The following is a 117,876-nucleotide window of genomic DNA, read 5'->3' on the forward strand; positions in this document are numbered from 1 at the left end:
GCAAGAGTTTATTTCCACCACAGCCTTCAGCAGTAATGCATCACCACAGCTAGTCACTGTATTTACAGCCCGGTCAGCTAGCACTGATATTAAAATGGATTATTCTGTAAAACTGGTCTTTGTATTTTATTGTGGTTTATGGTTAGATTAATTGTTATGTTGACCTATGTTATGTTAATTGTTGACCTTTTTGAGAATCTCTGTGTCTGCGTAGAGCAAATGTCACAAAACGAAAAAAAAACGAGTATATTTAACAATTTGTGGCATTTCTTCAAATCTCCTTAACAAATGGAAAAAAGCAGCAATGATCACCATCAGACAAGTGATCACCTGATCACCTGATCACACACCGACCCATCTACCGGCTACACAGCCTTCCAGGAGAATCAATTAGCCACAATAGATGCAACTTCACCTTTTGATGTACAAAACATCATCTCCTCCCCATTCTATTCCTCTAAATTGGCTTGAATGATTCAAGCTTCCCTCCACTTCTCCACCCCCTCTTGCTATAATTATCTGAGATGCATTAGTTCTCCCCTTTAAAATTAGCAATGTTTTATGGTAATTAACTTTGAGAGAAAAAACCCTGTTGCTGAGGGAGATAATTATGATTATTCAGGATCTCCAAAAGATGCATAGGGCACAGCCTCCAGTTAGCTTCAGGACAATCTCAACCACAAGTGGAAATAATTGAAATGTTGCAGTGCGGTGTTTAATTATTGCCATTTTAAACACAGCAGTGGGGTGTATTGTTCAAACATTTCCAAGTATGCTATACCTACATTTCACTCAGTCTGAAAGTAATTGCCATTTTAGTAAATTAAATGTAGAACCAGTGAAATCTTTATCAAGATCATGATTCATCACTAACGTAACACCTAAATTAATTCCAGTTTGCAGCACCAAATCCATTCACCCTTTTATGAAGATTAATCCAAGAGTGAGAAGCAAACATGAAGTAGTGTGAAAAAACAGCCACAATATTGCAGGATATAAGAAACAGGAAACATAATGCAATGCATGATGATGTATGATATGTGCAATACCAGATTTTAAAACAGACTTTCCAGTTGGACACCAGAGGAAATCGGTCTGATATGATCTGGTATTCTCTCAATAACAAGTGTAGGCACAAGGGCACTGGTCTCAAAGGAGATAATCTATAATTCATCTGAAGATTTCATGAATTAACAATGAGATAATAGAACCATATATATATTACATCAAAAACAGGAAACACACAATTAGTGCTACAGTCGTCTTATTTCTTTGCAATTAGAGATCTAAATCAGAAAATATATTCTGCGCAACAGCAGAATTAAATTTAGTTTGCATGTGAGGAATTCAGCAAAATCTGCCATGATTAGATTCAGTTTGTACAAAACGACTGTGACTGAACGCAGTAAACTTTCAATTATCTCATGAGATGCAACCATCCTAAATTTCACTCGGAATGTCACACGAGCACAACACAGCTCCAATCCTCAGAGGTAAATAAGTCACAATAATGAGTACATTTAAAGTTATAACAGATCAGATTCCATTTTCTTATCACCGCCCTGTTCTTATTGTTTCATGCAGACTAAACATTGGCTCAAAGAATATGACATCAATACTAAAGTTGGTTATTAGAAAAGAGAAAAAAAAGATTTACAGGAAATAAAAAGCCACAAAAAAAAGCTTAATTCATATGATTGCATGGAAATAATCTCTTTGAGTTTCTACTTTCCTTTCATTAATCATCCAGGACACTCGGAAAAGAGATTTTCAATCTCAATGAGGCTTTTCATGGTTGAATAAAGGTTGAATAAAATTAATCAAAATCAAAGATGGTCCAGTGTATCATAGGCTAGTAATAAATACTAAGGCAGTGAAAAACCTTTTTACCTGCATTTAAAGAAATCAATTATGGCACCAACTTAAGATTCTCTCAGGTAATTTAGCTAATTAAGGGAAAAAAAGTTCAAAACCACAGTCCATGTTTGCAGATGGCAGGACTTAAAAGAATCTTCCGTGAGGGAGAAGTGTTGAAACTGTCCATTTAAAAGGAAACTCGAACAATTGTTTTTTTTTAAGCTTAAACCTTAGCATATAGTTTGGATTCCTAAGCTTCACCAAAATGTGAGCTAAAGAAAAAGTAAAGAGTGAAAACAAAGCAAATCTGAGATGTGAAACCAAAGTTTAGTCAGATGTGAAACAAATGCAGGTCTCTTGAATGACACCGTCATGTCTCCATTTTCTGTCTGGGAAGATGTTGTGGGGGGGGGGGGGGGGGGGGGGGGGGGGGGGGGGGTTGACTTTCTCACTTGTTAAAACTGGCAAACACACATTTGATAGTTTCATTGAAATGTTGAGATAAATAAATAAATCCAAACAGCCATTCTGCTGCTGTACGTGACTTTCTCCTAAACTAAACCATTGCTGGGTTTTATGATGGATTACGTCCAGCTTTATCATATTCAGATTAATTCATTCAGTGATTATTATTAATCAGTTATTCATTTATTATTAAAAATCAGATATGAACTGGCCTTCATACATTTTGATACTTCAGGTTGTTAATAAAATAATCCCATCTTCATATTCATTAGAATAAAAAAGCGACCCCACGAAGGTGTCCATCTGTCTTTGTGCTTGTGAGGGCAGATGTCTCTCACCCTATGGTCCACCTCTCACCCTCTGAGTGTCCCTCCTCTTAATAAGGTCTTTTAATTAAAACATTGCACGATTCTTTACCATGCGAGTGCCACCTCTCCGCCCATTTAAGAAGCAGGTTGAGCCCAGCATCAAGCTGAAGGGGATGCACGGGGCCTGCCGGGACTGAGATGTGATAAGAGTGGACACGATACAAGCACTTCACAGCAGGATGGAGTGAGGGCTTAGAGATAAAGCTATAGTCCAGCTGGCCCTCCCTTAATGCCCAAGAAAACAACTCAGTACGGGCAAACAAACAGGAAATATGTCATAATGCATTACTGAGGAGAAACCAAATGACCTGGGAAAGATCCAGAAATTTAGACAAAAAGAAAAAACAATTAACTCGTATCATCTGAGCACAGATCTGGTTAGTCCTGTTGGCTTGTCAAAACATGAAGAAGGAGAAGAAATGCACATGCATCATGTATAAAGTACATTCCACAGAGAGTGACAGTCACATGAGGAGCCTCACTAGTGTCCCGTGGCTCTCTGCTCTCTTTGTAAACAACCAGAATCCCACAAACAGCTTAATGTAATGTAATGTATGTTGGGCGATGTGAAAGTGTTCACAAATCAGCAACAATATTAAAACCACTGGCAGATGACATGAATAACATTGAATATCTTGTTTCAAACCAATGCTCTGCAGGAAAAACCTTGGCTCCGGGATAGTACTTTTCCTCTCCTGGATGTTACTTTGACATGTCCCACGCACATAAACATTGTTCCAGTCCAGGTACACACCCATCATGGAAGCAACACTTACCAATGCCAGCAGCCTCCCAGGCAAGTCAGCGAGCTCTGATATACTGCAAGAACTGCATGCGTGTCATATATGGTGACTTTTAGCTTCTTCTCTACTGCTCTTGTTGACATGTCTAATAAATGTGATGCAAACAGTGTTTTCATATGCAAATGATTGTCAACACCCATTCATGGCTTAAGATGGTTTATTAAATCAGGCTCGTGTACATGCATTGAAATTCATGATGATTGATATTTATTAAAGGGGACCATGCATATGCATGGCTATATAAATCCGACAGAAACTATGTGTATGCACATGTAACCCAGTCTCATAAGAAAACATGTAGGATGTTTGTCAACATGACAACAAAACGTATCAGTGCCACAATTCAGGGATAAAATTGTGACATGACAACGTATGTTGTTTTGAGCCAGGGAGCATCCGTATAACAATACCATAATGACAATTCATGAACCCTATATATATATATATATATATATATATATATATATATATTAATCATGCGTTTTTAAAACTTAATCTGAAATTTGTATACTCTACAGACATCTACATTGAGATCTCAGGTGAGGGATGTCAACATGTAGCAATATGTGACAGTTGAATGTCATCATGTTGCATAAACGGATGGATTTTGTATCTATATGTAATAACATAGGATACATCTCTGCATAGACTATAGAAAATTATGCTGTGTAGTAGTCACGGTTACATTTTCTGGCCTTTTTTGTGAAACTGCAATATTTTGACTAACAGATATTATTGAGTTGAACGATGCATTAATAATTTATCCATAAGATTTTATGTAAAAAACAAAAATGAGCTGGTATATACTATATCATATAAACATACTTTACCTTAAAGACAAACATGTTATTATATTTTACATTCTGGCATGTGGTCAGGTTTGTTCACGTCTACCTTTGTGCACACAATTCTGCATCAACAGAGTTTTTTTCATCCGTCCCCTGATCAAATTAATCGGAATTACTAAGAAAACAGATGTGAAGACGAAGACAAAACAGTTTTCATAAGGCCTAATTCTAATCTTACCACCCAAAGAATTAAGAACAAATACTGTAATTTTTTTATTTTAAAAACGTGCCATTTTAGCTCCAGTTAAAACACCAAATGAATGAGCAGGCTTTCATCACTCTGCCATTGCTGTGGCTGATGGGGCTGAAGTCTGTTACCGGCAGGCACAAGCATTTGCTACCTATATCCATAATCCACTTTAAGCGAGCCATATTCAGACAAGATTTCATTTTATTCCACAAAATTAAACCAAATTTAATAGGTGGGAAACATTAACAGATATTTGTATGAATTAGGCAGATAGGTGTTACACTGCAAATGCATATGGGACGAGATTTGCATACAGGTTTTTCTCTGGCAAACGCAATTATGTACCAATTTACACCCCCTCACGGTTCTGTGCTGCATTTATCTTTAGTAAAGTGCACTTGGGTTGAAATGAGGCACGGTGATGGTGCCCGTTTATGAACACTATCAAAACACAACTGAATTGTCTGCCATATGCTCCACCATGCTCAGGTTTCCCATCAAAATGGCTTCAAATTGGAGACAATTCATCCCTTGTGTTCCTATTTGATTTGGGCTTTCACTCCAAGTACACTTAGTCTCAGCATATGACTGCTAATTAGTGTTTTTCTCTTGCCGGGGCAGTTGGCATATACTCTTGCTTTAGCATCTCTCATGTCTTGGTGCTTTAATGTATTTGAGATGAGCTTCTGTTCAGCTGTTAACTGTTTAACTCTGCGGCCCATGGAGTTGTTTTCCATTAAAGCTTGTTTAGGTGAGTGACTGAAGAGGAAGGGTAAATCACCTGAAGTGGTAATACGTCTACAAACACCATTTAACAATGTCTGATGAATATTCAGTGTTCTCCTACCCAGGCAGGAAATCCCTATAAGCCATTTTACAAAGTATTGCACATAATTATGCCACCTCTAAAATGAAGATCCAACACCCAGTCCTGTCTGATGCCCCCCAGCTTTTAATTAACAAAATTACTGCATACTTCGCCCTCCATTGATTACTGCTGCGGGGATTGATTATTTCTACAGACACACACACACACGCACACACACACAAAGAGTTGCTGTGAGTGCGAAAACTGCAGTTCTTTAAACATTGTTCTCCTCTGGTGCTGTATGTAATAATGAAACTTTAAACAAAGCCTTTTACTCATGACATAATTAAACTGCAGTCAGTCACGACATTGTGTCGTGAGTTTGAGTTCCGCTCCACTGCTTGACCTCATTTATGAAAAATAAATAAATGAAAAATTGCCAGTTGAGGTCAAAATATCTTCAGAGCAGAGGCAAATGTTGGGTTACAAAAGAAGAAATGGAGCCGGTGTCGCAGAATCAGCTGAGTGACAGCACTGCTGGTTAGAGCAGAGTATTTCACGATGCTGGCTTGTTCCTACGAACACAGATCGTTTCCCCTCCATTACTCTTCTTGCTGGTTCAGAGAAGTATCGGCAGCAGATCAACTTTGACCCTCCCAATGCCGCCTCTGTACTTTCACACTTGACACCAATGCTCAAAGAAGGTGCATCAGTCCTGGCTTAAAAGTCATATGAGAAAAGGCTTGGTCTGTAATCACTGTCGGTGACACCGAAGCACAACATACCCACAGCTACAGATTATAGTTTATGACTGCAGTGAGAGTGGTGAAAATTACATTTACTGAGTCTGAGGAGGACACAACTAGGGGCTGGCCAAGAAGCTACCACAGCAGGCTATAATAAAAAAAAGAAGACATTTTGAACCTCAGTGAAATTGTAAAGTTAAATTGACTAAGATGTGGCGAAGAGTCCTGTGACTGTTTTGCCTCTCTCTGCAGAGGTAGCATCTTAGGTGATGTTTGATGTGAGCAGCATCTCCTGAATGAGGAGATACTGGAGATTCTGGTTGAGTAAGTAAGTATTTACTTACATTTACTGAATGGTTTTATGAAACCTCACATCATCATACAATGAATGTGCCAGAGGCACCCTTTGAGCGAGCTTCAGGGCTTGTGCTCTCTGAATTACTGGAACCTCATAACCACACGAAGCCTGAGTTAAGGACGAGCCAAGTTAACATTCTAAAAATGTTTTAAACACCTACTGGTATGCAGGTGCATACCAAGTTTTTAACCAACAACAAAACTCCCATGGACTGAACTTTTGACTTTATTTTCCTCTGGCGTCAACACACACATCAGCTGGTCACACATCTGTCCAGAACCCTGCTGGTCATTATTTTCATCAGAGTGAGCAAATGTTGCAGCTGTTTACATAAGGCAACTTTTGTGCCATTCAGAAGAAAAGGGTCTTTGCAGTCTACGTGCCACATTGACATTCAACAACACTGGTTCCATGTTGTGATAGGACCCCACCCCCCTCGCCGCCACTCTTTTTCTTCCTCTCCTGGGCTCTCAGAGATGGTACAGGCTGCAGCTGCCACAGCCCTGCTGTCAGACTGCCACAACAGCATCTTTCTCTCTGTCTCTCAGCCCATGGGGTACAGCTGACAACGCACGATCCTCAGAGCCAGACAGTCAGTTTGAGCACAGCATGAGAGCCTTCAGCTAGTGGTGACATATTCCAGGGCCTATTTCAACAGATGGAGTTTTTACAGGTACCGTTTGGGGTAAAATACCTTGCTTGAGGGTACACCATCTGGTCCATCACAAATTGGATGGTGTACCCTGCCTTCCCTTCTCTGCCTTACATCTGCAAGCCCTATCACCTCACCTTTTTTTCTCCTCCATTATGTGGTACACAAGTACTGCCCCTTTAGAACACACACACAAAACACAAAGCCCTGAGGTGGACAATATACAGTGCTCGATTAATTTCAGATAAAGTTTCAGTCCATTCCAACCATTAGAATGCACTAAATCTCTGGATCATTGTACTAATAAACACAATTCAGCACCACTCAGAATTTGCTTCTGCCTCTCTGCTCAATGAAGGTATATGAGATGACACAGTATTAAATCTCATTTGTGCAGCAACTTGAGCCTTGTAGACCCCTCCATGCCTCCATCACTCACACAGCACTCAATAACCTTGGACTCATATTTCTCTGGCAGTGATTTAACGACTTGCAAAATTACACCGCAGTTGGATGAGCCAGTTTCGATGTTGATATCTTTACTCTTTACTGTCCGATGTCCTGTCAGCGCCCTCAAGTTATTTATCATGACTTGCGCCATGACACATGAGCAACGCCCAATCGGCCATTCATCTCCCTGTTAAATAATACGTGCCAGGCTGGGTACAGATCAGACGAGCAAGGTGAGCTATGAGGTTTTGAGAACTGCAGAGGGTGAATTACAGCCGTCGAGGAGTTCCTCTGAAGTTGTGCAGCTGTGCATCTTTCTGAGGCTCGACAGGCTGTAAAAAGAAATTTACACATGCGCGGCATTTCTCTGATTAGATGAGAGTGTGGCCTCATCCTGTTAGGTGCAATTTAAGTGTTTCTGTATTACAGAAAGCCACAAATTTACCTTTGAGTCATGAGGGAACTGAATATAAAAAAGAAACTTGAAAACTAGAGCGTGAACAAGCTTTCTATATCGAAACCAAACTACGTTTTTTTCCACACTCCTTGCAGGAAGGCGAAATCAGAGGTTTTCTGCATAAAAAAACATTATTGAGAAAAGGAGAAAATCAATATTTGAAGAGTATCAGTCTGTGCATCTTAAGTAGTCTATGAGAGGGAAGGCATGCATATTCCACTATATCTGAATTATTAACCATTCATATTTTGTCTCACCATTAGGAATAATGTTAGGAGGACAAAGGCAACATATGCTGTCGGCAATTCTCTGTGTTCAAAATTTTAGTAGTAACACTGTATATTGTATTTATTATGAAAATGTAAATCAATTTCATAACAACTAGGGGCTGTGAGTTTATAAGATTAGTTGAGGTTCAGTGCAAGCTTACCTGCAGAAATACACATTCACAAATATTTCAATACTCATGTGTATCTCAGGCAACACCTCAGATTAACGTAAATATCAGCTATTCCAGGAGCATTCCTTCCAGCTGACGTCCCCAGTGACTATTTATTCACATACACTAATCATGATTCAGTGCACGCCACTCCTTCACGCCAATTGCTACACACTGCACATTGCTGGCAATTCTTCGCTGAAAACATGGTGCAGCAGCTAGAGTACATGTACATGTACATGTACATAACATAAATACTTAATAAATGCAATGATACACATTTGTACTGCAGTAAGCCCTCCTTGCTGCAAAGCTGGAAAAAAAACTCCTGTCAGAATTGTTCTCTAGAGCAGTGCGGCAGGTGTGGAAAATAGCACATTTGCTTTCTGTTATGATGATTGCGTCTCCAGGACTTAAACCTCACGCGGCATCTTTTTCACAAAAGTCAAAGTTCACAAACAATTTCACTAAATTTGGCAAAATATACTAATATAAGACTGAGATCACACTGCCGTGAAAAGACTGGCGTCTTTTTGAACGTATATTTTGCAGAAGCAGAGTAATTCAGATTTCTTATTAGAAGATAAGTAATTAAGTTACGAAGGACTGAAAATCTGAACAAACCACGTAAATTCCAACATACTCCTTTACCCCTTTGTCTCATCCTATGAAGATATGTTGGACGGCACCCGCAACAAGATTAATACTGATATGACAGCAAGACAATCATGGTAGACAAATGGTCAGTAATTCAATCACTGGCGAAGGATATGCCATGTCAGTCTGTCTATTGACTCTGACAGGCTGTACGAGGTGCTGGCAGGCTTCTATTGACCCGGGGCACACAAAGTGCTGATGCATCATGTGTAAATTAGGACGAGCCTGGTCACCTTCACCTTTGACCAGCAGCTTAGGAGAGACTGACCTGAAATAAAATAAAAAGGGAAGTGCAGCTAAGTACACTCAGTAAGACTGTAATTTTCTAATTAATGGAGCTAAATTCACCACAATCTGAAATTTTCACTGAGAAGAGGCCTTCTTACAAATACAGAGAATACAGAAGGAAAAAAAAGTTTCCATGGCAACCATTGTTTATCCAAAACAGTTACAAATAAAATGAAAGATATTGGTACAAATCAGTAAATAAGAAAAAAAATATCAGAGAGATTGAGGCATTGATCCAAGAAAACATTGTACATCCCTTCAGCTCGAATGCATACACAGCCACACCAGGTCCAGATGCCATTCATTAAATAATTAACGTCTAGCTGAGATGAACTTTGATTTAATTGATCTGGGCAGGCCTGGTGGGGAACAAATTGATGGGCCATCATGTTTGGATTTGCTTCAAAACTGTGAGAGAATCGCTGTGTCTTCAGAATTTATTGAGCAAATTACAACAGGAAGCAGAAACAATGGTCTCTCACTCGCATGACTAACAGCACCACAAAAGTAAAGCTGCAGTTTGTGTTTGGGTAATGACTGTTCCCGATGACGGACAGTTTATTAGCCCCTGAGCTCATCCACCATGATGTGGATGTGACACATAGCCCCACTGATGCTAGTTATTTTTCTAAATAAGCCTTGCTGATAGATAAACAAGCCTTGCCAAATTTTCGCTTTTTTTCTGGGCACTGAAATGCAAAGGTACCAAAAAGATGGGTTGGTCTGACATCAGTTTGCGGGTATTGAAAGGCATTTTGAGGGGTGGGCTCAGTCATGGAGAAAAATTTTCTCTCTTTCGTTCAAAGGCACATAAAAATTAAAAAAAAAAAACTTTATTACATTAATTACAATGAAAACAAAAAGGAAACTAAAGTAGGAACGTCCTAGTAGCAGACTGCTCTATAAGCCGGTGCACATGGTGGTAGTTGAAGGTAAGTGGTGATACCTTGGCTGCACAGCTTGCAGGAGGCAGGTGTTGCCAGCCTCAGGGGTTGGACTCTTCCACCTTTTTGTACATGATATTATTCCACCACCCAATGCATGCAGAATAACACAGGCACAGTACACACAAACATAGGCAAACAAGTGTATACACAAAGAACATAGAGGTGCATGGGGGTGGATATGTAGGCAAGACTAGTGAAATAAGGCACAGACACAAGAAAAGCTGCTGCTGCTTGTATAAATTGGCTGATGCTGCCTCCTCTTTGCCAGATTAACTCCACAGGGCAAGGAAGAGAAGAAGGGAGAGAAGGAGCGTGAGTGGGGGGCTGGGTTCTGTCCTTTCATCAAACAGCCTTTCTTGTTATCCTTTCTTTCTGTGAGGAAGTGCCAGCTCAAGAGTGGCCATCTATTCTGTGATTGCATGTCAAGAAGTATGCTACATAGACTCAAACAGAAACAACACCTGACAGAAATGATATACATTGACTAAAGTCTTGGAAAACACAGCCCAGGACACATGTTACAGTTCTGGTTAGCGTTTCTGAATTTGTGTGGAGGTCAGTTCGCTGGATGTGTTTAAAGTAACTGCAGAGCATTGGAATACCAATTAATTATATGCATCATCCTCATGTCCCATTATTCAAATGTCAGCTTCCTCTCCTGTTTGGGTGTGCTGTTTCCAGGCCCTTAGGCCAGGGTATTTTAATCTCTTGCATGTGGCTTGAGGCCATGAGGGCGACCCTCACCCTGAGAGACAGGTCTGCTGACAGTCCTCTGCAAGCTATTGTGAGGCTGTCACATCCCTCTCTCCAATCCCTAGCCCACTTTTGTCTTCCTCTCTCCCCTGAGTGGGTGTAATTACATTAAGGAGTCAATCCATGCCCAACCTTTCTTTACCCACATCTCCATCCCATTGCATATCTTGTTAGCTTTTCCATAATCCTGACCTAAGGCCATAATAATGACCTGTGTCCAAGGGGCTTTTGCCTCCGAAACATTAATCTGTTCACCTCTTCTAGAGGAAATGTCCTGCTTGGGAAAGATACGACATACTTATCTAAAAATGTTAAGAATGTCCTCAGCTTGCCCCTAAAGAAGACTCTTCTAAGATTTAGCCAAATAGACATTTGAACTTTGCAGATGTTGTGCAAAAATGGATAAACATGCAGCAAATTAAGGTAGGAGAAATAAATGTATTGAATCAAATGTGAGAACAAAAGGCAGCTCCACAAAAGGTAGATTCTGTGAAACATGATTAAATATAGGTCTGCAAGAGACATGTCAAAGGCAAATCAAGGTGTAGCCGTGCTCTCTATAGATAAATGTCATCATAGACAATGTAGGAAGGGCTGAGGTTCACCATCCTAATTTGATCTGGGAGTATTCACCCAGCTTGATAATTGCTTTAGCAGTCAACCTGTAGTTGTAATTACATCATCGGGTTAATATCAGAACTCAGCTTCTGTTAATCTAATTTGGTGTGAAGTGGGAGAGGATTGCTCTAAAGTTATCTTAATTGAGTTACATGGTATCATTTTCAGCAAATTTGTTGGGATTTCCATCACTCCAAAAGAATGATTTGCTGGTGTGCAATGTCCCTGAGGAGATCTCAGCCTGATCAAACAAGAAACTCGAGAGACAGAAGCATTACATCAAAACAGAAAACAAACTGGGGTTATACAGCTGCTTTGCGGTTAAATACACGGCATAAATAATGATCCATTCGTGCTTACTTTAGGTCCAGAAACTTCAGAATAAAAACTATTTTCCATGTGTTACAACACGACTCCATTTCTAAAAGATATAGGAGGGTGATACACATGAATTAAGGCAGAATGCAATAATCAGCAAATAATTTATACCCTAGTAAATGTGTATACTGTGTGCTGGTATTATGTCAGCATGGTAGTCCAATTGCTGGACTGGTCTCTTTCCGGTTCAAAGGTTTTAGCATTCATTTTATTTTCACCGTGTTGCTTTAGCTTTTAAAAATAAAGCAAAATATTTGACATTGCCATAGCACCAAAAAAAACAAAAAAAACATCTAATGTTGAAAATTCTGCAACTAAAAGAGCTTATTTTGAAAAAAGACAAAATATTGTAATTGCCGCCATAACATCCTGTTTTGATATCAGGTTATTTCAGATCAAACTGTTGCAGCAGCATAATCAATCATTGAGGAGGGATCAGTGCAGTGTGTTTCAGTCATCGATGGCACCTTGTCTTCCTGTTGAAAGGTTAAAAAGAAAAGCAGAAATCTCATGCACAATTCCTCCTTTCACCATGTGCTTCAAAGAAAAATCGTAGCCATCTCTTCGCAGGGTGAAAACAATAAATTTTGCATGGCCTCTCTCCAAAGACAAAAGTGCACAGTTTCTGAGGAGAGCCGGGAGAGCAGAGAGTGAGGAGAGCACTGTGGCGCCCCCCAGAATCCACAACAGGCCCCCTGCAAGGAACTTCATCTGAAGTTACTGGGAAGAAGGAAGATGCTTGCCTCCCTGTCTGCTTGAAGCAATGCTACTTCATATTCGTGTCAGGGTTTGATGGGGGAGGGTTCACTCATCAAACACAGCAAAAAGTCACACACAAAGCATCTCACTTTATGGGGCCTTGATGTTTGCAGGAGTGGGGAAGAAAAAGCACACCATTGTTCTCGTTTGTGGTGCAAAGAATTAGTCAAGACAACAAGTGGACGAACAATAGCTTTGCTCAGAGCCTTTCAGCCTTAAATTACCGAAAAACATAGCATACAGTGGTGCATACTGTATATATGGCACAGTTTTAGAACAGCAAAGCCAAACAGGACAAGCCCGTCTATTTAATTCTGAGCTGCGAAATGCAGAAAACCAGAAAAAAGATGGTCTTACATTATGGAGTAGCAAAAGTTTAGCCAGCAGAAATCTCTGAAGCTGCCCTCATTGCTCTTGTTGTCCAACAACAAAAATGGACCATTCCAGCTCTTAAGAATTATGGCAACAGTCTGAGAGTGCTGCTGAGGAGTAGTAATGTATAAAATAAATGCTTCCTGTAAGCTGTGTGTTTTATGAGCCCTCAGATGCTGAATCCTGAACAAAGACCAGGGAACAAAATACAACAACGGAACACACAAAACAAACTCAATTACACATAAGGTGGCACAGCCCTGTTTTAACCACCAGATCAAATGGATTCATAAGATTATTAAGAGATAACTGAGATTAGATTGGAAACACAGCCATTATCTAAATTCAAGGTAAATGTGCATGATGAGCCGAAACTTCGTAAATTGTTCAATGATTAAGCATAACGACTGCTTTTAAAAGTGAGCTTTAAAGCGTGTTCAAGTGAACCCAGCGACCCAGCAATTGGAATAAGAGCAGCTGACACAACGGCCCACTACTCTTTCGGTTGTTCAGAGCCAGGTTCTAATGGGAAAGCATTCAGGTAGCGTCTGATACAAAATCCCACAGCATGCAGATCTTGTCAAACTGTTGATTACACATCCTAACCCATTTTTAGAAATTGGTCTTCGACATATTTTCAAATAGAAGTTTTAGCGAATCCCTACTGAGATACTGACTGTAATTTTACAGAGAGCCCATGAATCACGGAGCTGAAAACATTTCACCGTCTTTATAGCAACTGATAGGATAAAAAAATGGCTTCTTTCAATTAATTTGTCATATTTCAGCACAAACTGAATGGACGGATTCGAGGGGTTTATTTCTTCAGAAATATTTGGTTTAGTCAAAATGAGTAATTTACATAATATTGTTACAGTTTGGGACATCAAAAGGGCCCAAGGCACTCACAGTTCCCCCTAGCAAAAACTAATTGGGCAAACCTTTTTTTTTTTAAATATTATTTCTTTTTTCTTTATTACAGTATTACATTAACTTTTCTGGAATCCATCATGGATCTCTGCTTTGTTGGTGTAGGTTACAAGGCCATAGTCTTACTTAAACAGAATAAACATGTGCTTTTTTATGCACAGAATGAGATTTTTTCCAAAATAAAAAATAAAGCCATAATTGTTTGTATTCAAGAACAATACAAATGATCAGGAGTTTTTTTTTTTTTTTTTAAAGGCAACCATATGCACCAAGCACTTGTGTGTTTTTTTTATGGCAGTGCATGGCTTTCTCTGAAAGAGAGATTCCACTGCCAGATTGTCAAAATGCCCTCAGTGAAGAGTTGAAGAGCACAGCTGCTGAATATGCGGTTTCCAATGTTTTTTTCCCCCATTTACCCCATCCAAATACAGTTTGTGAAACATTACAAAGATAAAATTAAAAAAATTAAAAAACACTGCACACAGTCATATCGCCATTCAAATGCATACTTTAGAAATTCCATTCCAGGAAAAATGACCCAAATCTTTTCAATTATTTCACATCTAACATTTGATTAATTTGTAGAATCAGATCATTGTATGACATTTCTTTTCAGGAAACTTTACAAAATTATATAGTCCGTCACTTTAACATAAGTGGATAAATAGGGTTTAGCACGTACGCTCCTTTTTCAAAGTGCAAAGAAGTCAGCTTTTCCCCCCCATGCTGAGAATGGAGTCTGTTGCAGCTGTGCACGAGTGCTTTTCATCATCTCAGCCAAGATAAACTGCGTGTGACTACATTGTAACATGAGATATCTGAAGCTTTTAACACTACTACTAAACTGCAAAGTAATTTGGGAACTAATCAAAGTGTAGCACAAAACCTAAACCAAGAATCTAAAGGGCTTTTCTCTTCGGGAATTATTTGTCTTCTTGACTTCAGCTGGTTGTTACCTTCTCTATCAGAGCATTTGGAGGTTTTATGGTGATGTGATTTATATGGGCTTGTGGCACATTAATGATGCCAGGGAGCCTTGCTTGTCATCCATATTCATGAACAACTGTGTTTGGGGAGCTATGGAGATGAAGGGAAGAGGAGGAGGGACTGCTACACATCCGCCAAGTCTCCCGAGTACAAGGTCTGGATGATAGAGCTGCTGGGGCCACGACTATACATGCCTGTAGCCTGGACCCAACTGTCCACCCAGACATGTCAGATTCCCAGAGAGAAGATCACTGTTTACAAATGCACAAAGAAACTACACGTCGCAAACTGGAAACTTAAGGTCCAAGTGCCAAACTCTAGTTTTTCATTGCGGCTGGCTTGCACAGGCACTTATATTTGACGTGTTGAATGTGTTGAATAGTTAGACATGGTTGGAAAACACTATATGCAACATTCTTAGCCTCCATTGGTGACTATTTAGAAGAGCTCCGGCAAATAGGTCAATCTACATATTCACCCACACATAGGGCCAGTTTATACTTGCATGGAAATATCAGTCTGCATCGTTCTCAACCCCCGCAGAGTGGGATTTGGGGTATTTTTTCAACACAGATAGTCAGACATGCAAACAACTTAACAATGCAGCTCGATTACTGGTTGGCTTAAAGTTAGCTTCAGCCAGGAGGAGCCAATAGCAGCAGTTTTTATAACAATAAATAAATGTCAAAATGATAAACAGTAAAAAGGCACAGATGAAAAGCAAGCAACAATTGTACAGAACAATTTTCATTATTTGAACACCTTTTCACTCAATGACAAAGTAGATCTTTGTCCACTTTGATCTCAAGTGCCTTGAATCGAGGCAAAACTAAAGGACCAACAACAGCACCAACACAAGCAAGAGCAGCCAACACTTCATATTGTTCCACATATTTCTTAGACATGTGTTTGTGAAGCCCCCTTGCAGAGCTTGCAGAAGTACGTCCATTGAGTAACAGGTTATTTTAAGAGTAAGATGGAAAGGTCTTCTGCAAGTGAATAAATAAACGTTTATAAATATAAATATGCAGTCTGTGGGAATGGAACAAGAACATGTTACCAGAAGCCTGCCATTTTCAGTAGCGCATGTAGGATTCAGCAACCTTGTTTGAACAGACTTTGTTATAGATCACCACTCACTTCTTTTGCCAAAATACAATCTTAAATAAACAAGCTATCGTCTGCTGATCGGTTAGCTTTTTCTTTCTCCCCTTCTTTTTTTTTCTTCCCATTAATCTATATGTGTATTCAGTTTTATGCCACATATTCACATCCAGACAGCCTTAAGCTACAATAACAGGCTTTTGCCATTTCCCATATTGCACATCTCAGTTTTTACCTTCACTATTGAGTGCTGAAATGCATTCACACAAGTACGGCTACATAAAGTGCACTACAAGTACTAAACTGGTGTACTCTTGATACTCAAAAAATCAAGTGTGAAACTTTGTGCACTTGAATGGTTGCAATCTTAACTTCTAAGTAGAAGAAGTGAGCACCAACCAATATTCATAATAGGAGGATATGTTGCGGAGCAAACTCGATACCAATGCTCACTAACCAGCTGGTCGACCAAGATTGAAAGACTCATTAGCAATTGTGGTTACTTGCAAAATTAAAAGTTTAGTTGTAGGCTCAACAAGTTGGAAATGTGTACATAATACTGCAGCTAATGGAACAGCAGTAAAATGTTGCTATTAGCATTTCCAATAAGAGCACGACTTGCTGTGCTCGATTTCAACCCCATCAGAAGTACACCCTCGGCAAATAAGTAAGCCACATAGTGTCAGTCCCCAAAATGCAATTGGACAGCATATCATTTCACATTTCTCCAGAAACTGATTCAAGAACCAAACTGTTCAAATCTGGAATCTTGTGACGATATAAAACCTCCATTCATAGTAGCCTACATCACACAAGCCAGCAGGATTTCACCTCCTGTCAGCAATCATGACCTAATCAATAAGCTGTGCCTTTAAACAGCTGACTGCTAAATATGGGGGCAGCTCGCTGTGTGCTGTGCCACTCAGGTAACCAGTGGTAATTTAAGAAAGGGAAAAAATATGTGTTGATGGTTGCTCATGGCATAACAGAAGCAGGACTAAACTGCATGTCTTCTCCCGGGTGAGGCCTAATTTGCTTCCAAGAAAATCAATAAAACCTATTCATCTTGGTTGCTATGGAAGAACATATACTAAAAACACAATGAACATTACCTTGGGGAAATTGGCACCAAAAATAATCTCCCAGCTGCCACTTTTTGAACGATGTCTTGTTCTTCTTTTAGAAAAAGGACTGATTACTGTCTGGGACATAATGTTTTGCTCTCTTCTCAGCAGGGTTTCATCCAGTTTAATTTCTTTTAGAAAACAAAACTACTTTTGTTTCGTAGTACCAAATATGTTAACGAATAAAGCATTTTGTCATAAAAACAGTTCTTGCTATGACAAATGACCAAGCAGAATTACAATATATTCTATGATACCGATCATAAAACCAGTCATAAAAGTGCCTGCTACCCTAACCCTAATAGATCTGGGAATCTGCATGGCTGTTACTACCTTCTATATGGGGTTCCACAGAGAAAAGTAAACATAAAATAATGTAATAGCAGGGTCCTCCTGTAGACTAAATGTCATCCACAGAGCCATTGATATATATAAATTCTAAGTTGTCGCTTCGGAACGATATCGGCTATAAAGTTTTCTGGAAAGAAACACTACAATTTAACATATTTCCACAGTTATGTCATGATCATCTTATCAAAGTCTACTGTGTTTAAGCATCACTGCCCATTACAGCAATGAGAGGTCTTACACTCAGGGTCTGAGAGTGTGTATGGTATCTTTGATAGGGCAAAGAGATCATGCTCTAAAGTAAAGTAGATGAAAGCAGTATAGATGCAAGTTCAAATGGCAGAGCGATTATGCTGCTGACATGTTACAACTGGTGGCAAGCATTCTTTTCAAGCTGTAGATGAGAGATGGGGGCTTCTGTGGTAAAACGTCAGCACACAAGCGTGAATGGGAAAGAATATAATTACAACCTGGCTCATGAGCTGCAACACAAATTGGATACCAGAATCTATAAACACGAGGGTTTATTTCAGTGACAAAAAGTTTTCAGTTCAAATCAAAGGGATTAGGCAGCCATGATAGTGTGATGAGCTATGGCAGGAAGTGACCAAATGTAGACATCCAGAGGCATACCTGTAATACCAGCCTAGTCAGCAGAATATAATGGGGGCATTTCACTTTACAGATACATATAATCGGAACAATTTCAAGCAAAAAGAGTCCCGTGTTAGTTCCAACGTTTTAGATGCTGACATTTTGACACAAGTAGTTGAGAAAAGCTGAGATCTAATCCAAAAATATTTTAACCTTTAACCTTTGTTGCATAATAAAGCTGAGTAAATGGGAACCAAAATTTCCTAAACTGAAAGAAGAAAAACACACGCACAAAAACCAGTCTAACAGAAGACTGTGTCCAAGTAGAAACCAAATAAATATAAACAATGTTTTTTTACTCAATTGCAGATGAGCCTCAATTTATACCTTATACTTATGCCTTTTTCTCTGCTAATTGTTGGGATAAAATTAGTCTACTTCTGCTCTTGTGTTTAAACAGTAGACAAATGGTTTCTATTTTTACAACAGCATGCTTTAATGAAGCACAGACACATGCAAGAATGATCGAGTCTGTCAGTAATTCAGAGAACACTTTCCTCTAGCTATGAATGAACAGCAGTGAAAGAGAAAGGGGATTGTACCAGCCTGCCAAAGAACTCAAATAGGCAAACAGCAGGACATGTGCACTCCGCCAGACAAGCCGCCATCACAGCAACTGTTGCCACGGCACAGAGCTGCCAGCCTGTGTTTGATTCATATGTGTGTTCTGGACGTGAGTGGCTGCAGCATGAATTCAGGCAAGGAAGGGTCTTCATTTTTGTGTAATTAACCCCTTCACATGCACATATTCCACTTCAGACATTTCAACTACTGACAGCCCCCTGTCAGCAACCTGCACCAATCACACTCTAATGTGGGAGGCAGCGTAGGAATACAAAGACAGTGTTTGGGCTGTCATCGCTGTGGTGCCTCTGAAACTGTCTGATGAGACAATGCACTGTATCTCAGCGGAGACAATGGAGGGACCTTGAAATGGCTGAAGAAAAAAAACAGCCTTGCAACTATAATTATCATTATATACACATGTTTAAATGAGAAAAATGTGCACATAAACCAAAAGTATGAGTGACGGACAGGTAAAAACAAGGCTTAGTGTCAAACCTGGGCTTGAAAGAGGACTCAGATGCAGATAAACCAATTAAGGCAGAGTTTATTAGATAATTCCAACAACCAATACGATCTAATGAAAATAATCAGCTATGAAAATGTACTTCTATATATTATATAAAACGTAATAAATAAAAGAGGACAAAACAACCTAAACTCACTCTGCTATGAGGAGGGCAATTAACTGAGAACTATAAACCCAAAATCACTCCCTAAGGAGGAAAAACAACTTCGTACTTGAAACAACAAAAAAAAAAACTAAATGCACTCCTACAAAACCGGAGGCTCTACAAAATCTTGAAACCTTATCTATAACAAAAAATCACTCCTAAAGGAGGCTATCAAAAATGGCTGTGAAAACTAGACTAGATTACAAAATTTACAAACAAAAAAATCACTCGCAAGGAGGCAAGGAATTGTGTCTTTGGAAACGAACGAGCAAGGCAAGGTTTTCTGTGACTGTGGCAGGCTTGGGTGATGGACAAAACGAAACACTCAGGCACAAGACAAAGGGAGACGCAGACTATAAGACCACATGAGGGTGATGGGAAACAGGTGGACACAATCAGGAATCAGGGAAGACACTCCAACAGGTGACACATGAGGAAGGGCAAGTGACCTGAAACAAGAGGAGAGTTACTCTTCAAAATAAAACAGGAAATGACAAAACATGGAGACAAGACAAAAACCCAACTTGACCTCACCATGTGACACTAACTGGTGGATATAACACTAACGGCTTGAGTTATAGTTTTCAAGTCATAGTGAACAGGCAAGCTGTGAATGTAATTCAAAAGGTACCGCAGTGAGATAAACCCCAGTAAATTCCAAATACGAAAAGGAGTTTGCATATCATAATTCAAATATTACTGCTAAAAAGGTCATGAGCGTCACAAAAGTCTTATTCTCCAATCTTAATTACAGTTTTAAGTGTAGAAGTGACTTTACAGCACATTCTGCGTAATTTTAAGTGTATAGATGCTGGATTTGTCCTCAAAGCTGTAATTTTACACGTCATACAGACATGATGCCTATTTGGATATCATAATTTCTTTCTCACATCTAAAGTACTTCTCGTTTTTTAGGTCAGGTCAACACTAAAGCAAAGTGGAGAAAAAAATGTAATCGAAGGGATAAAACAATGGTAAAAATGCAAATCACTTGAAGGTTGTCAGTGTGCATAAAGCCAGTCTTCATGGGCAGACAGCTTGATTCAGTGCATTAGTGTTCCTTAGAAAGAAATCAAAGTGGAATGAGGGGATATACACGTCCTTAAAATAATTTTCTTTGGTAGAATATGAAAGAAGCTCTGCTATTCATCAAGGGGTTGAAAATCCATTTAATCTTATCAGCAGCAAAACAGACACCTGAAACTGCATTAACCCTTGCATTTTATGAGTGGCAGTTCATCCAGAACAAGCTTGGGAGTGCAGTACTCTTCAGTTTTACCATGTGCTGACCAAAAAGCAGCAGGATTTAAGGTACATGGCTCACCAATCATATCAAACGGAATGGGAAATCACCCTTGTTGAAGGAGGATACTTTATTATCACCTTGTAAAATGTGTCCTGCAATCTGCCTATGCAAGTATCTCATACCCCCTTTCAAAATACATTCACAGGTGGTATGCTCTGTAAGCCATCACATTAAGTAAATGGTTTTACTAATAAAGTGTCACCGGAAGGTTTCAGATGACAACCCATCTATGCATTTCATGTCAATATCCTATATGTGAGAAGCAATTTACATATGTTAATAGCTTTTTTAAATGGCCAATATGTGAACAGACTATAATGCAACTTAAATGAGACCAAGTGACTTTCTTAGCTGTCTATAACAGTGTGTAGGGACGTGACATTGACAGTATGATTACTTTGACCTTAATGCCTCTTTACTGATTCCTTGTTTCCCACAAGAACTTCGCAACAATAGATAACGATAGCTTAAACATGGAGGTTAACATAAGAAAATAACCAAATCCAAGACAAACTAAGCACAAAATCATTTCTCTGGTGAAGCCCAACTGGCCAAACAGAAAGCTTCATGCTGAAGGATACACAAGTTCAACATGAGTCTGGCATTTAATTCATGGAGGAACATAATTCTTTCTCATTCCAAGGACACCACTGAGTTCTGTGTTTTCTGTTTTCTCTCATTTGTAGTCGATTCCAATGTATGGGTTGTTTTGGTTTAAGCATCCCCTTTACTTGGTTAGGTTTAAGCAACTGAAATTTCTTGGACAGCTTGAGGCAGAAAAACTACCTGATCTGAGTAGTGGGGATGCAGATATACATTTCTGAAGGTTTCAAATAACCTTTAACAATAGAGGTTAAAAAGTAAGTTGAAGTTGAACTACTCAATGTGTAGTTCATTTGACGCTTGATCCTTACACAGAGCAGAGGTACCAGATAGGACAGAGTAAAAACCTTTCAGTATTATCTTTTGCTTGTGTCCTTGGGCTTTGTGATGGCTCAGTGGAGTGGGGAGCCACCTTATAACCCAGGTTCTGCTGTTCACCAGATGGTTGCTGCTGCTGGGAGCCAGATAGGAGTCCGCCTGGTGGCCACTCAAACTTAAGCGCAGAGGGGGCTGTCGGTTATGAAGAAATGTCGTCAGACAAACTAATTAAAGAAGGTCCTTTTCATCATGCCTGCCCATCTGTCAAGAGAGCACAACCTGATGAAGCGGCCAGCTATTCATTTTCACTGTTCAATTAACAGCAATATCTCACAGCAGTTTTTCTGCTATCAAATTATTTTACTTCTTCTTTGGGAACAATGAAAAATTTAATGGCCAGCCATCTCATGGGTGCAATTTGCAGATCTTTAAAGGAGCTGAAACCATCACAAAAAAAGGCTGTCGATGGAACATCAAGTCATTAACCTGACTGTAATGTACTGCAACCTATCCAACAACAGGTAATCAAGGACTTTGCACTGTTTATTTTTTCTGCTCAGTTGTGTAGAACCTATTCTATAATGAATATTCATTGCACATTAACTCCAACATCAGTATTCTGAAAGCATTTTAGAGCAGTGTTTCAAAACAAAGCCTTTATGTAAATCTGCGGTTATCTACAAGCAATCTGGACCAAGGAACCACAGAACACATAAAAACAAGGTTAACTCATGAGAGGGAGGAATTTCTCAGTCTCTGACAAGGTCGGTGGATCATGTATTGACCAATAAATAATGAGGATTGCAAATTACTTACAGTAAATTCAGTTTCATCCCTGCACACACAAACATATAAACCTGCGTGCATAAACATAAATCCACTCACTCTCCTGTAACTTATTCCTCTAGTGTTTCTAGACTGCATTACAAAGAGGGCAACACTGCCAGCTCACCGTCAGACAGCATCAGAATAAGACTATGGGTCTGACTACATGTGCATCTTCATCGCCTAATTACTCATTAACTTGGCAGCTCACAGGCTGTTTGAACTCATGACCCACCCCGTGCTCTTCATTACCCTACAAACCTGATAGGCTGGATGTCGACTCGGAGAGTTCCGTAACAGTGAAACAATGGAGGTGATTCCCATTATAATTTCTTCTAGTATGTTAAATAATTAGCTGTATCTTATTTGCATAGTTAAAACTTCAAATGGCAATGTTGCTTGGTTCCCTCGCCTCTCTTCCAACTGATCCTCAGCTAAACTAAAAAAGGAAAACAAGTTTAAAATAGTCTCTAAATAACAAAGCTGATTAATTTTCCCTTAATGGATTGTTTTGATTTACTGCCCATGATGTTATCTCAGCTCAGTGGCACGCTGTTGGATTCGTATGACCACCCATCCGGAGAGAATTTACAGTACATATGGGAAAAAGCCTTTAGGAATGAACTTCCTCAAGGTTTCTGCAAATCTCCCTACATATGCAATCTGTTTTGAGGATGGAAATGTCAATAGTTACGACCCCCCCGAAGCTAAACCAGAGACTGTGTGAGGCTCACATTTTGCCTAGCCTCTGATAATTTAAAAGGACTTTCCTCTACACCAGCTTGTTGCAATTACAGTGAATAAGTGGCAGCATGTGGTCAGGTTTATGGGTCGTCTTCAAAGAGCAGGCTTGGTTTAGACAGACCAATCTGTGCGACTGCAGAACAGTAAATCCAAAACCGAGCAACGACTACCACTAACAGGGAGTGGAGTGGATTGAGGGTTCAAAAAGGCCGCTTTCCTCATAAAACACATCTGAAGACGTGATTGGAATTTGTCTGCAAACTTGAGATAATTTAATGATGAATGACAAAATGAAAACTTTATATGAAGTAACAATTGTAAGATTTAAACTTTCAAATGAAAGTGTCAAACTGGCTAAAAGAACTCAGTGGTCACAGTGGTTACAAGATCCCAGTTACTCAGTTTGACAGGAGAAACTGCTCTGAGTAGCACAGATGCAGGAATGTAATGAGGTGATAATGGAAACAAAGACATAAGGCAGAAAAAGGATAGAGTTTGAGTGAAATTGGATTGTGTCTGGACGAAGAGACACAAGAGAAGTCGGAAGTATTCCAACACAGGGTCACTGCTGGGTTGATGTGAAGGTGAATGAGGGTGGGGGTGACTCTTGACTTCTCATTGAACTCATTTTTATTCTCACACAACACGTTGCTCCCTGCTAATGATGAGAGCCCTGAGGCAAGTGAGCTGGGATATATACGGGGGGCTGGCTGTGCTCAGACAGCAGCCAGACGTCTGCAGCACCCTTGGCCAAATGTTTCCAATCAGACGCAGACTTCCAAAGAGCGGTGAGGTACGGAGCTGACAGATTCTTGAGTGATTTGTCAAAAGGCTTATACTGTCTGCCAAAAATGACTTGCATAAGAGTAACTTAATACTGCCTTTAAAAAGGAAAATGCTAAGAAAGAAATTTTCTACACTTGTCAGAATTGTGTGTATTGTGGCACAGAATTTGATAAGGCCCATCTGTACCAAACGCCAATCTTCATAATGACTGAAAAAGTGCCAAGACCCAGTATGCCAGAAAGCGAACGTTACCCATAGAATCTGATTTAAAATACAGTGTCCAGCTGGTCTTGCCAGTCAACCAAATTAACCTTTCAAGCTTTTGATCAAAACAGAATTAACAAGGAGGAGGCAAGATGTTATTTGCACAGCGGGTTTCAGCTTCAAGCTGAACACATCCACACAGTTACAGTGTTTTAATCAACAGGACTTCGTGTGTCATACCGAGCAGCAGGACGTTCTGATACAGGGGGTAATTAATCTCTCCAGACCTGTACCTTGTCTTTTTTAATCTAATTTCCTATACGTCAGTTTAAACCTTTTCACAATTTCGGCAATTTGCCTCCAAAGATTCAAGTTAACAGGAAATAAAAACACACCTTCAATTATTTGAGCACGCCGCTGATTTAATCATCAGTCAACATACTGAAGCATAGAGGCAAGTAAGTGGCAAAGGTGGTGGTGACAGCTGGTTCAACACAATTAATCAAGAAAACTTGTTTAGAAATTGAACTTGTATGTGTATATTTAGTCATCTATTTACTGCCTTGGACCTTAAAATTGCGGCTTTCGTGTAATCAAGCATTTTAGGCACATGAAGGCTGCATGTTTACATTCATGCAGTTTGGTCCAGAGCTTTTTGGACAGTGACCCAATTTTCAGAGTTTTGTCTCTAAACGCCAAAGTAAAAAGTCTGAAGTGAATCAGTCGAAATACAGTCATTGTTGGCTCTTCAAGCTTTACTTCAAGGGGTTGAACAAAAACACTGGAATTTTGGGGAAATGCATCCTTTTTTGTTCAGGGCCTCCTGCCTTTAGGAATTCAATTGGAATTGGAAAAAGTTAACACAGCAATGAGTACAAATTTTACTTTGAATACTTTGTAGATGGTGACTGCCTGAAGTCTATAAAATCACCAGATTCAGGTAGCACCGACCACGATTTCAGCATAGTTATGGTGGGAGTTTGTTTTTTTTTGTCTTCACCTGTTTTCACCTTGTTTTTAACCAGCAAAAACTACATCACAGTCTCACAAAATGCGTAATTGTAATTTTGATAACATGCTTTGTTTGCTCCAAATGTAAAATGCCTGCTTCGCTTTATCAACATCAGCGGCTGTAGTGCCTGACCATAATAACCCATACAGGACAGCAAAGAAATTAGCAATAAAATATGGATCTTGCCACTTTATTTTCAAGCCCAGCTATTACCCATATTACCCTCACAGTTATTGTCTTCTGCCACAGATTAAAAAATGCAGACTAAAACACAGTATCAAAGTCCTTCCCCCAGAAAAGAATTAATCACCCAGATAATAATGAACTCATTCACCAAGAACAATCTTGGTTAATCATAATAACGAATGCTTCATATAACGCATTATTTGGTTTAAATCATAACTGCATTATAACATACAGAAAGCAACAGACCTAGATTGGTGGTATTGGACAGTCTTTTGTCCGCTGTAAAATAACACAAAACGTCCCACCAAGAGCCACAATAATCATAAATGGGTCTCTAGACTGGAGATCCAGGATGCCTGCTCTCTTCTCTGTCCTTTTTCTGTTTGAAGTAAAACGAAGACAGGGAAAAAAAATAAAATATTGAAGAAAAAAAACTGTAGATAAAGGAATTCAAGCAAAGTGGTCACAACCTACAATTGGTCTTTATGAAGATGATTTATTATTCCATAAACTGGGCCGATAACTGCTGGAAACCTTAGACGTGATTATTAAACTCTCCAATATCTCAAATGAGATGGTAAACTGGAACTAATCAACCCCACACATCACTCTGTGTGGATGCCTGGGGTTCTGCAGCTCAAATTCTGTCTTCCACACCGCATAGGGAATATTAAATACGCAGTTATCAATATTTCCCTCTGGCTGTCAGAGCATCTTAACCTCAGCTTTACCCCCCTGTTGAAAAAGATTGAACATGATTTCAAATGTTTTAAGGTGAATGAAAACTCTACCACAAATCAACTATCTTTTTCCAGTGTTTTCCACGATACCCACAGACAAAATGATTTAAACATTTCAATTCCTCATGTTTCAACGGGAAAAATTAACCTGTGACACCTCAACCGCACAAACGGCAAACACCACAAAATGGCACCCAACGGCCATACTTCCTAACAAACTCTCTGGAATATTTAGTCAGCTTGAGTTATACCATCCTAACAACACACAGATGGCTCAAGAGTAAAATCATCACATGAACAACTGCAGACCCAACCTCAACATTTCGATCATCATAAAACCATAAAACCATTAAAATACCTCAGTCTGACACAATCTCAATTTCCAGCTGCACAACACTTATGCGCGTTCTGTTGTGGCCGAATCATTAGTATCATCTGTATCAAAATAACCTTTTTGTATTATTTAATGCATCGGTTCTGGCATTCAAAGTCAGGGGAGAACAGTTCCTGTACCTTCCTCCAGCACTGACTTTTAAAATCTGTTAAAAAGGAAAAAAAAAAGATAGCATTGGCACAGATGTAGACTGCCTGCTGTGTATTTCATCTAGGTTGACACTCTTTTGATTAAACCTTGAAGTCCTTTATTTTCTATCACTAAGAAAACAGTCCGAAGCAAAAAATGGCTTTTCATTGATGTCACATTTTAGAGCAAGCTGCACTATCCATATAAATTGAATGAACAGAGCATATCCCAATGTTCTTCAGCACTAAATTCAGCTGATTGCGTCATTGCTGACACAAAGAGCAGTGACCCAGCACCACTGGAAGCAGTGCATGTCCATGTGTTTTACAGCTGAAGTTGTTGGCTTCAGTACCACTTCAAGCCTTCTTGATTGATTTTAGTTTAATCTGTTTAATGATTGCTGTTCCAGAATTAGTCTCCGTTTCTACCTTTTTATAATCTGGCTTTTATATTCCTAAAATTTACTGTAGATAGTTTGCACTTTGTTGTGAACTCATTATTTCCACTGGTGAAGTCATCTCCCTCTGGTAGACTTGGATAATGGCAAGTCTACGTCATGGAGAGTGTTCTTCACAAGGTTGGATGTTGTGATGTGATATTTAACACAGACTCATTTGTAAGAAGAAACATTTTATTCACATGTACTGTAAAAGAGAACACAAGCTGCCATATTGTACATTTATACACAAGGTTTTAAATCCTATACAAAAACAAATGTATTAGAAAATATGGGTTTTGATATGAAATATGACCTTACATATAATCATTTCTTGGAAAAAGGTCTCGGTTTGGTAATAATCATCTAATTAATGAGCCTAACCCCACATTAGTGAAAACTGAACTTGGTGTAAAAAATTAGAATGGTAAAAATGGAGTAGAAATCATCGGTAAAAATGATTAAAAAATCTCATGCAGCATCTTCAGAGAGGGCCTGAGAGTACATTTTTGTAAAAGAAACAAAACAAAGTCATATTTGTCATAGATATAGAAACCGAACACAACAAGACACATCATAGCCCGTCTACTTTTAGGAACAATCATTTTCACCGATCATCTTTGTTTTCTCGGTGTCAGCCGTTTGATTCATAAGCACATTCTGGCAGCTTCCAAGAGCTGATAACATGATTGATTCTGCTGAACAATACCACAGTCATCTGTTCCGACTCACTGCATGCTTTCATGGGAAACTAACAATTCAGAGGTCTTTTTTTTAAACACTAAATTAATGTGGGTGTTTTTGTTCATTTAAAAAACAAAAAAAACAAAACAGTCGAGTTGTGGACAAAAGTGGCCAGACTCAGTTTTGACCTTAGGCCTTTATTGAGCTTTTATTAAGTAGTTACAGTAAAAAATGTACTGGAATGCATAGAGCAGAGGCTTGGGGGGGGGGAGGCTGGCAGACTTGTGCTGTCTCATCTGTGCCTCTTTGTCTTACAGTCCAGAGAAAGCCCCCTGTCCAAGCCCATTTGAAGAGAAACCGGGCTAACTGATGAGCACTGCTATCAGTGTCACCATTCATTATACCATCGTCACATGTGAGAGAAGGGCAGTCTCCCAGGGTTGCATGACCACTTTTTGAGGCACCAGAGAGAATGGCTGAATCAAGAATAATCACTCACTGTCCATCACAGTGCCCCTCTGATTGATATGTTTTGGCTTATTCTCTCATTCTCAGTTAGACAAACATAGGCAAGCACAGCTTTACCATCATCACTGCTGCTCTGCCATAGTGCATCCACTGAGACCCATTCTGATCAAGGCAACTGTAGGGAAAAGCATTCACTGCAAGCTTTCACAATCCAGCTGGCAGGAGAGGAGTGACAACAGTAAATGCAGTCCTTGATGAAATAACAAAGTCCAGTTTGAAAATTTAGAAAACTATATAACCAGAGTTAACATAAGGCGCAAGAGGCTGAATGAACATGGATAAAATGCCGACTGAGGTTTGAAACGAGAGAAAAGGCAAAGTCTGGGAGCGCAATAACATTAGCTTATTGCTTCTTCTTTTTTTCTTTATTTTTCCCCCTTGAAAAGATAATTGTACACACCACATTTATTTAAATACACTATACAATGCAATATAAAATATTTTTTTCTTAAAAGCAATATGTTCAGGGTTTGCTTAGGTATGCTGAAGATACCTGCACCATATGAAAAATTATGAGTAAAAAAAAAAAAACAATAATAAAAAGGCACTTCCAGGTGTTGTTCGTTGACTTTTGAATAAGTGACGGCCACTGCCTTGCCATATAGGCAACATCATTTGTGCTCACACTTTGTTTCTCTGCCATGTCCTAGACAACGAGGCACTGTAGCTCGGTGGTCAAGATTTAAACTGTTTTAATGTAAAGCTCCGCTCTCCTCTCCTCTGTCTCTTGTTCTTTATTCCAGTGCTATCTATACACTGACTGCTACATTTCTTCTTCCTCTGTCTTCTCACTTCCTCTTCCTTTTCCACCTCTACTTTCTTTTGTCCTCAGACTTCGACTTCACGCAGTCCCTCCTGAGTGCCCGCTGTTGACGGCATGCTGATGTCGAAGCACGTCACCATCATGACACGTGACTTGCAAAGGTTGACACAGAACTCCAGCTCCTCTGTAGCCTGTGCCAAGGCTTCCAGGTACTCTGGAGACTCTTTCTCCAAATTCTGGTCCACCTCAACTAATGAAACAAAACAAGGAAATGTTGTCATGTGGTTCAAAGTTGAATTGTAAAATGACAATTTTTTAAAATAAAAGTAACATTTACTTACACTCTCCTACCCACTTGCTGGGATCCATCATTAGTCGGGCCTTGGTGTCCTCCAGCTCCTCTAACAACACTTGATGCTTTGCCCTCAGTTCTCTCACTTGCTGTTGCCTTCTCTCCAGCATCTTTAGCTTACTGTTGAAATACAGCAAGCCCTGAGAGAAAAAGGATGCATTGTTAATTACAGTTACCGTGTTAATCTTGCTTGAGTCGCTCAGTCTGCTGTAGTAGCTTAAAGCGAACAGTCAGAGGCAGAGCACAAAATGCCAAAACTACTGGTGAGAGTCTTTGATTAAAGGTGAAATGAAGGCAGACATATGTCGACTCAGACCACAGAAAAGTATTCTGAGAAATAGCATTTTAAGTAATCATGCACAATCAATAAAAGTTCATCAAATCTGCATTTCAACATTCACCCTCTGTGCCAATGTAATTAAATGTCAGTCACTGTGAAAAATATGCTCACCTTGTCGACATCTTGGAATGGTTGCTGAAAAAAAAGAAAAAAAAGAAAACAAGTTGGCATGTTGAACAAGACACTATTGCATGAATAGCAGAAAAGTAGTAAACTGTCTGTAATTCCGGTCAAGAGAAGCATAAAAGATTATATTTCCTTTATGAACGTGAATCAAATGACAAGCTACAGCTGATTTAATGTCCCTATCTGGAAGTGCTGAACTTGTTGGAGCAGTTAATGATCCACAGAAGAGGAGCCAACTATAAAAAGCCAACAGGCAGCCAGTGATGAGTGCAAGTGGTGAGCTGATTTGGAGTTGTGTTTGGCAACCTTGCATTTATCACACATTCCCTGACCAATCTTTTCATCACCATCTTTTTTTCATTCAGTTTTACACGCTTCCACATCACCACCATCAAGAGCAAGCTGAGTCCTCTTTCATATCCAAAACAATTAGCCCCCCAAAGTAATTGGCTTTTGAACTCTTGACATTCCTGAGGAATGCTGCCAAAATACCAAGCTCTGGGAGTCTGGGCACAAGGCGTTTTAACTCCAGGATTTGCTGCTGAGCTGACTGAAGGTCAGGCGTCTGGGACATATTATTCCTGTCCTGCTCTTTAAAAATAAACTGGGAAGAATGGATCTAAGAAATTCCCACAATGTACTGTAAGTCCATATGGCGCATCTTGAGCATGTATGGCATTAACATTGCACTTGCAAAATATTGCTAAGGCTTAGCAAGTGAGTCACAAGACTTTGACCCAGACGAGACATTATAGAAAACAAGTTGAGCAAGATGAGCAACCACGTAGAGCAAATCTGGATTGACCCTCTACTCACCTCTGCGGTTTCCTCCTGACGTCGTCTTTGGAGCCGTTCCACATCGTCAATCTCATACACTTTGATCTCAAAGGGCTCCTTAAGCGGTCCAGACATAGGAGGCAAGTCCACCCACTGGCCTGTTGTGCCCGCCTTCTTCCCCAGGGTTGAGGTGTCTGGTAAGGGTGCTGGGATCAGCCGCCGTCTCTGGAAGCCTACAAACCACGCATGTAATATTGTTAGACATCCACAAGTTAAGTTGCTGACATAGTGTGGTGGTATTTTTATGCTAAGATATAAAGATATGCAAGGCTTTACACAGGATGGCCAAGATGTGGTTATTGCATATTTATAAAGGTCTCTGTAATTTCACAGCTCGAATAAATTCAAAAGATTGTTTTAATGCACATTATTCCAAATGGTTTGCTTCAAGATAGAAAACCAGGTCACCATATTTAACTCATCTAATGCAACTCATCTCCAGATCAAAGTCATCTTAATTAAATCATTCACCATCTTTTTCAAATACTGTATGAATAATGTATGTTGCTGATTCAGTAGAAGAGAAAATCCAATGAAATACCAACTCATGACTTTAATAATTCAATTTCATTTGCAAGAGCACTCACTGTTGGTGTGTAGTTTCTGCAGAAATATGTCCTTTTATAGATGCCAAATACACTTGTATTACTTGTATATGGGTGCATATACTAGTATATGATATTTGTACATATTGCAAATGGGTGCCCTGCTATTTGAAAAAAAACACTAAATTTGCTTCTCACCATTAGCTCGCTTCTTGGGATACTTGGAGCTCTTTGCTCTGCCTGAAGACGACATGCCACTTTCGCTCATGGAGTCGTGGGCAGAGGAAGCGCTGCCAGTGGCTTCACTGTCTCTGATCATGCTTTCATATCCGCTGCTGCCTCCACTGTGGTAGAACAGAGCTGTGCGGCCCATAGCTGGAGGCAGCTCCCCACTCAACACACTGCTGTTATCGCTGCCATGGCCACTGCTGTAGCGTTGAGGCCGCCTGGGTGCGGTGATTTTACTGTATGGAGAGGGCAGTATGGCTGTGGGCGATTTGTCATCACTCACATTCACCCCACTGTCATTCCCACTGTCTGAATCTCCTGAACCTCTCCCATGTTTGCCTATGTTGCCTGTTGCCAATTCACTCACACGACTATTTGCAGCCCTGATAGCCTGCTTTGTGCCCATGATGGTCCCTCTTCCAGGTTTACTAGTAACTGAAGCAGTAGTCCGAGGGGCTGATGTTCGTCCTGATGGAGGGAGGTTGGCATTAGTGTTTTTAGCAACAGTAGACGCCAGAGATTTTGTGGAGGAGCTAAGGCCTTTAGAGCTGTTGGCTGACAATGAGCGTGCCTTACTACCATTCACTGCTCCTAATGCTCTGGAATTTACAGAAGCTTTTACCTGACCAAGTTTATTAATATTTCCTCCACTTGGAGTAGATGGACAGGTAGCTATAGGAGAACTAGATGAATTAGGAATACCGAATCTTGGAATAGACTTGCTGGACTTGCTTCCCAGACTTGCCCCACTGTTTTCCCTACTAAGTGCAGCTCTAGAACCTGATAAAAACAGGCTTTCGCACCTTTCCAGGGACATCTGACTGCCATAATGCAGCCCAGCCTCTCCTCTAGGCCCTTTAGCCTTCAGGCTTGAGGTAACTTTGGCAGTGTTGAGGCTGGAAGTTTTAAAACTGGTGGAGTCTACTCTTTGTCGTACCTCAAGCTCATCCTCTGATACAGCTGTCCTTGCCCCATAAGTCCTCCCTGCCTCCCCATATGCTGACTTTAAGGCACTTTGGGGCAGCAGGATCTTAGTCTTGTGTTCAAGACTGGACTTTCTCACTGGAGGAGGAGGAGGCGAGGTGTAACCCGGTTTAGGGAGGTTACTCGCTTTCTGTGAGCTAGCCTTGTTGTTTTTCCCCAGAGAAGAGAATTTAAGGCTTGTGGTAGATGCAACGATATCTTGGATTCCCTTGAAGTCTGTAGATGAATGGATGACGGGCACTGTTCCCAGGGTGGTGGCACCTCGTCTCAGCTGAGGCATTTTGCTGGGTGGATTCTTAATGGCTGATTTTTCACAGCCATCAACCACCCTCTGGGATGAGGTAGGCCCCTGCACCTTGGGTGGGCGAGGTACACTGTTGCTGTTGTTTGATGGTTTGCTGGAGGGAATACCACTGGGGGGATTTCTGATAAATTTGCTGGTGCTGCTTGAGTCAGAAAACTGAGGTTCTGGGTGGTTGTCAGCACGCTGCCAGGGATCCTCCTGCTTAACCTCTTGCCTTGATGGATCTCTACTGCTGCTGCTGCTACTGCTACTACTATGAGAAATGGATGAGGTAGGCTTAATCTTCCTGGGAAGACTGGACTGGACTATAGATTGGCCCTGCGGAAATGGGGAGGAGCTAAGTGAGTGAGCTTTAGTTAATTTAGATGTGAATCTGAGAGAGCCTTTTGTGGATTCTGGTGATGGGGGACACTTTGTCAATGATAGTTTGCTTGAGGCAGCACTGTCACTGTCTTGTTCTGAAAAACTAAACCCACTGTCGTTCAAGGAGTTCTTGGCATCTCTAGGAGATGATGCACAATGAAACATCTCAAGGGAATCAAAGTAAAAGGTGGCCTCCGGTGCCATATGTTTGGCCTGTGGAAGGAAAACGTCTGTAGAATGAGCTCCTTCACTTTCCAAGGTGCAGACGCTAACCTCACTCAGCCAAGAGCTGATGGATGAACCCCTACTGTCTATACACTCTGTTGGTCCTTCCTTAAGGGGTGTGACCACTGCAGTGTTCCCCTCTGATCCTCCCACAGCTGATGTATAGGCGTCAAATTCATCATTGATACTGCTGATGATGCTGACAGGTCGGGAGCCTGAAGCCAGGGCCTGAAGTGAGCAGTCGCTATTAAAGCTAATAATGCTTGATGGCCGACCCTTTTCCACAATACTGCCAATAGACAGCTCTTCCACTACAGTGAACACCAGCTCATCCTCTCCATTCAGCTCCACAGGCTGCTGCAAGGTGACGGTAGCTCGAAGGATGTCCCGATCCATACACCTTTCCCTCAAGGTTGAGCGCACCTGGCACACCTCCAAAGGAGCCCTAAGAAATGGGGAAGTGCAGGGATCCCTTCTTTTCACAGCTTGATGGCTCATTCCCACAGGTGGCATTCTGGTGCTGGATCTTTCCTCATTGGCTGAATTTTCTTTCTGCTGTGAGGGAGGTGAGGCCGGCTTTGGCAAAACTTTCTTGTTGAAGTAGACCTTCTCCCTCACCACAGGCTCTGAGTTTGGCACTGCAACAGTTGCCACTTTGTTTGTACTAACCAAGCTTTCAGAAGCCAAGGCCTTTTCACCATCAGCACTTGTTCTGCATGTATTTTGAACACTGTCTGATGGAAACCTTTCTGAAAGTATGCATTGCCTCTTGGCATTGTCTGCTTTAGATTTATCATTGGGACTGCAGGGTGGTTGTGTGAGAACCGGGTTCGGAGATTGTTTGGTTGAGTTGCCCTCTTGGTTGTTAGAAATATTTGCAACAGTCTTTGGTGAATTGGATTTGTCAGTCTTGGGGCTTGCCTGGCTTCGCTTGCCTTCTCCAACAAAGGCAGTGGGTTCCTCACTACCATCTATACACTCCAGCCTCTCCTGCAGCTCAGCAAATGTGTTGCATTTAAAGAACTGGTCTCTGTCCAGAGGGCCCTCTTTTGTAGATTTCTTCTTGTTCAGGGAGGGAATGATTGGAACAAATGCAGGTGGTCCTTCATTGTCACTAAGTTCCCTATCCGAGATCGCAGTTCCCCCAGGGCCCACGTAAATAACAGTATCACAAGACTGTTCACTACTAGAGGAGTACTCTGGGTCACTGAGCAGGGAGGGTAGGTCTGGGTCCAGGGCTACTGTACGAGGGTGGAAGGGCCTTAGGTGGGGTGGCCGGCGAATCCTCCCTTCCTCACAGGAACTTTCCCCTCCTGATGAACTGGATGCATACTTCAAAGAAGAATTTAAAAAAAAAATAATTTCTCATTAAAACAGTTTTTTACCTGAAAATCACAGTTTGAAAATAATTTCAATAATACACTGACTAGGATCAGGTTTGGCCTATCCAAGCTTTTTCTGTCTATGTATCTTAGGTCAGTGGGTACAATCTTCCAGGGAAGACGTTATTGCACAACCTGCTGCAGCTGGAAACCGGCAGAACAAGCCTTGGCTGCATTAATTCACGAGCTACCTACAGGGCTGCTTACTTAGCAAATCTAATGCTACCAGGTTAACTGATTCCTTTTCCTGTTTTGTGTTGTTATACATTGTACATGTGCTTTGATGTAATACATCATCCAACTCTGGCTTTTACTATATAATGTAAACTGTCAGCCATGTCCTAAAGTTAGGAGGGCGTATGTACAAAGTAAACTCAAAATGTTTATTTCCTTTAAGCAAATGTAAAACTAAGTTGCCAGATGCTATGGGGTGTCAGATTTTTGGTTTGTTTGTACATTTGATAGGTTCTGATCAAGCACCCTTTGCCCTCAAAGTAGCATTGGAGTCTTGTAATTACCACTTGTCGCAACAGAGGTGGCCTCTTCTCAGTAAATAGGTCATTCTTTGCAATTACAGCAGTGAGGTTTTAACTTTTTAGAATATTCTTGTACTCATCCTTTGATTTAAAAAAAATAAAAAAGTACACCTCAGTAGTCACACATTGTCGCATGTGAACTACATTATAATCCTCACAGAGACCAGTACCAAATAAATACATGCTGCCATTCTGTCTAATTATCTGGAGCACATATTTCCCTAATCCAAGGCACTGCATTACACATTTCCTTGGGCAGTGGTATTGATTACATTATTATATGTTGAGGAGCTGAGAAAAATTAGCTCTCAGCTACAGTACACAAAAAATAAATTAAATAATTAATTTAGCTGCATTCATTTGCTTAACAACTCCAAAATCACAAGGGGGAGTAAAATATAAAGTACTTAAATTGGGGCTTGAGTAATGATAAATATAATGAAAGTTGCACATTATTTCTAGAATAATAGTTTACATTCAATACACACTGAAATATTTTTTTTTTAAATTTTTAACAATAAATTGAGTATTCTAATAAGTTTTAAAATGTCTGTAACTGGAATTGCATACAAGACTGATACAAGAAGTATTGATCGCTGCATTTTTTATTCATGATATTGCAGTTTATCAGTGTACCTTAGATTTCTTCTTCCTCATGCGGTGGATGCGGGATGCCAGCTGGATAGTGGTGAGTGAGTCAGCATAGTTGGCCGGACAATCTGAGATGTGGGCAATCATGGTGGTTCTGCAGTTGATGTTGCCGAGGGACTCCCTCAACAACATCGTCAGTTTGCTGTCCCTACAGTGTGCATAAACATTGTTATTAGCAAACAGCACAGTCATATTTCAAAATGATGACAAAGGTAGCTGACATGACTCCAGGGGGAACCGCTTTTAACACTGAGATGAAAAAAACTACCAAATGACAGGTCGTTAATCTTTTCATTACTGAGAAACTATATGATCTTGTGCAACACCAGTGAAAGCGGTTATCTGAGGCTAACTAAACAGACTAAATAAATAGTCACACAGCAAACCTGCAAAGCTAAAGATGCATGCGGTGACTTGTTTCAAACAATTGACCTATAGATGCAAATTCTCAGAAGCAACAGCACATTTACGGAGACAGTAAAACTAGTATATTTTTTACCTGTATGGTATGTGTTTTGCTCCATTTGCAAGAGCCATTATGACGTTTCCCAGTGCGTTCAAGGAAAGACACAAGCCTCCCCCTCCGTCTCTGCTTTTACTCAGGAGCTTTTCACAGCTCCCCAAGTCGATAAGGTGCAGCCTGCTCCGTCCACCAGACACTGTGCCAACAGCAAGAGAAGAACCAGGTGAGCACAGCACAGACACTCCCTCTTTGAAGCTAGCTCCTCACACACAATGCCACGATCAGTGTGTCACAGCTCTGTTTGAGCTGTCTGGTTTATTTATGAGTAAGATTCTCACACTGAGGTGATTCAAATTGCAGCCAGACTTCCACCCAATGTATAACTCATGGATTCAAGGAGTCTCCTTTGTCAACATGTGTAAAAAGAAAAGAATCCATCTGGATTCGGTAATATAGGCCTTTTACAATGATTCAAAGTAAGGCTTCAAACCTTTTGTGAACAAGCAGGGGTGATTCCTTTTTTCATTTTGCTTAAATTTACAGATATTACAGTTTGTATAGTACTTTTTAAACACAATATAAATGATCCAGTCACACTGATACACTTCACTCTATCAGGTTTACGACCAATGTTGGTTAGCCACAGTTCCCTGCCACAGAATTAAAGTAATGCAGTATTACTAACTTCCGCCTTTGCCGCTCTTTTCCATGCGGTACTGGTAAATGTGCAGCGTAAACAGCATATGGGAGTTGCGTCGTTCATCCTCATCGGCATCTGGCCGGCTGGTGCTGCGTGCCGCGATGGCTGCATCAAGGAAGAAGGCGGCTTTCTCAGCAGTCGGGGCACGAAGCTCACTCTGATTCTGGAGCTACGGGGTGAAAAGAGAAAACGGAGAACGGGGTTAGGGTGAGCAGAAGAGACCACATAGGGCTTGGGAAAGAGGATAGATGTGAAACGAGAGACACAAGAAAGAGAGGGGAGCTGGCTAATTGGACCCCAGCATACATTTCTTACCCATTAGAATGGGTCTCTGGGGCAATTAAAACAGCAGATATGCACGCGGAGGGAGGAGGATTAAGAGAGGTAATGGTGTAGCAGGAAGCAGGGGTACGTCCATGATGTGATGAGGGAAGTGGTGGGATACAGAAAGAAAGTAGGGGGATGGAAGAGAGGGAAGGCAGGAGGCAGCATGAAGGAGCACACGCGTTGTTGCCGAAAGGAAGAGGAGCATCACACAACTGCACAGCCTTTGAAGTCAGAGTCCACAGTTATGCCCAAAAAACAACATCTGTCAGCAACACCTGTCAGTGCCTTCTAACCTACAGTCCTCAACCATCCCCCAATAATATTTCTATTGTGCTATAAAGGGCTAACTGTAAGTCATAGGTAATAGGTGTTGACAGGAGTGGCAATACAAAAAAAGAAGAAGAAAACTATCAATAACACAGAAATGTTTGGTTGAAGTATAAAACAAAGATTTTAGGAGCAGATCGGATAGAGCAAACTGGACTGGGAAGTCCTGGTAGAACAGATCTCACACACATGCACTCGCAAGAAACCTAAAGCATCTTTGAAAGAAGAAGAAGAGGTAGATCATAGACAGAAAAAGATCAATACTCAGACAGACTAATACTTAAACCCACAGAGAGAATGAAAGGATCAGTGAGTAAAGAGAAAGTGGAGACATGGAGAGCTTCTCACCTGAGTGCCACAGATGGGATCCTCTCTCAGATGGATTCCTGGGGACTGGCCTTCCTGCAGGCTGCCTGTTGACACTTCAGACAGCAGGTCCTTCAGCTCTTCATCTTTTCCAAAGATTTCCACAGCAGACACACGGACTGAGAAGCGCGTGCCAGTCTTCTCCTTGCGTTCGTTGATGAGCTTGAAGAGCCAGGATATGGCACAGGGCACAATGCCTAGGCTCTGAGTGGAGCTGTCTTTGCCAATCATGGTGTATGTCTTGCCTGGGGAAGTGTGGTAGGGAGAGGGGGATGAAAATGGAAATATAACCTTGTCTGGAAGCCAGCTATGCGCACTCTATTTTCAGGGTGAAATTACTTATTCTGCCAAATGGTCTCTGAGTTTCTCAAAGAAATTGACATGAATCGGATGTTTTCTAAGGGTTATTGTGTTAAAGGAAAGAAAAAGGCAGATGTAGCGATCTGAGGTAATATTCACCACAAATGAAAATGAAATGCTTGTCCAAGGACCTATTCCAGAGGCAGCAATTCTGTTGAGAATTATCTAACAGCAGCAAGAGGAAAGCGAGCTCTTCAGCCTAAGAGCATTGGCCAGAACAATTACTTGGATTTTAATTACAGACTGAGCCTGGATGCAGCACTTTAGCCCTCTCACCCCCACCTCAGACTCACTACTCATTCTTTTTCCTCCAATCTCCCATTCCTTGACTCACCCCAGTGCACCGCTAAGCCAATTGTGGACATGAAGTGTAGCTAACAAAGAGCAATGATAGTTTTTCTTCTGCTAACAAAGGCACTTGTCTAATCTGTTGCCAGTGGAGGAGCTTACCGAGCTTGACTTGACCAAAGCAGAAGATGCAGCCATCTGCACCATTCACCACAGACTGGATGACCTCAGCTACTGTCCCTGAGCACACCTCAGCCTGTGAGAAATACAAAGAGACAACCCGTTCACTGTTGTTTTATGGTTCAGCCACATCTGAGAAAAACTGTAAGGCAAGCATACTGCAAACAATTTATCCAAAATGATACCCTACAAACAAAATGGTTTTATGGTTTTGGCTCCACCAATTCACATCAGTGGATACGTTTTTTCATCACTCAGGTGTTTGTCTAAAGTGTAAATGTTTGGCTTGTTTTTACAAACAGTTTTTAACATGGGTCCTCTGGGGCAAGGCTTCTGCAGCAGAGGCCCCTTCCCATACATCAAACAGCAAACAAGAGCTCTAACAGCAGAACGGCTTGCTGTAACTTAGCCACCAGCAGCGTTGTCCCAGCGGCACAATTTAGCAGCTTGTCCTCAGCCCTGCAGCAGAAACATTTAGGCTTCAGCTATCAGGGAAATAAGTAAGCTGCTGAGGTAGGTGGTATGATAGAAGATCTGCGCTTTCTTACAAATCTGTGAAGGAAACAAAACTGCTCTGCCCCTAAGTCACAATAAAGTAGGCAAAGTTGACCACTGCCTTTGATCTCAGTGGGTGTTGTGTAGTTAGATATAGCTGTTCTATGAAATGAGAGGTTAGATATATGTGGAGTGGATTCAGATCATTCCTCAGATGGCTTAAAAGCCCCAGCTGTTAGGCTCACACTGGTAAGACAGCCCCCCTGACCCAAGACAGGCATTCTTCCACTAAGCCCCTGGTCACACCCTGCAAGCATAAAGATGTCCCTTCGCCCTTGAGTCGATGAATTTCCAACTAACACCTTAAAAACCCCTACACACACAAACACACATACTGGCCCTTACTTGTGAGGCATCCTGTGTAAAAACAGCATCAAAAGCAAATATCTTTGGGACAGCCACAGTGGCGGATCTCCTGTGCCCTGAGCTGGAGTGTGGGCTGGATGCTGGGTCGTAGAGGGTCAGCTGCTTCTTCCTGCTGTCAACTTTCAAGAAGGATTGTGACTCTGAGGAGTCTGCAACCTCCAGAGAAGGGCAGATTCGCATCATGACTTTCACCTAGTAAGATAAGCAAAAAGAGGAAAAAGAGTGGATTAGAAGGTGCGACAGCACAAAACATGAGAAATGGGCCGACGGACTCAGCAGAGATTTTTCTCTGATTCAGCCTTTACTTACAATGCACAAATGGCAGAGAGAGGAGACATTTATAGCAGGCTTTCTGAGTACAAGTTGCACACAGAGTCCTTCAGCATTACGCATTAACATCACATCCACTGTTTTAGAGCGGATGTACATCCAACGTTACCATGGAAACTCTCAGCCTCACAATGACTGGCAAACTCAATGGGTCAACATGTTGCTTAATGGTGTTGGTAAAAGGCAGCAAGGTGAGGATTGAAAGTCATAGCTGAAAATGGTGGAAATTGATGTGTCTGAAGCGCCCTGCTGGGGGATTATCCCACTCGTGGTTGTTTTTCTGGACTGGGAGCAGCTCACCAGCATGGGAGAGCAGGAGCATATGGCCCCCCCTTTTCCCACCTACTCACTCTCCTCCTTCTCTTCTCCTTCCCCTCGACTGAATGGAAAATGCCGGCTCTACATTAAGAGTCTGAAAACCCACCCCGATGCTTTCTGGGGCTTCATATTCATGAAGTGAACACACACAATCTTAACACATTCCTCAAGCTAAAGTACAGTTCATCATCCCAGTGTGTTACACTAAAAAGAATGATAGCTTTTAGGTAAAGGTGTTGAATCCACTCTGCTCTGACAAGACCATTCATGTCTGATGTTATAGCTCTGGTTAAGAGAGCAGAGTCAGTCTGCCAGTTGTGTACAATTGCACCAAATCCAACAATTTCCTGCCATTACCCTGCAGCACAGAAGCAATGTGTGCGGTTTATGTGGGTGTGTTAATGCTTGTCAGGGTATACGACACCTCTCTTTACAAATCACCTTCTTTTAAAATTTTGATTGCTTTGCCATCTGATGGTCAGATATGTGCCACTTGTATTCCTCTGAAGGCACAGTGTAAATATACATGTGACTGACAGGGGACCAAAACAGCTCTTGGGATATGTTTAGCAGTCTTTTGAGTTCCTGTCATCTCCTAGAGTGTTAACTGTTACGTCTAGCATTACATCAATGAACAGTTTCTATATGCTTAAGTATATGTGTAGGAAACTCAATCCTGAGCCATTTTAAAGTTTCCTGAAAAGGTGCCTGTGCTGGCTCTTAGGTACTGAAACAAAACCCTTAAAATACAGTCAACTCTCCTCTGTTTCTAACAGAAAATGGTTTTGTTCAGCCTGGGGACTCTCCAACAACCCTCACGCCTACACAAAAGGTCTATTCTTCCCCTGGCGTGTGTATAAATATTGCTACAGATCTAGGCTACAGCACTGTGAGGCAATGTGACTGGAAATCCCTTTCTTTCTTTGAGTGAATTTATCTTGAATCCCACAGGCCAAGTGCAAACTCTCTTTGTACTCCATAGGGGACTCTTACTGTGACTGACATGTGCATATGTTGAGTAAATTACATCTGCTATGACATTTAAACTGAGCTTCCACATATGACTGCTAAGTGTCTGTCTAGCAGACAGAGGCTACCAGAGGAGCTAATGTCTCGACTTATTTATGTTGGCAGAGATCAGATATTGGAGGCCCGAGAGTCTTCACACGTTGGACTATGTGCTAATGGTCTCTGTTTCCATGTCCCTTGATCCCTCTGAAAATCCATTAGTGTGGCTTGGCATTATTCCATCCACTCAACTGTCCATACCTGAAAGAAATGTCTCCGGGTCAAAAGTGGAGAGGTGGAAGTGACCTACATATGCCTGATGGAAACAAGATACTCACTCAAGTCTTAAGTCGTATTGATATGAAACAGATGCAGGCAAAAGACAAAACCAAGGCAAGATAAAAAGTTATTTTGACTGTGTTTGTGTTCCTTTGAAGACACGGACAAAGGAACACGAGCACCTCAGTGAAGTTTGCTTAACAATTACAGAAAAAAACCTGTAAAGGTAAACCTGATAGGCTTAGAATAAGTTCATAAAGTACGCAAGTTTTTATGGACTCAGTATGTCAATGGGAGATTTACAATTTGTAACAAAATTTCAACTTTCTGGATACCTGGCAACAGAAGCGAGCATTTCCTATCCAGGTGGGGTCTAATCTTGTTCAGGGACTTCTTCTGCTTTATAAATACAGGACGCCAGCCCAGACAAACAATACCCAATAAACCACAAAGGAAGAGCGACGTGTTTGTACAGCTTTGTTTAATGACCGTCCAATAGCTGCCAGCAAGACTTTCATCACTGCACCCAGAATGGGTTACAAATCCTGCTGTTAACGTGGCCAAAGATTTGTGAATTACAGCTTTTACTGTCTTTCAGTGTTCAGAGAGAGGAATGCTGCTCTCACTAACTGAGTGAATTCATGACATTCCAGCAGGCTTATCTGACTGCATCTGCATGGACTGGGCCAGACGACATGCTGCCTGTGGACCACTCTGTCGCCACTCTGCATTTAACCCTTTCAAACAAGGGTCTGTGAGTTTCTGTGCATGTGGGTGCGTGAGGTTAATGGAGGCAGGGAATTACTAATTATATGAGGAGACTTTGTATGAGTGGTATGCAGCATCTGTACATTTATGTGTTTTGTTCCTACTGTGATTTGCGTGTGCTCTCACCTTTCCTATCCCTGGGTTCTCTTTCACTTTGGACACAGCTCGGAGTAGGCATGGTGGGGTTGGGGGCGGCGAGACCTGTAGGATGCCACTAAAGTTGGTCGGGTAGATGGAGGGCTCCTGCGGATGGAGTGGCGAGGGCTGGTGTTTCTTCCGCTTGGAGGAGAGGTTCAGCTTCTGTGCTGCCCTAGAAAAGTAAAAGCCACCATACATGAAATTTCATACGTAGGGGAATTGTTATTTTACTGAGGAACCCCACTGAGAGCTTACACTACACACTTTATAAGATATAGGTGGTCAGTTTCTTTTCATCTTGCTAAAGTAAACAAAGTCAGTGGGAGAGTCACACTATGGCACCAGTCCCATTCATTCTCCACTCTGAAAATACTTGTATACAAAATACATTATCAATTTCAAACTTGTAACAAGAAGAATCATGCTTCAGACACCTTCTTTAACAAAGAATAGTGGTTAAAACTACAACACCATGAGAAAAAAATTAACAATCAAGGCTATTTATCTGTCAATAGTCAAATGCAGGTTATCACAGCAAGAAGACACAGTAAATATATCTACTTATCCTGACCAAACATAAAAAAAAAACGAACACGACAGGTGAGGACTGTACAATACCATCTGGGATACATATGTCGTCTCTGTGACAGAGCATGTTTACTTATCATTTAAGCAAAAGCAAGGAGCATCTACATTGGGAAGTTTAATCATGGTATAAAAGCTGGCCAGCTCTGTTAGATAAAAGGTAAACAGTTTTAATGGTACCAACACATGGCAGTTCACCTAACAGAGGCCCCTTCTGTAAGTGAATCCAGCTTTTTGGCAGTCCCCTAATTAAAATATACTATCATTCTGGCCTCTTCTCTCTTAGCGTTGGAGTGTAGAGTCATAGCAGAGCCACCTGAGCAAGTTACACGCACTCCTTTCTGTCCTTCAACTCAAAGGACAGCACCAATATCTTTACTGGGCCTGTAGGGATAACACTTTGAGTGGTTCCAGGTATGGCATTGCCCTGGATCAGCTAACACACCTCAGCCAGCAATTCAAGGTCAGTGAGGAATGTAATTCCCCAAGGAAATTCAAAAGCACTCAAATGGTTTTCACTTAGGCAGTCAGATTTCAGAGAAATACATGGAAGACAAAGATGTGGTTGTTAACATGGAGAAATGAGTGGCTTAGGGAATTAAAGGAGACTGCATAAAAAAAAGAGAAATTTGCAGAGCAAGGGATTTTAGAGAGGGTAAAAGAGACAGAGGATGTGAAAAAGAGAAATAGGGGGAGCAAAACCGGACAAAACGTGTCTCTGGGTGAGCAGCAATTTCCTCAGAAGTCAGCCTCAGCTCATTAGTCCTTCTCTGGGCTCCTCTGGACAGGACTGGGTGGGCTGTTGCCAAAAACACAACCCCATTCCCTTTCCCCTCTCCCTGGAGTGACAACCTAACCCCTGTCTCAACTACTCCCCTACACTCCACTGTACACCCCCTGCAGCGACAGCCCAAGAGCACAATCATGGAACACACTGCTTGCTGATGGAATAATTATTGCATCCAAAAAGGCTACAGGAGAAGGCTCTCCCCAGGGAGCTGCCTATGTGTGATAGCATGCGAGACGGATCGTGTGACTGGAAAGAATTAAATGGAATAGATGGATGTGAGACAGAGAGGAGGAAAGGAGAACGTGGAGTCCACGTGGTTGTGTGCGGGTACGTGCAAAGCTTGTGAAATCTGTATGCACATTTTTAAGAGGCATCAGCAGCATATGCGTTCAAGACAAATCTACCCTGTGTCGCTGTATCTGTCTCTCACTCCCTCTGTCTCGCCTCATTCTGTCTTTTCTCTCCCAGCAAAGACATAAATCAACTGTCACGAGTCAATCTGACACCACACAGGAAAAAAGACACTAAACTGATTTGTAACTGTCTTGACCAGCGAGAAGTGTCCACACCGCAAAGCTGAGCTTGTAACCTTGACGGTAAATTTGTGCTGCAAATGCACATGCGTTTTTGAAAGGAAGGGGAGAATTAAACAGGATATTTAATTGCTTGTCCCTTTTCCCTCCCTCCCTTCTTCTGTCTTCCCCTCTCTCTGCCTCACCCAACTAAATATCAGTCGTTCGTTGGAAAAAGGCAGTGAAAAAAGGATTTTTTTTTCTCTCAACAGCTTGTTCACCTGTTCACTCTCGATCTCCACGCATATGACACTGTTTCCCACACAACTAGCTTTAATTGCTCAAAGTTGAATCTGCACGTCTAGCAAAGCAAAGTCTAATATCACTAAAGTTTTACACACCATATGTGCTTTGTGAAGATCAGTTTTTTTTTCAACATGCACCGGTAAAAAGATGCTCCTGTTATGTACTTACAGCTCTTTCCAATCCATTATCTAGTTTTTGCTCATAGTCAGAAAACAGGCAACTGATAGAGTTCAACTTTGCTGTCCATGTCTGTGTTGTCAATGTTCTCCATTATTTGCACATCTGAAATGCAGTCGCTGAGAACAGAGCGAGGAGAGGGTTGTTCACTATTCGCGGCACAGGGGTCCTTTTTGCTCTGATCGCAATCATGGAGGTTCCACTTGATTTCACAGAGGTTTGGAAGAAGCTGGTGGGGCAGAGGGAGGACAAGGAGGAGGAGGCGTAGGCATCATAGTAACTGGAACGAGCACCAGGTGGGGCAGGGAGGAGGTGGGCAGACAGGTTGAGTGTCCTGCTGAAAAAGCAGGATTCAGTGGTAGCACAGCAAGGGGGTGAAGGTAATCCAAATAGTTTCTTAAGAGGAAGCAATGAGGAGGAGGTCATGTAGAACTCCTTCCATGTCTCTTCACCAGCAAAAGTTCAGTTCACAAGCATAAAAACAGCATGCTCTCCAATTCAGTTTTCCACTTCCCTTGCATCCAATTTATGTTCATACCACATACTGCATGGTTTTTTGTCATGCAGTTAATCCACTGTGCAGAGTCTGTTACGAGGGGCTGTAGTTCCTGACGGTCTTTCCCGGAGTCTCTGCTGCTTACAGGCAGAAGGAATGAGAGGGATTCTGTACTCCTGGATGGGCTGGAAAATTTTCTCGGGTGGCTGAGAAGGAGGAGAATTCCTACTCCCGTTCCACCTCTTGGTCCTTCTCCTGCTATCGGAGAATTTCTGGCAGCTGTCCTGCCGAGTCTCTCTTTCCCTCCCTCTCTCTCTCTCTCTCTCCCTCACACACACACATGCAGACAGACACACACTCACACAATCCCTCCTCCCTCCACTGCCTGTCCTTTTTCTTCCCTCAGCCCAGCCCCTTTTCCCTCCGACTGCCAGACGAGGTGTCAGCGCTCGATTGTTGGCTGCTTGCGGCGCAATTTGCCAAAACTCTTTTTCTCTCTCAACCCACATGCGTGCGCGCATGCACACACACACACGTACAGGCTCATAGAACCCCCTGCACAAACGTGCACACATGTACGCACCCCACAACACGTCACATGAATACTTAATGCATACAGGAGCCCTCTCTTCTTTTAGGGTCCCACACTTCAAACAGATTTGGTTAGTATGCCTACAGTGCATGCATGCATGAGCCCGAGTGTGCATGTGTGCTTCTGTATTTGAGTGCACACTTCGACACATTTGTATTTTTGTCATTGTTGAAGGATGCAATTAGCCAAAAGAATTTGAGTGTTATTAATCAAAAGTAGAGACACAGAGATAAGGGAGGATCTACTTAGGTGCAGAAAGACAGATTGCTTGAATGAGTGATGTTTAGACTGATTTGGGAAGCAGAGAGGGATTGAAAAAAGAGTGAGAGGTAGGGAAAAGGGAGGGAGAGGACAGACAATGAACAGATGAAATCTTTGAAAGGCAGATTTATGCTGGCCAGTGAGAGGGAGTGCAGTCAGTCAATGGTCAAGGGTAAAAAGGGGAATGAAAGCATGCGAGTGGGTGAGCGCTGGGGTGAGAGTACCCTGTATTCCCTGGGCTTCCAATTTACCAGTAAGCCCTCTCTGCCCCCGACCAGTCAGTCTTGTTTGAAAGGCTGCCATGTTGGCTGCAGAGTGGCTACTACAACACATCTGCAAACAGAGCGGGTCTAAGACTAGCCAGATGAAAGTACATTCAGCACAAAGCTTTCTCTGGCTCTCCTTCTGACACAGTGCCCCTTATATGAACTCTGCTGCATCAAATATGTACGCACAAAAAAAACAAACAGAAATATAAAAGCAGAACTGCCTACACATTTGAAGAGCACTGTTTAGTAATGAAGGAGTTTGATATATCACATAACCTTTACCATCTCCCTTGCCACAGCAAGCTTACATCTGCTTTTCTGCTGCTTGTCCAAATTAATTTGCCCGAGGTCCTTATTTTAAAGTGCAAGGTTTGCTACATGCTTCTCCACCATCGAGTCCCCTTGATTGGCAGTAGAAGACAATACTAATGTCGACATTGGTCACTCTGACAGTGCAACTAGTAATTAGTTACATCCCCACTGCTGATACCCTCAGTGTGCTTTCACGTGTTATATATCAAAATGACATAAAAAGAGGGAAAAGTCACAGTTGGAGCTGTCCTGATAGCCATTCAGCTCCATCACTGTCTCCTTATGAACAGACCTCGGGGACAGATAATGATTACAATATATATAAATGGGCCAAAGCAAGACAGATGTAAAATCAAGCACCTTTTTAAAAAGAAAATGTCTCCTGGTGCCTTTGTTCGAGAAAGGACACCTAGATTTTGTCCTCACCTATAAAGGGAGTAACACAGAAGGAGGAGGAGAGGAGGTCAATGACTGCAGAACAGACAGAGTGGAGGGGCTGCGTTTGCCTGCTGCTTTCAAAGCTTCATGTTGGCCTGCTGTCAATAATCACTCCAGCCTTTTTATTCAAGCTTTGTCAAATTGGCTAGAGAAATTCCTCAGCCCCAGGAATCATTAGCTGGCACACCCATGAGCTTGTTTGCGCAAATTTGTCTCTGTTCGCACGGCCAGCTGTACAGATCTGTAGGTCAGCCCTCACTGTGGCTAATTACCATCTTGCCTGCATTTACTATTCTTGACATTTCCTTTTGTGACTCTCCCCTTTTTTCTCTCTCCGCAGACAAGATAAGGCTGCTCTGACCATTCATGCAAGGATCAGATCACTGCTTCTGATATCACAATGCCTCCACCCACACACGACCAGTGAGTCTGCTCACATTGCTCCTGATTAGCAGCCCAGCGTAGCTCTTCATGAATGGAGATACACCAGTGATAATGACAAAAGCAAAGCAAGCCTGGCTCACTTGCTCTTGGAGACACTGACAATTTATCCTGAACATGGTGGTAAAGGCATTTGTGAGGTTTCTTTTGTTTGGATGCATGAAGGCGTGCGTAGTGTGACAAACCCAAAACACCATATCAGCATCTGGTTAAGATTGACTGTGCTGGATGTGTGTTGGCCTATCAGGTGAGGTACTATGATTTTGAGTGGAAAGATAATCATTAGGAAACCTCCCCAAAGCTAAAATCAGTGCACACTGTCTTATTGATGGGCTGCCCTTGACACAATCAAACAGCTCTTTACCCCAGAGGTGTGGGGAGGCAACATAAATCTACCAGCTATAGGAGAAACACAGACTTCAGTCAAAGCAAGTGTGCCAGACTAATGTTTACACTCTACAGTGCAGACAGACATCGCTGCATGGTTTACGCTTTACCTGATTTGGGTGGGATTAAAACCAATCTGCATCTCGGCTCTGCCCTCATTATCCATGGTATCTGATCTGCCCCAGCCTGACCCAGTCATAACTAAGCTTTAGTGGTGATTAAGGTGAACATGACATCAGCCGGTAAACACACACCAATTCATATGGGTGCCCAGACTAAAGGAGATGATGTCATTCTCTACCAGCTAGCCCTGGCAGCATGTCCATCCGGACGAGATTTACTTGCAAGGTCAGGATGCTGATTAATGCATTATTAAATATGAAACAAATTCTTCCAATCCATGAATGGTCTCTCACCTATTGAAGCTATTTGCTGTGGGTGTCAGCACTCCAAAATGTATGGCCATTCATTTATAAATATATTTATCAACCTAACACTAAAAGTTCTGGGGTTACGTAAATAGCTGCCTACATGTAAAGAGGACACCTTGGGTTTTCATTAGTTAAAATAACCAAAGAATTATGCTGATTTCAGTGACATATATGGGGACAGTAACAGAGGGACATGCAGTTGAAAGAATGATGTAACTGATCTTATCATCCTGTGTGGCTCAGAATTTTAGTCTGGTAATGAGTCTGTCTCCTTTCTAAAGTCTCCCTGAAATCAAAGGACCCCTGGTATAAACATTAATTTAGTTTTTCTCTTCCTCTCCCTTATCCTAGAACACCCAAAACAACTGCCCGTTGCTACAGCGCCAGAACACTGAGATTTATCTTGGAATGTGGCTCAAAAAAAGCTAATTGAATAAAAAAATTTGGAATATTTCTTCAAAGAAGCTGCCAAAAAGCTCCCACCTGGAGATACAGCAACAGACGTTTCCCTCTGTTCACTACGGTTATCTTGTGGTTCAGATACAGATTAGCATCAACCAAAACCAAGATCTTTCCAGTCGTTTTGAAGAATGCGTTTCCTCTCTCTTTTTGCGGGCCAAGAAGCATTAAATTGGAAAAGAGAACTAACGGGCTTATCTGGCTGTCAGTTGAGTCTTATCAATCCCAAGCTCTGAAGCTTTCAACTGACTGTGAGCCCGCCTCCTCCTGCATGGCTGTTTTAATAGTAGTTTGAAGGCTGCTCTCTTGTGTCAGTTTACACAGCAGCTGTTTGCAGGAAGTGGCCAAACAACCCCAGGCTAGGATTTATAGACTTTCTATAAATCCTCAGAAATAGATAAATGAATCCCAGCAAAACTAGGCAGCAATGAATGTGATGTCTAGTTAGCTGAGCAATATCCTGCCAGGCACGTTCATAGCACATTGGACCAAGCCCTTCTAAAAAAGCTCTTTGTTCCTACAAGGTGTTCTACACGCTTTTTGTTCCTGCACACTGACTGACCTTGGACACAGAGAATCAAATGGTGCATTATTTGTCTGCTGACTGCTGACAGCCCAAGGCTGCACACACATCTTCACTGCACCAGTCTCCAGCCAATTAGGTAAGGCCAAATGCTTTCATGTAACATCTGTGAATACAATAGGTTGTCACATATGAAAAGATTCCCTCCACAGACTTACGTTGCCTTATGCAACTGACTTGTCATATCTGAATTATTATGCAAATTCAAAGAACTTTGGTGTCAGAGAAAGACAAAAAAAGCAGCTTTCTGTTAATAAAATCCAAAATTCAACTCGCAGGTTGTAAACCTGTTTTGTCACGGTATCCTCAGAACTCTTTTCAAATGGTTTGTGGACTGAGGTGGAAAACAAGGGATTAGAGCATCCTCTGGAGAATAGCTTGAATAACAAGGGGTTGTTTGAAACGTGGGGAGAGAAAGGGATTGTGAGTGGTAAATGGGGAAGAAAGCACTGCAGAGGTAAGGGTGGTGTTAAGACATAAATTGGTGGGGAATAAACATTAGGAGAAAAATACAAAGGAAACAGACAGAAAGAGACAGTGTTAGAGATGCAGGGTGTGCAGCCAAGTCCTCTCTTCGATCAGTGGGCCTGGCTCCGTGCCAGTGAAGCGCTGTCCATGAGGAGGTAAATCATTTTCTGCCTCAGAAAGAAACAGGAAAAAAATGATTGCTGGGGCTATGCCACAGCCAGCTTGGAATTGCTTTATTCCCAAAGATGGGAATCCCCAGTTGGCCGAGAATAAATGTAACAGTTGGCGACAAAAAGTAAAAAAAAACTCATCAATATTCACGAAAGTCTGGTGCAACAGTAGATCAGAATAAAAGATATGTAAGCATTTTGCTTTTAAGTTTAATGTATAACAGGAAAGCAATGTTCAACAGGTCTATCGTTTTGGACATCAGATCAGACCCTCACTTCTAAAGATGGATGTGTGTGAGGCAGTAAGTTCTGCTCCTTTACAACAGATGAGTAATTAATTATGGCATATAAACACACATAAGAAGCCTTTTTTTTTTCAAATTTCTTGCCCACAAAGCACTGAATCACCCCACATCCTGCACCCATCATCCCAGTCACATACCCACTTATTCGCCACTTTCCCACACTGAAAGACCATAAAACTCTCTTGCCAAGTTGGGGGCTTTCAGAAGGCTTAAGACAAGAACAGGAAGGAAATTTGTGGGTATAATTCTATTTGCAGCTCAGTTTATTGTTCCTTACAGCATTTGGGATCACATCTTGCTAATGTGGCCTTAACTAACATGAACATTAGGCCATGAGGAGGTGAACAAAGCATTGGGATTTAGCTCTGAGGGTCTATTTGTCAGTCAATGAGATAAGCTGGCCAATTTAGGGCCCCTAGAGGAAAGAACTGAAGATACCTGCAACAAGAGTCAAAAGGTCATTGAGGGAAAATCTCTTGCAGTTGACTAACTTGCTCAAGAAAGTCTTCCAGAAAACTGCAACGCTGGGAAAATGCTCATCTGTTATGTCAAAATTGGTTCAGGAAGCAAAAGTAAATGTCTTTGTAATAAATTTAGTTTTCAGCTGATGTGTGACAGATGATAATGAAGACGTGTTTTTTTTCCCCACCTCCACATACTGCAGTCTCCCCACCTCTGGCTCTGCTTACAAAGATTAACAGCTGCTTTCATCTCTTACGGTGCATTTTCACTCCGCAGACACTGCTCCAGGTATTCTGCTGTACACTCCTCTCCAAGGTTGCAGAGAAGATGGAATAACTTCACATCCTCGCTATACATGTTGAACTCCCATTCACCCAACATCCCACCCACGTCTTCTCTCTCCGAAACCTCAGGCTGCTCTGCTCAGGGCATGCAAGGAAATCTTGGCAAGCAAGTCATCACAAACTGAGCGACATTTCCTGTCTCGGTTCAGCACACAGTTGGGGAAGGATGTTTCATACTCAAAAGACAAACGAGCACTACTATTACCACGAGACGATTCCTCAATCAAATATGTGATTCTTAACTTAATGCATAACACAACTTAAGACCATGATGAGTGTTGGAAAGACAGGGGTTAAAGTCAGCATACTTCTGCTCCACTTCTCTGCTTCATTAATCATTTGCTGCCAGGGTAAAACACCTAGCGATTATTTATTTGCACTTCTTCACACAGAGGCTATCACAACAAACAGGCCTGCAGGCTGCTAAGAACATTTGGGGGTGATTAATCAGTGTGCTGTCGGTAGAGGAAGAACTCAGGGGGAGGGGATTTCTAACATGTGTTTCTTAATCTTTCATCTATATTCTAGTCAACAGGCAACCCAATAAAAACTAAAGGGGGTCCAAGTCAGGTGAAACGAGCTGTACTGTCAGGAGGATGGCTGTGATATCGAATGGGAGAGTAGTTGATGAAGCAATATGGGTTTAGAAAAAAGACAGGAGTACTTATTTCGGTCAGATGGATCAATAAACATATCATGACCTTCTGAATTTGGAGCCTGGGAAATGCGTTTGGCTCTTTATTCAAATTAAGCCGTTTACCCTGTATCATACACTCATAAAGTCGGGCACAGAAACGCACACGCTAAACTTACAAGGGTTACATTGAGCGTATGCGGATAAAGGGATTTTGTAAAGATGCCGCAGCTGGCTCTCATGCACTGGATCGTGAACCGATTACAGACAGTAATCCTCTTGGTTCAAGGCGGCGTGCGTAGAGAAAGCAGCGACAGAAACAGAGGAGACAAATCCTCACTCCAGCTTTTAATTTGATGTGGAAGTTTTGAACCTGTCCAAACATAACTGGACATGAAGAGGTGGGCCACAATATCTCGCAGAGTTACTCTTAATCTTTAGAACTCTCCACGAAGATGTAAATGATGATGCAAATATGTAATATGCAGTAGAAGCACTAGATTTCCCATTTGTCTGTAGCTCATTATGTAAGGCCAAAGGTTAATTTTGTACATTTGCAGATAAGATCTCTCAACAGTAATTTTCTTGGCCTCATCTGCGTAATAATTCCTTGTTCCCTACAACTGTCTATCCGAACCATTTCAACCTCTCAGCCAAGCTACCATAAGATGGAGATTAAAATAAAAAGTGTGATCACAATAAAACGGTTCAGCTTTTTAGCTAAAGCCACTTGTACTAATAGTCACGAAACCTCAGTGGAAATCTAAGTTTCCATTTATTGAAGGCTGAGCCCAAACAATTCACATACAGGAGGATGAGGGGTTGCACTTATGTGTTTCTCAAAAAATAAAGCACTTGTGTTTGGGGAAATCAACTTGCTACTGGCGATTAGCCAGCTATTAGTTATTCATGCTGAATGGGAGGCCATAGCAGGGCTGAGCATTGAGGAGCGGTGATGCCTGAGAAGCCCCACTAGGAGCTATCTTTGTTTCTTCAAATTGTAACACATAAAGGCAGCTCATGGGAGCTTATGAGGCCCTTTTCTACAACTACACACACGCAGGTCATAAAACTTCCTGCCAACAGCTACTGCTATTCACTTTCTTATTCCACTATGTCTCACGCACACAATGTGGAAGTGACTGTGGTTCTAATGACACAGATTATAGACTCCATTTGCATGACACCTTTCACTGAGGTTTTCACTAAAGAGATTTAGATGGCATCCCTAAGCCCCCACAGACATGATACATAATATCCATTCAACAAATTTCATACTCTAGCTCGATAACTGAACACTAATGTACTGTTCACGGAGCCCAGTTGGCAGCTATCAGAGCCGTTATCCATTTAATGGTGAATGCTTGACATGTTCTGGAAAGAGATTGATACCGAGGGCAAGACCTCTCCTGCCCACGTGCAAATAATCGCTCACAATTTAACCTTTTTTCATTGTTACTACCATGGTCCTGGGTGACAAAAGCAGCCCTGTGTTAATAGACAAGCCTACAGGACAGAGACCTGCTCTACATTTATTCATTTCTTTGTATGTGAAGGAAATCTGTCCAGAGTGGACGGCAGTGCTCTCCCCGCTCCCCACTGGGCTTACCACACGTGGACCTGGGGTGAGTGCACAGGCTTGAGTCAGCACTTCAGTTCTTTGTTTGTCACCACCCCCTCTCCTCTACCCCCTGCAGGCTTTGTGAGTGGGCCAGACAGACTTCCTGACTCAGAGATTTATTTTGGAAGAGCAGGGGAAAAGGTATCAGCTTATTCTCTCTGAGGTTGCAGCAAACCCTCTGTTTTTCTTTCCTTTATATCTTGGGAGCTGTTTACCATTCACAATGACGGACACAAGTGATTCTGAGCACACTGTCATAATAGAGCTCATCATCCTGGCGATACAGGGGGCATAACATCACAGCACCGTGTTATCATATCAGAAAAGACACAGGGCCCCACAATGTAGTGCTGCTGACTGATTTGTTTTACTTTAATTCTGTGGAAAGCTCTTTGTGTTGCACTTGTGTTATATGCAGTAAATAAAACAGAGTTAAGGTGAGTTAAGTTAATTAAAGGAAAAAAATGTGTTAACTTTCTCATATATTATTTTACTGAAGAAAAACATTTCTAATGCTTATATGTTGTGGAAATTCAAATTATTATTAAAGAAAAACTCTCTTAAAACTCTTTTACTCTTGACAAAACAACTGTACCCTGAACATATTAGTTTTAAAATGATTTGACCAATCATTTTCATAACTCATTTTCATTTTAAACTTTTCTAATTACTTCTGTTTTCACTGTGTTTGGTTAGGCTTTAACATGAAAAACTGGGCTGTGAGTTTGGCATCTGAACTTGGTGAGGGTTAAGTAAACACCGTGGTGTGCCTTAAAATGGACCATCTCACAATATCTACTGCATGTTAGAAATCTCTTTTTATCTAGCCAGGTGATGATTTCCGCCCCATCTCCAAAAAGACATAAACATGGCGCAGGCACAAAAGAAGCCTCCAATTGAAATACATTAGTTTAAAAATCATGCAGGGCTTCAGTAAAAAAAAATCCCCCACTGCTGTCTATCACCTCAAATACAATGATTTTCATTTTGTACCGATTTCCATTAAACCTTGTAGGTATTTCAGCTGCAATTCTGGTCCTGTCTTCACATAATGTGAACACAGAATCTAAATCAGAATTTCTCATGAAATATTCAGCACACATTTCTCTGCAGCATACAATATATACGGGTCCCTCAGGCTGAGCACAGTCCTCTCAGTGCCAGTGTTCAATACTGTAAAGACTGAATGTGTATCTTTATATCTAAAAACAATATCGTCTTCAACATGATGTAGGATTATGAGTCAGAATGAAACATCCTTTCGTTGTTTGCGGGTGGATGAGAAGGTGCATGAGGGTAGAGGGATGTATCTTCATGGTGTAGATCCCTGAGGCTGCAAGGCCAAGCTGAACCTCCATCAACACCTCAGGGTTGACGGTGTCTGACAAGCCTTGGATGGAGTCACACCTGGGTTTATCTACAGGCTCCAGCCTTTTCATGGCTCAGCTGTTGCAGCCACATCAGCCTCTACAACGAGGCTGCCATTAGTCCCATCAGCGTGATTATGGCAGGGAAATACCAGCTGGTGTTTTATCCACCAGCAAACAAAGACAAATATCACAGAGCAGCTCAACCACCCTGGCTACCACCCACTCAATACTTCTGATGAGCCATTCGCTGCCCTGGGCATTTGTTGCTCAGATTCAACAGATTGATGTGAATCAATTCTCATTTGTCAGTCTCTGGAGGTAGAGGTAGTATTAACATTTCAACTCCACTGTGGCCGTTTCCTCAAAATGGAGCCCAGATTTCTGCAGTATGTTATACATTCTATACAGTCTGCTCACACTCTTGCTTGGTGGAGGAATCCATCTCGCTGTAGCTTGACAACAAAACCATTAGCCTCTCACCTCGAGGGAGTCGACAGTCCAAGTCTGACTACACAAAACTGCACATTCCACAGAGCGGAAAAGAGAGAGTGCCACACAAAGAAAGATAAATCGGGAGAGAGAGGAAAAAGAGAAAACCAGCCCACAGCAGAATCAAACACACATAGGAGGAGTATCACACATTTATGTAAGCTCAGTGTTGACTTTGTACAACATAACTTACTTGACTCCCATGGTAGTGAATCCAATATTCTTCTCCACAGGCACAGACCTCCCGCTCCTGATGCTCTCAGTGAGAAGCATCAGTCCAAGCTCAGCTTCTGAATGGTATTTATAAGCACATTCATCCCAGGCAGCTACTGCCCTGCTCTGTGTCTTCATCCCCCTGCTATGTGGGCCACATCAGCTGGGCTCAGCAGACCCTTCTGCCCCCCGTACTCTATCCTGCCTGTTTGTCACTGACTGAGATCCCTGCTGTCAATCACAGCACAGCCAACCAAACGCAGCGCTGTCCTGCTTTCCCTGCTTTCCCTGCTTTGAGCCTCTGTATGGATCACCTCTACTGTTAGTGGATAGAATAACTGAATAACTTCCTCAGGCTACACGTGCTTAAATCACAACCTCCTTCACAAACAAACAGGATGAACTCAGTGACCTTCATTAACAATCACACAATACAGACGACTGAACAATAGACTTCAGCAAGTTATCCAACATGTGTTATTGAAGCACTTGTGATCCTGCAGTGCTTCCACTTTTCAACACATAGGACTCATTACTGAGGACATGCTTGTCCCTTCCCCTAACTAAATTATAATCCAGTGGAGGTGAGAGGACTATTCCAACTTCCTGATTTTCAACCTACACTTTTGAAAGAAAAATAGTCACATTTTACTCCCACAACCTAATGACTTGTTTCTATGGTTACTCAGAGGAGCCTGGGGGATGAAGGGCAGAGTGAGTGTTGCTGACACAAAGGCAGGGTCTTGTGTGCACAGGAGAACCAAGGCTGAACGGTCCTTCTGCCACAATTACAGGAGGATTCCTGCACAATCACAGTCATTACTGAGCAAACACTCACCTGGGCAGCAGCTGCAAGGCAGCAGTGGGTGACCATAAAACTACTTCCTTCTGACACTCCTCCAGGGGTTGCATTCCAGCATACAGCTGTCCACCCTGCCTCTGGAACAGCCCACCCGCCTATGTGTACCACCTTTGTATCCACGGGGGTCTATACTCTTCAATTCATCACTTCTCTGCATCTTCACAGTGAGTAAATCATTTATCTCCAGGGTATGATCAATGTGAGGAAGCAAACTGACAAATGGACTGCCCTCCTCCAAACAAATATGAACAAGGGACCAATAATATACCATGAAAACTGTCTCATGCTGCCGTGCAGAACTGAGCCCACTGATCCCAGTACGCTGCAAGTAGATTCCTCTCAGCAGTGTGCACAAAGAAATCCCAAGAGCCCGGTGCTGAACAAACACCCCGTCACAATCAGCAGGTGTTAATGGAACAGAAAGATGGGTAGAAGGATCTACGAGGTGGCAGTTAGCCACACCGCCTCGCCCCTGCTGTGAGCTCCGCCTGCTCTCATTACACAACTCTGAGTCAATACACTAATCATATGCTCTGTCACAGGGCAATCAGTGCTTAACGTGCAAGTCAGCTGAACACATGGCTCTAAATTCATTCCCCCCACTCCCAACAACACACTGACGTAGCCCTGCTCACATAATGACATGCAGACACACACTCCATCCAGTCAAAGCTTGACCTCTGACTTGTCCCATCTTCCTCCAACTGTATAGTCAGTCTAATGGCCAACTGGTCCTCTCTGACCCTGAGGTGATGTTGGTTTCAGGCTATATTTCCTACAACTACCAGAAACAGCAAGTTGGATAAAAGAGCAATCTGAGGGCGAGAATTTGACAAATGGCTAAAATGATTAATCCATTGTATGATCAAAGACATTTTATAATTTCAGCAAGCAGAGGCATCACAAGATATCACATTACTTGGGAAATTCTCCCATACAAAAATACACTTATGAGAAGCACTTTAAGTTGAAATTTTTACAGCCTGCGATATTTCTATTTAAAAATTAAATAAATAAAAATATGTCAGCTAATGATCTCCTAAATTTAATCTCTTGAATTAATGACCAGTTCATTCCAGCTAATAATGGATCAGCATAAAATACATAAAAAAATGTTATCCAGTATATATCTTTATAGAGAACTGGCATTAATGTATTATAGTGTTAATATTCAGATGGAAATATTCCAGTCAATTGTTGCGCTTAGAAAAAAAAACTACAAACATTTCTAAGTTTTGTTTTTTTGACATTTAAAATAATCAAGTAATTTGTGTCTGTGTTAAGGAGATGTAATACTACTTCATTCACATTTGGTGTAAAAAATGGGACCTTGACTTGCTGGGATCCATTGTTATCAAGCTGATATTTCTAAAACAATTATTTTTCAACTCAGTGGACATCTTGAATTCAAAAAATTAAATGCTTTTTAAACAAGTTCCATGGATGACTTATTTTTCAAATGAAAACTTAAATGTCAGATGCCTTTTGTTCATGAACACTCAGCGGTGGACCTGCTAAAGCAGCTAAACTCTAACTAATTGCTTTCTAATCAAAATTACATTTCTGAGTAGAACAGTGTTAGTGAATGTCAGACAAGTTAAAAAAAAACAAAAAACTGCTGTTTGGTTATTCTGCTCCTACATCCTGGGCTGTAAGGATTTACACATGAATCCCACTTATTGAATCTTTGGAGAACAAAAAAAAAAAAAAAAAGGAAGAATACTAATCAGTTATGAATTTTCAACCAGGTCTAAAATATGACTGATGTTAATCTAATTCAATTCTCATTTTCCAAATGAAGCACAACAGAGCAAAAAGAAAATACTGTTGATTGATTCATCTCTTTTTGGCTTTTTGGAGCATTATATTTCAATCAGAAATGGCATACAAGAAAAGCATAATGATGATGAATATCTCTGATGCTCCACCACCCGATTCTGTATCTGCAGATTGGGAATCTGTTTAAGGCTGACCCATTATCATTGTATTTCTGTCAGCCAAGCCAAACACAACTTTCCTTGGCAACAAATTATCTTTGGGACAAAATGAAAGGTGGAACCCTCTCTACGCCGCCTCTGATCCACCAGAAGCAGCTACAGGGGAAAAAACAAACCCACCTTCCTTTTTGTCTTTCCTGTGCTTGGCCCACACTGAAAGGCTACCTCTTCAGACCTCTCTTTTTGAGCTCTTTTAAGCTCAGACCCAAAGAAAACATTAAAACTAATAAATCAATGTCAGAAATTAACCCTGCCAAGAGAGAGGTTCACCTAGCTGCTCTCTAGGCCTATTGCACTTGTGACAGAAGGCGAGAAGGAAGTTGCATGTTTACCGGAGGATCTGGATTATCCCCTTAGTCAAAGGAAAGGCCTCATGGTCCCACTGATAGACTCTGACCCTGTGAAAACTGACAAGACAAACTCCGCTTGGGCTCCTTGAAGAAAAGCTTAGCTTCACACTCATCCCCACTGGCTTCCTGTCACACTCCACAAGTCCCCGCACTGCTTTCCTCCGCCTCCCGCAGTGCAGGGCTTCAATAGTCCAATGTATCATTCCTTGCCAGCTCGACTTTCACCAGCATTCATTACAGCATAGCACTCTTTGGAGAGAAGAGATGGGGAATGTATGCACTGACCAGCCTGCCAGGGAATCTATCAATGACAGTACAGCACATTTCAGCTGCCTGGCGTGGGTGAAGTATTCTCCAGGGCAACAACAACACCAGAACCAAGCACGGCTAAAAAAGCCTCCCTGAGCCCTAGATACACAAATGGTTTAACCGAATTACAAAATAAAACCCCTCTTGCTGCAGCTGCAGGAGCATTCCACGTGTAGTCAGCTGAGGCCTCTAAAGGTTTTTTTAGGTTGAAGAGGCAAACCAAAAGGAAAATAACTAAACAAGAAATACTTCAGGACAATGCTCAGCTTTAACCTAAGCCCCTTTCGTGAGACACTCTCCCTTCATATCAAATTATGTGATTCTATTATCCATTCAAGGGCACTGGTGCCTGTAACTAGAGGTTCACTTAGTTCCATGATGTGTATCCCAGGGCATGCTGCAATTCAAGCATAGCCAGAACAACAGCTCCTCTCAATAGGTGCCCACATGGAGGTTAACGCCATAAACCATAACCTTCAGTAGGCATTTGAAGACGAGTCTGTGCAAATCTCCTCATCTCTCTGCATGCACACAGACGCAAACTGAAGCCTGAATGCTTGTGTGCAGGTGTGTACGCAAACACATTTCGCACCACAACAGCTCAATCTAATCTCTCCACATTTTGACAGACTCAGCCATCCAGTGATTTTAAAATACAGGGGAAGTGCTTACCTAATGAAGAAGGAGGCTGCTGCAGATGAGGAAGGTGAGGGGGAGGTGGATGCACTGGTCCCTGCTGCCGAGAGTCCCGCTTGGCTGGAGCCCCTCAGTCGGCAGGGCATCAGGCTGCTGCTGCTACTGCTGCTGGTGTGGGTCATGGTGGTGGCAGGGGCCTCCAAGGCTGTGACATCCCTGCCTGCTTCCCCCATCAAAGTATGGGCCTGTTGACACACGGATACAGAGATAAGAACACAACTATAGTTTTTACTGCTCCTGTCCACCTTTCTTCTACTTCATGTGCCCCCCCCCCCCCCGCGCGCTCTGCACACTCCTTCGCCACAGATGGACGGGCAGCTGCTGCAGCCAGTAGCGGTTAGTGGCAGTCAGCAGTATCCACAGCAGAAAGCTCCCCACAGAACAGCAAGGATGCTGCACCATTCATTGATTCTGGCAACACTCACGAGGTTGCTCTGGATGTAGCATACTGTAATTAAGTAATAACCCACATTTAATTAGGAATTTAATCACAAGTGATTTACCTCACTCTGCATCCCATTATATCTATACCTCCATGGCTAATTTGGCTCTCATGCAGGTTGAATAAGAGTATCTGAGAATGAGTTTCAAAGGGAGAATCAACTTGTGAGCTGTGAGATGAGTGATTTATTGCATAGCTTAAATGTTTAGGAGGCATATGAATTGTGCTTACTGTACATGGGCACACCCTGTTCTGGAAGCTTGGCAACTGAACAAAGTAAACTAAGGTGAACTGCATCTGTTTCAGCATTTGGGCTCTGCTAACTCATGGCAAATATATCATTTACTCACTTGGCAAAGAACACATATATCAACATATTTGTTAGATTGCTTATACACATTGCAGCAAAATGTCTCAAATATACACCAGACACAGTAAGTTTAGAGCAGCCAAACAGGTTTTAAATTTTTTTAAAGGCTTTTGTTTATCGTAATTGTTCATTCTTGAGCGGACTTCAACCATCGTCATTATAGTTGACGCCCAAGGAGTATTCATACTTTCTTTTTATGCTTCTTGAGCACACATGCATTAATTCGCTCCCTATGAGTCAGCTTGAATAATCATTCCTTATTCTCAGGAAGGGTATTTAATCATTGTGCACCCAAACTCTTATCTAACAACACTGACACCGTGACAACTGTGAAGGCAAGATGTTGAAAAAAATCAAGTGTCTGGATACAATTTTGGTTTGGAATTACTTTGAAATTTGAAGATAATACCCAAAAAGTCTGGCATATCATAAATCTGCGGTCAGTTTAGCCAAAAACCTGATATCTATAAGTCAGAGCTAAATCATTTTACACCTGTAGCCTGGATGCTAACAAGTAACCTAGGCAGCAAAGCAACTCAACAGCATAACAGAAACTTCACAATGTTTTGTTGTAGGCTGGGTATTTTTTTCACATTTCAATGTCTATAAATAAACTGATGCATTCCAGTAGAGCTTTACTTTGGTTTCAAATGTCCATTCAACATTATACCAGAAAGACGGCTGTTTATTTTATAAAGATTTTGCAACTATTAGATTTTTGTGCTTCTCTGCACCCGCTCAGAGTGCAGAGCATGATACAAGCTGAAGCACCTCTTCAGTGTAACTGGGATCTGTTGCATGGTGTTTTACCCACAATACACAGCAACCTTCACATCTTTTTAAGTGTCACATGTTGAAAACATCTTAACAGCTTTATGCCTACATGTTGAAAATTGGATTTCAAAATTGCTGACAAATGGCACATCGTGTTTAGAATGGTATTTTCTGATACTGTAATGACATTTTTGGGGCATCTGGTAATTTGATCACTTATCAAATACTAAGTTGTTAAAGAATTCTAAAACTCAGTCTTGCTTTGGTTTCTATTTTTGACTAAGAAGCTTATTTAAATTTGCCAAACAAGTGCCAAGAATTTTATCGAACTATTTTCAAATATATCTATTTTTTGACCATATGAAATCTTTATACTGTTGTTAAAAAGGCCTTTCCATTGTTTTATCAAAATATTCAGGTGGTCCAGAATGGATTAATTTTCATTTTTCACTTATGAAGTCATCAAACATTTTTTATTTACAATACAGGGGAGACAAGAATTCAAAACTCCTCTATAAACACAGAGAAAAACAGCTTAAGTATAGACGCCTGTGGTGGTCGACTGGTTGCACCCACAGCAGTACAAGAGGTTGAGAGAGCTAATTATACAAGTCGAAAGCTAGTTCTGGGGCTTCATCTCAGCTGGATTCACCACACACACAAAAGGTTAATCCCCTGTTGGAACCCCTAGCTTATCCTGCAGGACAATGATCAATCGCAGCTGACAAGAACCAGTTGTGTAGGTTTTCAACATCAGAAATGAAATAAATAATGGGAAAAGTTTTCCTAAAAACATTTATAACACCCACACATGAACATTGTGTAATCAGTAACGAACTAGAATTGAACAACACAAAGCTGCAGCTTCAGTGCCATTTGACAGGACATGTATTATAAACATAGCTCAGACCCTCTGCATATTTACCACCTCGGCGTTTGCCCTAGATTTGTGTTTGGCTACCAAAATAACATCCTATACTATCTTTTTATTAAGAGTGTGGCCTTCCACTACCTGCCATTTGTCAGCACAGACTGACAGCTGCACTATTTATGTACCAAGCCTGACAAGTGAATACTCTACATCAGATTGTGAGGATATACTTACATTCTAACATTCACACGAGAGGCTCAGCTCTTGCTCTGTGGAGTGTGGCAACTGTTAGCTTTACAATGCAGTACAATGTGTTGCTATATTAAAGCATGACTGCAATATCTTTTCCCACAAGAGCTTCACTGAGCAGTTGTCAAACAGTGGCCTGGTGGTGCAAAGTCTTCATGGATTCCCACCTTCCCATTTCCTCTTGTTGAGCTTGTTAGAGTTAGGAATTCCAGCCTCCTTCAAAATGTCTGGTTTTACTCTCTTGAGACGTAATCATGGAGGCTAAGACAGATATAAACCTGTGGTGTGTGAAGTTGTGACTCGAGAAGCGCACAATGGGAAAACTGGCTGCAAACTGAAATGAACCAAATCCAGATCCTCACGCAGCCGCCAGAGCAGAACGCCTCACACCATGCTGGTGTCGGTGACAGGTTAGGAACTCAGCGCATACCAGAGAAGTAGGCCCATTACACGTTGGCACGAAAGACTAGAGCACTTCACACACAGCCGTACAGGAAGCCGGTGTGTAGCTCATCACATCTGCTGCTGATTGATTCGGTGGAGTGCCTGTTTTAAAATCAAATGGCAGCGAATTTAAGGAGCACGCACAGGCAGCAGGGCACAGGTGGGGCTGGGGTGCAGGCTCCAAATGGATTAAGTACAGACTCAACACAATCATGAAGGTGTACACACACATTTGAGCCCATCACAGTGCCTATCAAAGAGTATTCCCTTTGCTATAAAAGCTGGAGACTTAAGCTCCCCACCCAAGCTGCTCTCTGTAGCCTTGGACCTACGCTGGCCCTGAATCTGGCTGAAAAGTACAATCTATCCCCTGGTCAGGTAATTAGGCTGTGTCAGTGGAGCCATGTGTGCTCGGCCATTTGCAGCAAAAGTCAGTAATGAGCTGGCCTTCCGTCATCTAACCCCTCGCTCTCACTGATCTCTGAGCTTTTTATTTCAACTGGAAAGAAAAGGAAGAGGACAAGAGAAAAAGTAAGAAAGATTTGAACATAATAGAAAAAGTGAAGAACTAAAAGAGTGAAAAGAGTTGGGCGAGTGCTTCCTCTAATGTCTGAGGTGAGCAGGACAGGCCAGCATTCTATCAGCAGACCATCTTCCCTCCAAACTACCATCACTCCCCTGTGACCTTTGATCCCAGCAGTCAACAGATGATTACTGCAGAGGTGAAATAGGCCTTGTGTTAATCTGGCTGTCGTGCTTGGCTGGCCTTGGTAACCAACAAAAACCAGCTGAAGTAAGAAATGACTGCTAAAAATACTGGGCTACTTCTATGCGAAAAAAAATAGCACAAAACTTCTTAATCTTTAGCTGTATCCAGTCCAGCATCTTCAAGTAAATACCAATAAATATTCAACTAATTCCTAATTTGGTCAAAGTGGGCATTTCCCTTCCCTTTCCTTCCTGTATCACTTTCTACTCTTGTCATCATCATTGTTTGTGGCACCTTGCCATGGAAGCCCAGCTGCACCAAGGCAGCAGTGGCCAAGATCATCTACTGAGCTGCAAATTGGTGGCAGTGGAGCAAGCCATGCAAGCAGGCAACCAGCGGGCCAATAACGGAAACCCTCATAAGTCAAGTACACTTAGTATTCGGAGATTAGTTTGCATGTGGTTGTGGATTTAATGGAGCAAAGGCAGAATTGCAGATTCGCTTCAATCATTTTCTTGTTTATAATAGTGGTATTGCATTGCTTGTAATGTGGTTTCCTAAATTACTTGATTAAAACAGCCAGGAATTACTTCAGTATTTGTGAAGTTGGAGCAGGACAGCTTTGGCTTTTAACCTGCAACAACTGCTCAGACCTGGCACAAACATGTGTCCAGGGTAATCAGAGCACAAGCAGACAGCTCTGAGTATATCAGTTAACATCTGGCATTACAATGTGCCTTTATTTCTTCCATTAACAAAGAGTAAATGCAAGGGTCCTACACAGTCATAAAATCTTGAGCTGATGATTAACCAAACCTGCAATTATGCTAAATAAATGGCTGACAATAGCTGCAAGTACCAAAACTGATACATGACGACCATATGTTGGAAGTTTTTCACACTGCTAAAGAATGGGGCCACATGTGGCCAAGACCATATCTGTAAGGGCTCTGAACAGTTACATCATCATGTACAGAGTGCAGTAACGTCATTCCTTTAGAATATCAACTTGTGCTTGCATCACCCATGTCACGTGTTAATGCCATGTTTGTGCACAATCTGGACAGGTAGCCAGCACATCATAGGGCTGATACAAAGAGACGTATACAACCAAGTTTACTCACACCTATGAACAATTTGGAATGTGGGAGTAACCCGGAACACACTGGTAAAACTCTCGCAGGCACAGAGAACATGCAAAGTCTACAAAGAAAGACCCCAGCTCAGACTCAAAACAGGAACCTTTTTGCTTTGAGGCAACAGTTTAAACTACCAAACCGCTGTACTGAATGAACTAGTTTCAACCATTTTTTTAAAGACGTATCAAGATCATTTCAAATGAACACAACAAACATTGACGCATCCACATTCCAGATGTTAGGCATAGCTTTAAGATGTAGAGTCAAAGAGCTCTTTAATGGGCAGCTTGTAGGAGCACCCCAGGTCTCCTAGTTGACACTCTGCAGAATTTCTGTGTAACACACACAGTCCATTTTTGCTTCTTAGTTTGAACCACACTGCACACTCCCAACAAAGAATCCAATAGGGAATCACGAATTAAAGCCTGTGCCTTTCAGCACTGTGTAGCTTCCACTCCTCAAAAGCGTGTGTGGATATTTGTCACTCCGAAGGGTGGTTCTGGCTTAAATGAAAGCAACTGTCTTGAGCAAATAACCCAATTTCTGCACTGTCTGCAACTTTATGTCCTGAAGGGACATCTCTCTCTGTCCAAGGAAAGCCCCCACCTCAGCTACAGGCTTTGAACAACTGATCCCAGCTCCAAGAGCCACTAATTGCTTTTAGACACATAGATGGAGAACACAAGTCAGCCTCTCCCGTCTGTGCAAAACATTTGATTTGAACAAGATTGCGTACACGCAGTTAAAAGCTTTTGATGGCCCCCCATAAACCATCTCTACAGGCATTTGTTGATGTTATGGAAGGAGTGAAAATCTTTTTTTTTTTCAATTTTTCAAGCAAAAAGAGGGAATAACTTAGCAAAAACTAGAAACAAACAGCACTTAGCAAAACACCAAAAACAGAATTGGCTAAATTACCAGACATCTAATTAGCATTAGATGTTGTCAGCACATGTTGTTTGGTCTGTACGCAGTCTGGCAGCTGCAGAATGTCTCAGCAGTTTGTCACTCTGATCTGAAACCAGATGTCCCCAACGTTGCAGGAAGAGACACATAAGTTAAGCCAGACACCCTCATATCAGTAGCCATAAGTAGGTTATGAGACACTAGTTATCACTGTCAAAATACACTTCTTCAACTGTAAAACTGTCAAACATGCAGATTAATCATTTAAAGGTGCAGCAGCTCCCACGACACCAAGGACAAAACCTTTCCACGTCTCTCTGACATTAAACAAAGCACAGACTAATGCCTGAGCCATGAGAGAAGAGTTGCGGTGGGGCAATGGGGTGGTCATCTAAAATGCCCTTGAGGAGGAGGTCATCAGATTAGTGTTGAGATGACCTCAGATCAGTCAGGCATCTTGACTTCTGGGGAATGAGAAGGCAGCACTCCTGCAGAGCTCTGACTCATGAATTCTCTCCAGGGCTTTATCTTCTTTAAAGGAAATTGAATATTTACATTGGCCTTACATGATGAGTGCTGCCACATGGTGTTGATAAAAAGAAGAAGGAAAGAAAACATTTCACTATCAATTTTTCATGATTTAGGTTGACTATTTAGAATATGGATTATTCGTCTCTCCTTTCTGATTGATTTTCCAATAAACGCCTTCATCTCTTTCATATTTCTTATCTGCATATGATGATCTTTCAAAAGGTTTATCTGAGTAGTCAGACCTTTACATTACCAGATATTGTTTCCAACCTTCTCACTGGGAATATAAAGTAATCTTAACTTGTGGTCTGTGCGTGCAGCATTCTTTGTGAGCAGTTGCTCACAGTGTAAAATAAAAACAAATGTTAGCTTGAGCACTGGAAAAAATGCCCCTCCAAAAATAATAAAAAAAAACAACAAATACAAGACGTTTTTGCTTGAAATAAGCAAAAAAATCTGCCAATGGAACAAGTGAAAATCGGCTTGTCAAGATTTCTTGAAATAAGATGTGATATTTAGGACTTTTGAGATAAAAGTGATCTTGAAATTAGCTTGAAAACCTCTTCAAATGTCAAAAAAAGCTTGTTTCATATGTAATGAGATATTTTGACTAGAAATGAGTCAAATATACTTGGTAAGACTTTGATTTTTTTCCAGTGAGGGGTGTGCAAATGTATGGTTGACAGCAAATTCTTCAAAATAAAATGCTGCCATAACATTGTTTACACTTTGTCAGTCTAAAGCACAAAAGGTGCCTTGACTACTTACACTATTCATTTGATATTTTTGCATGAAATAAAGGTAAAATAAGACACGTACAGGCTTAGGCTGAGGGAGAAAGTTGTTGACTCTGGAGATGCTCCACATGCCCTCGAGGTACTGCTGTGTCTGGATGGTGACGGTGCCGAGAGATCCCGTGAGCTGCCCTCCTGCCACTGTAACCTGGACACTGGTCTTTGGCCCCGAAGAGGCAGCGGGGCTCTGGGACCAGCCTGGTACCCTGTGCCGCTCCCCTAGGGATAGAGCAGAGCGGGTAGCGGTCTGGCTTTTTGATAACTGCTTGCCGTGGACGCTGGAGGGCAACACAGGGAGTCTGGAAGGCTGTGGTAAAAAAGATGTAGTGGGCAAGGCTGCCATGTCTGAGCTGATAGTGAGGACAGGAGCACAGAGCGTCTGCAAGGCCTCCTGCCTCAGCTGGTGCAGAGGTGTGAAGCACACCTGGCAACAGCCAGGTTCATAAGTTCCAGATGTTTGAAGCTGTTCGAACAGGAAGGTTGCATACCCAGGGTCCTGCAAGAAAAGAAAGAAGAAGATGATTTGAGTCAGCAAACATGAAGGCTATGCATGAAACATGTTGATCTGAGGCATATCTCCAATCTGCTATTGTGTGAGGATTTCCTGGATGTCAGTGGTCTGCGAGCAGTGTGGTCCTTGACTGCCCTCGGGGACCATCATTCTCTGCTTTAACCACTTCCTCTTTTTTGTTTGTTTGGACTGAGATGCTTTGCTTGCATGCAACTTAAGACTGTTAATAAATTTCGTAAGGCATGTGCTCATTTCACTGATCTCCTGGGGATCTGAGACCAAACAGGGAAAAACATGATTGAAATAAGGCTCAGAGGGATTAGTAGAAGATCCTGGCATTTATCACAAAAAGTTAAATGTTGTTTTAATTTATTCTGAGAAGTTTTAGAAAGAAGAGCGTCAAAAAGACTACATCCCATCACTGCTTTTAGAAATGGTGTCCAGTGGAGTTTTGTCCTTTCATTACATCTCTTGGAAGGCTCCCTAGGGTGTCCTTCTCTGCTTGGAAGGAGTGACAAAGGAAAATGACAGCTGAGGGGACTCCAGTGCCGAAAGCTATATAATTTGCATATGATAAGTGTCCCAGTGTGAAAGCATATGATATGCCACCAAATGTGAAAATAACAAACTCTTCCAGGAAGCTGGAGACATACAGAGCTGTCATTGAAATATTCAAATCATAATTGAAGGAGGAACATAACTTTCTGCCTGTTTTAGAGAAAACAAACACACACACACACACACACACATACACACACAAAGACAAGATGGTCTCTTAAGAGGCATAAAGGGGCACTACCGGCTTCTGCCCAGTGGAGTCGTGGCCTAAGACAGGAGCTCACAGGCCACACATAAATGTTTATGAGACCTTTGCTTCGTAGAACCTCTGAGGTGATCAGGAGGAGTGAAGTAGCAGGAAACACAACAATCCACTGCTCTAATGCAATCCCACTTAATACAGCTAACCTGACAGGCGCTGAGACCAAAGAGAGAGGCCGACAGACCCTAATTCAACTCCCCATGAGAGAAGCTCAATACACAGACTTTTAGATTACCTTTCTCTGCAAACACCCACAGCACTAACAGTATGATGACTTGACTTTACTGCAGCCTTACAAGAAAAAATTGACATTTATCAGCCTTGCATTTCTCTTACTCTTAAACTCCCACTCAATTGTGCTCAGTGTGCCCCAATGGATAAGCACAATCTACACATCATCGCTTTACTTAAAGGACAATCATGCGTGGGGTTGTGACCGGTCCAGCCTAATGTTAACTGAGCTGTTCTGGTTAATGATTTACTTTATTGGCTACTATACACTTGGAAACTATAATCGGTTGACAACTATCTAATGAGGGATTGAGTACAGCATGACATCAGGAGTGGAAGTTAATGCTAGTGCCGTATGTCTAAAAGAGGTATTTAAATGTAAGAAACATAAACTATAAACATCATACAGTATAATCAGAACAGAGCTTTACAAAATGATCCCGCATCTGTGAACAATCTCAAGTGTTACGCTCACGCAGGACGTGCGCACAATGCAGGACATTCCCACAGAAAGATGAAACAGTCTGTGACAAATCGTAGTGAAATGTGAGACCGTGCTGGAGAAAACACTGCTGGCTGCTGTTTTCACAGTCTGGCCTCACCTCATGTACACGCTTCCTATGCAGGAAATTGAAGAAAAGTCATAACCAGTCAACTCCACCCCTTCACCCTTTACCTTACGACCACTCTTTACCCACTCGGGGCGCTGGTAGACGGAGGAAATCAATGCCCCTCTCCCTCTTCATGCATTGTTAGGCATTGATTTAGGGGAGCTAATAAAATGACACACAAAGCTGAGTCCATCTGCTATTCAGTTTGGCTTCTGGAGGTTAGAGAGTAGGCTTCTCCTGTAAAGCTGTCTGTAAGCTTTATGCCCTGTGGAGTGAATAAAGGGTCAGGGCCACGAGGCATATGAAGATGATGGCGCTGATGGCAAGGATGATGATGTCGAGGCAAATGATGTGATCAAATTGAAGGCCACAAAAGAGGAGAGATGGAGAAGAGCGGAAAGGACATCAAGAGTGCTACATATTTCAGACAACAGTAAGCGAATGCAGGTTGTAAAAATATCCCCAGCAGCACTAGAGTCATCATGCAGTTAAAGGTTTGAACATTTTACCCACACGTTTATGCTATCGCATTTTGTGCTAACTACTTGAGAGCTTATGCATAAGTATAAAGTAGAAAACATGAAACATATGATGCATGAGTGCATCCAGCCCTGAAGCTATATTGTTTCTTTTATTATCCATTTGATCTATTACTGACAGGTGCAAGTGGGTGTGAAGAGTAGCACCGCTCCAGAGCCAAAGTATGTAATGTACGCCATCAACAAAATCCAAATGTTCAAAGCATTCCCACAGAGAGGCGAGAAGCTACTGCAGGGCTTCTCAGCCATTGTTCGAGAGGAGGCCAGGTTTAGTTTTCAACCTGATGTCTATCCATGAAGAGTGTTTAACTGCGGGATAAGAGGACAGAAAGAAGTGGGAGGCGGTAGGCTGGGGTTGTGGCCCTTGCCTGGAGGCTTGTGGGTGGCTGTGTTGGTTTACTGCCTGTCAGTGCGGATTTTTATTAAACTCTGGGGACAAATGTAGTCAGATGCTGTGGCCTTATTATGGAAAGGAGGTGTGCTGAACATACTGGAGGGAATGCCCCGCCTGTGGAATGAACCCTTCACAGCCCTTAGAGACCGAAGTTTGTCTTTGTCCCTCACACAAACTGTGATGAAAACCAGGGCAGTGCGAGCTGTAGAGATGAGCCACCAAGCCGACTGTCTTTCTAGGTTGATGGAGAGTGTCATCACAGACAGCCCATGCCCACAGGCTGATGGAAACAAGCTCAGCCGTAACCACTTACGGATGGGGGGACAGGGAGAAAGATGTGCATGATTTCCCTCCTGTCCCTCCTTAGTGTGCAAACCGAGCTGGGAGAAGTCACACAGGTTTTTTTCCTCCAATCACACCTCATTTACCTTGTCTCGTCCACTCCCCTTCTCTCTAACCAGGCAAAGCAAACCGCCATCGAACAGCTTCCACATTCAGTCTTTTATATACCTCTGATATGGAACGCCGGGCCAGATGTAGCAAGCCGGCTTAAATCAAGGGAAGGTCACAGCGATTTGAAATGCATGAGGCCCTTTGCTGGCCAAATCACTTTTAGGCACACTCCATTGAAAGTAAAACACTCTGGGAAAATGTGTTTTCTCTTCCAGTTGAGTTAAACCCATACTTGGATACTTCCCAAGAACGGGAGCTACCCATGACCCTCTGCAGCGGTGATAGAAAGAGAAATGAGGTGAATCAGTGTGCTTCCATAATGAGGAAAAAAATAAAATCTCTGATATACTGTACAGTTTGTGAGCTCATATATGAGCTGTGGCATCCGGTGTGTCTGTTTTTCTAACATCAGTCATAGTCCATTTATACAAAGTCAGTTCTGAACTAAATTCCAGTTCTGAACGCAGTCAAGTGTTTGTTTATTGCAAGCATTCAATAGACTGACAGTTAACTCAGATTAACTCCTTTAAGATTGAATTGTTTAGTCACTATTCACTTCCTTCCTTCCCCTTTCAGGATTGTATTTTATTGTTCAAGTGGTATGAAAACATTCCTCAAAATGAGTCAATACAACACCACGCTGCTTTATATCTCTCCACTCACCAGCACCAGTCCTGTTTACACATCACAATTCTTAAGTACTTCCCACTGACTGCATTTCTTGTAAAATAAAGATCACACAGCAGCTGCCAAATCTAATGCCCTTTCAACTCTTAACTTTCCCTTCCTCTGCTAAATTTGACAGAGCTGTATCTGTTTACTTGGCCTGAGACAGTGTTGACCCAAACTGCACAACGCCTCCATAAGTCTCAAAGAGATTGGCCCCCAATAAACTGCAGGAGCCCAGTAGAGGTCCCGGGGTGAGGACGAGAGCTTCCAGCAGGCCTGTTTTCTCACAGGTAGCCTGGCTCGCTCTGACAGCCAAGTCAGAAAAAAACGAGCACAGCTGCTGGCCTTGCCCTGGGTGAGCACAGGGCATTAAGGCAGATTACATTCCCAGGATAAAAGCAACACATCCAGAGGTGTAATCCCTCTCAGCCCCCTGCTCCTTCTCAACTCTACCACTGCCACTTCTCCGACCCACTCCCAAAACCAGCCGACTCTCCATTTCCCTGAGTTAGCCGAGAGCAAGAAGGCCTGTGGCGCTGATTACATATCAGGTAGAGCTTTTAGTGCCGCAACAGATCTGGGATACAGACCATTAAATTTAACCACTGCCTGCTCAGAGGCAGAGAAGACAATGACTCAGGATGTCACACTAGCATGCTATTTAACTGTGGGAACGCCTTTGGTTGAACACAAAATGGGATGGTTCAACAAATCACATCAAACAGATGTTTGCCCTGTCTGCTGACTTGACAAGATTAAACAAACCTGTAATAAGACTTTCTCCAAACAAGGCAATGGTATCTCCGGAAACACAACACTGCCATTACCCACCTGATTATGCTACCTCAGACAAGAACACACACACACATCCCTGCAGTTATGAATTAATTCATTCGCTTTGGAAAGTGTATGAAAGTGGGCTGAATCATCTTTGGGGATTTTATTGGAGCACAATAGGATTCTATCAAATAATGATACAATATCTCTGCTGCATCTGCAGTATCTCTAATGTGAATTTTTGGCTTTTGTCTCAGTGAAGCTACATTTAGACTTTTATCCCATTATTTGAGATTAAGCTTTTGTGAAGGACGCAGCTGCAAAATTGATTCTGTTCTTGTCTTTCAGAAGATGTGCTCCTCTTTGTCACAAAAAGCATGTTCCTGAGAAATTATTGTGATTTTTGTCAAAATGTTTCGTGAATTTTTTCATCTGATTTGGCAAAAAGGATGTGTGAGATTACATTCTTGTGAGAAAGATAATTTTTTCAAGTATCGTTCAAGACAAATTGTTGGCATACAATGTAAACAGCACATTACAATAAGCAAACTTCCCCTTATTTAGATCAAACCGATTATCTTGTTTGGAGAAGCGCAGTGGATTTTTCCATCAGTCCTCTCTTAAATGAACATCCAAATCACCCCACATCAAGCATCTGTTCAAGAAGAGCTTTTGCACTGATGTCAGTCAGTCTGCTCTGTGTGATTTAGTCATTTTCTCCCTTTTAACTGTCAGGGATCTGCTGACAGAAAATGCAAATAGGCTGTACCCTGTGTGACTCTTTAAACACATGACAGCACCACCTGTCCACAACATCACCTTGTCACAGAGTAGAGGGAATCCGCCACAATATATTCAACAAAATACAGTTGTGACCTTTTTCTGAATATCTACATAAGATCTGGGGTGACATATGATTTTGTTTAATTTTCACTTGTGCCATGATGCAGCTCAATGTAACATACACTGCAGCCTACAGCTTCCCCTGACATCCATTTACACAGATGTCAGTGTCATCAAAAACTAAGAGGCCATGCTTCTTGTTGACCCGTACGTTAAACATAGATACAGTCAGATGTAATCACGCCTGAGTATTTGCCAAACCACCCTGTGACAATTAATGACCTCACATAAAGATGTGTCACTGCTCCATATGGTCGGCCCATTTTTCAGTAAGTGCTTGTAGCTCACAAACTCATAAAGGTGTTTCCATAAAAATATAATTACATAAAAGGCTCACAAAACTGGTGTTTACATAGATGGATAAAAAATGTGTGTGTGTGTTTGTTACTCTTGTGTGGTTTGTCTCTTCACACCACACCCATCCATCACTTGAGCCTTTCGCCACTTGGCCAGTTAATTACCTTTTCCTGTTCACTCGCACATAAAGAAAACAAGTGCCTTTCAGACTGTTTGGACAGACCTCATTCTTTCTCTCCCCCCTTTTTCAACATCTTTCTCCCTCTCTGTGGACGCAAGGCAGCCTCCACTGTCCCAGCCCAAGATCCGTCAAGCTTTAGTCAGCTTTAGCCGAGGTCAGTAACCTGGAAGGCTCACTATTAGTGGACACTTTAACACTATGCCAAAAAGATGTCTTCATTAGACATGTTGTGGTGAAGGACCATTACTTCAACTCAACACAAAGTTAATTTGAGATATAAAACAATGTTTTTCAAAGAGAAACTAGCCAAAGTTGTGTAATTCGTGAAAAACCGATGCTCATACTTAAAAGATAAACCAGATGGATGACATATTTTCCACTTCTCTGCCTGTTGTAGCAGCAAAATGAGTCTGGCAGCAGCAGGGCTGCTCGCCATGCTGTCCTCACTGGAGACACAGTGAATTGTGTTTATGCATACCTGGAAAAACAATCACGGATTTCTAATTAAAACGGCTAGCTTTTGGCTCGCAGACGCTCTCAAGGTACTTCAGTTTTTTTTGCCCCGATCAGGTTTGACTGTGGAAGCAAACCAAAATGAGTATCTAATGAAAAATTCATGGAGCCAGGTGTTGCAATAAACTGCGGGTGAAGGCAAGGACAGAGGGGAGGACGAAAAGGGTTAAAAATCATGTGGCGCACACACATGGCACTGGGCTCTAAACTTTTTTTAAACAGACTCACATCTAAAAAATAGAACAACTTAGATTTAAAAGCTTTAAGTAAATATTTAAGGTCTGAACTAATATTTATTTCACTATTTTGAAACTGTACTGGAACAGTATTCCCAACTATCCAATGGAACTTGTTGAAAGATTTATTTTTGTCCAAGTGCCCACTCTAAAACACTCACCACAGAGCACATGATCCCAAATACAATAGTTCCACACCACTACTTCACTTGTATGTCAAAGCTCTTTTCAGTCTATAAGCAGTGATGACAGCCACCTGCTTTTCCTCTGAGCTGCAGCCACTGCAGTTTGCTCTGCAGGAGAACATTTTGCCTGGGAATCGTGGCGGTCCCAATTCCCCGCAGTTTATTTTGAGAAAAAAACAAACTTCTGCCAAAAGCGTATGGTGCCTAATCTCCATCGGTGGGTAAAATGTGACAGCAGTGAACAGCCTGAGACACGGACTGAGCAGTTAATTATCAAAGAAATGTGCTAAGGGAGTTATTCATGCTCAAACAGAAGCTTATACATACAGTGCTTCATCAACAACCTCTAGATCTCATACAAGCATAGAAATGATCACATTTAGATCAACATTTGACTAGTTTTTTCTCTTTTTTATGCACGGCAAGGACATTTACAGAACACCTGGATGTGCTTGGTCTATATGCACCTCGTTTTACGTCCTCATTTCTATAACTCAACCTTCACTGATGATAAAATGCAAATATGAATCAAGACGTGAAAGTAGAGTGGTATGGAAGTGATGACAAGGTGTTTTATTGAGTATCCTACAACAATTAGTCTGCCCACTCCTCCCTGCAATGAACAGAACAGTAATTATGCTGGCATGCTGCCACTGTATGGAAAAATATTCCATTTTCTGTTGCTGAGTGTCTCTGATTTTCAGTTTCCCTCCCACTCTATCTCCCTGCTTGAAGTAAGACTGCCTATATAGATTCAGTGTGCGGTGAAAAGCAGATAATGAGACAGTAAGTGGTTATTGTTCAGCGTTAACTTTTTTATTCCGCAGATGTCTCAATTTTCACGTATCGGCCCCTGTGGCGGAAAAAATATATGAGCGACAGGCTAACCGGTTAACATCACAAAGGAGTGAGGACTGTGGAACCAGCTAAAGGTTAGAAGGTGTTCATATGCTAAATTCTGAGCAGAGGTGATTACCCCTATCCAATCCACTGTCAGTATGCAGAGCAATATCACACATGCTGCGTGTCTGCAGAACAATGGAGCAGCAGAGTTGCGAGAGGCGGAATCGGTCTGGTGCAACATCCTGGTGTAGGTACAGCAGAGAGGGGGAACACTAATTTATCATGAAAGATGTCATTACCATGCCAATGACTTCTCAGGGAGCACAATCATCACTAATAATAGAAATAGAAAACATCAGCTCAGGGCTTTCAGTCAGGAAGGGTTGTATTAATGGAAAACTGTCATCTGTTTATGAGAACTCGACACTGACGGCTGGTGGGAGGACTGATAGAAAAACACAGCGAGATAAGCACTAACCAGTATCTGTTTTCTTCCTGCTAATTGAGATGTCTAGACACATTCAGATGAATCTCAGTGAGATAAGGAAGTAGGCTGAACTATCTCAGTAGAGAATAGCGCGCACTAATCCACTTTCTGAGTCTGCAGGATTTTCATTCACTTTCCTTGAAAATGCTTAGCTTATCAAAATTTCTCCGCTTGCACATTTTGCCACTTTGTCTTTTGGGAACAATGGAATCCTGCAAATAGCCTTGTGGCATACAACACAAAGCTACTCCAACAATTTTACTTTATTTTCTACTGAGCTGTTGAGGAGAAGGTAGTTTTCTATAAATGTACATAAATTTTCACTTTCATGGTGTGAAAAACAATGTTTAACATTACATTTAGCTGCACTTTGTCCAATTTCTAGCCGCAATACAGATAAATTAAATGTAATTTTGTTATAGTACCTGGCACACCTTGATGATGAAATGAGAAATACACAGATAAGAAATACTGATCAAACACACCCCAGCACATACGGGAGGAAGGAAACCCGTTTGTAAGTAATCTACCTGTTTGAATGAGTGTGAATGAGTAAAATCATGGACAAATCACCATCTTAGGAGATGTAGTTTATTTGGAGGAGACTGTCAATCCAGTGTATTCTCCACAAAAGCAAATCACAAAACAAGAAACCAGATACAAAACAGTTTTCATTCACATGTCAGGGATGCCAACATGGACACGTCCGGGCACTGTCCATCTTCATTTGGATGGATAACCTTTGAGTCTCTGGCAGCGCAGCTGAATGCTGGGTTCTTGTTATGAATTGTGCTCTTCACATTCTTGAGAAGCTTTCTGCCTGCTTACATAAAAAGTCATAACAATCTCAGAAAAAAAATGATGGAGACAAGCAATCCGGAAGAAACTGCGGGCGCACAGCTGCACTGCATGTTCAAAAGCAGCACGAGAACGGGAGACGTCAAACAAAGTGAAAAAGAGGACAACTTGGGTCGGCAATGAGAACTATACCTTTCGCTCAAGGATACAGTGGCATTCATGTGAGTTAGTCTGCCTCCACGAGCCCTGAGTGATGCACTTTAACTACATTTAAAAGCATGAGAAACGCACAGCTGAGAGCAGTGACTCATGGAGGGAACAGCTGAAGGTCTGTAGCAAAAAGATACAGACTAATGGGTCTTCTCTGCATTCACTAAAGGAGGAAAATGGAGACGAGCCAGAAGCATCACTAAGTTCTGGGTGCATAGTTTTGTTGATTTAATGAAATAGAGTGATTAAGTCTGAATCATGCGTTACATCAGGGCCTTTTTTGAGACGCACACATTCATATGTAAAGTGGATCAGGGGATGCAGAAGCATGCCCAGACCACGCTTGGGGTTTGATTCTAGGACTGAGAGGTCAAAGGGTAACTAATTGTGCGATTCATGGAGGTCAAAATTGGTGTCGCCTTCTGCCAAAGAACTGGAACACCACCTGAAGCTCTGTCAAGAAAGACAAATGAACTCCGACCTCTGCGCTGATGGCGTCGACCTCAGTCAGCGAGCACACGCCACATCTTAATCAGGGTCACGGAAAAAAGAGCAGGCAACTGCTGCCAATCCAGAAGCTACGTGCTCATGGAGCTACTGCTGATGTTTACATGTAAGGTCTCATGTTCAGTTTCTCATAAAATCATGCTAAATAAATAAAAAAACAACATCTGAGTCACAGTAAGATCACACTTGGCTGTTTCCTCCTGTCCAAAGAAAAGTTGTCGTCACTCGGGGCCTTGAAGTGCACACAAAGTGCTGGAGAAACAAAAAAAAGACAGAAAAGCCTGCTTTGTGCCTCTGGTTAGTGTAACAATAGCATTCTTTTAGGAGAAGCTCTTTCGTTTTTAGAGACCTCATAAAGCGCTAAACTCAGCTCTGCCTTCAAACTCTTGGAATTCCTCACAAGCGATTCTCAGTTTTAAGAAGTGACTCACCGAGCGAAGCGGAGCAAGAGTTAATCATCATGTTTCAACAGTCAATAATGAGCTGAGATGTTTTACGCCGCACGCCTCTCCGTGCCTTCTCGTTTTACCCAGATGCGGGAAATTTTACCTGCCATGCCACCGATACTAATTTACGTCTGAGCCATTGTGATAGTGAACTTGGCTGCCTGGAATGTCCTCACAGTTACAGCCCATATGTGTGAAGGATGGATAAAATCCCTTTACAACTTCTGCCTGACGGAAAAGGTATTGTGATTGAGGTCCAGGGATCATGCAAAGAAAAGGAGTGTCTCGCTTTCATGATTAACGAAATGTCAAAAAGGATTTCCCTTCCTAAACAGAGACCACAGTCATGTGAGGCTGCGAGCCAAAGAGACATAGCCAGATGGGATGTCTCCCAGATCTGTTTTGGAGACAAAAATGATCCAGACCATGGTCAACAGCTGGGAAAAGCATCCCTTGCTGTGCTTTATAAAAGTGATAAAAATAACACCATGCAGTATTCCACTGTGGGTTACGCCCAGGACGGGTCTGTTTTTCCCGGCTGGGAGGGGTCACTGTCAGACAGAGCTGGACCTCTAGCCAACACACATCAAGGCAGCACTTTCCTATGCCTCCATTTTCGCCCCTGTCTTTTCCTGTTTTGACAGGAAACAGGAGATGATAACATAGTCGCACAAACAAGCAGAGATTGCCTCCGAACTGCTGCCGTGCTTTACTTACGTGGCAGTGAATGTCTGTTTTCTTTAAAGGGCCTTGTGTCCAAAAATACAAAAAAATAACATGCTGGCTGTGCAGTGAAAACACAGACACCGAGCCAGAGTGACGCAATGTGGTGCACACAAACACACCTCACAGCCACGGCATATGCACACCTGTCCTCCCAAAAAACTTCAACAACCTTTCCAAAGCCTGGCACAGTCTTCCGTGCGCTTCCTCGCAGGCTCCCAGCAGCGTGCCAGCGCAGCGCCACACAAAGGAACGCAATAAAACAGACCACCAAAGTCACGGACGCAGGACCGAAAAAGGAAAGATGAAAGCTGCGATGGTCGCCACAGGGAACCAAACATACACTGAGGTGAGCAGAGGAGTAACGTCAGTCTCTGGCAGGGAGATGAAGGCGGAGGCTGGGAGTAGCAGCAGCATCAGGAGGCTTTGAAAACAGGGATGTGTGGATGGCTAGTGTCTCTTGTCCAAGGCACTTTTTGGAATGTGTGCCTTTTATGTTGCCAGGAAGCACACCGCAGTGAGACACAACAAGTGGAGTGACGGGGCCATTAGAGAAGTCTTTGTTGATGGTGAGAGAAGCTCAAAGGAACGGGACACTTTGATTGCCTTTTCTGATCCCCCACTAGCCTTTGTTTATGGGCTAATTAAGCATTGTTCTGCTGCTGCAGGGGCCTTGAGCCCCCTATCTCCACAGCACCACGATTACTTTCAATGGCTACTGTAGGGCTTTTACAGCACCCTCAATAACTTAACAGCTCAACCAGGAATCACTTTCTGCACTGCAATCTAGTGTGGGAACTGACTTCTGCCAAAAAGGTGCATTATGTCTGAGTTGTTAGTGTATTGAAGAGACAGAGAAAATTCATAAGGGAGATGGAGACACAAACAAACACATCAGGTATTTCAGGTCAAATTCAGTTCAGATGTGGTCTTTAGTGGCCACTTCTGTGGGAGTTCAAGTGTGCCCTGCTTTCACCCCTCCATTGGACGCTGCAGCCAAAACAGCTCCTCGCTCACAAAGAGATGAAGACATAAACGCTCAGCATGGGACGAGGGCAGGCCGAGGGGTCAGTGGACGGACAGAAAGGGGAGGAGGGGGCAACGTCTTGCTACATGGATGTGGTAATGACCGTGTGATGGTGGTGAACAGAAGGGCAGAAATGCATTTACCTGTTTGTGGACAGGAGCAGAGAGGTCAGAAGAACATGAAAAGAATCAAGTTTGGTGCCAAAAAACACTTTCAAATGAATTTTGCAAGCCAAGAGAAATATATGACAAGAGAATCGTTTAAGATGTTGATTACCGTAAATTCCGGACTATAAGCCGCTACTTTTTTCCCAGGCTTTGAGCACCGCGGCTTATAATACGGTGAGGCTAATATATGTTTTTTTGTTTTTTTTGTTTTTTTTTTCATGCCAACAAAAACATTTTGCCCCATAACATTAGACCAATAAAATTAACGAATAGTTCACAGTGGTCCAATGAAATTGTGCGATAAATCAAACACACTTACACTTCGAAATTATTGTAAATCGGTCATTTGTACTCACCCTCAACATGGAAAACAAACGAAGAAATGCATATAATGCAAGAAGGCGATCAATGACTTTTCCTGGTAGTTTTTTACCAGCCGTGTTACAGACACTGTTCAGAAAAAAAGCATTTGCAGGACGTATTTGTTTATGTTACCATACGCATTTAATTAAAAGTTTAAAAATCTTCACATGGAACATCTTTCTGTGTAAATGTCTCATATCACAATGTGGACACCCACGCCTTATAATCCGCTGCGGCCTATACAAGTACAAAATGGATTTTCTTTTTAAAATTAGAGGGTGCGGTTTATATTCAGGTGCGCTCTATTGTCCGGAATTTACGGTAGATGGATTATTTCTCATAATCTCAAATGAAAGTTCCCCATTGTTTTGGCCTCCTCTAGACACCAGATCATCGCTTAAATGTCAAACTAAAGATAAACCAGCCAATAAAACAGTGTATATAAATAATATATACAAAGGATGCCTCTCCAACTGTTCGGGCACAGGGATGGATTGATCATGCTTTGGGCCTGTGTAGCATTCAGTGCTGCAGTTCCTTTCATTCCAAGAAAAATTAATCATGGGCAAAACTAAATACTAGCAAATTCTGTAAGCGAGCGTCACTTTGTCTTGAAAATAAAATAGCAGAGGATGAACGGAGAATGTCTCCTACAGTGTGATAATAGTCCTAAACACCTCAAAGTTCACTGCCCCAAGAGGTGCAAGAAAGTTTTGCTCCTCACAGTCCTTCAACCATAACCTGATCAAAAATCTGATGATAGGCCTTAAAAGATCACTGTGTAATAAAAGACCTCAGGGCATTCATAAGACTCAAGAATCTCAGAGAACTAGAGACTTTTGAAGGAAGAATGGGCCAAAATCCACCAAAACAAGAACTGAAAGACTCTTGGCTAATACAAAAATTGTTAAAAGATCTGAGATACTAGTCAAAAGTAGTCTAACTACTGACCATGCAAAGTCTAAACTTTTGTGGACATGAGCTGGACAATGGAAATAGATCTGAGGATCTAACACAGCATCCAGGCCCGGTATGAACATTTAGCAGGAATTCACCAAGGCCACAAGCACAGGTGTGCTCCCCGAGAGCTTCCCTCCTTTTCAACGGGTATCTGAGGAGGGACAGCATTTCCGTGTTGCACAGACATGTTCAAAGGCATTCCAGCAATGTTTTGGTTTCATGCATAAATTTAGAGCAGTAAACAACAGCTACGATCTGTCGCGTTGATTTAAGTGCATCTGAGAGAAACACGCCAAAAAGCCCGTGGCAAATACAAGATGAGTCTCAAAAACACGCCACATTAATAATGACAATGTCAGACAAATAATTCAACATGTAGGAGTAAAACACTTATTGAAGGCAACTCCAAACTAAAGTCTAATTTGAGGGGAGGGGGCAGCAATCCAACTATGCTAAATTAGGACACAAAGCAGGAATCGGAGGGACTGGATTTTGTCAGAAACTGATGCAACAAGAAAAATTTATGGCTAAAGTTGCATACATACACGCACACATTTCTCAAACCTTGTTTTGCAGACTTTTTCTCACACTTAGCATGGGATATGTGCACTTAGTTGGGGGTTTGCACTGGCAGGATGGCTCATCTTTTACAGGCAATGCTGAACTGAGCAACAAACGCAGAGGATGAAGAGGCAGTTTGGGACTCGTAAACAGAGAGGTTTAAGTTTAAGTGCCCGACACACACGAAGGAGATAAACCAGCCCAGAGCTCTTCAGCAAAGAGAGTGACATCATAAAATAGAGCGGCAGTAACAAGAGGGGAAGCATAAAGGACAGATCTATTAATGGGAGTCCGTCCATCAGAGGGAAGCAGGGGAAGGTTTACTCCAGTAGCATCAGCTTTTTCAAGGCAGTTATGTTTTGTTACCTGAATAAAAATCTGATTGTCTGAATTTGGCTTTTTGGTAAGTTTGGCTTTGGTGTTTTCCTTCTATGTGAGGCAAATTCCAAAGCCACGCTCATTTGCTGCTTTTGATGAAATTTCAAACATTTGTAGAACTGTTTTGTTCCCTATCTGGAAACATGATGGGGAAACACACTGAAATAGTAAAGTAGAAGGGAACTCTGGGAGTTGGTATTGGCTTTATCAAACACTTTAATGGGTTCCTCCTGTACCAATCCTTAACCTTTCCAACAGGTTTTATGAAATTTGGCTTGGTAATTTTTGTATGATCTTACTGAAAAACACACAAACCTAAGCAACGCAGAAAGATATTTGAAGATATCAGGGTTTCAGAGTCTGTTGAGCAGTGTTTTTAAAGGCTCTTATAAACCAAACTGACATCAAGAACGAGAACCGACAAAAGCCCCCGCAGCTTCCCAAGAGTCAGCGAGGATGCATTATAAATGTTTATGCAAGACTACAGGTAGTCTATGAATGTTATCTAATAAAGTAAACTGGCAGACCAAGTAGATACAAACAAATGTAATAAAGTTGGATTTGAACTAATTCTCACCAGTCACTCGCTCGCCACTTAAGTTTGCGTAAAGTTCAAAGTTTCATTCAATTCATTTAAAATCAGTTTTATCTATATAGCGCCAAATCACAACAAATGTCATCTCAAGGCACTTCGAAGACACAGTCCATTTCAAGCCAATTAGAATCCAATTTATTGTCGTCCAATCATAATCCAATCAAATCAATTAATTTCAAAATTAGTCCAATTCATACAGAGCTAGCTAAGGAAACCAACAGATTACACCAAAGCTTCTCTTAGGTTCAATCTCTCATTCTGAGCGTGCAGGAGGCGACGGTGGAAAGAAAAAAAAACTCCCTTTTAAGAGGAAGAAACCTCTGGCAGAGACAGATTTAGGAGGGGCAGCCATCTGCCTCGTCCGGTTACGGCTCAAAACCAAACAAAATGGTTGAAATTTTGAAACCAAGTTGACCTCACTTCTCATAGACTGATTTGCTAGACTGAACAGCCAATCAGAGTTTAACTCACCGGCAGGCCCACCACTCCCAACAGTCCTGACAGTGGGAACAACACCAAGCAAACAAGAACCAAAGACAATCATCAATGCTGCAAAACTTCCTGACAGCCTCTGGTCAGCTCGGCGTACAAGAGCCTTTACACGCTAAAAAATTAATAAATCAGTTGACTCTGACACTGACGAATCAAACAGCAGCCAAGAAATGAACAACACGTTTTGTTTCACCCTTCACTGCTTTTGAAAAAATACTCAAGTGTACAAAAAATGTGTCAGACTACCTAAAAAGACCTCACACAAAAATAACACACCTACTGCATCTTTATTGACATTTTCTGGTGAAAATCCATTATGAAAATCCATACAGCTGCAGTTGACCTTTTCAGTGTTCTGCCTGTTGAGAAATTCAGTGCCACCGTTTTTTTTTACAATAGAAAATAAAAAGCAACTTTGCTGCCATTTTGAAGAATGCAAGGCTATGCCATTTCCTTTAAAATGTCAGCAGACAAATTGTTTGGTCCAGTCATTTAATAAAGAAAGAAAAAGGCTCAATGAAACACACTTTTCACCCTTCCACAGAAGAAACAAACGCTTCGGTGGAAATCTGAAAATGTGAACATTCATTTAATGGCATGAAGACAGATGTTTAATGATGTGATTAATGGCCTAATGTAAGCACCAAACTGGAAGCAAAAAAAACAACAGTGCACAGAAAGCACAGACCCTGATTATATTCACCTTGAAGCTAAGCGCAGCAAAGAATTAAGGTAGTAGCCAGTCACCTTCTACATCACCTTCTCCATTAACCATCTCACCACCAGACCTGAGTGCTGCGATGAGGATAAAATCCTGACTGTAATAATGCAATCATAAATTGATAGCAGTTAAGATCAGAAAGATAGATGACTTCTACAGAAAAGTGGAAAGGATGGAAGGACTCGGAATGTGCTTCATCTTTCTTTTCTCTCTGGTACTTACACGCACATTCGCACATCATCAATACACACACTCATCCCCGCTCACGGAGCCGGACGCTCAAGCATGAAATGAACATGAGCGGCGTGAACTTTGACTGGCATTTTCACACTGCGCCAGGATTTATGGAGCACTATATACGTATCTGAATGAGCCCCTGACAATAAAGAATAGCCCAAAGCTCAACTGGGAAGTCCAGTGAGATGAGTTAACACAACCTGTTTACCATTCACAACACAATCCATCTACTATTACACAAACACAGGTAGAATCACAGGGATGCATGCGTACTGTCACTCAGGCTCAAACAGAGAAATGTGACATGAAAGCACAACGGTGCACTTACAGCAGCTGCAAACTACAAGCTCGGTTTAGAGCTGTTGGTCACAAAAAGCCTCCTCTGAGAAGAAAAAAGAAATTTTAAACTGCTTCCCATTATCTCCAATAAAAACACAACTGTTGGGATTTTTCAAGGGACTGCAGACGCGTAGGTGAAAAAATAATAGCTTAATTATTTTTGTTTGAAGAGATATCCATGACCGATCTAAATGTACAATCGCCACTCTAATCAAAAGTAATTAACAGTGGATCACATGTGTGCTACCAGGTAACACGAAAGGTGCCGGCTGCTGTTTAGCTTACAGAGAATACACAGTTTCGCTCACATAATTCTCTGTTGTGTTGTATGGTAAATATTGCCAAAAAGGCCAAACACTGGAAACTTTTTTGAGCTGGCAGGTGAGAAATAAATACTCTAATAGCATCTGCAAAAGGGGTAAAACAAACAAGCCAAAGTCAAGTCCAACTAAGGCACCACACTTAACTGATCCACTGTTTGCCTTGAAGAAGGGAGCCACGCCCGAACAGCCTGGAGTTTGCTGTCTGCATATCCATCTTGGCAAGGATACACAGCGCTGGCATTCCCTTTCAGCACATTGCTATAAGCCAGGCGATTTGTCTGCTACCACAAGGCCTGCTGTCAATTGAGCGCATTTTATGGAGCCAGCAGGAGATTACCTCCAACTCAGGGCTCCTCAGTGTCTGTGTGCCGTGTTTAGAATTTATCTCAACAACTTTGTCCCTCCGATACTCTGAATCAGACTCAATAATTGACTGCAGTCTGCCAGGATCGCACACGTCTCACTTCAACATGACATATGGTGCAGAGCGCTAAAAGATCCAAGAGTGCATGAAACAAACACACATGTACTTATAAGCAATGGCATTCATGCACACATGCGACTCACCCTGAAGTAACAAGTCGAACTGATAAATTCTCAGTGGTCACATTTCTTGTTGTATTTGTGTTCTTTGTTCACTGACATTTCTGCCTTTGTTGCTCGGTTCTCATGCTCTGCGGACCTGTGCTGTGCTGTAACACATCGCCCTGTCAGCCTACAATGCAGATCCATTGTTTCATTTCAGTCTGGCTCTTTGTAACACATGATCCTTCGCCAAACAGCAGCAAACCCATTCAGACAGGTATTATTATGTGTGGTAATCATTTTTCAAACATACTATGAACAGATAGTGGAAGAGCATAGGTGTTGTAAGAATCTCAGCATTACAAGGAGCTTTCATTTAAAGGCTTATGTAAGAGTGATCGTTAGTAACCAAAAAAAAACAGATGCAGGCTGAGTCACGTCTGAGTAACGTCAAAATAAACCTACATTCGTTAACAGACCATTTAAATAGTGTCGTTTTTATAAGGAAAGTAAAAAAAATCTGATCACTTAATCATTTAAAACAGATTTCAAGTAAAAACAGTTCAAAAGAAAATAATTCTTCTAATTTCAGCCTCTTAAATTTGGGATTTTTCAGCTTTTTTCCAAGGAATTCTATGTGCTTGAAAACATAGAAAATATGTAAATTTGCTACCAGTCTCTGTTGATGAGAAGATTATTACCCTTCTTATTTAATGACGGCTTACCATTAAACAAGAGGTCATGTCACAACTATTTCTTGTTAGCTTTCATCTCGCTATTTCTATAACAGGTTACTCCATACCAACATTTATCTACAGTCTTCCATTAATGAAGGTTATAGCTTCTGATAACTTGTTGCTTTCCTAGTGGTTCTTTATAAGTCAACCATGCAGCTGGCCCAAGCCACACAATTTGCTTCACAACTGAACTTTGTCGGATGCTAGGCTACAAGTTGGTGAGGATTGGCTGACTGTCGATTTCTGACTTCCCTTAATGAGGAAGACTCTACAAAGCTTTACAAAAACTGAAAAGAGCAGATAAATTCTAAGGTGTAAGCTGCTCTAAATAGCTTCGCTCACCCTGACAGGTGACTGTGGGAACATCTGGGCCACTTTCTGTGCAAATTATAGCAGCATGCAGTTGCAGCTGAAAAGGGCCAGATGGCCAAAAGAGGACACATTCTGGTAAATCTGTGCATGTGCCTCTGAGTGTGTGTGTATGTGTGTTAGTGGGCATCTGCTGAAGAGCCCCTGTCAGCTCTTGTTTCATCTTGTCCGCGGTGGATCTTCTCCTCAGAGCCGCCTGGAGTGCGGTGCAAGCACATAGAACGGCAGTTTTTCCAGGTGGAGAATTCCTCTACCTCCTCCAACAAATTCCTGCTCTGTCTTCTTGATGAAAGGTGATGAGCACCAGCCCTCCTGCAGCTCTCTTTCCATCCGAACCCATCAGCCCTTGAATCTGCGCAGCATGAACCCATTACCTCCCCTGACTTGGCAATTTACCCTTGCAATTGCGATAAGTAGTGGACCGACTGGCAACAATTGGCGTTGATTCACTTTTCAGCTCACCAAATTAAAGATGTAAAATGAAACTACAGCAGGCAGAGGGGAAGATTTGACCTTCATTCCAGAGTAGCCCGGAGGTCAGAAAATGAAGTCTGTGGCCAGAGAAAGTGCTATGAGTGCAGGACCACTGTAAAAATCCGAAAGAAGGAAACAAATAAGGAACTCTTTGCACTGACACCTGACAAGGTTTAACAGGTGTGTCCGAATCTAAAGGGCTCTGGTGCCACTGGGCAGCTCAAAAATGAAAGAAGAAGCAGCAAGTACAGGCTCAAGATTAAGGTAAATAAAGATTTGTTTATATACACTCTCTACAACACTTGAGAAAAACTAATATTTTTTGAGATCTATACCAAAAAAATAGGTGGCTCCCACAATACTACTCCACATCCTTTTCCTAAAAAGGGAATGAATGAATCTCTGGGGGACTAGGGTACAATGGCAGTGAACAACTGCACGCCACTGAGGTTCACAATATGGTACCGCACAGTAGCACCATGACGGATGTCTAGGGTTTCTGCACCACTTGACACCAGCTTATTGCTCCACAGTTTAATACAGCCACATGCCATAAAACAGAAGTCATACTGCATACAGGGATGAGGCGGTAGCAAGGCTCAACCTAGAGTCTCCTCTCTTTTCCATTCTCGTTTCTCATCTCCTCCCAGGCTCTCTGCAGTGAAACGCACTGTTGAGCACACAGGCACACACACACACACACACAAAGGACAGCCTCAGGGGCTCAGGTGCTTAGAGGTGAACAGAATAATATGGTCATGCTCTGTTTTAACTCTGCATCAGCTCAAGTTTCACAACTGGAGGGGTTTTTTCACAGTTCCTTTTGCTATGCATCTGCCAGTCACTCCCTCCTGTCTCTTGCCGTCCTACAGCAAACCTGGCAGCATACACCTGTTCCAGCTCAGATCGCCCCCCTGAATCGCCCCCCTGAAACTAAGATAGGCTGACAGGTCTGTCAGGAAGGTCAGAGGTGAGCAAGCAAAAAAGAAATAACACTCCCTAAACTTGCGTGAGAAACATTAGGGAGGTACGAAGAACTGACTTGCCCCATGTATCTTACACTTACTTGTAAACGCACTCATCTACGTGCATTACTAATATCAACAAAGCAATATTCCTGGCAAAGAGACACAGAGTGCAGTTGAAAGCAGACTAAAAGCTTACAGTTAATTCATGAGAATCATGTACATTCTCACTCATGTAGAAATAAAGGATTATTTCACCTAGTCCAAACACAGTAAACTCCGGTCAATTAATCTACTTTTCCCCCCAAGGGCTATGAGGAACAAAACATGAGTTAAAAACCTTACACTGACACACCAACAAGTCTGCGCTTTGAGTGGACCGAGGGTCAAAGGAGGAACAAAGCAGAAACAAATCCAACATGAATCCTAATGAGTCATTTGTGAGAATTACTGTTCTCATAATTTATGAATTTCAACATGACAAAACCGGCAAAGGCCCTCATGGTATAAATTAATTTGTGCAGCCACATTCGGAGTCACACTCATGCACACCATCCATAATAGGCTTGGACACTTTGTGCATATATCAGCAGTGACTGCATGGTAGTCCTGATTAGCTGGCGGTTGGCTCATTGTCTTTGAACTAGATTACAGTTGATTCATTGCTCATTATACCTCGATGTCTGCAGTGCTTAGCGGGCAGCGTCTCTGTTTTCCGCAGTTCAAAGGTCAGAGGAAAGGTGAGATCAGGCCGCAGCTGACCTTGACCTCCAACAGCTCAACTTAATCCAAATCTTCAACCCCTCACTGGCCTGCGGGACATTCTCTGTTAATCATTCAGGGCGCTAATAGAGCTCACAAGGTCCAGTACGGATTTTATGTTCACAGGCCTCGGTATTTATGGGAGAGTTTGAGCTGCTGACTCCATCACTGATCTGCAGTGTACCAAAGCTCAATGCATTAGCAGCTCGGAAAATCAAAAGAATTTAAACACCTCCGCACTCCAAAGATTAATTGTATTAGCGCAAACACACACATTATGGACCTCAACAGTGCAAAGTATTCTCAGATGCACTCTTAAACTAAGTGTTTTCTAAATGAACTTACTCACTTTCCTCCCAGAAGATTGGGGATTGATACCACTTTCATGTGTGTATTGGAAATACATAAAACAGCTGCCAGTGCAAAAGTGACTACATGTGGCCAAGACCGGCATCCTCCGTAACACAGGGGCATCTCATTTCTCTACTTAAGTATTGTACAGATTTTCCAGAAAATGGTCCAAAATGCTAATTTAAGACCTTCAGTCATGTTCTAGCAACATAATCCTGCCTTTTTTGGCTTCTATTCTCTCTCACTGTCCTTTCTCTCACAGCTCAGAGTATTCAATTAAGGTCAAACAGAATGGACACTCGTTTTTTTCTGCTCTCTGTTACCAATGAGCTTGATCTATTTCACCTTTGCACACGACAAACATCACAGTCCTTACAGACACTGTGTGATTTATTATTCTTTAACAGGGTGGTGACAAAATGCCAGTGTCACCCTGCTCCTACACCACCAACCAACACACTAATACACACACACAGGGTTGGCAGGTTAACAAGGGGGATGCATTTTGATGATTTTTATAACAAGGGAGATGCCCCCCTCCCCTCGCCCTCTTAAATTACCTACAGCTCACAGGTTGCAACAGCTCTCCACCAGTGGCTCTTTTAAGGCCTAATCTCCTCCTTCCATCACTGTCTCTCTTAACTTAATATTAAAAATCCTTTCATGTCAGCTACTTTCACAAAACAGTTAATATTTATGGGCTGAGGGATCAGTTTGCAGTGATTGTTGACAGACCCTCTGATTACAATAAGAAGCTAACTGGTTTCTTTGAAGTGGAGATTTGAGCAATAGCCTTTCTTGCAACCATGCCTCATTTAGCTGCTGTGTCCAGCCACAATAAGCGCACTCTACAATTATTGAATCCAGACTGTCTACCCTTTACTGCTGAAGCCACTCATTATTGCAGGTTTGCAGGTTTAAATTATGCAAATTAAGTAGGTGAATTCCCTTGATTAAATCAAGTCTGGAGGCTGTCTTTCTTGTTTCTACCTGTCGTTTCACTGTTTTATTTAATCAGATGCCGTCTGAACAACAGAAAATTTAGGGGAAGTAGCTGAAGGACATAATTACGGCAAAGTTACATTTGGAATATGATGTAATCTATCATGTAGAATTAAGAAAAAACATTACAAGTGTAGGATGTGCAGTTTAATAGCTTTAAAAAGTTACACCACTCCTGTTACTCAAAGGCCAGTGGATCCACAAAGAAAAATTGCTCACTTAAAATTGTTTTTTTTAACACTGATCCTGTGACTTGTGTGCAAATATTGCCCTGCATTACTGCTATTGTCCACTTCCACCCCTGGACTCCTTACCACAGAGCTGCACTGTGCCACAGACAGAAGGGGAGAGGCCTTTACTTCCCCAATTTTCTTGTGGGACTCACTGCAAGCACGTTCCTTTAGACCCAAACAGGAAAATACAAAAGCTGTCTGGTAGGCTTCAGTGTGTGTGTGAAACGTTCTTTTTTTTTTCTTCTAGTAGGCTTCGTGCTTGAAAGCACATTCCCCCTACCCAAACACTTTTCCTTGAATTTACATCTACTTGCTACTACTACTGTATTCAAACAATAAGTCTACATGCAGGGTGAGGGGGGAGAGGGATGTCTGGGGACTAAGCTGACTTCCTCTTTACAAAAAGGCGACTTTAGGCGGATGGGGAGGGAGGGGAAGTGTGACCTCGGGTGAAAAGTCTCTGCTCTCGATTTTTCCCATGACAACTGCAGACTCAACACTGGCCAAACCATAGCAGGTAGCAGAATCCCTCACACCCTAGCGGGCTACCTGAATAACCCTGCTGACCTTACTCCTTCCATGGAGGAAGTAATTTGGAAGCAATCATCCACAACCACATCCATCCCATGAGGCCCAACAGGTGAGCAGCTCAGCCTCAAAAAGACAATGGGTTTATTATCCTTCACCTGGAGAAACCCATACCATAACCCTGGTACAATAACAGTACCTTGCCATCACTGTTTTCCACCCCAGAATTAAGACCCAATTTAGCCATCAACAAGTCCAAAGTAGGGGAAGAGGGGGAGGTCTTCATTTCTTTTTCTACACAGAGCACCTGGTGATGGTCACAAAGTGCTGCTTGAGGGTCCCACATTAAACAGGGGAGTTCAGTTCTCATGACAGATAATAGCATTTAGGGAAAGCTTTAATGTGCTGACCTACCTGATACCTGAATATAGATATTATATGCTCAGAACCTCCTACAAAGATCAGACCACACATAGAGCCCAGATGGTACAGAAATGGCCCTTTGTGCACCGTGTGCCTGTTCCTGTATGAGCATCAGGTGCTGTGGGCTTAAAAGTGAACCTTGAAGTGCTGTAATCCAATCTGACTTTTTGAGACTCTCCCTTTAAAAAAAATGGGTAAACAAAGGAGAACGGACCTGAGGGTAAACCCAGCCCGCCACAACAACAGTGGTCTCGGGGCCTATATTTAACAGCGGTGGGAATTGTGAGAGCAGCCGTACAGGAACACTTTCAATGCACAGCGAAGGCCGACTGGGACTTAACTTCCTCCTCAGTCTCCAATGTGAGCGGCTGGCTCATTTCAGCCCCCTGGACCCCCCACACCCAACAACAAAATAAAAAGATAAGCATTGTTTAGCCAAACAATGGGCCACTTTCAATGTCTCAAAAGCCTCCAGTTCCACATCCAAGGCCAGCATTTGAAGTCAAGTATAGCAATAAATAACTTTACATGTGGGTGATGAGAGCTTTTTTGGTGCAGTTATAAAATAGCAAGTGGATACAATTTCATTGTCCACAAATCAGAGTGAGGAACAGGTGCAGGTGGGCAAGAAAAACCAAAAGATATGAGCATCTCTACAGAAATGTTAGAACGCTCAAATAAGTTACTGTTTACATTAGCAAAGCTGATTTAATTTGCTCCATGCAGTTGTTTTATTTAAAGTTAAATAAGAAATATGGACTGTACAAATGAAGGGATACATAATTTAAACTTTGAGTTGTTAACAAATTCAAAAAGGAAACATAGACAGTTTGGATCAAAAGAGCGTGAAAAGCACAGACCTTCAGTGAATTTTGGTCAGCCAGAGCTAGAGCTTCCTTCTTCAGCTCTGAGACTTTCTTCTGACATTGCTGGCAGAACCCCCCTTTCTCCTCCGACTCGGAGATGGAAACCGACCCGGCGCCATCAGGAGGAGGCCGGCTGCTGCATCGCGCTTCCTCCACAGAGTGAAGTCTTCTCCTGGGGGTTACCGGAGACTCTCCACTCGGACATCCCTCCACCTTCAGCACAAAGTGTGATACTTTGGTCAACTTTTTAGTGGCAGGAAAAAAGCAGCAGTTCAGAATTCCAGTGCGCGCAAATATGTTTGGGAAATCGTTTGTTTGCACCTTGGCTGCGCGTTTGAATATAGACCACCTGCCCCAGTGCGCGCAACAGAGCTGCAGGTCAGGCGTAAATGAACACAAAACAAGAAGCAAATCACCTTTTTACACATCAGCATGGACAGTGGCACACTTACAGTGAACACGCGGCTGTGGGGGTCTTCTCCATCGATGACTGAACTGCCCCCAAATGAGCTCATTCTCCCTGATTAAGGTTACACCTTCAGAAGCATGTCTTCGTGAAAGTCAAAGGTTTTACCGCTGATAAACGCGAGGCAGAGACATAGACTCGACCGCGGGTAGTCAGTCATCTGTCCCGTCGCACTGGAGCAGTAGCTGCAGAGCAAAGGCGGCTTGAGAGCAACTCTATAAGTTTCCAAGTTGCGCAGAAGTTTTGGTACAAGAGGGGGCTCAGTGGCGCGCAAAGGAGGCGGTATTACTCTTGGAATGGGAGGGCTGAGTACAGTTTTCTGCGCACGGTGGTTGCTCTCGTGCGACGCTTGGGCTTCTCTGAAATTGTCTGTGGTGACCAGTGACAGAAGTCTCCTGATTTCTCACAATTTAAGTCGTTCCTATAATTTCGTCTTGTTTAAATACAGAAAAATACGTGTCGTTATTATGTATAAGTTCTTCAATTGTGTTGTTTTAAGTAATGATGCTCATTCTGAGAGAAATATACTCCAGACTCCAACTTTCTATGGTATTAATGCCCATATTAAACTGAAATAGCTATAAGCGTGAACTCACAAAGCTGAATCTGGTTTTATTTGAGAATTCAGCTACGAATGAATTCGTTAAACAGCTTTAAAAGAATATCATAAGAATATTCACATATCCCCGCCGACAATGAACAAACCTCTTCTGGTTATCTATTAGAATTTTTATACTAATTTATTTTCAGCTGCGACCAGTTTGAGGTACATGAACAACTGTTGCCTCTCCCTGCAGGCGCAGCTCTGTAAGTCGTTGATGGGACTCTGGCGCCATCCTCCGGCACAAAATCGGAACAGCATCTCCGAGACCGAGGGGGTCGACGCACTGTACAGTAGGTTTAATATTTAATTAGTAAACTTTGAATTTTTCATGCGGGTGATGTAAGCCGCAGTGGCCACATGCCCCCAACATCTGAGGCGGTTTCTTATTTTTGTCTCCTTGAACAACATATTAAGAGATTCCCCTTCAGATGTCTTTGGTTGTCACTTTATAAAAATCCTCCCTAAAAGGAGGATATTGTGACAGGTTGGATGGGAAATAAGCCCAGAAGGATGACATTTTCTGTATTTTCTATTGGTAAGGCAACATATCCGTGGCTGAGAGGGGATTATCTCTTGACATTTGTAGCTGGGAGATAGAGAAACTGATTCACCGTTACATTTTTATTGTCGCCGCATAAAAAACAGCTTGATGTTGGTATCTACATCCACTGTTGGTTTTTAATAGGATTTTTTTTCCGATTTCCGTTAAGCATACGTTTTTTTTGTTTGTTTTCTTTCCAATAAATATTTTATGAAAATAAAAGTTAAGTCACTTTTAATTAATGAAAAAAGAAAGTGTTGAGAAAGCCAAGCTGAAAAACCAAAGGATGAAGTCTGAGATTAACGAAAGGGGCTGCAGATAATACGAAGTGCCATCCAAGGTCCGGAGTAGGCTATCTGACAGGAGCGCACACGCACACCATTTCTCTCACTCACCACTTAGGCTACTCAAGTAGTTATTCCAAGATTACAAACGGGGATTTAGGGCACTCTTACCTTTGTTTTTCTCTTCAGCAGGTGACTTGTAAACCCAAATATAATGTCGGAGTCAACGAAGATTGTTCCCAGGTCTATGACGCTTGGGTTGGGTTTCCCAGCTTCGGGAGACCCCTGTGAGTTTGGTACAGCCATGCCGGCTGCAAGTGCTGCCTAGAAAATATTCCTCTCCCCGGCAAACCTACTTTAGTTATAGATCCATCAAATTCATATATCTCGAACCCCTTTAAAAGATCCACAAGGTTTTTTAATCCGGACATTCAGTGACTCGCAGTGAGCTCTCGCATGTGTGCGTAAAATAACCTCTCGGATTTCCAGTTGTCCGAGAAGAAAGAAGTACAATCCATCCGGCATGCAAAAGGGTTTATATCCACTGAGATAGTTTTTGAGCCAACCTGAAGCTGTGCATGCCGGATTGCTAAACGCTGCTGCGGGTCTGGGAGTGAATAAGGAGCACCTTGTGCATCTGCTGCGCACTGATCTCCAGTCCCTCTCCTTGTCCCCCCCACACCTCCCCTCTCACTCAGCCATCCTCTCTCTCCCCTAAGCTCCTCAGTCAGACAGTGATGACCTGCTCTCCTGCCTGATTTGCTGCTGCGTCGTTGTCATCCCTCTCACGAAAATGTAAAAAAAAAAAAAACAATTCTGGCAGTAACCTCTAGAATCTGACTCCCTGTATCCATCAACCACTTCTAGGCACTCCAGTCTGTGGCACACAGTAATGACTTCATCACACCTTCTGTCTTATTTCTTTGTCATATGTAATATTCCTTTAAGGTTCCTGCTAGATGTTCTGTATACTGCTTCAGTAGCCATAAGAAAATAATCATACAGGCTGTGAGAAACTTAATTCTAAAGTAATGTGAACAGATTATATTTAGTTCATTTTAAACTACTTGTAGGCTAAACCAAAATCAAGTCAGTCGGTCTTTGCTTTTATACTCAAGACTGAAATAATATCTTAATTAACCTCTGAATGACTTGATCATCTAAAGTGTGGCAGATACTGCTAATAAGTATTGTATCTGATGTCTAAGATTTAAGATCCCAAGCTTTGCCAATCGATATTCAATGAATAGCCTTCATCGCAGCAGGCTGGGGCTAGTTATCCTATAGATTGAGAATGGGGCCAATGTTTTCCATTGGATTCAAATGAGTCATTATAGGCTTAGTGAGCAGTAAGCTGTATATAAGTGCGGTTGATCCAGATTTTCTTTTGTTTTGTTTTTTTTTTTGTGAGGAAACTGCATTCAAACATAACCCGCAGAGAGTTTTCTCAGCTCAGTTTTAATGTTTGAATTTGTACCAGTTTACTGAAGCTGAAAATCACGGAGGAGGAGGGGGGTTGTAATGATGATGTCATGTACAAGGAGACTGAGAGATGGGCTCGTTTCTACCGCAAAGCTGGCAACTGCTTTCAGAATAAGTCCATCTTTAGTTGTGGTAACTAACAAAAACAACACAATATCAGAAGTATGTTCCTGCACTTCAATAAAGTAGGACGACAGGTCTAAGAAATAATCACTGTTGATACATGCTGCTTTTTTTTTAGTAGCTAGTGTAGCGGAGATCGCAGCATTCGCTTGAATAGCCTTCTTCCACAAATGCGAAAGGATAGTATATTTTGTCAGACCCTCCCTCTTTGGTTAATTTGTATATTTCAACTCTTTGTAAGAAAATTCTATTTGAAAAATGTCTGATTCAAGATATATATATAAAAAAAATCAGTTTATATTGTTAAATTTTCTCTTTTGGGACTTTATTAAGATGAATTTAAAACCTGCTGTTTTCCCGCAATCTCAGTTTGACTCCTAAAATCAGCTGAGAGTTTTTATAACTTAACTACTACTGCGTAAAAAAAACTGAGGGAGGAAGATGGCTTAGCGAGGGGCTTGAGTGAATAACTGTTGATTAGTTGAAGTTTCTTAGAAACTTTTATTTCATGAAGGTTGAAAGGACACTGTTGGGCACAGAGACAAATGTTTGCAAGTTTTTATTTCTCAGCAGGACAAATCATCAAGGTTTTAGACTGGTGCAACAAAGATGCTTTGACATCTAAGCAGAAGGGGGGTAAATAATTAATATTCTATGGATGAATTAATTATCATTTTAAGTGAAACGCACCTCGTAATCCACGCAACCCATCGCTGTCACTCTTATTTCATCACACACACCACACACACACACACCACACACACACACACACACACACACACACACACACACACACACACACACACACACTGTTTGGACGAGATTGGTTGTCGGTAGAGTGATAATTGCAATCCAAAGTAAAGATGATTTACCACGTCCGTCACCCAGCTCTCCTCGCTGCAGGAAGTCGGGGTTGGGTCTCCCCCTCTGGCCGCTGATGAAATTCCGAGGACGGAATCCCCCCCTGAGACTGCACGCCTCCTACATCTGCTGCCCTTGCGCACGTACAGGCAAATCGCTCTGGGCATCTCATTAATGCCTCTCCCATGTCTTATCCCTTATCCCGCTGCCTGTGAGACCTCTGCATCCCCTCCCGGTGCACGGACAGGCTTTGTGAGAAACGTTTAGGAAATATTGATAGTTCTTGGCGCATGGAGGAGATCAAAGGAAAGAGGAGAAGGGGGCTGTCTAAAAGGGAAAGTGGGGAATAAATGGTGCACACTGCTAACATGAATGATTTATGCCATATAGAGTAGCCTACTGCTTGAGGGGAAAAAAAGAAAAAGAATTAAGATTTTCTTTTCGTGAGTCTTAAGTTCTGCTTTTCCCATAAAACTTCTCATAAAACATCTGAATGAAAACCCATGTGCTGGGATGCAGCCAAGGTATTTACAACCTAACTGACTGTAAACATCTTGATTAGTTGAGGCCAGCTAGAGTAATATGTAAATATTAAGCACATTTTCCACGAAACATGTCTTAGAGCAGCTTAAAAGCTGAAAGAGATTCTCCATCTTTAAACACATATCTACTCTGATGAACAGAAAATGTCTCACCGGCAATAATCCCTCTCTGGTTTTAGCAGATTAGACAGAAAATGACACCATATGTGAGCGGAATTGCCATTTTACCACAGCAGCAATTTTCAGTCCTTTTGGACAGCGACCATCCCTGCAGACTCAGGATCCATCATCCCCCGCAGACTCATCACAGACAAATGGTTCTTTATTGACTTGTTTTAATCAGTACCTCTGAGTAGCAGTAACAGTGAAGCAGGGAAAAGGCGAGTGTAACTGCAGCAGCAGTGCTGTTAAAAATTTTGTGAGTCTGCCAGCAGAATGAAATGACTAAACGCTAATAATTTTTACAACCCCCCACAGTTCCTATACTGCAGGTGTGAGAGTAACACAAGGGGGCACAATGACAAAAGGAGACACAGGAAGACATCAAGGAGGCAGGAAAGCATGAATAAAACACACAGTTTGTTCCAAAGTTGTCCAAAGGAAGGCCGTATGAGATGGTTGTCTTCTTAAGCTGCCACTCAGAGGCAGAAACAGCATTTTTCAAAGTGGGCAGCATTTGTCTGACTGGTCAAGTGGTCCTAAACATTTCACAATTTTCTGAAAGAACTGTTGAACTGTTGAGAACCACTTAATCAGAACGACAACACACTTTGTCGCTGTACCATCCGTCCTCTAAACTGTTGAGCCCGCTGGTGAAAGAAAACAAAAAAAAAACAGGAGGTATAGTTAGATTCTGAGAAGAAAAAAAAGAAAGAAAGAGACGACCACAAAAGATTTCAGACTCCGAGCCTGCTGCAGAACAAATCCACACCAAATCAAACATCTGTGTCTGAGGATTTACCTGGTAGGGGTGCCTTCTTTCGCTGCAGCAGTGTTTCTTGGAGTCATCCCTGCCAAGACTGAGTGACTGCAGAGGTAACCAGGCTTTATATAGCATTTTGGGGCTAGGTTCATACAAGCCTCTCATTCAGACAAGAATGAGGCCCATGCTGGTCCAACCGGATGAGCTGGGTTCTACCAGCAAGGAGCAGGATGGGGCAGCCACCCTCAAGACAAAGATAGCAAATACCAGCAACTGGAGGCTGAAAAGTCACATGAACAGGCTTTATGCCATTGCTGCCTTATGAGTTTGTGTGATTTTTCTGAATAAAATGGGATTTCTCTAGCTGCCAGTAAGAGCTCTCAGACTGCTGTTTAACAAGCTCTGTGTGTATTCGATATATATAACTGTTCTGCTGATGGTGTGCCACACTCACAATGGTGTGCTTATTATTCAGAGCACATTTCTGGAGACAATACCAAGAACTAAGCTAAAAATAAAAAAGATAGTTCAGTAAATATGCACTAATTCATACAGAAACAGGTGTCAAATTGAATATTGCAACAGGGATATTTGACCGGTATCATCGCATGTACGGTTTCATGTGAGTTTCAGGTTTCTATGCAACACAGCAGCAAAGACAGGAGACATTTCTTGTGAAACTCTTAAAGATTTATTTCAGTTGATTGTTTTTTTCTTTAGAAGAGAGACCACAGAAACTTTTTGGTCCACACTCTTGCAGTTTTCTTTGAAATACAACAGTGAGACAGTGGGATACATTTAAAGTGATTAAGATTAAGATCACAAAACCTGGATTGATTAAAAAAAAGTTAATTATCTCAAATGAGAGCAGCAGCGATGAAGTGCCATTACACAAAGACGATAAAAGGTACAGTAAGTGATTTGCTTGTAAAAACAGGTCAAAATTCTCAGGAAACACAGAAGACTGTTTTAGACCTTTATCTGGCTGACAAAACACTCTGGACTTCCCCTTTCCGTTTCAAGGTTGAAGATATGCGACGAGTCCAGCTCGTCAATCAGCTCAAGAAACAGGCTGGATGAGTCCCCGAGGTACCTGCAGGTTTTTGTGATACCTGCAAAGCAGCAGGAAGTGAAAAGCTCAGCTAAAATAAAAACCCACAACTTGGTTTTTCCTGAGTTTTTCATATTTTTTTCCCCCCATCATCTCATCTACGAATAAGAGTGAAAATAACATCTATGAATGTAGATGAATATAATGCCTCGGAAACAGAAAACACCACTTTACAAAGTAATGCTACAGTCATCACGGATTTGAACCTGTTCTTTAAAAGCAGCTCAGGTGAAGTTCGCCTTTAATTCCCTGTTGTGTGGGACTCTTTTCATCTTTTGCTCATTCACAGTTCAACAGACATTTGGTTAAAACATACAAAATGCTGATTAGTTTACTCAAAGCAGACGTTACATGATAATCCATTTGGAGGGAAAGACTCGACGGGAGAATCTGTAAAGCCCTTTAACTACATGTGCAGGTATTTGGACCAAAAAGAAAAGAAAAAACAAAGAGTAAAATTTAAACACAAAGTCGGACGGTGTGTAAATGATGGCTGGCAGGAAACGGACGGACACACAGAGTCATCGGCCCAGACAGCGTCAGCTCACTCTTCAGTTGGGGCGGCCGTGAATTCGATCACTCCGCCGTTCTGCCAGAGAAACAAACAGAGAAGGAATAAATTATGGAGCACCAGGGGAGAAGACAGGCGAGCTAACACTATCGCAAACACACACGGGCAGCATTACACACGCAGGTGCACGGCTCCAGGATCCACAGGCGGTGGTGAGAAAATGTCTGAAGCGCTTTTGATGAAAACACTTGTGAGACACATGCAGCCCAAATTCTAACGGAATATTTCCCTCAAAGCAAGCCAGTTCAATTATTAATCTGTTAATTGTTTTCTTTTAAATCACATGATTGATTTTTCTTTTAGTCTACCAAACCTGCCTGCCACAACATCCCAGAGACTTTAAGACTTCAAAGAGCTTCATTTGTCGCCGCTGCCTTTGTAAAACCAAAGAAAACAGCAAATCCTCACATTTGAGATGCTGGTTTATGGACGATGAGTATTTTTGTTTGACTAATTTCGATATGGGATTAAAGGATTGTCAAAATTCGTCGTCCTTAATTTTCTGTCAGTGGACAAATCATTCAAGATCTGTAAAGAAAACCCCTTTCAATGAGCTTTTAGGGGGTTTTACTGTTTAATTCCCTGTTTTAATCTCACTACATGGAAGAATGATTTCCACAAACAAGTGCAACTTTGTTTCTTACGCTCTTTAAATCTTTATTAATCTAGGTTTGTTGGCTTTGTCAACAACTCTTAAGATGGAGCCGGCAGAGCCCTCTCTGAGTGGAAACTGAGTTTCCTCTAAGTGCTGGGTAAATTGGGGGCCCTTCAGAGATGTGGGTGTGAAAATGTTTGTTTGTCTACGTGTTTAAGATTTGTCCAACTCTCATCACCGGGCCTGGTTTATAACGTACGTCGACTGCCGCTCAGGCTGGGACACGCAGTCCTTTGCAATGAGCAGAATGGGTTAATGAAATCAGGATGAGGGATGGGAGGATAATGAACAAATGCTAACATATCCAAAAAAAAAAGGGGTAGTCAAAGCAGCCATGCTAAGGGGGATCTCGTGCTCGGGATGGGAAATGTGCGAGTTGGGAATCACACACACACACGTTGTTTCACTACATCTCATTTACCTCATCATCATCATTATATTCATCATACTCTGAAAATTCATCCAAAACTCTCTGAAATTGAACAAGACAAGTAATGAGGACTAGACAGAAATAACCGCTCGGACACTTGAAAATGTTGGGGTTTGCAGGAAAGATTTTAGAGATATGAAGCAGCAAAAATGGAAAAGCAGTTATTACCACAGATCTGGTGACCATGAGCTGGGTTAAAAACGCCATCACTTCCCTTTGGCCGACAGCTTCGGCCTGTGATAGATGAAGAATGAGACGTTTTATTTTTTGAGCTCGCTCGTGTCTTTAAAGCTGATTCTGTCACCCTCAAACCCACCACTTGAATTGCTGTCCTTCCATCGTAGCCTGGTTTACTCAGATCTGCTCCAGCGATGCTCCAAATCTCCAGGCTGTCCATGTCTCCGACGGCAGCCAGGCTGACACACACACAAAATGTTTTTATTTTTATTACAGCAAATTCAGTGCGGATCAAACGGGTTCTGGGTGAGGAAAAAGGTTATGTGAAGGGATTTTCAAAGACCGAGCCAGCATATCGTCAGAACAAATCGCATTCCTGCTGGGCCTCATGAAAGATGTTTTGTGTTTTATCTCGACAGCGACGCGAGCCACGCTCAGCGTACCTTACAATAGGTGTGTTCCTGAAACTCTAAATTCAAAAACCCTGAGTGTCTCGTGCAGCTTAATTACAGGGGCCAACAGTGTGTCCTATACTTGTCGGCACACGGGATGCAGATCAGATCCAAAGCTATGTTGCCAGGGAGCATTCCTACTGTTTGTGTCACAGCGGGACAACTGGTTGAACCTGTGTCAGCTATGCAGGATGGGTCAATGGGGATGGCTGAGCAACGGAAAGATTTGAGTGTGTGTGTCTACAGTTGTTTAAGAACATGCTAGTTTTTGGTTTGTCTGACCTGCACAGTTCAGTTCCTGCTTCGTCCAGCTGGTCTCTGGAGAAGTGAGCGCCGGTCTTTCTCAGCAGCTGCACAATTTTCTTTTGTCTAAAAGAAAAAAAAAAGAAAGAGGAGATTCGGTTATACGGTCTGATAATTAAATAATTCATCACTCAGTTCAAATCAACCGGAAACATCACGTGATGAGAGTAAGACTCCGTTTAGGGTGACGTAACAGACAATGTTCATTGGAAACACTTTCATTTACAGTACGGTGCATCTCTGTTCACTTTAGTGTTTAATGAATCAAAACCTTAGCACCTTACAGGTGTTGTATTACCTCTAAGTTGGACGGCAGCGTATCTGGTCTTATATCAAATTTAACCTCACAGATGTGAAAAAAAAAAAAAGAATTTCTTATGTGTCGCTTAACATTCCCTGACATGGAGGATACCAGTGTAACACAAACTACAGGAGAGAAACGTTCTGCCATTCTTCAGAAACAATATTTTTCAGCTATCTTACTTTTTTTAATTTATTCTGTTTTTGGGCTTTTATGCCTTTAATGGACAGGACAGTTGGAGAGAGACAGGAAGCAGGGGGCAGAGAGAGGGGGAATGACATGCAGCAAATGCGGGACTTGAACCGGGGCTGGCTGAAGCAAGGACTGTAGCCTCTTTGCATGGGGCGCCTGCTCATCCCACTACGCCACCTACCACCCCAGCTATCTTACTTTTAAAGAAATCCCACAGGTGATCGACGTGCTTCACGTCAGGCGCCACACTTGGACAATTTACAGTTTTCACCATTTATTTTTTTCTAAAAACTCGTATGATCTCGGCGCTTTGCTTTGGATCAATATCTTGTTCTTCTTCTGCCAAACCTTTGGAAACTCGGAGACATCCTGTTAGTATCCACATTGATCCATATCCATGGAAACCATCTCCTGGACTCCTCTGCACTATACAGCCCCCATATCACGCTCTTACCTCCGTGCATCAGTGTCAGCACTCCACATTTGCTTTGGTAGTCCTGGCAAGGTTCCCACCAAACATACTGGACCCCATTCAATAAAACTATCATCGGGCTCCTTTTCATTAACCAAAAGTTTAAAGGTGCAGTTCTGTGCAGAGGAGCGAGCAAGGTTTTTTTTCCCCACAGAGTTAGAATTACCTTTGTGTAACAGATGATATCAGAGCTTTTATATAAAGACAGATTTCCATTCATAACTTCTGTGCCAAGCTTCAGCTTGTCTGTCTTTCAGAGCTGGATTATGTGAGTAATGCGCTCTCCGTCGTGCCATTTCAGGAGGGCGGTCACTGAAGCTTTGATCAGTGGCACTACGACTCTTTCTCTACCTCCGTGTTACTGCTGTGACCTCACTGATTTATCTTTTGTTGGCCAAAGAACTTTGTATTTCCTTTTGACATCTTTTAATACTTTAAGGCCACAATGTACAAAGTTCTGGTGTTCGTTTTCATATCTATGTTTATGCAGTTATAGCATTGCATAGCAATGATTTAATAAATCCTGCTTCAGTGGTGACACGTTCTCTTATACCTCAGTGGTCACAGATGTGTTCACCTTGTAGTCGACACTTTAAAAAAGTTTTTTTTCCATAGTTGTTTTTGTGATATTGCTCTTTGAACTCACTTCTGGGTACATGTAAATGATTCGAAGCATTTAGATTTTAACTTTCATTGAGAGTCAGTGTGGGAGTACTTGTTGTTTGGCAAGTACGAACAAGTTCCTTATCCCCCGCAATGAGCCACCCACGCAGGAGTCACCTGCAGTGACAGTGACTGTGACAGGATACAACAAGTACAACTAAATAGCTAGAATTTACTACCCAATGGGCAGCACAGTTGTTAAATACAATGTGCAACTGTTTAATGGAGCAAGTTAGTTCGATCTCATACTTAGTTGTCTAGAGATACATAGAGCTAAATCTACAGAAATAACAGAAAAGACACAGAAGACTCCTTAAAGACCAAGGAGCCAGTATCTCTCATCTGTGAAACTGGGAGCTAGCTGGTAGGACTGGTTCAGAAGACACTCCCTACATTTGTTCTACAACCTTTGTTTTCGCACGTCTTTCTGCCTCTCCTTATATGGTCATCAGGCTGAAGCGCAACTTGAAATGGCAGCGGACTAGTGCGTCAGACTCAAAACTCCAGTTGTATCAGTGTCATTATAATAGGGAACATTAAAGGCGGGCACAGCTCACCAACATGTGTAACACACTGTAGGAAGTGCTCTGCAATGACAGGTGTTAGTGCTCCAGTGCATCCCTCTCCCATCACAAAGCAAACAAGTCCGCACTTGCAGTGCCAACCGTTAAAATAAGACAACAGCTTTTTGGTGAAGCTGTGACGCATACAATTTCACCCTGAGGCTCAATATAAGTACGGCTATTCCCTGAAAGATGTTTAGAGCAATGTCAATGAACGACAAAAACAGCTCTGATAAAAATAAACACTGTCTAAACTGTCAGATGACAACTGCCCTAATTAGCTTATAATAATCGCCCAACCTCAAAACTCCATTAGTTGAGCTGCTCCCCTGGTTTCAACCCCCCTCTCACGGCCGCTCCTCGGAGCTCCAGATTTCCTACCTTGCAGCAGCTCATTAAATGAAATCCCCTCTATTGCAGCTATTAAGAACATACTTTCTGGAAGTCTGTGAAGAATAACAGGTGCTGCTAATGGCCAAAAGGGACATTTCAAACATCTGCAACTTCATAAAAGACAACATTACTTTAATGGACAAATAAAAACAAAAAACAGCAGCCTATTTTGTGACTTACTTGAAGCGCACAGCATTGGATAGGGGTGTGTCTCCGTTGCGATCTTTAGCATGGACGGACGCTCCATTTGCAAGAAGATACATCACCATTTTGTGGTGACCATTGCTGGCAGCAACATGTAGAGGAGTACGTCCATCATAGTCACCCAGACACAAGTTACTACCCTGTGATACAGGAAAATCATCACCGTATGAGCTGCTGGGTGTCGAATCCAATAAAAAGATCCAAATTTAAGAATGTTTTCAGCTTACTGGTGCAGGCCCTGTTTTTAATAAAAACTTCCGTTACGTAAACCTCAGTTGTTTTGTTTGATGAACTACGATTACCCCTTTTTTAAAGGATGTCTGGGAGAGAGTGTAAACATACTGTATCATGTAAACGGTCAAGGACAAAAATCACGACTGGTGTTCGGGGAATCTCAGCGGTGACATCATACCAGCCACGCTTTACACGTCACCAACATTTACATGTGGCTCCTGGGCTGACTTCAGTCCTGCCCTTACAGTTTGCTCGGCTTTGTGTTTGCTATAGCGCTCTGATATGAGCTGAATGACCCTGGACATTTTTTGGAAATCAGTGCAAGAGGTTAAACTGAGTGCATTTACCCTGCAAACCAAACAGGATGAGATAAGACGGGTAAAAACACATCTATGCTAACCTAAGTGTTTATTTCTGAGCCGTGTTTTTTTTTTTTTTTTTTTTATTAAGGTTAAGTAAAACAAAAAAAAAGATCCCAGATTGGGTGCATTAACAATTATTGTATTTATGACCCAATCAAAATCAGGTACTAATCAGCAGCTCTGCATATGTGCAAAAATAAGGATGGGATGCTTACCATTTCCTTGAGGGCATCTAAAGCCTCTATGTCTCCGCTATTAGCAGCAGCACAGGCCAGCGGAGGCGTCAGAGCGTTCCGGATGGCTACCAGCTCCTTTGGACACAACACAAAAATATTCAAGCTCTCTGAATCAGGGCTGTCACCATTTGAGATGCTAAAACAGAAACAACTAAGAGAGCGTTAAAACTATGTGTTCCATAGCCAAAGGGTGTTGTGCCTACTCCAAAAAGATACACTTTAATACTCAGAGCTGCTCAGACGCTTGTGCTCAACGTGGTAAAGTATTATCTCACATTTAACACATAAGGAACGTGGCAAACAAAGAAGAGCAGAGACGGCTCATGTTGACACATCACGTGGCAAAATAGAAACACCCGGACTTCTTACTGATTTAACTGGTTTGTCATCAGTTAAGAAAAAAAAACAAGAAAGCCTTTTTTTTGGAAATCGGTATTGGTGTCCTCACCTCCTTGCAGCTGATGCTCAGTGTCTTGGCAATGATCTGGATGAAAAGGCTGTTGCTCAGACAGGGTTTGGCTCCTTGCAGGTCAGTGCTCATTTCACCTCGTTGGTTCTGAGCCATCATCTGGACAAATAACACATTTGCTCACCTCTTATTCTCTCGATAATATTCAATAATTCAAAATAGGGTAAAAAAAAAAAATTAAAAAAAAAAAGTCACAACTTAATAATGACGCCAACCTTCTTCTTAGCGGTCAGACTGAGATTGCTCTTGGCCAATACGTAGGACAGTTTTGACAGAGCAGCCTCCGGGGTCATGTCCCCACCAGCAATCAGGCCAGCGTCCGCCAACACCTAAAAAAAAAAAAATCATAGGAACAAGTGATTTGATTGATTCCATCAACTTTATCAAACATATGATCTGACGAAAACGCTTGTAACCAACCACCAAGCTAGCTACCTGGCCGGTGGCGTAGGATGCCGACACCGTCCCCTTTAGACACTGTGTGCAGTTGATCATGATGACGCCGTTATCAGTCGCCTTCTTCAGCTCAGCCAGCAGGTCGGGACGATTATCAGGCGCATTTCCACTTCCGTAGGTCTCCAGGACGACACCCTGCATGGGCGCCTGCAGGAAAGCCTTCACCTGCAAACAGATGTGAGTTGTTTCAGATTATAAAACACCCCCCCAAAAAAATGATGGCCAACTGAACCATGCAGACTCAAATTGAAAAATTTGTATTGCATGTTATTTTTCCTGCAGCGCATTTCACTTCAGTGCACGAGACCACCATCGCTCCTAAAAGCCCATCTGGTGCCACCTCTGCAACCAGTAACTCAATCACTGCTTGGCTGCCTGGCACTGGGAGGCCCTATACCACATCATTAGCCATGGCATATGACTAGCATGGCAGATGACTTAAACGGCAGAAAGGAGAGCAATAAATCTGAAGCTATTAGCACACATAAAGTCACTTGGCAAGTCCTCGGCAGTTACACTGTAAGAAGAAGGTGACATTACCAGTGCCAGGTTCCGTCAGTATTTTTTGGTGTGATAAGTTGTTTGACAAGAAAGGTCCGACACAGGTTGCCAAGCAAGCTTTCGTACAGCAGAGACTGTGGTGCTCAATCAAAACAGCACCTCGTAAAGGCAGTTGAAGGCACTAAGAAAGCCTTGATAGCAGAATTGGGCTGTGGGAGCAGATTGAGACAGTAAAGTAGCTCTCTGCTGGGGGAGGTGCAGCTATATGGTACAGTATCCGTGCCAATCCTCCCTTTTTACAGGGTGATTGGACATGGTCCATAACGTTGTCTCATTTTTTTTACCAGGCCTGAGCTTGGATGGCAGTTTACGTGGACAGGAAAGTAGCAGAAGATGGGAAATTAAATTAAAGTTAACTCTATTTTATCACTGTTCAACAAAAACAACAGTCTATTAACTTTGAAGACCATTTAACTTCAGGTACGTTTCAGTGCAATGGAAGATGGCAAAAAGTAGGCACGCCAGGACAAAATATTTAGTACTAGGCCTTTAGTAGTAGGGAAAATGTAGTTTAGAAAAGATGGTATCGTTTTTCATAGCCATAACACAGTAACCAGAGTGGGAGCATTTTCTTTGACAACTTCTGTGAAGTGCGTTGCAATGAATTTAACAGACAGAATAAACGTCTCTGGTCCAGTTCAGACGCAGCCCCGCCGGTGATGTTGTAAAAGGGCAGATTTACCACTCAGAGAAACCTGAAGAGAAATCTGCAGATGGTCTGATTAGGATGGTTAAAGTCGGGCTCAGTTTCACAGTTGGAGGGTGCAGATTTTTCAAGATGCAGATGAGCACGAGGGGGTTACAATATCATCTAACTGCAAAGATGAACACCTCACAGTTTCGTTTACTCTGGTGACCTCACTGTTGGTGTGAAACTTTGTGCATCCACAATAGAGGAAGGTGAGTCGGAAAAAGGGGCTTTTTAAACCCTAACAAAACTATTGTTTTTTTTAATTCAGGTTTGACGAGTGACTTACTGAAGAGGCAGTGATTCCTGGGAACAGCCGGATAAGACCTACGTTGCGGTTCAGATCAGTACTGACTTGAAACTTTGCTGTGGTGTTTGCCCTCCACAGTATGTCCCAGTTGACTAGAGGGGAGATGAGGAAGGCAGGATAAGAAATGTATCTCTCCATACACCATAAGTAATATTTTTTCAGCATACAGACAGGGGTTTTTAATCTGTTACTTACTTGTAATATCCACTTCAGCTGTGGCCAGAGGAGCCAAGTTAGGAGAGGAGAATGCATTGAAACTCCCAGCATCCACTTTAGTCACACGATTTCCTCTGTAGAGTTTGTTGTAGAAATACAAGCACACCTGAAAAGAAGGACAGAGGAGGGTACATGGGTCAAACGGTGGCAATAACTGATCCAAACTCATTTAGAAATGCCTCAGTGAGTTTGTTTCTTCAGAGTCTGTTTTTGTTCATTTCATTCCTTGGGCGAGATCTGTCAGATGGAGAAAAGTCAGATAGTATTTGGGGATTCATTTATCTGGTTGAAACCACTTTTACAAGTGTCACCTAAATAATGGAGCAAGTTTGTATGATCACAAAACCGATGAACACGATTCATTCTGCTGATGGGGCCAGAGAGCGTTGTACTTGGCTTACATAAATAGCCCTGGTCAGGTTGGCACATTTCAATGGGATTTTTGTCAGATAAAGGCACCCAAAATGGATTAGGACACACTGAGAAAGGTTCCAAGTGTTTATGCACATGTTAAATATGCACTACTCAGTATAAGAGTTAAAACCCCAGTTATATTGGTTTTCGTCTGTTGCTTAAACTCTGAATTTTTGTAAATAAATGTTAAATTCCATAAAGAAAGATTTCTACACAACATAGTATAGTGAAAAGCATTTTTACCAAACATTTGACGATGTTTTCTTTTAATATTGCAAGTGTTTGGTTTGATAAAGCAACTGATGCATCTTTTAATTGCAAGAACGAAACGATTCATTTGAGTTGGGAATGGTTTGACCTGCAGCGCCCTGACAGACACGTAGACTGTACAGACGAAACTGTGTTCTTCCTGTTTTGTAACCGCTGCTCAGTGTTGCGAAACAACTCACGGTCATTAGAAAGCATTCATCTCATCAGACGAGTTATTTAAGTGGCCGTTTGTTACCTTTTACACGCTAAGAGATCTCACAACCATCTTTGTGGAATGCGGCAGATTTTTTTACGTATTATCAGGTATAGATCATATGTTTATATTATTCCCTCAAATCAGTTCATTTAGAGTTCATTCAATAACTTCACTCACTAAAATTGAATATATACATATGGAACCACATCTCCTTTGATTCCCATTTCAAACACAATTATCACCTCAGGAATGACAAACTGTCCAGCAATTAGTAGCGCCCCCAGGAGGTTGTCTCTGCCATCATTCCTCAGCTCGTAGATGGGCACCTGAACACAGCAAGTAATCACTTAAAAAGCACATTTCACGAATTTGTTGGTTAGCCTCTTGCCGAAGGCAGCTCTTACCTGGGAGCCGGTAAGAACCACTGGCTTGCCCAAATGCTCGCACATGAAGGACAAGGCAGAGGCTGTGTAGGCCATAGTGTCTGTGCCGTGAAGGACCACAAAGCCATCGTAATTTTCGTAGTTTTTCTGGAGTGAGATAAAAACAAAAAGCATGTGGACCATTTTACACGGCAGCACCTGTGTGTTTCACTTGAAGAACTATGTGAGTTTTGCAGGATCAATTAATGCCCAGAAATTCGAATTCCAGCAGCAAAGTACCTCAATGTCCTTTCCAATCCGGACCCAGTCCTCTGTGGTCATGTTGGAAGAGTCCAGCAAAGGACTGTACTCCAGGATGGTGTAGATTATCCTCCTTTTTGACTTACTCAGCCTGAAACAGGAAACAGTTTTAGTTCGGTTCCAGTCGGTGTGATAACAAATTCAAGAAGCTAGTGTTTGACAGAACAAGCAGCTCATAATATCTGTGGATTTAGTTATTGCACGCCAAAGCAACCAAAAAGGCACACAGTTAAACACATTTTTTTCTCGATATGACAAATGATTATTTGTGTTAATTCATACCCGATGTAACACAGGCGTGCTTTTACCTTTCCAGTCAGATGCGACCTGTGTGCTTTGTTAAACATTTTCAGGACATGCAAACGATTCTGTTTATTTAAACATGAGGGCAAAGTCAATAATTCATCATAAAAAGAGAACCTCTCAAATGTTTGTTATTTAGTGTTTCTAATTTCCACAGACACGGTGATAGAAAAGGTTTAAGTGAACCGGGAAGGGGGCTTAAAGTTGCATTTAAGAATGCTAAAATGTTGACTTTATGAAAACAAACTCTATTTAGCTGGGCCTTCTGTCTCAGCAGCAAGCAGCCAAAACCTGTTTCACACACACAAAGAATTTTGGAGGAGGAAAGGAGTTGTCATACAGGTATGGAGAGCAGAACTATTGTGTACCACAGTAAGGCCCAACAGTACTGTGGAGCAATACCACTACCTTCTACAAACACAGGCAATACAGTAGCTTTTTGGATAGATCTTCAGGGTTATCAAATAACTCATCTGGGGTTAAAGCAAAACCTGTGTCTTCCGTCTTTCCGAATACGAGGGAGGAAAGTTTTGCATGTATGCACATTCATGTCGCCCCGACGTGGATCAAACTCAGGCGTCCCACGGCCCCCCCTGCAACACTCCATGTAAGGCTGCGTGACTGGCTCAACAGCCATGGAAAGATTTTCATTCTAAGCTCTCTTTTAAAGAAAAAAGGGTTGGACACCCCCCACATTAGCATGGGGCAGCCCTGTAACAAGCTGAATGGAACAGCAGGGGGAACAGCCCCTGCCCATCCAACCAGGGGTCCCACAGACACTCCTCGAATTAGCCTTAAGTTCACACACAACCCTGGAACATATGCTGATGGCAATCTTGAAGCCAAAGTGCCACAAGAAAACACTATTCAAATCACCAGTTATTCATCTATCTGGCTGTGTGCCCTAAGGTGTAACAAAGCCACACATGTATGTTTATACATGTGCTTGTGTGTGTGTGTGTGTGTGTGTGTGTGTGTGTGAATAAGATTGGGGGAGTGGGGAGCAAATGGCCTTGGGATGCTTCTCCAGCATCATGTGAATGAAGCTTTTCAATAAATCAATAAACTTGTTCCCTCTTCAGAAATAAGTATTAGACATAGGCTTGGTGATTGCATTTCATCAATACTATGCCCACTTGACTCTGCTTCATTTCATATCAACGCTACAAACTCGAGGAAGAGCAAATGTTAAGACTTGCAGAGCGTCAAAAAAGGCAGGACACATCACAGAAACAATATCTTGGGAGCTATAAAGCTCTTGGGCCTATAAACAGATTCTGAACTGCTCACACAACCTTAGCTCTAAACGCCACAGGGGATACTTTAGCTTTACTATACAGGACGCCCCGCCCTGCTCCTCAGCTGGCAGTCGCAGCGTCATTCAATATGAACAGAGTGTACTCAGTTCTCTCTCTCTGTCAATGAGGACCGTACAGAACAGTTCATCAGCTAGGAGCCCAGTTCACTGTTAATGCTCCTGCACATGCACAAGACAATAAAAACAAAAACAAAAACAAGAGCAAACATGCTGAAACAGTAGATTTCAGTAGGTTATCTCCACTTCGTTAATTAGCTTTATCCCCTTCAAACAGCTGGCTTGTTAGTAACAGAATTCACATCAGCAAGTGGAGAGACAAAGCACTTCAGGCGATACACTCTCCAATCGCCAAAGGCCACGTCGGCATGCGTGTCCCGTCAGGCGAGCACGCCCTAGCATTTGGTCTCGAATACAAGCAGGCACATCAACCCACGTTCAAGCTTGGTGAGGACACAAGTCATGCGAGTAGTTATACAGCACCCATGAAATGGCGGGTCCGAGTGGGTCACCAATTTCCTGTTAAAGTAACAAAAGCAGTCAGAGTCCCTGAAACAGCTTCTGGAAATGTAGCCGTTTCCATTGTAAACACTAGAATTTGGGGCTATTAGATGTGTTACTTAAGGGAAAAAAACAAAACATTAGATCGAAATCTAACATTTTTTTCACCATGGAGACAAGCGGTGCCGTGAGCCCGACGGATAACACGATGTATGCAGTAAGTCAAGTTTAAAGGAAATGAAGAAGACATGTTCAAAATAAGTGATTAAGATTGCAAATTTGTGTTAGTCATGACCATCGACCTTACATGACACGCAAGTGCTAGTCTTCTAGTTACCAGATTAATACTTTTTAGAGGATTTATTAATCAAATTGTAGTTTTAACAATCTTCAAAGATACACTTACTAACGTCCTTTTAAATATCCTTTTTTTTTTTTTTTCAAACTTATGGCTGGTAGATATTTTTTTTGTGCCGTCCGGTGTACGCACCGCAGTCAAAAATGAGGCCTTACACTTTAAAATAAAGGTTTAGTTAGGTGCTGACTGCGCTGAAAGGATTTCTGGGTGCACTTACGGCAGGACCAGGGTGCTTTCACGTCCGTAGAAGTCATACAGGCTGGTCTGCTGGGCATACAGCTCATCATGGAGTATGGGCAGCTTGCGCAGACTCTCCACAAGAGCATTAGCTTTCGGAGCAAGAACTGTGGGTTACAACAACAGAAAAGGGTAAGATTTCAAGGCTTGTTCTTTGCAGGCCCACTAATTATCAATGAAAGGGGTTTGCTATTATCTCAGCAACACATTAACACCAGTCTCACACTGAACCCTAGAGGTAAACGTAAGAAATTACATTGTTAAGGATGCTGAAAATCCATCTGAGCCAGGATCCACGTGTACACTGTAACGCAGGTTTGAACCCACCTGCTCATTAAAAATAAATGAGTGGGCAAGTCCAAACTTTTGCATCAATAGTCTTTAGGGTATTTAACTAGGAAAAGTTTGAAAATATATGATCATCGTGAGCGTGAATCCTGAATACGCAAAGGAACATCTCATCAGAAATCATATCAGGAATAATAGTACACTTTGAAGCGGAAGCCCTTAGTAACATGGCTTTATCATCACATCCTCTTAACCATCCTCAATCCAGGTCACAGATTCTTCGTCACCCTTTCATCGGGCAAAGAATACAGGAGATACAGGGCCATTAGGACATGTTCTACAATACTGCCCAGTTTTTTTTTTAAGGCTTTGAGCGGGCTGGCCTGAGAGGAACAATTACGTTGACATACTCAATCCAGAACAATGAGTTCTGCAACTAAGATGTATAAACATGAAGGTGGTTCTAATCTAAAACAACGTTTCTGTTTGCATAGGAACAACACTGACCTGCAAAGCTTTTTCACTGGCATTCAATTTGAGTAGCACTAACATCCTGATTAGGATCTAATTTGACAACTTATGGTCCATTTTATCTTTTCATAGAGATTCCGCCTTTCTGTGCTTTCATGGAATGTTATTTTGTTGCTCTGGGTTTGTTCATTTATTCATTTCTTATTTCTGTCATAGTTTTTTCACCTTGTATCTTGTGTTTTTATATTTACCTGTCGATGTCTTAAAGAGGTAACGCAAAAAAGTTCAAATACATACAAGTTACTTCCAAGACGCAGTTGAAGAATTAAAGGGAAAGCGGTGGTTTGGTCCCTCTGACTGATTCACATACCACATCATTAAATCATTAACTTTGACAAGTTCCCCTTTATGCAGCACGTTCTCATGGCAGCTGCTGGAGAATGTTTGACCTCCTTTTATTTTACACTTAGATGAATCTCAGAGATCAGGCGATGACCGTTGGGAGAGGACACAAAAAAAGTCCTGAAGTCTAAGTTTTCTTCTTTTTCTTCTGTTTTAACTGCTCTGATATGCCATATAACTGATGTGTTCATTACATGGTAGTTCTTTCACTTGTTGTAAGGCGTTTCCTAGACTGTTGACATCTGCGGTCATTCCAAACAAGCCTTTAAAATAAAAATGCAGAAATAGATTAAAAAAAAAAGGTAATTACTTGAGTAATGTACGGTTCCTCAAAGCTGTACCAAACTACAATGCTTGAGTCAATGCATTCAGTATAAATACACTTCTGTTGAATTACTCAATTCAATTGATCTTCTTTCGGGAGTTAAAAAAAGACCTTCTCCAAGTACACACCGACCTACTTTGACTTAGCCCGCTAACTGCTGTTTGAGCTGCCCCAAGGACTATTTTAGGATCCACGTGTCTGTTTGTTGTCACGCGGGGTTTAATTCGCGCTTACGTGCTGTTGGTAAAGTGAGGAAAACAAGCAACAAATCTGTCAACAGCAGCAGGGTGCGCTGGCTTGAAACCAAACTTGAAGCCAAATAGAAGCACAGTAAAATAACAGTCAACCATATCTACCGTTATCATGAAGTGTCATCCCGATGGTCCCTCCTGTGTTGATAACCAGGACTCTCGCCTCAACGTCGCAAGGTGGAGGCACCGGCTCGGCTCCGTCCACCGACCTGGAGCACGACAGCTTTCTGCTTCGGCTCCGGCTCCGGTGAAGCTGGGGTTCTGGCGAAGGAATATCGCCCCCCTCGATTACACCAAGTGTAGGTTGAGACAATGCCCGGGCAAGGGATGTCATGCTAGGTCTGGTGGTGTCCGCCATGATGTCTCTTACGACCTGGTCCTTTAAACCCACTTGTTTACAGTGATGGAAACTCGGTGGTCTCTAGGTGCTCTTCGCTTCTTGACTTTCATGCCGTTTCTCCCGCTTTATATACAGAAAAATAACCCTCCATCGCAACCATGTGATGCAGTGAAACAGGGGGCGGAACAATTATTTTAGTTATATTTAAATTTGCTTACTCTGCACGTCTTTCCAATCTATAGACCCCTCTTGAGTATTGCCCTTGAATTTCTGCACCATGTCAGCGCTGACGTCAGCCAGGTAGGCGTGGTCTCCAGGACACTGAGTGGATTTCTTTGGACTTAGTTTGAATTAAAAATCTATGTCATGTTTTATTTACAAAATGTTGGCGACATAAAAATGATTAAATTTTCAGTAAATGTGTTTTTATTATTATCCTATATGAGCAGAGGTCATAACACATCTATAATCCAGGACTACAGGAATACCATCAAATAGAATACAACTCTGCATTAAAGTAAACATAAAGTGAGAAACATTTGAACAGAACACATGTGTATGTCAAAGTTGTTGATCAATGAATGTATTAACTGTGCCACATTCCAAGGAAAAGATTTTTCATCTATGTAATTGGTCAGTGTGAAACAATGAGTGTTAAATAAATGGACACAGATTATATTTTCAAATATCATCAGATGTCCTTGACCAGTGAAAAGCATATTGTTTAGCTGCATGACATGAAAGGACAGTGCTTTTTCATTAAACCACTCCTTGTATTTAACACTGTATACAGACTACGGTATGTGAAATGAGTGTGCCGCAGAGCTCTCAGAATAAAAGACACAGACCAAAGGTGAGAGATTCTTTATTTCAACCCCAATGCTACCTCAGCATTACACATAAATATTAGCTTCGTACAAACATTTGGAAGCTCTGTTCACTGGCTTGTTTACCACACAGTATTTGGTGTGATTAAAAATGAACTTTCAGTCTTTTTTTTACTTTAGAATCAAGTGTTGCCTCTTCTCAGAGGCCAACAGGGCACATTCTGCTGCCACTTATATGCCTCTGCTGGGTTATAGCGATGGAATCTATGTGCATATTTCCTTACAGTGTCAGTCAGAGTGTTTACAAAGTCTTTATTCAACACAGCATACTGTGAACATAAGTTGGATGATTTTTTTTGTCCTCCTGTAGATTCAGCCACTTATCACAAGCCCATATCTTACCTGTAGACCTACATCCTTCAAAAAATGATAATTAATTCCTCCAATTTTGACAAGACTTGTAGGCAGGCACATCTTTTCACTTCATTCAACTCAAGTCATTGGAGTTTCTTGCGAAACAAAACTGGCATTTCTACAAACTTCCAAAGGACGCATGCATTAAAATTACAAAAAAAAGTCATTGATACACATAAAGATAAATAAAATAAAACACAATGGAAACATATTTTTAGCTTGAAACACATGTTGAATTCGGTCACTTTTGTTTATTAATGATTCTGATTATTTTATTAGAAACACATAAATCAAACATCTTCTATTCCCATTTACTGATACTAATTACAATAATGACAAACACGACCAAAAGAGGTGCAATTATCATTTGGCAAACCTGGTAAAAAAAATCTAATAAATCCAGAGCTCAGCATTTTCCATTTGGGATGAAACTAAACTTTGATTGCATTATTGCTTTGACACTGATACCATGAAGTCAGCGATATGCTGAACAGTACAGGAGAACAGGGTGTTACAGAGAAACAGCAGCACACCCGTTTCCTATGACTTTAACCATCAAGCTGGCATTACAAAATGTCAAACAAGAATTTCGTGTAATCAAATCGATCTTTTCTCTTTTGCACAAACTTAGCACTAATATATCTTTTTCTCATTTCAAGTCTCGTCACTTCATTCAACTCCATCATTTGAGCTCCTTGAGAAACAAAGCTGGCATATCTGCAGACTTTCAAAGCGTACGCACATAAAACTTTTCTCTCTATTTCTTTAAAGGTAGAAGAAAAAGAAAACACGTACATAAAAATATGAATGAAAGCAACGCAATGGACGCATATTTTGAGTCTTCTGTACCACATGTGGAATGAAGCATTTTCTGTTAATTAAGAATGCCGTTTATGATTGGTGATGAGTGTAGTTTCTATTCCCCTCTAATTAGTCCTCCCCCAGCCTGACATCAGTTTGACATCTGAGCTCTTGCATTACAAATTTTCAGTACGAACTGTTGCTGAGGTATTGGTTGAATGAATTGTGAAGTTGAAAAAGAAATTAGTGAAATGATTTGAAGCTGATTGAAAAAAGGCAGAACTGTTTAAATAGCTGAAAAAATGGCAGAAGTTTGAGTGAAAAAACGCTAAAGGGTTAAAAACAACAGAAGGATTTCAAGCAGAATGAAAAGTCTTGAAATTCTAAATTTACAGATACTAATTACAATAATGACAAACACGACCAAAAGAGGTGCAATTATCATTTAGCAAAGCTAGTAAAAAAAAAAAAATCTTACAAATCCAGACCTAAGCATCTTCCATTTGGGATGAAACTAAACTTTGATTGCATTATTGCTTTGACACCAATACCATGAAGTTAGCGATATGCTGAACAGTACAGGAGAACAGGGTGTTACAGAGAAACGAAAGCACATCCGTTTCCTATGACTTTAACCATCAAGCTGGCATTACAAATCAGATGTTTTGTAATGAGTTAAATAAGTAAGTTTTACACTTCCTTCTAGATGACACAATTTCCAGGAATGCAGCAGGCCTGTATCAAACTAAGTTGCCTTGAAAAGACTGAAATAACTGTCATGCTGCCTGCAAAAGAAATGCAAAGTATAACTGTTACTACTTTGATTAATTTATTTATTTGTTTGTTTATGCTAGATTCCTATTTAATGTTATACATTTCTCAGATTTAGGGATGTAATTATGAAAATATATGAAATAAAGATTCTTAGATTTTGAAGAAAAAGCTGCTGCATGTGGGGACGAAAGCCCCAGATAATAATGCTATCACCACACGGTATTGATGCTGCCACTGTTGTGGAGAAAAAGGAGTCGGACTCACCTTTGTAGCCTCTTATGGGGAATTTATTGAACAGACCGTCACCGGGACATGCACGGAAATTCCCATTGATCTCAGTTTGTTACCACCTCTTATACTCTTCTCCATCATTCTGTGTGTATGTGGCCCAAACCTAATCTCTATCTGACGCCTGCTGTCTGAGAATGCTGCTACAACTTCGTCATCGTCTAGATTGTTTATCCTTACCTTGAACAATATATGGTTCGAGCACCATCAAGACATGCTGAGAATGTTTCGAGCAGTGTCCAGACACAACATGTGCCTCGACCAACGTCAAGGCCCTGCTCTTCCATACTTCGAGCAATGTCAATTATGTGCTCTCCTGCATAATCCCCCCTGAAATCACTTATCAGTGATTTAATAAAGAAATAACCTAACCTATCACCAC

At 41.8% G+C, this 117,876-nt stretch overlaps 2 protein-coding genes and 1 long non-coding RNA gene across 5 annotated transcripts; all 3 read right to left on the reverse strand.

The window, feature by feature from the left end:
• Positions 1-27,458: 27,458 nt before the first annotated feature.
• kif26ab (kinesin family member 26Ab) lies at positions 27,459-92,895 on the reverse strand. 2 transcript variants are annotated; one of them, XM_075447478.1, is made up of 16 exons: positions 92,645-92,895; positions 92,187-92,405; positions 67,486-67,956; positions 60,208-60,416; positions 42,891-43,074; positions 40,041-40,253; positions 39,123-39,216; positions 38,295-38,557; positions 37,278-37,461; positions 36,629-36,788; positions 36,115-36,277; positions 31,655-34,892; positions 30,891-31,084; positions 30,060-30,083; positions 29,598-29,748; positions 27,459-29,506 (listed from the first exon to the last, which is right to left on the reverse strand). In XM_075447478.1, the coding sequence occupies exons 1-16, from the start codon at positions 92,705-92,707 to the stop codon at positions 29,322-29,324; spliced, it is 6,015 nt and encodes a 2,004-aa protein (XP_075303593.1). In that variant the 5' UTR covers positions 92,708-92,895; the 3' UTR covers positions 27,459-29,321. The 2 variants fall into 2 exon arrangements, with proteins under 2 accessions (XP_075303593.1, XP_075303594.1); XM_075447479.1 differs by lacking the exons at positions 60,208-60,416; positions 67,486-67,956; positions 92,187-92,405; positions 92,645-92,895 and adding an exon at positions 45,264-46,032.
• A 4,518-nt stretch (positions 92,896-97,413) lies between these two features.
• On the reverse strand, positions 97,414-98,117 carry LOC142366144 (uncharacterized). Its single transcript, XR_012766726.1, has 2 exons — positions 98,057-98,117; positions 97,414-97,904 (listed from the first exon to the last, which is right to left on the reverse strand). It is a non-coding gene; the product is annotated as an uncharacterized LOC142366144 (long non-coding RNA).
• Positions 98,118-98,694: 577 nt separating this feature from the next.
• Positions 98,695-114,677, reverse strand: aspg (asparaginase homolog (S. cerevisiae)). Of its 2 annotated transcripts, XM_075447954.1 has the most exons (18): positions 114,156-114,677; positions 112,294-112,420; positions 111,701-111,736; positions 109,579-109,690; positions 109,321-109,446; positions 109,159-109,242; positions 108,016-108,142; positions 107,800-107,912; positions 106,241-106,426; positions 106,021-106,134; positions 105,785-105,904; positions 105,316-105,411; positions 104,481-104,644; positions 101,696-101,782; positions 101,101-101,200; positions 100,953-101,018; positions 100,776-100,826; positions 98,695-99,717 (listed from the first exon to the last, which is right to left on the reverse strand). In XM_075447954.1, the coding sequence occupies exons 1-18, from the start codon at positions 114,406-114,408 to the stop codon at positions 99,673-99,675; spliced, it is 2,007 nt and encodes a 668-aa protein (XP_075304069.1). In that variant the 5' UTR covers positions 114,409-114,677; the 3' UTR covers positions 98,695-99,672. The 2 variants fall into 2 exon arrangements, with proteins under 2 accessions (XP_075304069.1, XP_075304070.1); XM_075447955.1 differs by lacking the exon at positions 111,701-111,736.
• Between the last annotated feature and the right edge of the window lie 3,199 nt (positions 114,678-117,876).

Source organism: Odontesthes bonariensis, chromosome 17, assembly GCF_027942865.1.
Source record: "Odontesthes bonariensis isolate fOdoBon6 chromosome 17, fOdoBon6.hap1, whole genome shotgun sequence".
NCBI classification, from domain to species: Eukaryota; Metazoa; Chordata; class Actinopteri; order Atheriniformes; family Atherinopsidae; genus Odontesthes; species Odontesthes bonariensis.

Excerpts from the sequence above, each read along its gene's own strand:
- kif26ab (XM_075447478.1), bottom strand. The coding sequence starts at position 92,707 with ATGAGCTCATTTGGGGGCAGTTCAGTCATCGATGGAGAAGACCCCCAC. Across the intron at positions 92,406-92,644 it reads CCCACAGCCGCGTGTTCACT|GTGGAGGGATGTCCGAGTGG; the intron begins GTAAGTGTGCCA and ends TTTGTGCTGAAG. Across the intron at positions 60,417-67,485 it reads TTCTCCCTCAGCCTAAGCCT|GCCCATACTTTGATGGGGGA; the intron begins GTACGTGTCTTA and ends GTGTGTCAACAG.
- aspg (XM_075447954.1), bottom strand. The coding sequence starts at position 114,408 with ATGGCGGACACCACCAGACCTAGCATGACATCCCTTGCCCGGGCATTG. Across the intron at positions 109,447-109,578 it reads GGATTGGAAAGGACATTGAG|AAAAACTACGAAAATTACGA; the intron begins GTACTTTGCTGC and ends ATCTCACTCCAG. Across the intron at positions 105,412-105,784 it reads TGAGCATCAGCTGCAAGGAG|GAGCTGGTAGCCATCCGGAA; the intron begins GTGAGGACACCA and ends TTGTGTCCAAAG.